The sequence below is a fragment of the Schistocerca nitens genome, chromosome 4 (genome assembly GCF_023898315.1).
Source record: "Schistocerca nitens isolate TAMUIC-IGC-003100 chromosome 4, iqSchNite1.1, whole genome shotgun sequence".
NCBI classification, from domain to species: Eukaryota; Metazoa; Arthropoda; class Insecta; order Orthoptera; family Acrididae; genus Schistocerca; species Schistocerca nitens.
The window spans coordinates 914908718-915019819 of NC_064617.1; the positions used below are offsets into that span (position 1 = coordinate 914908718).

Here is a 111102-nt window from a genome sequence, read left to right on the forward strand (position 1 = left end):
ACTATGTCATCTGGACATGGTGGTCACCACAACCGCATTGATTATCCTAGCACGTCCCCCGTCAGACCAAAATTCTCAACTTACACCACACACTACTGATGTAGTGCCATTGCTCCTTAGCTTTGTATGCATCTGCACTGAAGGGATCATTGGCCGTTCTAGCTTCTTTTCTCTTCTTGTGTGTACTGATCGTCCACATTTCACTTCTGTACAAGCAACACTCCTCACAAATAGGTTCAGAAAACACTCCCTCAAATTTATTAAGCTGTGATATAGCAACTTGCGCTTCCCGGTCTTCATAACAGTTTCTTCACCATCTGATTCACGAAAGTTCTTCTATTTATTGTGACCAGTTACGGTTCTCTTCGGAAACCATAACCGGCACTTAAGGTCTCTTTATCATGTGCAGTTAAACAAACATGACAAACAAGCCACGAGCTCTGACAATGGTTTTCAAAGCGAAGCAAACCGCTCATCGTAAATAATGAACTGTTTTGTTAACCAAATTGTGGAAAACTATTGAAACCGTAAATTTATTTTAGATGTTAAACTATTTTCCTTTTTCCAAAACCATTTCTAGCTATTGCCAGTCTAGATTTTCTATCTTCTGTCCCTTGCCCACCGACTGTTATTTGTTGTCTAAAATAGCAAAACTTATTTACTACTTTTACTGTCTCATTTATGAGCCTAATTTCCTCAGCGTCCCTGACTTAATTCGACTACATTCTCATTTTTGTCGACGTTCATTTTATAACCTCTTTACAAGACATTATCAATTCCGTTGAACTGATTTTCGGAGTCATTTGCCGTCTCTGATAGAATTACATCGTCATCGTCATCGCCAAACGTTAATATTTTTCTTCTAACTGAATTTCAAATTTCTCTTTGGTTACCTATTCATCTTCCTCAATGTACAGCTTGAATAACATGGAAGGTAGGATACAACCGTGTCTCACTTTCGTCTCAACTATTCCAACCCCCCCCCCCCCTCCCTTCGTAGCAGCAGATAACTTTTACTCTCGGCATTTTATCCCCCTTTTTTCAGAAATTCAAAAAATATGTTCCAGTCAGCATTATAAAACTCAGGAAAGAGAATCGATGAAGGGGAGATGAGAACGTAAAACATGCTTACAAAAATCAAACAACATACTGTCAGTAGTTTGTAGGTTACGAATAAAATTTAGCAAATTCTTCTACATGCATGTTGGTGAACAAAGCACATGAACTGAAATATCACGAGTGAGAATACTGAATAACAGCGATGAATACATGACTACTTTGGATATGTTTCATACGTACCACAATCATCTACAGATCGAAAACAGTACCATATCACAAACAAGAGAAGTCGCCAGCACTGTTTGAGGTAATCCCTGTAGGCACTACAAATACAAACCGAGCCGGGTTGGGCAGTGGTTAGCACACTGGACTCGCATTCGGGAGTCGACGGTTCAAATCCGCGTCCGGCCATCCTGATTTAGGTTTCCTTGGTTTCCCTAAATCGCTTCAGGCAAATGCTGGGATGGTTCCTTTGAAAGGGCACGGCCAATTTCCTTCCCCATTCTTCCCCAATCCGATGGGACCGGTGACCTCGCTATTTGGTCCCCTTCCACAAATCAATCTGTAAAATTTTGATTAAGAAGGTAGAGCACTATTTTGTTTTCTGAGAAAATTTAGAAGAGATGGTATGATTTTCACACCACCATATCTCAAAGAGTTAAACTACCTGGTGCTCTGTTAGCCTCGGATGACTCAATAGAATGACACTGTTTCGACAGAAAATTGCGTCAGCCGTGCGTTTACGCACAGACAGAAGTGGCAGTCACCTCTCATAGTTAGTCCGTCTACCATAAGGATACGACGTGCAAGTGAGTTGTGCATCCAGTGGCAATAACAAAGCTCGGGACGAGTGTTCTAAGCAGTTACGTATTGCGTGTGACGCTTAGCTTGGCAGAAGTTACTGACGCGTACAATTCAAGTTAATGTGTAAACGTCGAGCGGTATACTTTAACAGCTGCGTGAACTATTTATATTTCCTCAGGTGTTCAGTGAAAATCACTTGTTTTACGACGGAAAATGAGACGTCGTTACAAGTGTTACACACGCCTCTATGCAAAATCGCCGATTAGTTTTCGACGAAGTGGGTCTTTTCCTTCGTGCAAAACGTGAGTACTCAGTGCTACTTAAAAAGTGACCTCGTTCGTGTTGGAACCTTTTAGGGATAACAATATTATGTCCGTATTGTCACTTTCGTATGAATTCAATTTTGACGTATTCAGATTTTACTCTAGTAAATTTTACTTTCGATGTATTTGTAAGAATAAGATATATTTTCGTGGTTATTTGGAACAGACCAAGAATTACGAGTATCTTTATTTTGGCACAGTATTCTGCTACGACGAATGTTCTCAAAAAAGTAGTTACGTTAATGTGGCGAAAATTTTCTCTAGTGTTTTCCTTAGTTCTGGTCGATTTGTTCCACTTCTAGAATTGTATTGCGTAAAATTCCAGCTTAAACAACTTGTCTTTATTTCATTGTAGATCTCTTTGTACATGCATGTGGCGCTTCTGAATCCTCAACGTCTCCGCTTCCTCCTTTAGTATTAGAGGAAGTCTGAGTTCTTCGTTAATGCATCACTTCTTCAATAATATTGGTACCACTGAGAATTCTTCAAACTTTTCAAAGGTCTCTTCGTCGAACCATTTCTACGAATTACTCTTATTTCACTAGATACCTTCATTTTTCCGTATCTTCTTCGGTAGTAATGAACAATATCACATGATTATTTCATAAAGTCAAAACGTAAAAGATGGGTAAAGTTACGATCTACGACATCATACACATCTACATCACTACTCTGTAATTCGCATCCAAGTGCATGACAGAATGTTCACGGAACCATTTTCAGGCTATTTCTCGATCATTCCACTCTCTAACAGCACGTGGGAAAAATGAACAGCTCAGTCTTCCTGTGCGAAATCTGAATTCACTTATTTTATTATGACCGTCTCTAATGACCTCGTTGTCGACGGGGCATTAAACACAAATCTTCAATCCTACCTTTTTATTACGATAGTCATTTCTCCCTATATAGATGGGAGACGACAAAATATTTTCGGGCAGGAGAAAGTTGGTGACTGAAATTTTGTGTAAAGGTCTCGGTTCAAAAATGGCTCTGAGCACTATGGGACTCAACTTCTAAAGTCATCAGTCCCCTAGAACTTAGAACTACTTAAACCTAACTAACCTAAAGACATCACACACATCCATGCCCGTGGCAGGATTCGAACCTGCGACCGTAGCGGAGGTCTCGGTGCAACGGACGAACGGCTTTGTTTTAATGACTGCCATCCCAGCTCATCCGTCATATCCGTGACACTTACTCCCCTGTATCGTGATAATACAAAACAAGCTGCCCTTCTTTGAACTTTTTCGACGTCCTCTGTTAATTCTATCTGGTAAGGATCTCACACCGCACAGCAGTACTCTAACAAAGGACAGGCAGATGTAGTCTTGCCATTCTCTTTAGCGCATACTTTTGCTTCTTGTAAGTATTCTGCCAATAAAACACAGTCTTTGCTTCGTTTTCCCACAACATTTTCTATGTGATGGTACCAATTTAAGTTGTTCGTAACTGTAATCCCTTTAAATTTGTGTTATTTATCGTTTTACCGAAATTTAACGGGTTCTTTTCAGAACTCGTGTGGAGAACCTCACACTTTTTATCCCTCTTGGCCAATTATCACTTTTCACACCATACGTATATCTTGTCTGAATCATTATATAATTCACATTGATCTTCTGATGAATTTACTAGACGGTGAATGACAGCACCATACGGAAACGATGTAAGATGGCTGCTCAGATGGTCTCTTAAATCATTTATATAGATCAGGAACAGAAGAGGGGCTACAACGCTTCATTGGGGAACGCCAGATATCACTTATGTTTTATTCAGTGATTTTCCGTCACTTTCTGTTTGACAGGAAACCACGAATTCAGTCGCATAACTGAGACGATACCCCATAGGCATGCAAACTGATTAGAATATTCCTGTGAGGAACGATGTCAGAAGCGTTCTGGAAATCAAGAAATATGGAATCAACATGAGATGCCCTGTCGATACCGCTCATTACTTTGTGCGAATAAAATGCTAGTTGTGTTTCACAAGAATGATATTTTCTGAATCCGTATGACTGTGTGTCAACAGAACGTTCTCTTTGAAATATTTCATAATGTTCGAACACAGTATATATACCAAAATCTTACTGCAAATTAATGTAAGTGGTACGGGTCTGCAATTCAGTCTATTAGGTCCGTTTCCTTTTTTGAGTACTGATGTGACCTCTGCAGTTTTCCAGTCCTTAGGTATGCATCTTTCGCCGAGCGAGTGGTTGTATAGGATTGTTAAATATGGAACTCCTACATCATTAAGGAGACCCAAATTGGTTCGGGTCGGAGGATTTACCTTTACTAAGTGACTGGAATGGTTCAAATGGCTCTGAGCACTATGGGACTCAACTGCTGAGGTCATTAGTCCCCTAGAACTTAGAACTAGTTAAACCTAACTAACCTAAGGACATCACAAACATCCATGCCCGAGGCAGGATTCGAACCTGCGACCGTAGCGGTCTTGCGGTTCCAGACTGCAGCGCCTTTAACCGCACGGCCACTTCGGCCGGCTAAGTGACTGGAAGATTTCCTATTATTAAGTGCCTTAAATTGCTTCGCTACACCGGGGGTATAGCTCTACTTCAAAGTTAGTCATGCTGGCAGTTGTTCTTGACTTGCATTTTAAAACATTTACTACGTCTTCTTTGATGTGGAAATTTCGGAAAACCTTGCTTAGTAACTACGCTTTAGTAGCGCTGTAATCGCAACATTATTAAATATATGTTGCTCGCGAATTCCGAAAATTCTTCTACTTACTTTGCACCGAAGCAACGTTGCTACAAAATTCATAGATACTTGATGATGATTTGCACCAAGGCAAAGATTGCCAGCTTCCCTTCAACATAAACCAACGCACTGTTACGCGCCAAAAGAGACGAAAGGATCCGTGCTGTTTGATTATGCAAATGGACAATCAACTGCTGTTATCAGTCGCAACTTTCAAGTAACTAGAGGTGTGTGTCCTGGGCTTTTCAGTGTGAAGCGAAAACATAATTACATTCATGAGGAAGACTAACGCCAGATTCACATTTAGTGGTGGTAAGGAAGTGTAATTCAACTTCGTTCGGTCAACATTTTAATACTGTTCGAAGGTCTGGGACCGTTACAAAGGTAAATTAACGAAGAAAATTAAATTAATGAAAAAATTCAAAGAAGACCTTCGAGCTTCGTCACGTATTCCTTCAGTAAGCGTGATAGTAACCAGGGGTGCTCGACCAACAGCAGTGGGAGCCGCTACAAGAAAGACGTGGCGGATTGCACTTACGTAAAAGAGTCAAGGAACATACCACTTCCTCCAACTTAAATCCAGCGTAGTCACCCAGACAATTTAAAGTAACCAGGCTCATACAGGTGGTCAATAACCTTTCTTTCCGCATACTGTATTTGAAATGAATTGGCGGAAACGGTACTGGTGATACAGTACGTACCCTTCACCACACACAGCGCTGCGGCTTGACGAGAACGTGTGCAGATGTAGTTATGGAGGCTGTTGCCCCAACTAGTTGTTCTTAGCATCACAGTCTTTCACTAATCATCCTCCTATCGGAGGCCGCGCGGGGTAGCCGCGCAACCTGGGGCGTCTTATCACGGTTCGTGCGGATTCCCCCGTCGGAGGTTCGAGTCCTCCTTCGGGCATGGATGTGTGTGTTGTCCTTAGCGTAAGTTAGTTTAAGTTAGATTAAGTAGTGTGTAAGCTTAGAGACCGATGACCTCAGCAGTTTGACCCCATAAGACCTTACCACAAATTTTCAAATTTTCCTATTGTATGTGTTACGCTGTGGCTAGTTCCGACCTTTGAACTGACATGCCCAACCAGTTATAAGGAACTAATAGTTCCAAATTGGCTCCGAATCACGGTCCGATTTGTTATTTCTACATCTTCAAATCATTGTCAGAGTCGAAAGACGTGATACATTAGATAAAAAAATCCGACGTCTGGATGAGGATTTAGCCTAGAACGACTGGGCTTTTAGCATGCCACTTACTCTCTTACACATTTACATACTAAGCCACACTGGACTATACACTAATTTTAAGTATTCCACATTGGTTGTTATCTTTCCCTCAAACACTCCTCTTTTCTCCCTTGATTCTGACATTCGAACGCCTATTATTTTAATCTTTCTGTCTTTCAGCGTCTTTAGTTTTAATACTTTGATTCTGAAAGCATTTCTTTCTGCTGATATTTCTTTAATATCGTTTATTGCTGGGCTTCTTTGTAACTTCTAGAAGCCAGTTTGTCGTTAGTTTCTTTTCCCCGCAGCAATTTATTGCCACTTTTGTTAGCTTGCAGTCGACCTGTCTAACATTCATTTATATGAACTTACACCAAATAGTTCAAAAAATGCTACGTTTGGTACTGAAACTGTCACAAAATTTCAAAATTTTTAGCGTCATTACATGAGTTCCCAATTGACCATGAAACAGACAAGATTCTATCTGACGAAACAATGAGACGTGTCGCACGGGAGCTGGCAAGGGACTTTTCTTTTTTCTTTTCATAACTGACGCTTTTGGGGAAACCTGACTGTTAAGTGTGTTAAAAGGAACGGTCGAGTATGTGACTAATGGAAGTGTGTGCAGTGCAGTGTTGTTGTCTTGTTCATGTTCTTGCTGATAATGAGAAAGCCCGGGCATGATATCAGGTGGTTGCGCATAAACATACTTCTCTATAGTAACAACAAAGGGTCAGCCAAACGTAACGCCTCTACCTGACAAAGGGGTCGCCATCAACAGTGTCCCATGCCCTCACTCCTCTAGACGCTACGGAGAGGTTTGGAATTTATTCCAGAACACGGGTGCAAAGTCTAGTAGTCGGGAATTTTACGCCGCCGCCATGACCACCTCACCGCCCTTGCAGACCAAATACTGCCGATGAAAGCAATTTTAGGATGTTGTTGTTGTTGTGGTCTTCAGTCCTGAGACTGGTTTGATGCAGCTCTCCATGCTACTCTATCCTGTGCAAGCTTCTTCATCTCCCAGTACCTACTGCAACCTACATCCTTCTGAATCTGCTTAGTGTATTCATCTCTTGGTCTCCCTCTACGATTTTTACCCTCCACGCTGCCCTCCAATGCTAAATTTGTGATCCCTTGATGCCTCAAAACATGTCCTACCAACCGATCCCTTCTTCTAGTCAAGTTGTGCCACAAACTTCTCTTCTCCCCAATCCTATTCAATACCTCCTCATTAGTTACGTGATCTACCCACCTTATCTTCAGCATTCTTCTGTAGCACCACATTTCGAAAGCTTCTATTCTCTTCTTGTCCAAACTAGTTATCGTCCATGTCTCACTTCCATACATGGCTACACTCCATACAAACACTTTCAGAAACGACTTCCTGACACCTAAATCTATACTCGATGTTAATAAATTTATCTTCTTCAGAAACGATTTCCTTGCCATTGCCAGTCTACATTTTATATCCTCTCTACTTCGACCATCATCGGTTATTTTACTCCCTAAATAGCAAAACTCCTTTACTACTTTAAGTGACTCATTTCCTAATCTAATTCCCTCAGCATCACCCGACTTAATTCGACCACATTCCATTATCCTTGTTTTGCTTTTGTTGATGTTCATCTTATATCCTCCTTTCAAGACACTGTCCATTCCGTTCAACTGCTCTTCCAAGTCCTTTGCTGTCTCTGACAGAATTACAATGTCATCGGCGAACCTCAAAGTTTTTACTTCTTCTCCATGAATTTTAATACCTACTCCGAATTTTTCTTTTGTTTCCTTTACTGCTTGCTCAATATACAGATTGAATAACATCGGGGAGAGGCTACAACCCTGTCTCACTCCTTTCCCAAACACTGCTTCCCTTTCATACCCCTCGACTCTTATAACTGCCATCTGGTTTCTGTACAAATTGTAAATAGCCTTTCGCTCCCTGTATTTTACCCCTGCCACCTTCAGAATTTGAAAGAGAGTATTCCAGTCAACATTGTCAAAAGCTTTCTCTAAGTCTACAAATGCTAGGAACGTAGGTTTGCCTTTTCTTAATCTTTCTTCCAAGATAAGTCGTAAGGTCAGTATTGCCTCACGTGTTCCAACATTTCTACGGAATCCAAACTGATCTTCCCCTAGGTCGGCTTCTACCAGTTTTTCCATTCGTCTGTAAAGAATTCGCATTATTATTTTGCAGCTGTGACTTATTAAACTGATAGTTCGGTAATTTTCACATCTGTCAACACCTGCTTTCTTTGGGATTGGAATTATTATATTCTTCTTGAAGTCTGAGGGTATTTCACCTGTCTCATACATCGTGCTCACCAGATGGTAGAGTTTTGTCATGACTGGCTCTCCCGAGGCTATCAGTAGTTCTAATGGAATGTTGTCTACTCCCGGGGCCTTGTTTCGACTCAGGTCTTTCAGTGCTCTGTCAAACTCTTCACGCAGTATCTTATCTCCCATTTCGTCTTCATCTACATCCTCTTCCATTTCCATAATATTGTCCTCAAGTACATCGCCCTTATATAAACCCTCTATATACTCCTTCCACCTTTCTGCCTTCCCTTCTTTGCTTAGAACTGGGTTGCCATCTGAGCTCTTGATATTCATACAAGTGGTTCTCTTCTTTCCAAAGGTCTCTTTAATTTTCCTGTAGGCAGTATCTATCTTACCCCTAGTGAGACAAGCCTCTACATCCTTACATTTGTCCTCAAGCCATCCCTGCTTAGCCATTTTGCACTTCCTGTCGATTTCATTTTTGAGACGTTTGTATTCCTTTTTGCCTGCTTCATTTACTGCATTTTTATATTTTCTCCTTTCATCAATTAAATTCAATATTTCTTCTGTTACCCAAGGATTTCTATTAGCCCTCGTCTTTTTACCTACTTGATCGTCTGCTGCCTTCACCACTTCATCCCTCAGAGCTACCCATTCTTCTTCTACTGTATTTCTTTCCCCCATTCCTGTAAATTGTTCCCTTATGCTCTCCCTGAAACTCTCTACAACCTCTGGTTCTTTCAGTTTATCCAGGTCCCATCTCCTTAAATTCCCACCTTTTTGCAGTTTCTTCAGTTTCAATCCTCAGGTCATAACCAATAGATTGTGGTCAGAATCCACATCTGCCCCAGGAAATGTCTTACAATTTAAAACCTGGTTCCTAAATCTCTGTCTTACCATTATATAATCTATCTGAAACCTGTCAGTATCTCCAGGCTTCTTCCATGTATACAGCCTCCTTTCATGATTCTTGAACCAAGTGTTAGCTATGATTAAGCTATGCTCTGTGCAAAATTCTACAAGGCGGCTTCCTCTTTCATTCCTTCCCCCCAATCCATATTCACCTACTATGTTTCCTTCTCTCCCTTTTCCTACTGATGAATTCCAGTCACCCATGACTATTAAATTTTCGTCTCCCTTCACTACCTGAATAATTTCTTTTATCTCGTCATACATTTCTTCAATTTCTTCGTCATCTGCAGAGCTAGTTGGCATATAAACTTGTACTACTGTAGTAGGCATGGGCTTTGTGTCTATCTTGGCCACAATAATGCGTTCACTATGCTGTTTGTAGTAGCTAACCCGCACTCCTATTTTTTTATTCATTATTAAACCTACTCCTGCATTACCCCTATTTGATTTTGTATTTATAACCCTGTAATCACCTGACCAAAAGTCTTGTTCCTCCTGCCACCGAACTTCACTAATTCCCACTATATCTAACTTTAACCTATCCATTTCTCTTTTCAAATTTTCTAACCTACCTGCCCGATTAAGTGATCTGACATTCCACGCTCCGATCCGTAGAACGCCAGTTTTCTTTCTCCTGATAACGACGTCCTCTTGAGTAGTCCCCGCCCGGAGATCCGAATGGGGGACTATTTTACCTCCGGAATATTTTACCCAAGAGGACGCCATCATCATTTAATCATACAGTAGAGCTGCATGTCCTCGGGAAAAATTACGGCTGTAGTTTCCCCTTGCTTTCAGCCGTTCGCAGTACCAGCACAGCAAGGCCGTTTTGGTTAATGTTACTAGGCCAGATCAGTCAATCATCCAGACTGTTGCCCCTGCAACTACTGAAAAGGCTGCTGCCCCTCTTCAGGAACCACATGTTTGTCTGGCCTCTCAACAGATACCCCTCCGTTGTGGTTGCACCTACGGTACGGCCATCTGTATCGCTGAGGCACGCAAGCCTCCCCACCAGCGGCAAGGTCCATGGTTCATGGGGGGAGGAATTTTAGGATATTCAGCCCATTTATCATTCGTGTGATCACAGCCACATTATGTTTCGGGACAACATTATTCCATTTTCAGACGCTTAGAACTTTTAATGCCATTAGGCCTCGTCACAACGTAAAAACAAGCTGCACAGGTGCGTTGTCAACTCAGCCATAACACATGAAACATCAGAAACCAGTGCATCCACCGTTCGCGAGGTGCAGTCGCAACTGTGACGAGGCCTAATGACATAAAAAGTTTTAAGCACTTGAAAATAGGGTAACGTTGTCTCGAAACAGTTTGTGGCTATAATCACACAACTTACAACTGAGCTGCAAATCCTCAATATTTGGTGGATGACAGTTGTGTGATGACTTCACACCAGTTATACTGCCGCTGAAAATCAATTCCGTCTGGAACCGCGCTGCCGCTACGGTCTCAAGTTCGAATCCTGACTCGGGCACGGATGTGTGTGTTGTCCTTAGGTTAGTTAGGTTTAAGTAGTTCTAAGTTCTAGGGGACTAATGACCTCAGAAGTTGAGTCCCATAGTGCTCAGAGCCATTTGAACCATTTGAACTCTCACCATCTGTTTTAGTTGCTGGCGAATCTTTCGGGTTGTACGCTCGTGCTCCACGAACTATCGTTCCTAACATTTCGTCCAGAGCTGCGTTGGAGACATTTTTGGAAGACAAAGTTACACTGCTTCCGCAAGTCTAGCCAGGACGACGTATTCCGCCGGACGAAGGTGCAGGGGCTCGTGAGTAGAGGTGTTCATGACGAAATCGCTAACGCGCACGTGTGCTGTGATGTTCGACTCGGAGGTACCTGTATCCAACCTTGGTGCTGTTCAGCATGAGAATTTGGCAGGAAGGGTGTAATCACCAGACTTTGTGCCAATGTCCTGGGTTAAATTCCACACGTCGTTACAGTGACCCGTGACGCGGTTGACAGTGATCCGTCCGTCGGATGGGTACTTTAAGCTCGACGTTAAGCTCGTGCTGTTCGTGAGGGCTGGGAAATGCGCCGCCACCGTTTTCACCCGCTTCCTTCCCTTCACCCACACCAACACGGTAACTGCACAACGCTCTATAAGCACTCATCACAACCATCCGCACTAGAAAGATGTGTTGGAGGCAACATAATGGAGGAATGGAATGGCAGTGCTCAGGCCGTCAATTCTGGATTGCTGCATCGTTTCCTGAGTATGGGTTTGATTTGGACATGTGTGTGTATTCCTGCTTTAATTAATATTGTAGGAAGTATGTCCCGATGGGTTTCGAATCTTGAGCGTTCCAGTGACTGGGATCTGAAACTTTCTGTGGGTGAGACTCGCAGAACGGTATTGGAAATATTTTCTCCCTGTACAGATGAGACAGGTTACAACCGTGTCCGAAGATGACGCGAGTGAATACTCAAATAAAGCGGGAATGTTTGTTCTTGGAAAGATTTTTATTTACTTGTCCAGACACAGCTCTGGAAGTTCTGGCGTTAGGAACTTGCTTATTAATAATACTGATGCTGTAACTGTTGGTTGGTAATATTTACTGATAAAATGCAACCTAACGCTGGATTGCATATTTACGACTATCCTCTGTGGCCGTTTATTAGTACAAGTTTAAAAGAGAGAGAGATTATTAATTGATCACCGATCCGTCGGTTCTCGATTGTGGTCAGGAGACGTACGGATTGATTACGCGAATAATTGACTTTTGACCCGGATTGCCTTCACGCAATCATAATCTTCGATGAAAATACCTAGGGGACCTATTTGAATATAAAAATGGAAATGAAAGCCAATTAGTGGAATTAACAGATCGGAAGTTGAACACATTAGTAGTCTCCCAAGTACAATCCAGACACCGCGATAAAGAGCGAACCTGTAACGAAGCTCATATTCAATTTCAACATCGTTTTTGGTTAGTGAAAGAAAAGAATAAGAAGAAAATTACTGCATCGTAAAATATTAATATATTTTGAACAAATTGGCTTTAAACGTCTAAACATTGACAAATACACAATAAATGCATGACTTATATGTGATATTTATTTTGTGTCCAATAATCACTGCTTTCAGAATGAGATTTTCACTCTGCAGCGGAGTGTGCGCTGATATGAAACTTCCTGGCAGATTAAAACTGTGTGCCGGAACGAGACTTGAACTCGGGACCTCTGCCTTTCGCGGGCAAGTGCTCTACCAACTGAGCTACCCAAGCACGACTCACGCCCCGTCCTCACAGCTTTGCTTCTGCCAGTAGAGCACTTGCCCGCGAAAGCAAAGGTCCCGAGTTCGAGTCTCGGTCCGGCACACAGTTTTAATCTGCCAGGGAGTTTCAATCGCTGCTTTGTCAGTCCGTTCCTTCTTAAAATTAAATGTCCTTGCGTGTGCGTAAGTACATTGTATCCCCACCCGAGTTACCGAACTGTTTGTTTGTCGTTTCACATAGTTTTTACAGAAAATAAAAATACAACTTGTAGCAATGCTATGTAGTACGTCTTAACATGTCGGCGACCAAAAGTACAAAGGATAATGAAGTCTCTAGAATATTTCTTAACAATAGACAGATTGTTCTTTCTTCTGTTTCGCTGTTTCTTGCTATCAAGCGCTGCGGCAAAGATTTTAAATATCTGCGCCCAGCGGGTCGTAGTGTTTATTTAGAGTATTTAAACGCTGGACGCGCGTTTTGGTATAGGCGCACATAAAAAAAATATTTCCTCTCTTTACTCTCGCGCTGTGATGCTTAGCATCTTTACGAACTACAGCTCGTTGGCTGTCCTTTTCTTTAGTGTCCTTTATTTTTGGAAACATGGGGTTATCGGCCGAAGTGGCCGTGCGGTTAAAGGCGCTGCAGTCTGGAACCGCAAGACCGCTACGGTCGCAGGTTCGAATCCTGCCTCGGGCATGGATGTTTGTGATGTCCTTAGGTTAGTTAGGTTTAACTAGTTCTAAGTTCTAGGGGACTAATGACCTCAGCAGTTGAGTCCCATAGTGCTCAGAGCCATTTGAACCATGGGGTTATGTATCACGAATACTGAGACTGCGACTTCATTACCGTCTTCGTGACACTAAACGTTTCCACTGGAACGACTAAGCCGTCTCATCGAAGGCAATAATGGAGGAATGCAGAGGCAATGCTCAGGACGACCGTGAGGGATTCCTGCATCGTTTCCTGAGGGTGGGTAAGATTTGGACATGTATATGTATACCTACTTTGGTTAATGCTGTAGGAAGTATGTGCTGCTGGATTTCGAATCTTGAGCATTTTCATGACCAACTGTTCTACATCTACTTCTACATGGATACTCTGCAAAACCACATTTAAGTGCCTGCAGAGGGTTCATCGAACCACCTTCACAATTCTCTAATATTCCAATCTCGTACAGCGCACGGAAAGAACGAACACCTATATCTTTCCATACGAGCTCTGATTTCCCTTATTTTATCGTGGTGATCGTTTCTCCCTATGCAGGTCAGTGTCAGCAACATATTTTCGCATTCGGAGAGGAATAATGGTGATTGGAATTTCATTAGAAAGTTCCATCACAACCAAAAACGCCTTTCTTTTAATGATATCCGGCCCAAATTCTGTATCACTTCAGTGACACACTCTCCCATATTTCGCGATAATACAAAACGTGCTGCCATTCTTTGAACGTTTTCGAGGTACTCCGTCAATACAATCGGATAAGGATCCCACATTCGCAGCAGTATTCTAAAAGAGGACGGACAAGCGTAGTGTAAGCATTCTCCTTAGTAGGTCTGTTACATTTTGGCAATAAAACGCAGTCTCTGTCTCTGTGTCTTCCCCACAACATTGTAATTCCTAGGTATTTAGTTGAATTTACGGTCTTTAGATATGACTGATTTATCGTGTAACCGAAGTTTAACGGATTCCTTTTAGCACTTATGTGGATGACCTCACACTTTTCGTTATTTAGGGTCAACCGCCAATTTTCGCACCATTCAGATATCTTTTCTAAATCGTTTCGCAATTTGTTTTGATTTCTGATGACTTTATTAGTCGATAAACGACAGCGTCATCTGCAAAAAACAGAAGACTGCTGCGCAGATTGTCTCCCAAATCGTTTATGTAGATAAGGAACAGCAAAGGGCCTGTAACACTACCTTGGGGAACGCTTGAAATCACTTCTGTTTTACTCGATGACTTTCCGTCAATTACTACGAACAGTGACCTCTCTGACAGGCAATCACAAATCCAGTCACATAACTGAGACGATATTCCATAAGCACGCAATTTCACTACAAACCGCTTGTAAGGTACAGTGCCAAAAGCCTTCCGGAAATCCATAAATACTGAATCGATCTGAAATCCCTTGTCAATAGCACTCAACACTTCATGCGATTAAAGAGCTAGTTGTGTTTCACAGGAACGATGTTTTCTAAACCAACGTTGACAGTGTGTCAATAGATCGTTTTCTTCGAGGTAATTCATAATGTTCGAACACAATATATGTTCCAGAATCCTGCTGCATATCGACGTTAACGATATGGACCTGTAATTAAGTGGGTTACTCCAACCTTTCTTGAATATTGGTGTGACCTGTGCAACTTTCCAGTCTTTGGCTACGGATCTTTCTTCGAGCGAACGGTTGTATATGATTGTTAAATATGAAGCTAATGCATCAGCATTCTCTGAGGGGAACCTATGCGTATACAGTCTGTACTAGTAGACGCTTTTATTAAGTGATTTAAGTTGCTTCACTACTCCGAGGATATTTACTTCTACGTTACTCATGTTGGCAGCTGTTCTTGGTTCGAATTCTGTAATATTTTCTTCGTCTTCTTTTGTGAAGGCATTTCGGAAGGCTGTGTTTAGAAACTTTGCTTTGGCAGCACTGTCTCCGATGGTATCTCCATTGCTATCGCGCAAAGAAGGCATTGATTGTTTATTGGTGCTAGCATATTTCACATACGACCAGAATCTCTTTGGATTTTCTGCCAGGTTTCGAGACAAGGTTTCGTTGTGAAAACTATTATAATCATCTCGCATTGAAGACCGCGTTAAAATTCGAGCTTCTGTATAAGATCGCCAATCTTGGAGTTTTTGCGTCTGTTTAAATGTGGCATCTCTGTTTCGTTGTTTCTGCAATAGTATTCTGACCCGCTTTGTGTACCAAGGAGTATCAGCTCCGTCGTCTGTTAATTTATTTGGTATAAATTCCTCAATTGCTGCCGATACTATTTCTTTCAACTCAAGCCACATCTGGTCTACACATATTAATTTGGAGAGGAGCGGAGATTGTCTCTCAGGTTGGCGTCAAGTTAATTTTTATCTGCTTTTCTGAATAGGTATATTTTTAGTTTATCCCTGTATCCGTTTTGATGCTCGTTATTAACTCAGGATTATTTGTTGCTAAGAGGTCAAGTGTGTTTTCACAACCGGTTACTACTTGCGTAGGCTCATGAGCTAACTGCTCGAAATAATTTTCAGGGACTGCGTTTAGCACAATTTCGGATGATGTTTTATGCGTATCTCCGGAATTAAACATGTATTTTCGCCAAAATATCGAGGGTCAATTGAAGTCACTATCAACTATAATTGTATGAGTCGGGTATGTGTTTGAATCTTATAACCTTTTAGCAACTGTTTCATCTGAATTGGTAGGTCGGTAAAAGGATCCAATTATTATTTTATTCCGGTTTCCAACAATGGCTTCTGCCCATACTAACTCACAGGAACTATCTACTTCAATTTCGAGACAAGATCAACTACTTCTAACAGCAACAAACACGCCACCTGTTGTTTTATCGCCTGTTACTACACGTTATATTAGATCTGCATCTTCGCTGACTTCATCTAGCAACTCCTGAACAACTTGCATTCGTCGCTGTTTTTGTTCGAAATTCAACAATATTGCTCAAACATGTCACATATCAATAACACCAGAAAAAATTTTATGGCATGAACCAATAATATACCAACATTATCAGTGGCATCTCTGACTGTGATTCGATGATGGTTCATAACAGTTTCTTCCACTTCTTCCACGATTTCATACGTTGATGAAGTGCTGGTGCTTTCGTCATCTTCAACGTCTTCACTGCCTTCTTCGAAACGCTTTTACCACTCGTAGTCCCTTATTTTACTCACAGGAGATTCACCAACACCAGTAGTTAACATTTAGAAAACTTTGCTGCATTTTATTCCGTTCTTACACTAAAATTTAATACAAATTCTGTGATTCATTTTTATACAAAATAAATAACCGCCGATACTACCAAAACATGTGCATTTTTTGACACCTGACGTCTAAATAGCCGGTATAGCTAACCCTGTGTAGATACTTAACTAACTTTCTCACCAATATAACAAAGAAAAATCGCGCATATCGGACTAACAAACATGCGATATTGCAAATACTCCTATTACCTTTAGACGCACTCGTACGTCACCATTGCGCAAGAAACCTTACGGTGTGTGATGGAAGGCGCTTTTGGCCCCTCTATCTTTTCTTCCTTCTTGTATAGCGCTCAACAATCTGGCATGAGAGAATCTTGTAGTGTAGAGACATGAGGCTGGTCCTTCGCATAGCCTCACCCTTTCGTCAGTTATGAGAATACGAGGGTCATTCAGTAAATAACGCATCAAGTTTTTTAGAGGCGTAAATATCTCTAGCGAAACGTCTCTTTACATGCTCCAAATTTGACATTTCTGCTGCATATGTGCGAAATTTCGAACAATTCCGACAGATGGCTGTGCCTTGGTAAAGCATCAAGGAACTCGTTAGAAGGAACGTGCTGTAATTGAATTCTTTTTGCGGAAGAAGAAATCGTTGTGAACATTCACAAATTATAGTGCGCACTACATGGTAAGGATACAGTTAATTGAACTATTGTTGGGCGATGGATGAAGGTAGGTACAGCGCCAGGAAGTGTAGAAACTGAGCTACTTGATCGATTATTTTTGGACGTCCTGTGACAGTCACCGGTCACGAAATGGTGAATCGTACCATTATTCGTGCAGATGGGCGTATCACAAGTCGGAAATTGGCGCTAAGCTGTCGGTGAGCTTTGGAAGCGCGTTTCCAACGACAGAGACTCTTGGATATTCAAAAGTACCCTCAAGAAGGGCTCCACGAATGTTCACAACAGCCCACCAGATTCAAAGAAGTACTGGAGCAGTTTCAGGTCAGTGGAGGGGCCTTTCTGCCACGCGCTGTTACAAGTGACGAAACCTGGGCGCTTTGAGCCAGGAACAAAAAGGTAGCCACTAAAGCGGTACCGCCCACTATCACCAAAACAGGTGAAAATTAAGGCAGGTCTTTCTGCTGGTAAAGTCATGGTGACACTCTTTTGAGACAGTGATAGTGTTATTCTCATGGATGTGCTGCCATAACAGACACTCATTAGTTTAAAGACGTACGTGAAGACTCTGAACAAACTCAAGAGCCGTTTCTGACGTGTTCAGTCTGAAAAGAATCCAACAGATATCATGCTTCAAGACGACAATGCGTGTCCACGCATGTATCTCAGAACGTGGGACACGCTGCCAAAATATAAAGGACATCACTGCCTCATCCACCATTCAGTCCAGACCTGGCGCCCTCAGACTTCCATCGGTTTCGCCCACTTCAGGTTTCTCCCCGTTGTAATGCACCTCTTTCTCAGAGAGACAAATATTAATTATTATTAGTAGTAGTATATTAAGTTACAAATTATCATTTTAAACCTGTGTGGTCTCCCTGGTGTGCCTAGTCGACCACAAGTCCACGTCACGCTGTTCACTCTAACAACAGAGTACATACAGGGTTGAAGACATGGAGAAAGAAAGGTATCATCACAATTTGAATTTAGAGTAATATAACTTTCTTACCTTTATTGGTCGTTGTAGCACGTTCGTGGTCCAGTGATGAATCTCGCCATCCGCTGTTTGTTAAATCAATTTGAGGTCCAGGGTGTGTATTCTGCTGCGTAAGAACTGACACATATTTAAACTTCCAACTTTTATTTTATAAATGCTGATCGTGACGATGTACAATAATTTTCAATGCAACAGCTTTTCCAATACATCATTTCGTTCCCTCTATTCTTGACTTTCTCAAAGCATTACAAGACGTCTCAAAACCAACTGCCCATTGTCTCTACACCCGCCTACCACCGGCTCCTGTTCACAGAGCTTACAAACTGTGCAGTACTGCCAACCTTGGTTGTATATCAATATTTTACACATCGCACGTATACAAATATGAAAAACATAGTATGAAAAATGAAAAGTGTTTATAATATAGTTCTGTGGGAATATAACTCATATTAATAGTTTTGTAAAAAATAATAATATGTTTATGTTTACGTAGTTAAAGTTCACTTGCTCCTTCAAGTTGATTGGCGGCACCGCACACCTCGCCAGCCGGTGGTATCGGTAGTTTCAGTAGTCCGTTACATTACACCGTGGAACACGTGAAGATGATTAGAGTGTTATTAATGCAGTGAAAACGTGGCTATGAGCAAGGACAAGTGCTTTTACCACGAGAGGATAGATACTTTTACATGCCACTGGCATATGGCCATAGAACACGATGGAACTCATGTGGAGGAATGGTACATCTAAAAGAAATGTTGATTGATATTGTCCCCAAACGTCCTGAGAAGAAAACTGTGTGTCATTGTTTACTGAACGGCCCTCGTAACTGCAGACGGCAGAGCCACGAGCGTACGGGTCTCTTGCCGGATGCGACGTTAGGGCGGACCGTGCAGGAGGTCGCGTGTGCTGCGGGCAGCCTACCGCGGGCCGGCAGGGGCGCACGGGCCGCCACGCCCTGGCCCCGGGCAGGCGTCTGTGTGTGTGTGTGTGTGTGTGTGTGTGTGTGTGTGTGGGCGGACGCTGGCACGCACCGGTTGGCATTGCAAAGTGGCGCGTCACGCGCCAGCCACGCACCGGCCCAAAATAGTCCGCCCACCGACACGCCGGGTTCTAAGTGGCCAGCTCTTTGTTCCGGTTTTTGTTACCGTACCACCAAACAGAGCTTTGTCATTCGCTGGAACCATCACACTGCACAGAATCAGACACTACTAGTCTACTTATTGGGAAATTGTTGCTGATTTGATATCTCTCTAGCGTTTAGTTTCACGAATGTGAGAAAATATTCTTGTGAAACAAGGCTTGTTGTCTGACGAGTGTTATCGGCACTCAAACACAGAAGAACTCAAGGGCATTCCATGTTCCTATAGTTTTGTTCCTCAAAAAGGGTTTCTAATCGAATTGCTAGCCTATGGACAATCGCCAGAGTTATGGTACTGGTTTCGTAATTTTAGGTCAGATAGGAAACAGTATGTAGCAACTGGAGTGAACTCACATAGCAAAAAAATGGTTCTGAGCACTATGGGACTTAAGAGGGGTAGGACGTCAAACGGGACGACTTGGAGCAGGAGAGACACCACAGGAATTTTTAAGTTCCAATGTCTATACTTTTAAAAATAAATTCATAAAACTTTGTCAGAATGACCAGAAAGGATTCAGGATTTACACTTATAGTGGTGGAAGTTCAAAAACATAAATAATTTATTTTTTTTACATTTGTATTTCACCTTTTGTTCACTTACCATTCGCTGCAGTTGTTGCTATTGGTACACTTTTCTTCATAAGTAGAATTTTCTCAATCTATTAAAAACTGTGGTAAACATTGAGATAATTAACTATAAAATTTGAGTTTTTTCTAAACATAAAGTTTAAAATGTAACAGCACATTCATTTTTTCATAAATTTCTAGAGTTTCATACACCTGTAAGTATGGTTTGTATGCTGTGCAAAATTCACCGAAGAATCTCTCTTACTTATGAAGAAACGTGTACCTATAGCAACAAACGCAGCCGATAAAGTGTACAAATGATGAACTTTCACATGTAAAAATTTTTTTCTGTTTTCTGTTTTATTCTGTTATTTTTTTGAACTTCCAGTGCTATGATTGTGAATCCTGAATCCTTCCTGGTCATGCTGAATTTATTCGTAAAAGTATAGACGGTGGAAATTAAAATGCCCTGTGGTGTCTCTCTTGCTCCAAGACGGCCCGTTTGACGTCCTACCCCCTTTAACATCAGAGGTCATCAGTCCCCTAGAACTTAAAACTACTTAAACCTAACTAACCTAAGGACATCACATACATCCATGTCCGAGGCAGGGTTCGAACCTGCGACCGTAGCGGTCGCGTGATACCAGAATGAAGCGCCTAGAAACGGTCGGCCACAACGGCCGACCTCACATAGCAGCTGAGATATATCTGTCGATCCCCGGGAAGTATGAGGGGTTACTTGCTTTAACTTGTGACATAAAGTTACGCAGGGAACATGTAACCATTGTAATATCTACGATTTTTTCCTTTACGCGGACCCACAGCCTATAAGACTTACAGGAAGATACATGATGTGATCAAAAGCATCCGGACACGTGGCTGAAAATGACTTACAAGATTGTGGCGCCCTCCATCAGTAATGCTGGAATTCAATATGGTGTTGGCCCACCCTTAGCCTTGATGACAGCTTCCACTCTCGCCGGCATACGATCAATCAGGTGCTGGTAGGTTTCTCGGGGAATGGTAGCCCATTCTTTACGGAGTGCTGCACTGAGGAGAGATATCGATGTCGGTCGGTGAGGCCTGGCACGAAGTCGGCGTTCCAAAACATCCCATAGGTGTTCTATAGGATTCAGGTCAGGACTCTCTGCAGGCCAGTCCATTACAGGGATGTTATTGTCGTGTAACAACTCCGCCACAGGCCGTGCATTATGAACAGGTGTTCGATCGTGTTGAAAGATGCAGTCGCCATCCCTGAATTGCTCAATAGTGGAAAGGAAGAAGGTGCTTAGAACATCAATGTAGGCCTGTGCTGTGATAGTGCCACGCAAAACAGCAAGGGGTGCAAGTCCCCTCAATGAAAAACACGACTACCTCATAACACTATCGCCTCCGAATTTTATTGTTGGCAGATGACGTTCACCGGGCATTCGCCATACCCACACCCTGCCATCGGATCGCCACATTGTGTACCGTGATTCTTCACTCCACACAACGTTTTTCCACTGTTCAATCGTCCAGTGTTTACGCTTCTTACACAAAGCGAGGCGTCGTTTGGCATTTACCGGCGTGATGTGTGGCTTACGAGCAGCCGCTCGACCATGAAATCCAAGTTTTCTCACCTCCCACCTAACTGTCATAGCACTTTCAGTGGATCCTGGTGCAATGTGGAATTCCTGTGTGATGGTCTGGATAGATGTCTGCCTATTACGCGTTACGACACTCTTCGACTGTCGGTCTGTACGCTTTTGTGGTGTACGTGTCCCTTCACGTTTCCACTTCACTATCACATCGGAAATCGTGGACCTAGGGATGTTTAGGAGTGTGGAAATCTCGCGTACAGACGTATGAGACAAGTGACACCCAATCACCTGACCACATTCGAAGTCAGTCAGTTCCGCAGAGCGCCCCATTCTGCTCCCTCACGATGTCTAATGACTACTGAGGTCACTGATATGGAGTACCTGGCAATAAGTGGCAGCACACTGCACCTAATATGCAAAACGTATGTTTCTGGGGGTGTCCGGATACTTGTGATCACATAGTGTACATGTACAGTACAATTGCAGAAATAATAAACAACTTACGTTATGCTGTAGAGAGGCAACGTCAAACGATAAAAACAGTAGAAGTTAAGTAGATTTAAAGAAGCATCGCACCCAATGGCGTCATCAGAAAAATGAGCTTGTCGTATTAATAAAAATTGTACAGTCCGATACTTTAAAACTGTTGACATGATTTAGCTTAAAAGAGTTATCTGGTGTATTTCAAAATTATATTGCATATTTTTTTCAGATACAATGCTAAAAGTAAACAACGCAACAAAGTCAAGTGAGTTTTAAAAAATTTACGCCCAATGACGTCATGGGAAATTGGGCGTGTCGCAATATTATAAAAAAATCTGTTAACTTGGTTCGGCTTAAAATAGTTACATTCTGACTTGTCTCAGAATTACAACTGCATGCTTTTAAAAATAAAAGCTGAAAGCCATTATTTGGAATTAATAAAAGTATAAAATAGTTACAATGGATTAGGTGTCCAATTTGAGAGTAAAGGTATGACATATAAAGAGTAAAATGAGTACCACAGGGAACTATTGAGGGCTCTTGCATAGTTTGGACGCATCGACGATTGCTTACAGCTGCAGGAGGTAATGAATAGGGTGAGGGGGATGAGAGGCATAGGTAGGAAGAGAGGCGGCTGGAGTATATGTTAAGAGAGGGAGGAGAAGGAGGAGCTGGACAGATAGAGAGAGAGAGAGGGTGTAAGACGAGATGGACAGAAAGAGGGGAGGATGAGATGGACAGAAGGAGGAGGGAAGAGATGGACAGAAAGAGGGGGGAGAAGAGGAGATAAACTGAGAGGTGGGAGGAGGAGATGGACTGATAAGGAGGCAAGGTGATTATGAGCAGAGAGGGGAAAATAGGAGATGGATGAAGAGATGTGCACGTTAGACTGATAAGCGAAAACATTAGGACCACTGCCCACCATGACATTCGATGACGCCATGTGGCGTTGCGGGCACATGACGCGATAACAAAAGTATGTAAACGGGACAGGCACGGACCAGGGATCACCATAAAGCCGTCGGCACACGGACCGTGCTGTCGAACGTTAACGTTGAGCGTGCCGAGTTCAACGTGCTGCTGAACGCTTAGGAACGATGCGACTCGTGCATCCGGTACGTGGGCCCCAACGTGGTATACGCGATCGCAACGCACTCCAGCGGAAGTTGAGGGATGTTCCTAGTTCGTAAATCACACTGTTTACTCAAGGGGCGCGCGTAAAATTCCCACATTTGCTCTATTAAAACGCACATTTCCCCCACCGTCCACGAAAAGGAAAGTACTAAATCCAATCAACAAGGACACAGGCTTATAAAAGTTCCATTACAAACAGTGCATTACAAATTTGATATACTTCTCCGCATAAGATAAACATTATTTCATCATTTCCACATTTTAGTACAACCCCAAGGTCAGTCTTACTTGATCACTGTTGCTACCTAGTAGCAGAATCTTTGCAACACGTGAATTACGAAGCGTAAAAGAAAAAGGAGCAAAATATATTTATACAAGTAGCGTAAGCTATCCTGTAGATTAAGCCAATCGAACAAAGTCACCCCTCAAAAACAGGTGAACTTATATTTACATAACATCAAATATTATAGTATATATTTATATTAAACTAATAATAAAGTATCAGAACCTAATTAAATCGCGAATTTCAGGAAAAAAATCTGGAAGTGTCAAAACTCGAACCACCACCCCAACAAATAATTTCATATAGGACAGTGACGCTATACATTACGTTAAACCAACATCTCATCTTCTGCATCTAATCATATTGTGTTACTACTTCCTGAAAACCTTAATCGTAGATATGTTGCTGATTGAAATTTAATTATAACAAATTGTACCAAGAACAATGCGTTTTGCGTGGATCTTCAGTGTGTCGCTGCCTTCAAATGGCCTACTCTCATAATACGCAAGTTACAATAATTCTTTTGCAACGAATGTGATGTTTCTCATTATTTTATTGGAACGAATGACACACGTAACTACGGGTTTTGCAGTGATTCTCAATTTGCGGGTGCTCAGAAACGGCATATATACATATAGGCTTGAAATGAATGCCAATATGGCGCCTCACAACTCTGTACTGAAGGGAGACAGCGTGCGTGTGACGTAGATGGCGTCGTGCCATCTCTTTGATCAACACTCAACACACGCTCAGAATATCTGACATGCCAGATATTGCTCTGCACTTTCCGAAAGACTCCCGAGCGTGCTATTCCACGCTATGACGTCGGAAACTCGGCACGCTCAACGCTCAACGTTCGGATGCACGGTCCGTGTGCCGACGGCTAAACGAAGATACGGGTTGGAAATAGGGAAATCCAGTGAGATAAGCGACTTTGACAAAGGGCAGATTATTATTACGCAGAGTCTGTGAACGAGTACCTTGAAAACGGCGAATTTGGTATAATGTTCACGTGCTACTGTCGTAAGCTTCATACAGAAAGAGGTAGGACAGTGAAACTACCACTAGGAGCTAAATGGTTGGACGTCCACGACTCCTCACAGAATTTGCGGTGTGGAGGCTTTTCTGCTCTGTAAAGTAGGATAGATGGTGATCTGTGGCATCTCTGCCGAAAAAGCGCAATGCTGGTGCACGTACAAGTGTTTCTGAGCACACTGTTCATTGTTCATTGTTGAAAATGGAGCTCCACACCCTTGTTCACATGTTGACCCAACTACATCGTCAAGTACGATTGCAGTAGGCACGAGACCATCGGGATTCGACCGTCGATCAATGCAAACGTGTCGGCTCTTCAGGTGAGCCACATTTTTGCTACACTAGGTCGATGGTCGTCTCCACAAACGCCGTCATCGAGATGAACGGCGGCTCGAAACATGAAGCGCCCTTGGGTGCAGGCTGGCGGAGTAGCATTATGCTATGGAAGACATTCTCCTGCGCCTGCATGGAATCTATGGTAGTAATCGAAGACACCCTGACAGCTGCGAATCACCAGCGTTCCTTCATGATTAATGTCTTCCCCGACGGCTATGTCATCTTTCAGCAGTATAACTGTCCATCTCTCGGAGCCAGGAATATGCTACAGTGGTCTGAGGAGCAACTCACGATGATGTCTCGACGACCAAGTGCGCCTGATGTAAACCCTACGGAATCCATCTGGGATGCTATTGGGAGCCATCACCGCGTACGCAAATCAGCGGCCCGTTATTTACGCGAATTACATGACCTGTGGGTAGGTATCTAATGCCACATACCTCCAGAAAACTACCAACAAACCTTCGGATCCCTGAGACGCAGAATCAATGCTGTATTTCGTTCCAAAGACGGACAAACAAGCTATTAAGCAAGTGGTCGTGATGTTTTCGCTTATCAGTGTGTACGTGACATACACGTATGCAGGTGAAGCCGCAGGGAAAAGGCTAGTCTTAAAATACAGAAAGCTCAGAATATCTATGCATGCTGGGACCTTCTTCCAGGCCTCTGAAGCGAAGTGGACTAAATTTGGCACACAAACTTCTTGTCCTGAGACGACCAACATAGGGGAGTGGGGGAGGGGAGTCTATAATAGTTAAGGAGATACTGACGTGAATATTTTTAAACACAAGCCATATAGGCTGCCCTGCGCGACAGGCGCGTTGTGTGAGAATAGTATCACCCTGCACTATCCCACCATCGTCTGGGACGTCTCCAGAAACTTCTTTGGCCTGAAATCTATATGACTGGAGTACAGTTGTAATCGGTGATGAGCCCCACTTCGAACGGGGCCCGATGAACAGTGAAGATGTCTCTGGAGACGCCCCAAAAAGTGGTGGGAGACAAGCCTGCCTATTATCTGCCTACCGCCTGGCGACGAGGAGTGATGGTCTTTGGTGCCATTTCTTTCCGTGCCCCGTTTAGTTTCCCTTCATGTCGAACCATCTTGGGCTTATACTTCAGCGAGATAATGCTCCCCACGATTGCCGAGAGGTTCTGGTGCTTGTCTTCTTGCTTGCCAAACAGTAAATCGGTCACCAAGGTGGCATGATCTCTTCTCAGTTGAGAAATTTTGGAGCATTATGGGCAGGGCCCTCCAACCATCTCTGGATTTTGACGATCTGATGCGCCAGTCGGACATAATCTGACACGATAACCCTCAGGAGAGCATCCAACAACTCTATCAATCAATGCCAAGCCGAGTAACTGCTTGTATAAGGGCCAGTGGTGGACCAATGCGTTATTGACTTGCTCAATTTGTAAAGCTCCTTCTCTTGAATAACTCATTCAGTTTTACTGAAATTACAATGCCGGCCGGGGTGGCCGAGCGTTCCTAGGCGCTACGGTCTGGAATCGCGCGACCGCTACGGTCGCAGGTTCGAATACTGCCTCGGGCATGGATGTGTGTGATGTCCTTAGATTAATTAGGTTTAAGTAGTTCTAAGTTCTAGGGGACTGATGACCTCAGAAATTACGTCCCATAGTGCTTAGAGCAATTTTTTCACTGAAATTACAATCATTTGTTTCTGTCTACATATATATCACATCTACCGATTTCCATCGCATTCGGATTATTCCTTCGAAGTGGATTTTTTTTGTCATAGAATGTATATCCGGTATTAATAAATACATCGAGGTGTTGTTTTCGCCACGTTGTAGCGAATAGTATGGCGAATTTCCTGACGTTTTCAAGTAATTTTTATCGTTTGTAATCGCAGAATTACGACAGCGACTTCGTTTCTTTCTAATGGAACTATAAACTTCCCAAGCGTCATCATCGACAGCCAGATGGAGCGTTATCTTAATATGGCCTACAACCAGAGGCCGAATCTGTTCACATTTTTAATAAATGACTGTGTGATCAAGACCGTTTTTTAATAATATTCCTTTATTGAAAGATTGCTGTTCCCAATAATTTTATCTAAAATTATGATTTTCAACGGCATACCATGTATGGGACTTGATCACACACTGTCAAGATAACAGTGCCGCACACCACTGTCCCGCCGTCAGGAGAAGAGGTTCCACAAACACCTGGCCTGTTGTACCAAATGTAACGAAACACGTAAGTCAGGTTTGGTTCTTGTGTTTATCTGTGCGCTTGAAGAAAATCAGTCTGTGCTCTGCTGCTGTAGCAATCAGATGACTTGTTAGTAAAGATACTGAGACTTTCACAATGTATACGACAGTCGAAAATGTGACTATCATCTATGGCGAAACTACACTGAAGCGCCAAAGAAACTAGTACAGATGTGCGTATTCAAGTACAGAGATATGTAAACGGGCAGAATACGGTGCTGCGGTCGGCAACGCCTATAAGACAAGTGTCTGGCGCAGTTGTTAGATCGGTAACTGCTGCTACAATGGCAAGTTATCAAGATTTACGTGAGTCTGAAGGCCGGCAGGGGTTGGCCGAGCGGTTCTAGGCACTACAGTCTGGAACCGCGCGACCGCTACGGTCGCAGGTTCGAATCCTGTCTCGGGCATGGATGTGTGTGATGTCCTTAGGTTAGTTAGGTTTAAGTAGTTCTAAGTTCTAGGGGACTGATGACCTCTGAAGTTAAGTCCCATAGTGCTCAGAGCCTTTTTTTTTTTTTTTTTTTTTTTTAGTCTGAACGTGGTGTTACAGTCTGCGAACGAGCAATGGGACATAGCATCTCCGAGGTAGCGATCAAGAGGGAATTTTTCCGTACTATCATTTCATGAATGTACCGTGAATATCAGGAATCCGGTAAAACATCAAACCTCCAACATCGCTGCGGCCGGAAAAAGATACTGCAAGAACGGGACCAACGACCACTGAAGAGAATCGCTCAACGTGATAGTACAGCAACCCTCTCGCAAATTGCTGCGGAACCATGCAGCCTGCGAACCATTCAACGAAACATTATCGATATGGGCTTTCGGAGCCGAAGGCCCACTCGTGTATCCTTGATGACTGCGCGACGCCTCGCCTGGGCCCGTCAACATCGACATTGGACTGTTGATGACTGGAACATGAGGCCTGATCTGACAAGTCTCGTTTCAAATTGTATCGAGCGGATGGACGTGTACGAGTATGGAGACAATCTCTTGGAACCGTATACCCTGCATGTCAGCAGGAGACTATTCAAGCTGGTGCAGCGTCTGTAATGGTGTGAGGGGTGTGCAGTTGGAGTAACATGGGACACCTGGTACGTCTAGATACGACTGTGACAGGTGACATTACGTAAATATCATGTCCTTGGACAGTTCCAGCAGGACAGTGTGACACCCCACACGTCCAGAATTGTTACGGAGTGGATCCAGCAACACTGGCCACCAATCTCCCCAGACATGAACATTATTGAGCATATCTGGGATGCCTTGCAACGTGCTGTTCAGAAGAGATCTCCACACCCTCATACTCTTGCGGATTTGTGGACAGCCTTGCAGGATTCATGGTGTCAATTTCCTCCAGCACTACTTCAGACATTAGTCGAGTCCATGCCACGTTGTGTTGCGGCACTTCTGCGTTCTCGCGGAGGCCCTACACAATATTAGGCAGGTGTACCAGTTTCTTTGGCTCTTCAGTGTACAAGAGCAACGGTGTGGTTGTATGCCCAAGAATATCCGGATCGTGGTACTCATGATCTGTCTTTGCAAACAAAAGTTCTACTAACCTGAAGTGTCGAGGAAGAAGACGAGCACTGACGAAAGAAATGTCACTAAGAGGCCTCTCGGAAGTCAGGGAGGGATAGACCAAACGAGTGCTCTGCGAATAGTACATTCCATTGCATTTGGCTCTCTTCACATTTCGCTTCGCCTACAGATTCAAGCCAATGACTTCCAAAATTAGTTACAGTTCTCCGAATGTTCTCTATGATAAGTGCAAAGTTGTGCGGCAACCCTATGGAAAATTTTGTTTAACGAAGAAGCACCGTCTACAAATCAAGGGCAATTAAGTTTTCGCATTATGCACTAACCGTCAGTTAAACTGCCATGCTGACTCAAAGAAGTGGATAAAAACAACGCTCTTGGTACCGTTGGTCCCAGTTTTATTGACAGGTATCTAAATATACTCAAGTATCTTGAGGTCCTAAGAGATGCTGCTGCTCCAGATATTGGAGAACATCCCACTGCACATACGGCAATCAGTGTTGTACAAACATAAAGGATATCCCTCTCATTCCGCACATGTAGTACAGACCCTCTTAAGAGAACATTTGGAGAGTATTGGACGGTTGTTCGGGAAACTTAAGCTTACCAAACATAATACCTCTGAACTTTTATCTGCGGCGTAAATTAAAACAAAACGCCTATTAGGAAACACCGACGACTCCCAAAGGCATGTGTGCTGCTGTTAACTCCAGATGAAATTCAACGTTCAGTATAGTTTCTCCAGAATCTCTTTATAATGTGTAGCACTACTCAATTTCAACATTTTAAGCACTTGGTATGACAGCAGTGATAATAAACACCTGAGTTACTTGATTGCTTGCATTTGGTATAATAGGGAGGACTATGTTTGCCAGATTTGTCAGTCGCCCAACCGGGACGTCCCCGATTTCGTGGTCGTCAAACCGTCAGACAATAAAAAAACGCATCTCAAATTGTAACATAAATTACGTTTGTTAAGAACAAAAACTAAAGATACAAACAAAATTTACACATATGTACTAACGAACATACACGTCAACTACACTCCTTTGTAAGGTTTATATTTCTTTGGGAACAAAAACAATAAACTGAAAATAATCTCCTATATTTTACAAGCGAACTAAAATATCACATAAATAATCCGGAACGTTTGCCCTTTTCTATGTGCTTTGCCTTTGACTTGGCCATTTTTAATACAGCGTCATTATTTAATGAATAATAATGCATTTCGGAACAATCAAAATCATAATTTTCCAAGAATAGAAGAAAGTTTATTCCAATCGTCCGCCCACTGTACTCCATCACGGAAAATATTCTTTCTACGTTACCGCTGTGGTGTGGTATAGAAAAAAGATTCTTGCAGATTCAATATAAATCTTTATATTTCCCATGGAATCTGTTCCTAGTTTGGAAAATGTAACTATCAATTTTTCGAAAGCTATGTTCCTTTTCCAATCTGGAGGCCGTAATTCACACGTTAGAATGGTTTTTTACTGTGCTAATTTACTTAAATAAAATGTTTCATTTATAAAATGGTTCAAATGGCTCTGAGCACTATGGGACTCAACTGCTGTGGTCATAAGTCCCCTAGAACTTAGAACTACTTAAACCCAACTAACCTAAGGACATCACACACATCCATGCCCGAGGCAGGATTCGAACCTGCGACCGTAGCAGTCGCACGGTTCCGGACTGCGCGCCTAGAACCGCGAGACCACCGCGGCCGGCGTTGCATTTATAGTAACATTATTTGTTTCCAGTGTTTCATCGATTTTTCTACATCTTTTGATTCGGGTATTTTTTCCAAAGTCATCTCCGAAAACACCAAGTATTTCTAAATGGATTTTTCCACGGTTCCGAACACACAGTCATTAATTTATAAAATTTTAATACTTTTTCATGAAATAGGTCAGTTTGTTTCTTGGAAATTACTCCATTTTCTTGCTGTTTACTCAAACTGTATTCGCCTGAGAAGGTAAAAACTCAATTTTTAAATTTTCATTGCTGTGTTCTCCGTCGAGATAATAATATTTAAATCGTCTATAACAGACTTTTTCCTTCATTAAATTTTTAATACTTGGAAATGAAAAGTGCTGCATCGGCTATGAAGAAATCAAAGACAGACTTTGCTGACAGGATTTCTGAAAAAATCAAACAGAATTTTGGGTGCTTTTTTTCTGTCAAGAGTTTTAATGCATCAAATAACTTTATAGTAAGTTCAGTAGCTGGTAACAACGATATCCATCTCGTTTTAGAATATGGAAGCAGAGTTTTACTTTCTGTTTTAACAAATTCACGGAAATCTTATAGCCTTTCTGTCCTGACAGGGTATGTAGCAAAATAATTAAATAACTTTTCAATTATTTGATCAATGTCAAACGATAATTGGTGAGCTGCTATTTGTAATGTAGTATGTAATGTATGAGCAGGGCATCCAATTTCTTTTGTATCTGCTTCAGTTTCTAGTTTCAGGTTATTTTATACGTTGTTAGTTCCATGTCTCTCTCGTCCCCCAAAATTGACGTTAGCACTGTCGCCTCCAAATCCAATGCATTTCTTCACGTCAGTTTTTAAATCTTTTAAAACCTGTACACAAAAACTGACCACCATATCTAACGCCTCTTCTCTTAAGCTTCCTAATATCAATAATTTTATATTTATCCCTATGTTTGTAAAATACTGAATAAAAAATTGATTTTTTTCAGTTTCGTGGTTACTTGTGTCGGTGCTAATGCTATAAAACAGGCAACTTTGAAGTTCATTACGAATGACATCAACTGAATGAGGTGCAAGAACTTGCTTAATCAAACATATTGTTTTTGTTCTAGCTGAGGCATACAAAGAGGCAGTTTTTGGTTCATTAGATACTTTTGGTATTAACGTATTAAGACAGTCTTTAGAAGTAAAAGATTGATGTTTTTTGATCACATGGCATGCAAAACATACTTCTGCTACAGCAATTTTATTTTTTATAAACTATCGTGATTTACTAAGTAATTTGTGGGAGTTTTATTTGTACTTGAGGATGATACGTTGAATGTATGATTCTGCTTTCCAACGCGATCCTTTATATCTGAAATTTCTCCATGATCCGTACTTAAAAATGTCTTACAGAGTTTGCACAACGCTTCATATTCTGTTCTGCCTTCTTTAAGAAAGGGATATTTCTCGCTATATTTGCCAGAAAATTTGTACTTTATCTTTGACCATCTGGACAGGGGTAAAAAAATTATAAAATAAGATATCTAGAAACTTCGTCATTAATTTAAAAAAACTATACATTTTACGTACAGTAAGACAACTTTTTAAAGAGTTCACTTTAGAGGGGAGTGACGAGGAAGGGGCAGTTCAGGGACAAGCAGTTAACAGCATTTCGTGCATTATGATGATTACCTGACATTGTCAGCTGTATCGGAGGCGATCTTAGAATCTAAACGCGATTGTTGTTCTTATTACAGAAGTTCATTCGCCCAGATTGCATAAAAATACACAATTATTACTAGTTTCAGCGAAATTGAATCGTCATCTTCAGATCATTTGCACAGAAAAAAGTTTTACGTGGCCAATCCATTTCGTCGATTTAATTTCGCTAAAACTAGTGATCACTGTGTATCTTTATGCGATCCGGGCGAATAAACTTCTGTAATAAGAAGAACACCCGTGTTTATTTCATGCATTGCTGACAACATAAACTTTGTCCGATCGTCCGCTACGATAGAAATGTCACACGAAAATAAAAAGATTTCGAGACTGCGCACTGTAAGGACGTACACATTCCAATCTGATATTATTTTTAGTAATAAATATTAAAAAATAGCTATGACTCAAAAAGTAGAAGACCAATGACGTTTTAAACTACATTCCCTACTATTAGCTAGCAAGTGTTGGCAGCGACAAGGGAAGTCACGTTATTTATCGACTTCTACCGACACGAACTGAGTGGAAATAAGAAAGGATGACGTCATACTGTAATACGTCATACTGTAATTGCTAGCTTTAGTAAAGTTTACTTACATCGTTAGCAAGCTGTAGATAGAAGCTGTAGAAATGTACAATATGATATCTACTTTGTCGTCAAACACATTCTAACCAGCCGAATATAGTAACAATCAGAACCTCTGTGTGTACAGTTGTAGACTGAGAGTAGAGAGGGTGCTACCGGTTTGACAGTACAAACACGCTTAAGAATCAAAAAGGTGATAAACCTGACCATTTGACCATCCCGAAAGATGTAACCGGGACAATGGAACTTCAAAACCGGGACAATCCCGATTAATCTGGACGCCTGGCAACCCTAGGGCAGACTTTAGTGGCATCTCTTCTCCTGGTTTGCAGCGCCGTTATCTTGATACTGTTTCATCAAGACAAGTTCTTTGAGAAGCATCTTCCAAATTCCACAGACAAAGTATACAGATCCATAGCAAAAAACGAAGTCAGTCTCGTAATTCGGCGACTAAAAACGATAAAAATTGCTTGCGGACGTCAGGAAATTCGTCGTAGTGTCCACTACAACTAGGCAAAAACCGCACCTAGATATATTAATTTTATTAATTTTGGATATATCTGGGGTGTCGTACCTTAGCGAGCTCACCCTTCATAGAACGGCTACACAAAGGAAATGATCTCAAAGGCAACATTGTAGATATGGATGGGGAAGTGGACAGAGATGAGGTGCGATAAGTAATATGATACTGCGAGAAGAATCTGACAGAGCACCGATAGAAGTCGAAACAAGACCTGTGTAGCAGACGGCATTCCCGCAGAAATACTGATATCCTTGGGAGGGCCACCCGTGACAAAACAATTCCACCTGTTGTGCAAGATGTGTGAGACAGGCAGAATACCCACAGACTTCAAACAACACGTAATAAATCCAATTCTAAAGAAAGCAGTTGCTGTCAGGTGCGTGACAGGTGCGAATATTATCCAACTTCAGGTGTTGGACAAAAATATAGGAATATGTCGAAAATTGCATGCTTGAACATAAATGTAGGTTCTAACCAAGCCTGCGTGTTGCGTCGTTGTATCTGACCACGAATGGCACCTGTAGAATGTTTCCAAACGTTGCATGTGTAAGTTGCGGTCACAAAAGTGTTCTGTGTAGTTGTGAGTGCATTATGTAGGACCTAAGTGAATCCGAATGTGGGCATAAATGTTTGATGTTTCAAGAGGCGCCGTATCAAAGATTTATACAACATACAGGAAAGGCGGGAAAAGAACATCCGTTAACTCACAACACTGACGAATGTGTGTGTTCAGCGATCGTAACGGGCTGTCACTGAGGAGGATTGTCACGAAAAATAAGAGGACGACAGCTGCAAATGTCCCTTCAGAACTCAACGTCATATTCCCAAACCCTGTTAGCAGCCAAACAACACAAAGGGAGCGCTATGTGCAGGAATTGCTTGGCGAGCTGGAATTTTAAAACCACTCATCAGTGCTAGAAATTCCTGTAACAGGAAAACGTGGTGCCGAAGCCATAAAACCCGGGCTATGCAGCAATAGAAGAATATAGTTTGGTCGCATGAGTTTCACACTGTTTCCAATTTCTGGCCGTGTTTACGTCCCAAGAGTGAAGGATGGCGAGAGGCTGGTGATGGTTTGGGCATCCATATCGTGTTATTCCGTGGACCCCACGATTACTCTGCAAAATCGCATTACTGCCAAGGATTACGTGACCATTGTCGCTGATCATGTCAAAAAATGGTTCAAATGGTTCTGAGCACTATAGGACTTAACATCTATGGTCATCAGTTCCCTAGAACTTAGAACTACTTAAACCTAACTAACCTAAGGACATCACACAACACCCAGTCGTTACGAGGCAGAGAAAATCCCTGACCCCGCCGGGAATCGAACCCGGGAACCCGGGCGCGGAAAGCTGATCATGTCCATAGCATTGTACAGTGTTTGTTCCCCAATGGTGACTCAGTGCTCCAAGTTGACCAGCCTCTGTTCACACAGTCCCCCATCGGCCAGGTCTGATTTTGTGGGTACGAGGAGAAACTATCACATTTACCGTGGCTACCAATATTATAGAGTCTTTGTGGTCTGGCGACGTAGCCACCATCCATACCGTTGTGTACTGCCGGTTGCCGCATCTCCAGCCCACTAACGACATGTCGCCTGAGCCTTAGACGAAACAATCCGCAGCAGCACACAGATACGCCAGGTTGTTTACTGCCGAATATCCAGCAGCCACCAAGGTGTCGTGAGCTTCCAGTCTCGCCGTCAAACTGCACTGCCATGGTGGCACTATCTGGCCATTGGCTTCGGCGGACAGATCGACTTCCCAAGATGACGAGACTGCATGTCTATCTTTTTCAGGTTTGCTCCTACCAGTCTCATCCGAGCCCCATCTGTCATGGGAACATTGAAGCCACCTGCCATCAGCCAACGCTTCCTGGGTGCAGACTTCTACTTCATAAGCACTCATCCCAGGAACTGCCACTCCGACTCTGGGGCTTCTCCTCCCTACATCTTCTTCGAGACGGCTACACCATGTCTTCCGCCGGGAGTGGGGGGGGGGGTGAGGTGGGGGAGGGATGGATGGATAATGTATCCCCTGGCGACACAGCCACCAACCATACAGTGCTGCTCCATGGGTTGCCACAGCTCCGGCCTACTAGCGACGCTTCCTGTGGATATCAGATGGAAACAACACGAACATGCAAGGTTGTTCACAACTGAACCTCCAGCCGCCGAAAAATAACTGTATGGACCAGCCTTCCTGACAGGTGGGTAAGCACCGTCACAAACAGCGCAGCCATCGCGGCGCTCCCTTGCTTCCACGAATCACGGGGCCTCCGTTGGTATCCTTCCACCAGACGAGTATTCAGGTCCCAGCAGCCTACTCTGCAGTGACTTCGCCCTCCCAACTTTACACCAACCGCGCCTAATCGGACTTCTTCCGCCGAGCGGACTCTATGGGCTCTATGCTGGCCTAGTAGTCAATCAATCGGAGTTCTTCTGCCGAATACTCGCTATGCTCCATGCCCTACGCGGCCACGCCTAGTGGTCCATCAGTCGGATTTCACTGCAACTCAACGTCTTTCGGGATTTTGTCTCTGACTCATCTCCAGGCTCGGCACCACATGAGCCACTATCACCATAGACTTCGTCAACATACTGTAAGTTGCCTGTTTATGTGTTTGTACCTTGGCAGCGCTATACACTGCATTAATATCACTGACAGAGGTGTGCGCCCTCTGTAAGAGACTCTGCGGCTGGTCGGACTCGTAGTTAGAGGTGAATAGCCAGCAGTGATGGAGGTTTGAAGTTAATAGCCAGCAGTGATGGCAGTTTGAAGTGAATAGCCAGCAGTGATGGCAGCTGGAAGTGAGTAGTCAGCAGTGCTGGAGGTTTGCAATATTAGCGGGAGTGGACCGTCTGGACGTGTGTCCGTCCTGGAGATTTAATGTGGGTAATGGAATTATTGACGATTATATAATTTTTCGAACTGGTTGTCACATGATTAAGGTAAAATCTGCTAAATACATTCTTTGCTCTGCAACACTCCATCCCACTCTATCCTGTGCAAGCTTCTTCATCTCCCAGTACCTACTGCACCCTACATCCTTCTGAACCTGCTTAGTGTACACATCTCTTGGTCTCCCTCTACGATTTTTACCCTCCATGCTGCCCTCCAATACTAAATTTGTGATCCCCTGATGCCTCAGAACATGTCCTACCAACCGGTCCCTTCTTCTTGTCAAGTTGTGCCACAAACTCCTCTTCTCCCCAATTCTATTCAATACCTCCTCATTAGTTACGTGATCTACCCATCTAATCTTCAGCATTATTCTGTAGCACCACATTTCGAAAGCTTCTATTCTCTTCTTGTCTAAACTATTTATCGTCCACGTTTCGCTTCCATACATGCCTACACTCCACACAAATACTTTCAGAAACGTCTTCCTGACACTTCAGTGGTTAGAATCTTTTATTTAGCTGGCTCTAATAGTGCTTGCTGTATCGCTGTGGTTCGTGTCATGAAGATTTTCTATGAGGTAAGTGACTTATGAAATGTATGGGTTATTGTTAGGATTTCTTCTCATTCAGGACCATTCTTTTGTGTTGCGTAATAATCAGATTGCGTTGCGTTTGTATATTATGGGTCATAAATGAATAGGATAATTTTGAGTTGTATTTGTCAGGGAAAATTCTGTAGGTCAGAAATGAAATGATTAAAAAATGGCAAAGTGACACTTGCATTCAATTTCATTTAGCAGTTTCAGAATTAAATAACGTAGAAGTTTCACCTTCTCAGTTATTCCCCTCCAAGCAAAAATATATTAAGAAGTTTCAATATGGACTTTCCAGTGCAATGACAGTGATTATCTGCTAGGAAATTCCAGTGTAACGTAGTGATTATCTCGTACGACATTCCACTGATCCATTGATTTGTTACCAGGCTGAACCGAGAAGTACAGACTCACGTTCCAAGAAAGTTTCATTGTATTTAGTTTATTAGGTTCAATAAAGTTGCATTACTACTGGCTACCAGGGAAGGTTAATCGTAATGTGTGTTTCCCCTCAGTCACGAATGCTACAATACGGAATGTAGTGGAATTGAATTAGGTGACGCTGAAGGAATTAGATTATAAGATGAGACATTAAAAGTAAACGTAGAGTTTTGTTATTTCGTCAGTAAAACAACTGATGATAGCCAAAGTGGAGAGGATATAAAATGTACATTGATAATGGCAAGCAAATCGTTTCTGAATAAGAGAAATTTATTAACATCTAATATAAATTTAAGTGTTAAAGAGGCTTTTCTGAAGGTGTACCCTTGTACAGGATAGAAAAGTGAACAATGAGAAGTTCAGACAAGAAGAGAATTGAAGTTTTTGTAATGTGGTGCTAAAGCAGAATGTTGTAGATTAGATGGGTAGATTGGTAACTAATAAGGAATTAGTGAATAGAATTGGGAGAAAAGAAATTTGTGGCGTAACTCGACAAAAAGAAGCGTTCGGTTGATAGGACACGTTCTGAGATATGAAGGAATCGTCAGTTTACCAATGGAGCGAAGTGTGTAAGGTAAAAATTGTAGAGAGAGACCAAGAGACGAATGCAGTGTGCAGGCTCAAATGGACGTGTGTTGCAGTAGTTGTCCAGAGATGAAGAGGCTTGCACAGGAAGGAGTTGCGTGGAGAGTACTTTTCCCATTAATTTTAGACCTGTTATCTGGAAAGTCTAAACAAGTCGTACATATTTAGTACGAATGGTGGCATACAATGTTTTATGTCATATACATAATTACAAATTTGTTGACGGCAACCATTGTTTATATTGATGCAGAAACAGAACACAATATTGAAAAAACAACCAAAATAAAAACAATATAAATAAACGGAATTTAATTCTAGTTCTAAGCGAATAACTTCCAGTGTCATATTACTTCATCTCTTACTGGCAAGCTCGGGAGAGCTCAAGTTTAGCCGACTAATTACGAGGATAACTACTCCTAGACCTATTGTTGCTACACTATTCTACATTTCCCACAGTGGTATGTGCGTGCCTCGGCAACACTCGAGTCTAATCATAACCGTGCGGGTGTCCATCCTTTTTTTTTTTACATTTTTTATTTTATTTCTGTTCATTACGTTTATTCGTGCCTATCATTTTCTATAATTTCAATAGACATCATCTTTCAGATGTAGAAAGGCGCCTATCAACTTTCGTTTATGTCGCACAACTCCTTCTTGGGGCAGCGATTTTTTTCTGTCAGTGTATATTAAAATACATATATGCACTCCAATAGTTTTCGCTACCGTCGAAGCTGCAGTCGTAATGACTAAAACCGACGATCAAAGGCGAAAATGTTGACTTAAAGAAACTGTGTCATTCGAAAAATGTCACACGCAGATCGAATTTTTGCCACGAGGTGCTCTTCAGCCTCGACAAGTGTACCGCGCATGGCTTTTTGCATGACGCCACACCAAGAAATCAAGGAGTCATATCAGGTGAACGTGAGGTTCGCGAAGTAAGACCTCATATTCGTTCTGTCTTTCAGGAAACGTCTCCCCAGATGTTCACAAACAAAATGTGCACATTTAGTTGGCCATCATCATTTTTTTTTAACCAGATACATTCATGGAAGGTCACGCCATCTGTAGTGTATTAGTAGCGTTGCCTGTCCCCACTCCTCGTCGTTTACGTTTAGATATGTTGGTTGGAGTTTCTCACTCTACAATGTTAGTTATTACGCACATAATAGCCTAAATCAATATATGACCTCGTGCAGACAACTATTCGTAGTTTAGTTTAGTTATGTCATGTTCCTTAGATCATTTTCACGATTATTTTATCGATATGATGTGAAACAAGTCAGATTACAAGATAAATACATACACACACGTGAATAGTGTTAGTATTAATATTACTGAAATTTTTAGTTCTACTCATGCAAATTATCTTTTTTTTTTTTTTTTTTTTTTTTTTTTGCCAGTTCTGAAACAGAAACTCGTCCATAGAATAGAAGAAGTTGTACAAAAGAAATGATTTTAAGCTAGATTTTAAACTAGATCTGCTACCTGCCGCCGGCCGCGGTGGTCTAGCGGTTCTAGGCGCTCAGTCAGGAACCGCGCGACTGCTACGGTCGCAGGTTAGAATCCTGCCTCGGGCATGGATGTGTGTGATGTCCTTAGGTTAGTTAGGTTTAAGTAGTTCTAAGTTCTAGGGGACTTATGACCACAGCTGTTGAGTCCCATAGTGCGCAGAGCCATTTGAACCATTTTTTTTTTTTTTTTGCTACCTGCCACACACTTTTTGTTGTTGGGTAAATGATCAAAGATTTTTGTTGCTGAATGATCTCCTCCTTTTTGAGCTACTGACAGCTTCAATAACGGATAGGAAAGGTCATTTTTTCCTCTAGTGTTGTACGTATGAACATCACTGTTCTTCGCGAATTGAGATGGATTATTTATAACGAATTTCATTAGCGAATATATGTAACCTGACTGTGCAGTTAAAATGCCTACTCCTTGGATAGGTGCCTTCATGACGTCCTTGGTTGATCACCACTAATTATTCTCACTGTTCTCTTTTGTGTTATCAATACTTTATGTCTAAGTGGTGAGTTACCCCAGAAAACTATTCCATAATACATTATTGAGTGGAAATACGCAAAGTCCGTTAGGAGGCTGATCTGTTTATTACCAAGACTAGCGATTATACAAAGAGCGAAAGAAGCTGAACTTAATTGTTTGAGAAGCTCAGTAATATGCTTCTTCCAGTTCAAGTTGTCATCAATGTGAACACCCAAAAATTTAAAGAAATCTACCCTGTCAACTGAGCACTGTTCATATGCTACATCAATTGTCGGTATGACTCTATTCAGTGTACAGAACTGGATATAGTGAGTTTTCTCAGAATTAAGGGTGAGTCCATTTTCTGAGAACCACTTAATAATTCTCTGAAAGACATCTTTAACAATATCCTCAGCTGATTTTTCTGGAATGGGATTTATTATAACACTCGTGTCATCTGCAAAAAGTACTAGTTCTGCTTGCTGAACGTTAAGTGAGAGGTCATTCACATGAGTAAGGAACAACAGAGGACCCAAAATTGAACCCTGTGGGACTCTCTTGTGAACACCCCCTCATTCACTAGAATTTACCACCCCCCCCCCTCCGCCCCAAACATTATTTGTCGTATTCAGCACAACGTTTTGCTTTCTGTTCGTTAAGTATGATTCAAACCAGCTGTGTGTATAGCCTTCAATTCCATAAAACCTGAATTTTTCTAAGAGTGTGACATGATCCACACAGCCAAATGGCTTGGAAATATCACAAGAAACACCAATTGGCGATAATTTGTTATTTAGGGCTTGTACTATTTGATGGGTAAATGTGTAGATAGCATTTTCAGTCGAGTTTCTCGTCTCACTTTTCATTTCTTAAATTTCGATTCAGTCATTTCTGTACCAGGACTTCTTATCTCGGATTAGTAAGTTAGCACTTGTCCGTCATTCGTGGAAGTTTGTATCAGCATCAAGTAAACACTCTATACATAGGACGCAGAAAAAAACTGATAACGTCAAAGTAAGATAGCAGACATCGAATCGAGCAAAATTCGCCATCCCTACCATATGCTGTTCTTAACGCCAGCACTTTTCAGATGGTTTTCCACTCTCGTTTCCTCTTGGTCCTTGTACATACTGTTTATTACCTACTTTTTCCTGTAGCGTTATGCCTATGTTTATCAGAATCTCAAACATCTTTCAATATTTCAGGCTCGCGATAAGACAGTAATGAAACATGTAGAAATGTCAACCACTTCAACAGCCGAAGGAAAAAAAGTTGCTCTAATGACCTAGTCCCGAGCGCCACAGTTCAAAAAAAAAACAAGAAAAAGTAGGAAACAAGTTCAAAAATAGTCAGTACGGGGGTCCCGCTACGTTACGTGATACTCCTGTTGGGCCATATTAAGGAAACCTGTCCGCACAACCTCTGTTCGCGGCAACACCAGTCAATTAACGGAAGATAACGGCTTTCGCTACATTCGACGCAGGCAACGGCCAGAAAGTAAGAGATGTGCATAGGCTTCAGAACACCAAAAGTTGTCCAGTGAACAAAACAACAATATAAATCACCCAGTTCCACGGATTCTTATCTTCGCGACAGGTTACGAAGGATTAAATTCGCTAAACGCACGATATATAAGTAAAATTAAACTCACAATAAAGAAACATAAAATCTGAAGTCGCACAAAGTTTGGTATTGGTCTGCTCCTGTTCCTAATCTACATAAATCACATTCCTGTGTTTAAAACGTGTATTCAAAAACTATAACGTTTTATGATGATGTAAGGATATTAATGGACAACCCAGACCCAACCATAGCAGGCACATCCGGGAGAAGAGATGGAGGAAGTTAATACAGATTTATAAATAAAAGTAATCTGCAGGTATCAGAAATAGACTTAAATAACTACATGCAGTGTGTTCCAGTTTCGTCAGGACTGCTTGTGCGAAGTTGCAAGCTGTAATGCTATCTCGTGGCGAGCTGCGGCGTTACGATCCTTTTAAGTTTCATCTACAGCCATGTAGAAGGTCAAAATGCTAGCACCGCTGCACCAAGCGTCCTGGCTGCGAACCTAACAGCACGTGTTTCACACCCGTCGGAAAATGGCGGTAGAGTAGCGGGATAACATCAAGTTTTTTGAGTCCTCCATCTTTTGTGGGCGAGAATTCGTCGAATTCGACCTGAATACTGGCAGGCAAGTCCCTGGCTGCTCCACCACGACAATGCCCAGCCCACAAAGTGAAGATCATTCGTGAGTGTTTGGACTGCAAAGGGATCACATCCTGGATCACCAGCCGTATTCGCCGGATTTGGCCCCAGACGATTTCTGGTTGTTCCCTAAATTGCCGTTGGCAATGAAAGGACACCGTTACGACGCAGTTAAAGACATCCAAGGAAATTGTACTGCAGTACTGAATGCAATTCCAGAAAATGAATACAGTGACTGTTTGAAAACAGTTATAAAGCAAGTAAATAAATTATATAAAACTGCAACCAGTCATTTTTTTGAATAATTGTGTTTTATTCCATGAACAGGTTTTCGAACCTTTTCAGGTTCATCTTCAGAAGGTTTCTGGAAGTTACATCATTATTTCTAGCAGAATGCTGGGTGCTGGTTCTATGACAAAAAGATGTAACACGCTTTACTGTATCACCATGACTATTGCGTATCTGTCGATATGGATGTAAATTTAGTTTTTTACTTACTGTGACAGTATGGGCGGCTTTTTTCGTTAAGTGCCCATCTGCCTGCCTCCATTTTGATGTCCAGTTGTTGTATCAGCACACACCTTTTCACACAAACTGTATTAATTTACTCTCTGACAGCGAGACTTTGACAGCATCCCTCATGCGCTTTACGACTGTTCCTTTTAACAAAGATCTTGACAAAAAGATATAGCATAGGCCTACTTTGCACAGAGATGTAATTTGTTCTTTTTTACATGTATTAAAGTCGGTATAAGGGCAAATATTTTAATTAGACCGGCGATAACATGAGAGCACAAAATGGAATAAATAAATTACTACAAGAAGAAACTTCAGGTGATTTGATGTCTTATTTCTATTTGTATATTAACGTATAATACAGGCAGCTTACAGCAAATATTTTAATCATGAGTGGCATTAACATAAATGCCCAGGAATCAATAATACAGAGTTATTGTATTTTCAATGAGATACAGCTCTTTGTATGACTAGGACCTTTATACTTGAATTTTTAAAGTAATAAGAAACCTTCAAATGAATTGTTGACTTATTTCTGTTGTTACGTTGACGTGATCTGGGAAATAAAAAGAGTAGATTCTGTTTATTTTAGCTAAAGGTAAATCTATAAAAGTTGTAGTGTTTGTAATGGACTAAAGCTGTTTGTATGACTATAAACTTTATATTTAAAAACGAAAAACAAAAGTTCAAGTGAACTATTGATTTATTTTTTTTCTTACGTTAGAGTGATCTGGGATATTGGTAAAGGCAGCTTCTGTTTGTTCCAGCTAGAAGTAATATGTATAAAAGTACTGATTTATGTTAACAGTAGAGGGCTTTACCATTTAGAAATATAGTAAAGGTTTTTTCTGTAGTCGGATATTACATTGATACCAGTGTAGTTAGGGTGTAAGGAGGGGGTTGGGGGGATCGTAAGGGGGGGGGGCGATGGGGAGGCGGTGTAGGGTTGGTTGAGTGGTTACTTGTTTTGAACTAGTAGATCTTCAAAGTTTTGAAGGAAAAATGTGTTTCTCAGTTCAATTTGGTCATTGAGTAGGTAGTCAGGTGCTGTGTTTGCGCACATAATTATTTCAATTTCTTGAAGGACGTCAAGTATCGTGCCTTTGATGGCAAAATGGAGTATTTGGAGATTCTGTTCTATGTTGTTTGCAGAATGATTGTGTTGGGGAAGATGTGAGGCAAAGCTGGACTTCTTCAAGTTGTTAAGACGGAGTGCGTCTATATGTTCTTTAAATCTTGTTGTGAAGCTTCTACCAGTTTGTCCAATGTAGAAGCTTGGACATGAGTTGCAAATGAGCTTGTACACACCTGACTTTTGATACTGTTGCATAGTGGTTTTGTTGCTGTGTATGATTTTATTTTCTATTTTGTTGTTGGTGAAGAAGCTTATTTTTATGTTGTATGTCTTGCAGAGGTTGGCAATTTGGTGAGAAATCTTCCCTAGGAAAGGCAGGCTTATAAATGTGGTCTTCTTGTTTGTGAGTGGTTGTTCAGCAGTTGGTTGATTTAATTTTGCAGTATGGATTAGTTTATTACTGCAGGATTGTACCCATTGTTGGAGGCAATTGATTTAATAATTTCTGTTTCTTTTTGTCTTTAACTTGTGTCTGTTGGGATTTTAAGCATGAATTTAACAATTGTTGTGAAGAATGCTTTTTTATGTTGGTCTGGATGGCAAGAGGATTTGTGTATGGTAGCACAGGTGGTTGATGGCTTTCTGAAAATTTGAAATTTATGCTTTTGATTTTTATTTGAGATTGTTAAATCAAGATTAGTTAATGCCTTTTGGTGTTTCATATTCTACTGTGAATTGAATTTTGTTGTGTATTTTATTAAATTCTTTGGCTGGATTATCTATTTCTTCTATTGTTCCATTGAACAGAATGAGAGTGTCATCAACATAGCGTTTGTAGTAAAGCAGCTTATCTTTTAGTTGGATTTGGGATCTAAAAAAGTTGTTTCCAAAATTATGTCTGCTAGCAAGTCTGCAAGACTACTACCCATTTCCAGTCCATCTTCCTGAATGTAAAACTTGTTGTTCAACAAGAAGTAGTTGTGATAATATAAGCTCCATGATCTCTATGAGTTCGTAGATTTCAGCTTCACACATTGTTCCATGTTTGAGTAAGTTATTTCTTATTAAAATAATTGTTTCTTTGGCAGGTATGTTTGTATATAGATTGACTACGTCAAGAGATGCAAATATAGCTGTGGCTGGGATGGGGATATCTTGATGAGCTCATAACTGTTTTTGATGTAGAAGTTATTTTCAAATGCATATGCCTTGCGGATAATATCATTAAGTTTCTTGATGATTTTCTAGCTAGGACTATTCAGTGGTGTATTGTTTCAGGAAGAAATTATTTTGGATAACTACCGTGATTTTGTGAACATAATCTGTGACTCCTATTTTTCATAGTCACAGTCCTAAGGGAACTGTAACACTCTGTCTACAGTACATAAAACAGTATGAGGGTAATTCGTTTAGGTCAATGTGTATAACAGGAAAATAATATTCAGCATATACAGGCTGATCTCGAACTCCACTGACAAAATTTCGGAGGTTGTTCCGGGACATTTGTTGAGTATTTTAGTGTAAGCGACGCGTGGTGTCCCGTGGCACGTTACGCAGCAGTTGCATGCCTTTTAATTTCCTCACTCCAATTTATGTTTCTTTCTGCACAACAGCGGGAAAATCGACGGTATGCTCCGTATTGTGTGGAAACAAACTTGTTCCATTTGCTAGTGGTACTAGCTGTCGACAACGGCAATGCCCATTTTACTCTTAACCGTCAAACTTGCATTCAGTTCTGCTCAATTCCGTCTCCAGTTTGTTTTTCTGGCAGTCTTAGTTGTAGATGAAGTCACTGTAGACTCTGCCGTGATCATGGTGGTCGACATTTCGAACAACACCAGTAAAAGAAGAGTTCCGCATTTGTTTCATACTGTATTGTATACTGCCAGAACAGGTCGAACACATTGTGACAAAAGTATACATTTTTCGTCTGAAGATGTTACATTCTCCATGTTTTGTGTTGTACATTTCGGTGATTGCATATTACAGGCTCTCTAACTGACGTGAAGGTATTTTCACACAAACGCAGGTAGCTCGGGTAACAAACCAAATACGTCATAATTACAATATTACTCTATGACGATCCAACAAAGACCACGGATCCCTCATACCAAATTACTCTGAAAGTATGCTTGAACAACCTCTGAAATTTTGCAGGTGGGTGTTTGGGTTCACTTCGTAGATCAGGGCTGGTCAAGAAATCGTCACGCGAGAGGACTCTGACTCACATGCCTGAGCTCTCTCGCCTGGCTGCACTTATGCCGCCATCACCACACAAGACTCCGTGACAGAGAGAGAGGGCGGTGGAGGGAGGGGGGGGGGGGACTGTGAACGTGCTGCATTTAAATGGCAACGCACTCGCACTGAATGCGACTTGGTTTCTATTTCGTATTTCTCACCAACATAAATCACAAACAAAACAAAATTTCAGTATTATTTCATTATTTTTGGCGCGCTGAAGATATAATATATTTTTTATCTGGTACAAACTGCCGACTTACGGACAAACGCAGAAAATTTCAGTCATTTTCGCACTCAGGTTTCCATGTAATCTTGACTTAGATAGTTTCAAAATCGAAAAACGCCTTCTAAAAACGTATGTTGATCGAAATATCTTATTATGTTTGTAACCTCATTGTGGAGACATAGAAAGTCTTCCCAAGGAAAACAACGTATACCTCCAGTCTAGTTTTAACGTAAAAGAATTTATCTTTTAAATGCGAGTTACACTATACATCAATTAGTTCCATCTGCACAAGCGTTGGGGCGCTTTCAAACAGCTCGAAAACGGATGTAACATTGGCATCCTTGTAATTCTTTCAGGGCGACAACGAATTCTTGAAACCTCGCGTTTACGTTAACACCAGTGAGCTTAGGGAAATGGACGGTGTTTTTTGTCACAATTTGTCCCTTCCTCATTGCGATTTTGTGTTTAAACGCATCCTCATAAAATCAGAAATAAGTTATTTCTCAGCTTGGAATGTCTTACTGAGGGCAGTGTGCAGTCAAGACCACCTAAAAAGCGACGTCTGCATTCCAATAATGATGTTCTAATTTTCGTTCCTCCTCTTCTTTTTCCCTCGCAAATTCAGTAATAGCGGGTTTTAAATCAAAGATTCATTCCAGGAATGCCCCTTGACTTAACCAACTTACTTCGCGATGATATATAAGTCTCCATACTCTTCGGTCAATTGCATCGAAAACTGTTGCAACAGTGAAATAGTGTGTGCGACTTCAGAAAATTTACAAGTTGTGCCATCAATTTCATCACGTGCTGCAAATCATGTCTGCAAATTAGCTCCAAGTGCTTCTTCTTATACAAAACAATGAATCCCGTCTTTCAAACGCTGTAATTTTTCCTTTCATCGTTAACGGTAATTTTTTTTTTTTTTTTTTTTTTTTTTTTTTTTTTTTTTTTTTTTTTGCGTGGTGGCAAGTTCACAGTAGCCTTCGATTACGTAACAACTGTATATCGCGTAATAAATATTGAGAATTATGATCCTTCTGTTCTGCCACTCCCATTCATTTTTGAACGCCTGTGACGATAGATCGCTAGACTCCTTCTCTTTGTGCAAACATCCACTGCACCTGTGAACTTCTTTTACACCACAAACAAATAACGCTGACATCACGATCCTGACAAACTGAAGAAAGTCGTGCCGACCGAACAATGTCGCACCACAAGGCTAAATGAAATATACTGCTGTAGGGCCGGCCGCGGTTCTAGGCGCTCCAGGCTGGAACCGCGCGACCGCTACGGTCGCAGGTTCGAATCCTGCCTCGGGCATGGATGAGTGTGAAGTCCTTAGGTTTGTTAGGTTTAAGTAGTTCTAAGTCTAGGGGACTGATGACCTCAGATGTTAAGTCCCATAGTGCTCAGAGCCATTTTGTAGTGCTGTACGAAGTAGTTACGAGGAGTACCGAGCAAAACCGAGACAGAACATCGTGCCCGCCTGAAGTTTGGAACGCCATGGCCAACCCTGCTTTAGATAAAGTAATCAGAGAACTTTGTTTTACATGTTCTACACTCTGAAGAATCTGCCTTTGTGTTGACTCTTTGACCAGAGGCGACTGCTCATTTTACACTTTCACTCTCGTTGCCTTACGAAACAATCTCTTGGGGTAATACAGCTAAATTAAAGAAAGTATTAAGCAGGCAGTAAGAATACTTTGTAAAGCATATGACCACACATATTTCAGAAGCCTCTTCACCACCACATTCAGTACTTACAGGGTGTTTCAAAAATGACCGGTATATTTGAAACGGCAATAAAAACTAAACGAGCAGCGATAGAAATACGCCGTTTGTTGCAATATGCTTGGGACAACAGTACATTTTCAGGCAGACAAACTTTCGAAATTACAGTAGTTACAATTTTCAACAACAGATGGCGCTGCGGTCTGGGAAACTCTATAGTACGATATTTTCCACATATCCACCATGCGTAGCAATAATATGGCGTAGTCTCTGAATGAAATTACCCGAAACCTTTGACAACGTGTCTGGCGGAATGGCTTCACATGCAGATGAGATGTACTGCTTCAGCTGTACAATTGTTTCTGGATTCTGTCGGTACACCTTGTCTTTCAAGTGTCCCCAGAGAAAGAAGTCACAGGGGTTCATGTCTGGCGAATAGGGAGGCCAATCCACGCCGCCTCCTGTATGTTTCGGATAGCCCAAAGCAATCACACGATCATCGAAATATTCATTCAGGAAATTAAAGACGTCGGCCGTGCGATGTGGCCGGGCACCATCTTGCATAAACCACGAGGTGTTCGCAGCGTCGTCTAAGGCAGTTTGTACCGCCACAAATTCACGAAGAATGTCCAGATAGCGTGATGCAGTAATCGTTTCGGATCTGAAAAATGGGCCAATGATTCCTTTGGAAGACATGGCGGCCCAGACCAGTACTTTTTGAGGATGCAGAGACGATGGGACTGCAACATGGGGCTTTTCGGTTCCCCATATGCGCCAGTTCTGTTTATTGACGAAGCCGTCCAGGTAAAAATAAACTTCGTCAGTAAACCAAATGCTGCCCACATGCATATCGCCGTCATCAATCCTGTGCACTATATCGTTAGCGAATGTCTCTCGTGCAGCAATGGTAGCGGCGCTGAGGGGTTGCCGCGTTTGAATTTTGTATGGATAGAGGTGTAAACTCTGGCGCATGAGACGATACGTGGACGTTGGCGTCATTTGGACCGCAGCTGCAACACGGCGAACGGAAACCCGAGGCCGCTGTTGGATCACCTGCTGCACTAGCTGCGCGTTGCCCTCTGTGGTTGCCGTACGCGGTCGCCCTACCTTTCCAGCACGTTCATCCGTCACGTTCCCAGTCCGTTGAAATTTTTCAAACAGATCCTTTATTGTATCGCTTTTCGGTCCTTTGGTTACATTAAACCTCCGTTGAAAACTTCGTCTTGTTGCAACAACACTGTGTTCTAGGCGGTGGAATTCCAACACCAGAAAAATCCTCTGTTCTAAGGAATAAACCATGTTGTCTACAGCACACTTGCACATTGTGAACAGCACACGCTTACAGCAGAAAGACGACGTACAGAATGGCGCACCCACAGACTGCAGCGCCATCTGTTGTTGAAAATTGTAACTACTGTAATTTAAAAAGTTTGTCCGCCTGAAAATGTACTGTTGTCCCAAGCATATTGCAACAAACGGTGTATTTCTATCGCTGCTCGTTTAGTTTTTATTGCCGTTTCAAATATACCGGTCATTTCTGAAACACCCTGTATATCTTGCTAATAATAAAAATGGATCACTTGAACTGCGAATTTCACTACCACAGCACAAAACAGAAAAAAATTACATCTGGACTTTGAACCCTTGCCTGGAATTCAGGGTGTTGCTCTCTGTTATAGTGTGAAGACTTTCACATATCCAAGCTGACCGATGAAAGAAATCAAGAATCTTTACTAATGCAAAGCACAATTAAAAACATACCTTATTAGCAACTCCCACAAATTAGCCGATTACCTAGGTTCTAGATTACTGTTACCTACGAGACTAGTAACACTGTTCATTTTAAACAAGATTGTTCTCGTTATATGATAAACAGCACATAGTCTTATAGACCTTAATCTAACAATGGTAGATAAAATATAAATATTCAAAGCACTATGGAAGCAGCAGTTTTGTTCTGTTAATTTTACTATCTTAAATTTAGCAGTAGCACCGAAAAAAAGTTTCACAGCATTCTAACGATAGTTAACAGTCATTGGAGTTCTGACATTATCTTCACTTTGTTAATGTACGTATGCATTGACTCGTTCCACATTGCTGAAGCCGTCTGCTGATATAATTTATCAGAATACGGTGAACGAATGAATTGGGTGAATGTTTTTGTTTCATTACATACATCTGTATGGTACATACACTACTGGCTATTAAAATTGCTACACCACGAAGATGACGTGCTACAGACGCGAAATTTAACCGACCGGAAGAAGATGCTGTGATATGCAAATGACTAACTTTTCAGAGCACTCACACAAGGTTGGCGCCGGTGGCCACACCTACAACGTGCTGACATGAGGAAAGTTTCCAACCGATTTCTCATACAGAAACAGCAGTTGACCGGCATTGCCTGGTGAAACGTTGTTGTGATGCCTCGTGTAAGTAGGAGAAATGCGTACCATCACGTTTCCGACTTTGATAAAGGTCGGATTGTAGCCTATCGCGATTACGGTTTATCGTATCGCGACATTTTGCTCGCGTTGGTCGAGATCCAATGACTGTTAGCAGAATATGGAGTCGGTGGGTTCAGGAGGGTAATACGAAACGCCGTGCTGGATCCCAACGGCCTCGTATCACTAGCAGTAGAGATGACAGGCATCTTATCCGCATGGCTGTAACGGATCGTGCAGCCACGTCTCGATCCCTGAGTCAACAGATAGGGACGTATGCAAGACAACAACCATCTGCGCGAACAGTTCGACGACGTTTGCAGCAGCATGGACTATCAGCTCGGAGACCATGGCTGCGGTTACCCTTGACGCTGCATCACAGACAGGAGCGCCTGCGATGGTGTACTCAACGACGAACCTAGGTGCACGAATGGCAAAACGTCATTTTTTTCGGATGAATCTAGGTTCTGTTTACAGCATCATGATAGTCGCATCCGTGTTTGGCGACATCGCGGTGAACGCACATTGGTAGCGTGTATTCGTCATCGCCACAGTGGCGTATCACCCGGCGTGATGGTATGGGGTGCCACTGGTTACACGTCTCGGTCACCTCTTGTTCGCATTGACGGCACTTTGAACAGTGGACGTTACATTTCAGATGTGTTACGACCCGTGGCTCTACCGTTCATTCGATCCCTGCGAAACCCCACATTTCAGCAGGATAATGCACGACCGCATGTTGCAGATCCTGTACGGGACTTTCTGGATACAGAAAACGTTCGACTGCTGCCCTGGCCAGCACATTCTCCAGATCTCTCACCAATTGAAAACGTCTGGTCAATGGTGGACGAGCAACAGGCTCGTAACAATACGCCAGTCACTACTCTTGATGAACTGTGGTATCGCGTTGAAGCTGCATGGGCAACTGTACCTGTACACGCCATCCAAGCTCTGTTTGACTCAATGCCCAGGCGTATCAAGGCCGTTATTACGGCCATAGGTGGTTGTTCTGGGTGCTGATTTCTCAGGATCTATGCACCCAAATTGCGTGGAAATGTAATCACATGTCGGTTCTAGTATAATATATTTGTCCAATGAATACCCGTTTATCATCTGAATTTATTCTCGGTGTAGCAATTTTAATGGCCAGTAGTGTATATCATTTTCTGGGTAACAGAGTATTAATTGCACGTCAAGATAAGGGATACATACTGCCCCGAAACTAGAGCAAAAGTTTGCCCCTACGTTCGACTTCATCCCCACTATTACTTAACCTTTACACTGTAGATTTACATTCACATCTGCCAGACAATGTCGAGATGGTACAATACACAAACGACCTATGCTTTCACATTACTAGTTTTCACTTTATTACGGATGTCTCTCACTATAGAGAAGTTTCAGGATTGGTTGCATCGGAAGTTTTAGACATATCACCAGCAAAAACGATGACTTACGTTATGAACATATACATCAAGAAACAAGAACGATTTTATTGGCTCCATTTCATATACTAGTCAAACAAGTTGTCATGTAATTCGGCCTACGTATCGACCAGAAGCTCACTTAGGCCATGCATATGACATACATCCAACAAAAAGTGAAAATGGTATTAATATTACACGTTCAATTACAGGAGTGTGGTGGGGGTCAACCCGAAAGTGCACTCTATATAATACTCTAATATGGTTCTACATGGACTGCCTTCGCCTTTGCTATGGTTCTGCCCTACAAACGTTTGACAGACGCCAGTACAAAGTGAACAGATGCCCTGCAGTCAACGCCTCCTCTTGTCGGAGATAATGAACCTCCACACGAACTCAAATACGCACAGTGTGGGCGGGCAACAGCCTTCTTTCTCGAGGATAAATCTGTTGGCAAAAGGAAAGAAGGAAAATTATAATTTAAAGATCCGTACCTAAAGACTGGAAAATTGCTCAGGTCACACCAATACCCAAAAAGGGGAGTAGGAGTAATCCGCTGAATTACAGGCCTATATCACTAACGTCGATTTGCAGTAGGGTTTTGGAACATATACTGTATTCGAACATTATGAAGTACCTCGAAGAAAACGATTTATTGACACATAGTCAGCACGGTTTCAGAAAATATCGTTCTTGTGTAACACAACTAGCTCTTTATACTCATGCAGTAATAAGTGCTATCGACAGGGGATGCCGGCCTGTGTGGCCGTGCGGTTCTAGGCGCTTCAGTCTGGAACCGCGTGGCCGCTACGGTCGCAGGTTCGAATCCTGCCACGGGCATGGAGGTGTGTGATGTCCTTAGGTTAGTTAGGTTTAAGTAGTTCTAAGTTCTATGGGACTGATGACCACAGATGTTAAGTCCCATAGTGCACAGAGCCATTTGAACCATTTTTTTGACAGGGGATGTCAAACTGATTCCATATTTTTAGATTTCCAGAAGGCCTTCGACACCGTTCCTCACAAGCGTCTTCTAACTGAACTGTGTGTCTACGGAGTATCGCCTCAGTTGTGCGACTGGATTCGTGATTTCCTGTCAGAAAGGTCACAGTTCGTCGTAATAGACAGAAAGTCATCGAGTAAAACAGAAGTAATATCCGGAGTTCCCCAAGGAAGTGTTATAGGCACTCTACTGTTCCTGATCTATATTAACGACATAGGAGACAATCTGAGTAGCCGTCTTAGATTGTTTGCAGATGCTACTGTCATTTACCGTCTTGTAAAATCATCAGATCATTAAAACGACTTGCAAAATGATTTAGATAAGATATCTGTATGATGCGAAAAGTGGCAATTGACACTGAATAAGGGTGGTGGTGGTGGTTAGTATTTAACGTCCCGTCGACAACGAGGTCATTAGAGACGGAGCGCAAGCTCGGGTTGGGGAAGGATTGGGAAGGAAATCGGCCGTGCCCTTTCAAAGGAACCATCCCGGCATTTGCCTGAAACGATTTAGGGAAATCACGGAAAACCTAAATCAGGATGGCCGGAGACGGGATTGAACCGTCGTCCTCCCGAATGCGACTGAATAAGGGAAAGTGTGAAATTATTCACAAGAGTACTAAAAGAAATCAGCTAAATTTCTATTACGCGATAAGTCACACAAATCTGAAGGCTGTAAATTCAACTAAATACTTAGGGATTACAATTACGAATATTATGTCCATTATAGTTATCCAGACTGTTATGCCGTGGTCGGTTGATGAATTCTGTGGTGATTCCCAATGTTACGAACATCCTAAATTGGAACGATCACTTAGATAATATTGTGGGTAGAGCAAACCAAAGACTGCGATTCATTGGCAGAACACTTGGAAGGCGCAAAAGGTCAACTAAAGAGACTGATTACACCACGCTTGTCCGCCCTATTCTGGAGTATTGCTGTGCGGTGTGGAATCCGCATCAGGTGGGACTGACGGCTGACATCGAAAAAATACAAAGAAGGGCAGCTCTTTTTGTATTATCGCGAAATAGGGGAGATAGTGTCACAGACATGATGCGTGAATTGGAGTGGCAATCATTAAAACACATGCATTTTACGTTGCAATGGGATCTTCTCATGAAATTTCAATCATCAGTTTTCTCCTCCGATTGCGAAAACATTCTGTTGACACCCTCCTACATAGGGAGAAATGATCATCACGATAAAATAAGAGAAATCAGGGTTCGCACAGCAAAATTTTAGTGCTCGTTTTTCCCGCGTGCCGTTCGAGAGTGGAACGGTGGAGAGACAGCTTGAAGGTGGTTCATTGAACCCTCTGCCAGGCACTTAATTTTGAATAGCAGAGTAATCACGTAGATGTAGATGTAGAAAGTCCCGTCCACCGTGCGATCATTGGAGACGGAGCATAAGCTTGGATATCGAAAGGATTTGGAAAGAAAAAAGGCCGTGTCCTTTTGAAAGGAACCATTCCGGAATTTGCATGGAGCAGTTTACTGAAATCACGGAAAGCCTAAATCTGAATGCCCAGACGGGGATTTGAACTGTCATCCCCACGAATGTGAGACCAGTGTGCTGACCACCTCGCTCGGTGTGTTGGCCAACAAATGCTTCAATAGCAGGTACTGATTTATAAAGCAACTTCCATCACTACCATATATCTTTTATAATATTTCACCACTGTAATCGAATTGCAAAAGTCTCGCGCCACCATTGTTTCATGATAGAATACGGGCATACGACAACATATTTAGACATGTTAGGTTCCACGTATGGTGCATGTGTGAGATGCGCCATATGAGGAACTAACATGTGCCTGCGCCTGTAAAGGTCTTTTGAAGTGGGCAGGAACGTGCACACTGTCTCAACACAGATGGATAACATATTTCGTATGGTGTCGGAAGTGCATATTATGATGAGCAGATACGTCATAGCGGCCAATTCCAGCACCCTTTGGAAGCGTCGGTACTTGCGGAGCTCTCTGTAATACCACGTGGACTCAAATATGCTGACGACAGATATGGATACAATGATTATTCGGACAGCTCATACGGAATCAAGTCACCAATAATATCAAAGTTACTTGGTGCACCAGATTTTACGCCGTATAGCAGAACTATTCTTTACAGACGAATGGAAAAACTGGTAGAAGCGGACCTCGGGGAAGATCAGTTTGGATTCCGTAGAAATGTTGGAACACGGAGGCAATACTAACCTTACGACTTATCTTAGAAGAAAGATTAAGAAAAGGCAAACCTACGTTTCTAGCATTTGTAGACTTAGAGAAAGCTTTTGACAACGTTAACTGGAATACTCTCTTTCAAATTCTGAAGGTGGCAGGGGTAAAATACAGGGAGCGAAAGGCTATTTACAATTTGTACAGAAACCAGATGGCAGTTATAAGAGTCGAGGGGCATGAAAGGGAAGCAGTGGTTGGGAAAGGAGTGAGACAGGGTTGTAGTCTCTCCCCGATGTTATTCAATCTGTATATTGAGCAAGCAGTAAAGGAAACAAAAGAAAAATTCGGAGTAGGTATTAAAATTCATGGAGAAGAAATAAAAACTTTCAGGTTCGCCGATGACATTGTAATTCTGTCAGAGACAGCAAAGGACTTGGAAGAGCAGTTGAACGGAATGGACAGTGTCTTGAAAAGAGGATATAAGATGAACATTAACAAAAGCAAAACGAGGATAATGGAATGCAGACAAATTAAATCGGGTTATGCTGAGGGGATTAGATTAGGAAATGAAACACTTAAAGTAGTAAAGGAGTTTTGCTATTTAGGGAGCAAAATAACTGATGATGGTCGAAGTAGAGAGGATATAAAATGTAGACTGGCAATGGCAAGGAAATCGTTTCTGAAGAAGAGAAATTTGTTAACATCGAGTATAGATTTAAGTGTCAGGTTGGTTGGTTGGTTTGGGAAAGGAGACCAGACAGCGTGGTCATCGGTCTCATCGGATTAGGGAAGGACGGGGAAGGAAGTCGGCCGTGCCCTTTCAGAGGAACCATCCCGGCATTTGCCTGGAGTGATTTAGGGAAATCACTAAGTGTCAGGAAGTCGTTTCTGAAAGTATTTGTATGGAGTGTAGCCATGTGTGGAAGTGAAACATGGACGATAACCAGTTTGGACAAGAAGAGAATAGAAGCTTTCGAAATATGGTGCTACAGAAGAATGCTGAAGATAAGGTGGGTAGATCACGTAACTAATGAGGAGGTATTGAATAGGATTGGGGAGAAGAGAAGTTTGTGGCACAACTTGACTAGAAGAAGGGATCGGTTGGTAGGACATGTTTTGAGGCATCAAGGGATTACAAATTTAGCATTGGAGGGCAGCGTGGAGGGTAAAAATCGTAGAGGGAGACCAAGAGATCAATACACTAGGCAGATTCAGAAGGATGTAGGTTGCAGCAGGTACTGGGAGATGAAGAAGCTTGCACAGGATAGAGTAGCATGGAGAGCTGCATCAAACCAGTCTCAGGACTGAAGACCACAACAACAACATAGCAGAACTACAGCGAGTAACAAGAAAATCGCCAAGCTGTGGGTAAAGGAGCGCAATGGCATCACGGGCAATGAAATTGTCGACGCTCTCGCTACGTGTGCCATCCACCGTGGGACAAACACGTACGAATCTCATCGCTACACGGACCTCCTGCTAGACGTGCGGCGGCAGATCAGAACCTTGTGGAACAATACGTTGGACATTTTGTACCAACAAAAGGGGAAGGTCCTAGCGAGGTGGCGCTGTGGTTAGCACACGGGACTCGCATTCGTGAGGACGACGGTTCAAACCCACGTCCGGCCAACTTGATGTAGGTTTTCTATTATTTCCCTAAATCGCTTCAGCGAGTGCAAGGGTGGTTCCTTTGAAAGGGCACGGCCGATATCCTTCCCCCATCCTTCCCCCATCCTTCCCCCATCCTTCCCTCATCGACGGGACCGATGACCTCGCTGTTTTGTTCCCTTCTCCAAATCAACCAATCAGACTGGGAAGACATTATGCAGCTGTACTATCAACCATCTCTGCATGGCCGTGGTACTCCCTTGGTATGTACCACAGAAAGTTTCTGGTCACCATGTTCCGCCGCCGGCCGCATTGGCCGAGAGGTTCTAGGCGCTTCAGTCTGGGACGTGATGTGTGTGATGTCCTTAGGTTAGTTAGGTTTAAGTTGTTCTAAGTTCTAGGGGACTGACGATCTCAGATGTTAAGTCCCATAGTGCTCAGAGCCATTTGAACCATGTTCCGCCTCCGCTTTGACTACAAATGGTTCTCATTGCACCTGTATCAGCTGCAGTTGACTGACTCATCCCTACCCAATTATGTCGTGGAGGATGACATCGACCACATCACTTTCAGTTTCCCACTGTGATACTACGCGCAAAGAAGTCCCTGCAGTTTTTAACGCTTACTGACTAACAGCTTCCCACCAGAATCAAGATGCTGCTTACAAAGCATGATGTGTCACTTTCTGAACATATACTGGGTGAATCGCCTGAAACTTACACCGCAAATATTGCTGTTGATGTGCGGTTTTCACAAAATGGTTTGGTAGGCAGGAGCTCGTATTGTTAGCCAATAAATTGATTGTAATAGTACCCAGAAAGTATATTTTTGTATAAACAAACAATTTTTAAAATAGAACAATGCCTATTAACATTCATCATCATCAGTGTTCTGCCAAAAGGCAGATTTTCACATGGTAGTTCTCCAGGGTGTCCGGTTTTTTGCCATCTCTTCAGGTCTGCATAATTTCCTCTTCGCTTTATGTCGTCTATCGTCTTGTATCTCCTTCTTCCTCTCAGTCTTTTCCCACAAACCAATCCTTCCAAAACATCTTCTAGCAAGCATTCGCTTCTCAATGATTGTCCCAACCAGTTCTTTTTCCTTTCTCTTACAACCTTCAGCAGACATCTCCTCTCACCAACCCTTTCCAATACTCTTTCATTACTTACTCTTTCCATCCAGCTTATTCTCTCCATTCTCCTCCATGTCCACATCTCAAATGCTTCTAACCTTTTTTCATCCTCTCTTCTCAGCGTCCATGTTTCTGCCCCATATAGTGCCACACTCCAGACAAAATATTTACCAAGCCTTTAGACCTTTATCTAATTTGCCACATAAGAGTCTCGTCTTTCTGTTGACTGCCTCCTTCGCTATGGAAATTCAAGTTTTCACCTCCTGGTGACATCTCAAGTCTTCAGTTATTGTGCTTCCAATATATTTAAATGCATTAACAAACTAAAATTATGGCAAACAAGAATGTGAGAGTTGATTGTTGCAGAATTCTAGAGCGAGCCGTTTACGAGATATCGTTTCCACACCGACAATCGTTTGTGCCATTCAGCCTGCGTAGCTGCTAGCTACAATGTTATTATGTTTGCTTACAGTGTTCTTATGTGTTCCTTGAGCGCATTGCGACTTGCTATTCGGTTAGTGTGTGACAGTCCAAGCAGTCGGCACGTTCACAGGAGCTCAGTCCGTCAGTTCACCTGATGATGGCGACATGTATGATCGCCGAAATATTGTGCCCGTTGGACACTGTAGACCGGCAGTACAGCCGTGGATATTTTGATTATTAATTGTACTGATCATCATCCTCAACAAATCGTTTATATTTCCAGATATTACTGGTATTGCCTCTTTCTGTTTCTTCTTAATGGTTTCCGCGTATCCGCCGTCACTGGATTCGGTTTTGATTTTTATTCCGAATTATGTAGCATCTGCAAATGCCAGGAATTGCATTTTTGTCACTTCCTGTTTTTCAGTGGCAGCGTCTGCGATGCTAGCCGCCGATTCTTCAACAATTGGTTCCGCTTCAGCGTTTCCCTTTGTTCTATCTATTGTTCCCCATTAAGTACAATCAATTTATCAGTTTCATTTATGTTCATCATGTTGCCTGTTTTACTGATCAATGCAAATTTAGAAATTTTGTGGCTTATTTCCACCACTTACTAAGACGTATATGATCGATTTCATTCGGAGCAAAAGGGTTTAATTCGCTACGAATCTGCACAGTGAGAAACTCGTGCTAAGAACAAAACTAAATCGTGTCCTGCCACTAGCACTGCCATGTGTAACCTCCTCATCCTAAACGGCCTACGGGATTGCGATATAAACGACAGTGTTCGCCAAATGAAATTTTACAATGAGTAAGGCTATCGTTACCGAAGAGAAATAATACCAGTTACTAGGAAGCAAGTGTACAACATACCCTTCTGAAGGAAGAATCTATTCTAAGCCTAATCTAAATACTGTTAATTTTGAAACGGTGGAATATAGTGCAATCGCTCACGAACCACACAACGGGGGGAGGGGGGGGGGGCGAGGGGTGTCACATAATATTTAATGCAAAAGATACTGATTAGCAAAAAGAAAACGATAATTAAACGGTCGCCAGGCCACTAGGGCAATGAATATCCAGACACCTAAGAAAGGTAACGGCGAAGAAAATTAATCAAATAATCACTGGCGTGGCAACAGAAGTTTATCACGCTTGTAACGCCGGAAATGCATATCCTCCTATTTCCATCTGTTGTACTGTAAGTTTTTTCCTTAATTTGTTACCTGAATATATGACATTTCTGTGCCTTTATATATTGTAATTGTATATATATATATATATATATATATATATATATATATATATATATATATATTTATTTATGTCGGTGTATAATTGGTTTGTTTCGTAAATATTATTTGTATTTTTACGCTGGGTCTTGCCTAGGAAAAACTGCTATCGAACGATTACATCGATAGGTCGTGTGAAGAATCAAAGTGTGTAGGATCTTTGGTAGTGTTAACTCTGCCGCGTGGAGCGCGGGCAGGGCAGTTGGGGTCTGGCTGGAGTAGCGAGTGGAGCAGGTGTGTGGTGTGACGCTCCCGCGAGTTGCCGCGCTTTCGGGGTTTAGCAGCATGTAATTGCGCTCGACTTGCTATATTAGTTTCTGGCACGGTGTCGCGGACGGGAAGCATTAGCCGGCGCACATCAAGAGCCCGTTTCGTTTGGTGACCGTGTCGAGAAGAAGGCGCGCCAACATCCAGCTTCTGCAACAGCGACGGCCGACAATGAGTGACCGTCGCCACCTCCTCGATCGACGGCTTCAAACCTTCAATCAACTAACAAGGAAGACCAAAAGCACGTAAAGTTTCAGAACTGTATGGCAGACCTCAGCTTTTCACATTGTTCCATTTGCCTCGCAAAATTACAGCAACTTAGCATGAACCTTTGTTGCTCATTGTCCCAATTGCATTACCAAGCAGGGTCCCTTCCTTTTCCGAAATGAAACCGAGTGTCGTTGAAATTCAGACGCCAGCATTAAAGTACTATCATTGCATTTCATTACTTTAGTTTCAAAGTGCAGTTAAAGCATAGCTGGCTACAATAGTTAGATTACACAAGCACAAATTAAGAGTGCGAGTTTTGTTAGCATATTTTAGCTTACCTGTGACTGCAACTCAGCTTGGTACGTACTAAATTTTATTATTGTTAATTATTCAGAATCATTTAATTCAAGTTCAAAGTTAAATCTCTTGTTTCTAAATTGCGTAGAGTCAAGTTGCTTTTGAAATGATTGTTGAGGTAGTCCAAGACTAACCGTATTCTGCTGGATTTCGATGTGCTTCAGAAAGAAAGCTCACTATTAACTTCAGTCATTAAATTAACTTTCGATTTTCCGGTTTTATTAATTCTTTTGCTAAATTAAGTCAGAGTGTAGCGAAATTTATTACTTCTGACAAACTTTCAGTTTTCACACTACACGTGTCAACCTTCAGTTGCCACGCTTCTAGTGCTAATTATATGTGTAATAACCTTTCTTTTTCAGTTACTATAGTAATTGTCCTTAGGACTGGCGACCGTGATTTCCCCCAAATCTCAAATATCTAATTACCGCTAGTTAATTGTTGACGTAACAGCCGCACATTTACTTTCTTTATTAACTTTACCCCTTTTCAAAATTAATTTCCACCAGTTTCATTTGCATTTTTCCTTTCATTTAGATGCAACCCTTTCCTCCCTCTTTACCGACAGATTAACTTCGGTGACGATTGCTTTCCCAAATTTCCCATTAGGTACACGCGGTTTAATTTTTCACTGTCATTAAGGTCGATAAGTGAGGGGGAGGTTACACGTGGCGACCTGGTGACAGGACAATCTTCAAATTTGAGGTTGTTCTGGACACGAATTTTGCATTGTGCAAATCTCGTAACAAAGTACTGGTTACGAAATGGTCGATACGTCAGCGAGAATATTAGTCTGAGGAATCCTAATTAGATTTGAGATTTGTTATTTATATTGAAAATTATTAAAATGAGTGAAGGCAACAGTTACCAAAATTTGGTAGACTTGGGTACGGAACAATCGGTCGAACAGTGGGAAACACGCACCGCGGTACCCATTGTTCAGGGGCAGGCGGCTAGCATGAAAGACGCGACCGCCGAGACGCAACAAAGAGCAGAAATGGAATTCCAAACATTAGAAAATGTTTCGGAATCGGAAGTGAAAATCAAATCGGAATCCCTTGATGACGAATACGGGGGGACAATTAAAGAGGAAGCCGCTACGGAAGTAAAACCGGTAGTTTCCGGGAATTTAACTGATTTATTGAATGTTTTGATTAACGAAATCAAGGCTCAGTCTAGCAAGATAGAAACTCAATCGGCAGAAATTAAAGCTCAGTCTGAAAAAATTGACAGGAAGCTAGACAATCAGAACAAAGCTATTAATGTTGTTAACAACAATGTTGGAATTGTTAACACAAAAGTTGATAAAATCAAAGAAGATATTGTTGTGATTAATACCGAAATCGGTAATCTTAAACAGGAAATGATAGGCGTTCAGGCGGAAATTGCGAGCATAAATACGCGTTTTAATTCCTAAATTAGCAGAATCGAGAAAAGTGTAGGAGACGCAGTTGCTCCGAGCATCGAGAATAAGGTGACGGAACAAATTCAATTAGTGAGAAAAGACGATCAACAGAAGGTGGAAACTTTAAAGGTTTTAGTATCCGAAGTAGATACCAAAGTGAGGAAGCAGGCTAATACCTGCGAAGAGAAAAAGAGGGAAGTGGAAACGCTTGCGACAACCACTTGCCAAGTGATTACGAGAGTGTCGGAATTAGAAAAGAAACTTGAAGAAAAACAGAGCTATGTGCCAATCTGTGCACATAGTTCGGAATTGTTGACGAAAGAGGAGCGGTTCGACCCCTTGAAAAAAGGCGGTATACACGCGACGGATTTCATTAAAAACTGTGAAAGAGTTTTACCCAGATCATGGACTAATGAGAGAAAAATTAATGCGGTTATTGATCTGTTGGCTGGTGATGCCAAGCGTTGGGGCTTAAACCTCAACATTACGAACCTGACCTTTGACGAGTTTAAAAATTTGTTTCTGGCTAAATACTGGTCAGAGCAAAAACAGCAAAGTGTCTGGCGCGAATTTGTCGTATCGAGGCCTTTCGATGCGAATTCGCGCGGCTCGATGAAGGAGTTTTGTGAGGGCTGGATCCGCAAGTTGGAATATTTGCGTGATCGCCGCACGGAATCCGAAATAGTCTGGGAACTCTACAAGAAGCTTCCAGATGATACAAAACGCTACGTAGGAAGCAATTACAGGACAATCAATGATTTCCTGGAAAGAGTGGAGGACGAGGACAATTGGCGCAATAATCGCGACAGTGGTAGAGGCCGTGGTAACAACAACGGGTACCACAGCAACCACAACAACGATAACCATGGGAATAATGCATACCGCAATCTTGGCAGCAGTAACAATAGTGGTTCGGGCCGTAATGACAATCGATACAATGCAAATAATAACAGGAATGACGGAAACCAGTATCATACTAGCGTGATACGGGCTTCGCAGAATAGTAATAACGCCAGAGTGTGTAATCAGCCGCCTCAGCAGCATCCGGGGAGCGTATCTGCTGGGACGAGACAGGGAAACCATTAGCCGCGCCGGTGAGGGGCCGACCGGGCGTGGAGAAATTTTGGCGGCCCAATAACAGTAGAAAACCCAGGTGTCATCGTTATGAAAATTCCGTGTGGAATAATCAACGGCGGGAGAGTGTGCCAGTGTTAGGAGAAAGGAGTGCGCCCACAAGTAGTATATCAGCTGTATACACGGCAGTGGGAAGTACATTCACTGTCAGTGAGAACAATTTAAGTAGTGTTCCGGAAATCGATTATAAAGTGGCAGCTGTAATACCCACAGCGGAACTGGAGATTGAGTTTAAGAATGATTCGCAAGTGTTGAGAGAAGATCAGATGTCGGATAAAACGTCCGTCATCGAGCGAGGGGATGCAGAGAGGGATGAGGTCTGGTTAAGGCAGTTCGGTCGCTTATACGACGAACTAAGAGATTATAGGGGTCTGTATGGGAGAAGCGTTTATGGGGAGCGCGGGCAGGATTTGCCGCGTCTCGTCCCGCAGGTAGATAGTGTTTGTGAAGTGATAGAAAGTTCTGGCCCTAACCGGCAGACTTTACCAGAAATAGTTGATGTTAATGGGGAGCACGACCAAGATTCGTCGTGTTTCGTCCCGCAGGAGTTGGATGTTGAAGCAGTAACGGAAAGTTCTGGCCCTGACCGGCAGACTTTACCGAAAGTTATAGTGTTAGAAGTGACCGACCCATCCGACGCAAAACTCCAGTTTAAACATTGCGAAAGTATTGAGGAGAAAGATTACGAGAATTTTAGTGATAGCCGGACACGATTGGTAGAAAAGCACGTAGATTATAGCGTGTATGAGGTTACAGCTGACGTTATACGGTCGGACGGTAGCAATGTGGGTTGCGCAGATCCAGAGGGAGTAATTGCAGATACTACTGGGCACATTCCTCCAGGTAGATTGGCGGATGATATCAATCTGGCCAAAGTGGAATCAACGAAGGTGACAATTAGTGAAATGATAGCAGGGCAACACTCACTAGTTGACGAGTTAGAGGAAAAGGTTTCGGTATTGGAGGCGAAGCTACAGACTAAGCCTCAGGACAAACGTGTTGAAATTAAGACTGTATGTGAACAGAGGCTGAAAAAGCCGCCAGATAAACCGGATTTAGGATCAAAGCCGGATGGTTTTTTCTGGAATGACCTGGATATAGACGAGGATTTATTGTGGTAAAATAAAGAAACAGTCGAGGACAAGTGTAGACAGATAGTAGTGTCTGTTAATATGCACGACCTACAACTAAACGTGTTAATTGACACCAGTGCAGAATTGAGTGCTGTATCTGGGAAAATATTTGAGTTACTGAAAGACAGACCTGGTATCGTAGTTATGCCAGTAACAGGAGTGAAAATTATCGGTGCTACTGGGAAGGCCAGTAAACCGGTCACAAAACAGATTTTTGTCAACTTCGAGATATGTGGGGCACGATTTGAGCAAGAGTTTGTCGTCGTGCCAGACTTAACTACGGAAGTAATTATCGGGTTAGATTGGCTATTAAAGTACCGTGCAGTGATTAATTGCGAAAGCAAAACTTTGACATGTACGTCACAAGATAAAACAATAGTAGTTAGCTTTGACGAGGCAGGAGACGGTGTGCATAGGCAATACCAGCCTATACACATTGTTAACTGGCCGAATGATATTGATGTAGGTATGAATTTGAACTACTGTAATGTGAGGAATCTCGGCATTGACAATAGTGTAGAAACTGCATTGGAAAGTATTGTAGACGGTGTGTCAAACGTAACACACGAACAAAGACGAGGCCTGTATGAAGTGATAATGAGGAATAAGAGTGTGTTTTCAGACAAACCGGGACTTGTGGAAGGGTATAAATGCAAGTTGCATGTAATTCCGCACGAACCATTCTTCGTGAGACCGTATGCTATACCGCTGTCCAAAAAGGAAGCAGTGCAACGGGAGATAGATAAGATGATCGAATGGGGAGTGATTGAGAGAAGTACGAGTCCATACAATAACGGTTTGGTCATTGTAGCAAAACGGGATGGTAGTGTGCGTATTGTGATTGACGCACGCACGTTGAATAGGGTCGTTCAACGTGAAACAGACAGACCAGAGAGTATGGAGGAGATTTTGCAACGTTTTCATGACGTTAAGTTCATGACTAGCCTCGATCTGACGGCTAGTTACTGGCAAATAGAACTCGAAGAAGAATCTAGGCCATACACTGCCTTCTTGTTTGCGGGCAGGTGTTATCAGTATAGAGTACTGCCGTTTGGACTTAATATATCTGTGTCCGTATTCATCAGGGCCCTAGATAAAGTGCTAGGATCGGCTTTGAGTTCAAGGTTAACTGTATATGTTGACGACCTATTGTTGGCCAATGCCACTTGGCATGACCATTGTGACCTGTTAGATGAAGTTTTTAAAGCATTGCGCCGTGGCGGAATGACTCTAAAGCTAAAGAAATGCGAATTTGTAAAGCAGGAACTGAAATTTTTAGGGCATGTAATTACCACTGCTGGTATTACGAAGGACCCAGAGGAACTAGAGGCAATAAGGAATTGTCCTCCACCCAAGTCTAGGAAACAGTTAAAAAGTTTTCTAGGGCTCGCAGGATTTTACCGTAAATTCGTAAAAGGACAAGTGTTTAATGATGAAAATTTGAATAACCTCTTACGCAAAAATGTTCCGTTTGTGTGGACTGACGGGTGTCAGGCCGCTTTCGAGAAATTAAAAGACGAGTTGTTAAGATCTAACATACTATTTCATCCTGATTTATCGCTACCCTTCCATCTGGGAACGGATTCGTCGAATTACGGGGTGGGGGTAGAACTGTTCCAAGAAGTTGGTAAAGGAGAGGATAAGGAACACCGGACGATAGCGTTCGCGAGTCGAACTTTATCAAAAAGTGAGCGAAACTACACGATTTCTGAGAAAGAGTGTCTCGCTATCGTGTGGGGATTCAAGAAGTTCAAGGGTTACCTATGGGACCGTAAGGTGATTATTCATACGGACCATAAGGCGCTCACTTATCTGAAGGATTGTAAACTCCTTCACGAAAGACTGACTAGGTGGTCGCTGTATTTACAGCAATTTAACTATGACATCTGTTACGTAAAAGGGACCGACAATTGCGTTGCGGATGCGCTGTCGCGGTTGCCCGAGTCTAATCAAGATGTATTGAAAGAGGAGTCAGATGGAGTGGTCAAATTATACTATTTTAAAGAAGTTGAGGGACGCAAATTAATAGTGAACATCTGTAAGAATCTACGTCGTCATCAGAACGAGGATGGTTGTTTAAATATGGTGAAAACCCGATATGACGAAAGGAGTCCAGAAGGAGAGAAATTAAGGAAGTATTACAAGATATACGATCATATCTTGTACATACGTAAGGGTGAAGATAGTAATATTTGGCGGGTATGCTGGCCCACCAAATTCGTCACGGAAATAATAGACTACTACCATTTGGCGTATGGTCACTGTGGACCGAAGAAATGTACGGAAAAGCTGTATGAAGTAGTGCATTTTAACAACATGTTAAAACGCGTTACTGACAGAGTGAAAACTTGCGATTTATGTCAGAAGGTGAAGGTTACCAACTGTACGAGTCGTGGTCCTATGCAAAGTATAAGGCCTAACGACACCTTTGAATTACTGTGCGTGGACTTGTACGGACCTTTGCCCAAGTCATCAGGAAACTTTGCCTACATTTTAGTAGTACTAGAAGCTTTTTCCAAGTTCATCAAGCTATACCCGATTAGGAAAGCTACAGCCAAAGCGGTCTATAGCAAGCTTGTGAACGATTATTTTGTTCATATTGGTAAGCCCAAGGCGATTCTATCAGACAATGGGGCACAATTTACTTCTAAGTTGTGGAATGAAGGCATGGAAAGTAATGGGGTCGAGGTGATCCATATTTCAGCTTATTGTCCGGCTGGGAATCCCGCTGAGAGGTATATGCGCGAGCTAGGCCGACTTTGCCGTACCTATTGCCATCACAACCATAGGGCATGGGGCAAATATGTAGCAGTATTTGAGAGAATTATGAACACCTTGAGACATGAATCTACGGGATTTTCTCCAGAGGAAATCCTGTTGGATGACAGAAGTAAAAGTTTAGTGGAAGAGATAATCAAATTCCCTCCACGGATTGACATTAGTATTGGTGTGAAAAAAGATCGTTTGCGAGAAGTAATGAAGCTAAAAGCTGATGCTCGCATACGTCGTCATGACGCTAAAGCGCGTTTTGCTAAGTTTGCAATCGGAGACTTAGTACTTGTAAAAGCTCATGAGAAATCGAGCGAGATAGACAATGAAATCTCGAAATTTAAGTTTGTTTATAATGGACCATATGAAGTCATTGGTATACCTCACACAAATGCTTATTGCTTAGAGTATCCAAGCTCTGGAAAACGATTAGGTATACGGAATATTGTAGACTTGAAATTGTACCAACCTAGGATTGATTAATACCACAGAATGGGTAATTTGTACAGTATGTAATATAGAGTGTAAGATTTAAGGATGTGCCATGTTGCGATGCTGTTGCCTGACCTAGAGGTCATTAAAGAACTTGTAATTAACAAGTAATTAATTTTTGATTAGACGTTTTAACCAATTGAAAAATCCAAGCTGCTAGTTTAAGTTTTCAGCTGAGTCACAGTAGATTAAGGAATGTAAATATGCTTTTGTAACTAGCAGTCAGATTTCATGAATGTGTGTTTTATTAGTCATTGCCGATGTACTTAGACGCTGTTTCAAGTTTCAGGCTAGTACATGCGTGTGATGATGGACAGTGTTGAGTTATCCACTGTGATAGTGTTTATGGACTCCTTGCGATTACTCGGGAGTGAGTTTTACCGAAAGAATTCAGTGAAACGGACGTTCTGGAAATGCCGTTACAAGGGCGAGAGAGATCAAGCGTGCCGCGCAGGCGGGCGCAACAATACTGGCTGGGCGGAACCGCTGTCGGCTCTTGTGCCGCTGTCGGCTCTTGTGCCGCTGTCGGCATTCTTTGTACTTGCGAGTACCGAAGGCGGAGTTGTTTTTCTTCCCGGACAGCTGTTATGAAAGAATTCTGTTGTCAATATTTATGTTTTTGTCGATCTGCTGTATATTATTTTCTTGTTTAGCGTTAAGTGCACACTCATGACGAGAATATTAATTATGAAAAGTTTATATAAAATACGTATCCTATGTAATTAATTATTAATTTGCGTATTTTGATATACCTGTTTTCTATGACCATGTAATCTGATTAATTTTGTAAATAGTATTCCATTTCTTGATACTGCTAGGAATTTTGATTTTTAGAATAGCTAAACCATTTTCTATGTTTTCTATGAATTTTAATATGTTGTCAACCTGTTTTATTTTGTGCAAGATGACAGAGTGGGATAAGATTAGGACTGTCTCCACTCAATTATTATGGTCTAAAAATTGATTTATGCTTAATTAGACGAATGCTAAATTTTGTTGATGTTTTGAGCATATGCATTTCCGCTGTTTCTTTTTTGGGACATTTTATGAGTCTGTTTAGGTTACACGAACATCCTCAGACAATGTGGGGCACGTGTAACGCCGGAAATGCATATCCTCCTATTTCCATCTGTTGTACTGTAAGTTTTTTCCTTAATTTGTTACCTGTATATATGACATTTCTGTGCCTTTATATATTGTAATTGTTTTACTATTTGTGTATATATATATATATATATATATATATATATATATATATATATATATATATATATATATGCATTTATGTCGGTGTATAATTGGTTTGTTTCGTAAATATTATTTGTATTTTTACGCTGGGTCTTGCCTAGGAAAAACTGCTATCGAACGATTACATCGATAGGTCGTGTGAAGAATCAAAGTGTGTAGGATCTTTGGTAGTGTTAACTCTGCCGCGTGGAGCGCGGGCAGGGCAGTTGGGGTCTGGCTGGAGTAGCGAGTGGAGCAGGTGTGTGGTGTGACGCTCCCGCGAGTTGCCGCGCTTTCGGGGTTTAGCAGCATGTAATTGCGCTCGACTTGCTATGTTAGTTTCTGGCACGGTGTCGCGGACGGGAAGCATTAGCCGGCGCACATCAAGAGCCCGTTTCGTTTGGTGACCGTGTCGAGAAGAAGGCGCGCCAACATCCAGCTTCTGCAACAGCGACGGCCGACAATGAGTGACCGTCGCCACCTCCTCGATCGACGGCTTCAAACCTTCAATCAACTAACAAGGAAGACCAAAAGCACGTAAAGTTTCAGAACTGTATGGCAGACATCAGCTTTTCACATTGTTCCATTTGCCTCGCAAAATTACAGCAACTTAGCATGAACCTTTGTTGCTCATTGTCCCAATTGCATTACCAAGCAGGGTCCCTTCCTTTTCCGAAATGAAACCGAGTGTCGTTGAAATTCAGACGCCAGCATTAAAGTACTATCATTGCATTTCATTACTTTAGTTTCAAAGTGCAGTTAAAGCATAGCTGGCTACAATAGTTAGATTACACAAGCACAAATTAAGAGTGCGAGTTTTGTTAGCATATTTTAGCTTACCTGTGACTGCAACTCAGCTTGGTACGTACTAAATTTTATTATTGTTAATTATTCAGAATCATTTAATTCAAGTTCAAAGTTAAATCTCTTGTTTCTAAATTGCGTAGAGTCAAGTTGCTTTTGAAATGATTGTTGAGGTAGTCCAAGACTAACCGTATTCTGCTGGATTTCGATGTGCTTCAGAAAGAAAGCTCACTATTAACTTCAGTCATTAAATTAACTTTCGATTTTCCGGTTTTATTAATTCTTTTGCTAAATTAAGTCAGAGTGTAGCGAAATTTATTACTTCTGACAAACTTTCAGTTTTCACACTACACGTGTCAACCTTCAGTTGCCACGCTTCTAGTGCTAATTATATGTGTAATAACCTTTCTTTTTCAGTTACTATAGTAATTGTCCTTAGGACTGGCGACCGTGATTTCCCCCAAATCTCAAATATCTAATTACCGCTAGTTAATTGTTGACGTAACGGCCGCACATTTACTTTCTTTATTAACTTTACCCCTTTTCAAAATTAATTTCCACCAGTTTCATTTGCATTTTTCCTTTCATTTAGATGTAACCCTTTCCTCCCTCTTTACCGACAGATTAACTTCGGTGACGATTGCTTTCCCAAATTTCCCATTAGGTACACGCGGTTTAATTTTTCACTGTCATTAAGGTCGATAAGTGAGGGAGAGGTTACACGCTCTTCCACAACACAATGTTCACGAGAAAATAAATGAATCAGAAAGCACTGAGTTTGCAGTTATTTATTCTGAAATACTAAATTTTGAAAGTAAAGTTAAATGAAGTTGCTGGTAAAATGAATGACTGACTGTAACTGAAACTTTGTTACGTAAAAGATAACTTTCAGTAGCCTCAGCGTAACGGAATGTGAAATTTGGAAAAACGCAAGCAATTTAATTTTAATTACAGAAAGACTGATTTGAATTTACTTTAAACAAACCAGCAACTGATGGACTTTTAACACCAGAACAATAAAATACATATCAAGGAACCAGAAGTGACTCGCTAAGGTAAATACAGTATAAATTAAATTTCGCACTCTTGATTTGCGCTTTATCTTTAGTAATTAGTTTTGCCAGTGAAATTTTACGGTACTGTAGGTGAGTGAAGTTAAAACACAAAATCGCATGTTAGTTACGCCTCTGTTATGCAGTACAAGAATGAACAGTTACTGAGGCAGCAAAATTTAGACTGAAATTGGTCATTAGCAAACAAACAAGGCTGGCAGTACAAATGTTCAAATGTGTATGAATTCCTAAAGGACCAAGGTGCTAAGGTCATCGATCCCTAGACTGACACACTACTTAAACTAACTTATGCTAAGAACGACACACACACCCATGCCCGAGGGAGGACTCGAACTTCCGGCGGGAGGGAGCGCGCAGTCCTTGACATGGCGCCCTAAACCGCGCTGCCACTCCGTTCGGCAAGAATGGCAGTAAACAGTTAAACAATTCTCATATTTTTACGACACTTGTGATTGCATGGAATGGAAACGGGATCCTGCTTGGTAATATTGTCTGAGGACAATGACCACGAGGTGCCCTACAAGTTTTAACTATTGCGGGCTATTACTCAAGAAAAGTTAGTTACTCAAGTTTGTGAAAGAAATTATACTGGCTAATCCCTGCAATATTAGTTATACTTTGTCAGTTAAGAGTCTTATGATGTAGCTGTGCCGATGACGAAAAATGTAGGCGATGACAATGCTGAGGTGCTGCTATTGCTGCTGGTTGCGAATCACAAGTCGTTTCCAGAGCCACGGATAATGATGGGACTGGCATTGGTTAGAACTACAGCTTCCTCCGCCTGACTACTCAGACCGCATTCTCAATACCCGAAGGTTAACAAGGTCCCGCCTACACTGGCGCGATCATAACTGCACGCCACGTCTGCGGAAGCGCCCAACAAAAACACTTCCACAGTCTTTTGAGACTCAAGCTGCTCTCTCTGCTCTGTGTTCGAAGCGCAACTGATACTCTCCATATACGAAGATAAACAAAAACACAGCTACTGCACTTCGTCGTTGCTATCGATACGTTTAAACAGAATTCCCTTGACGATTATCCAGCAATTTACAATATTTACATTATAATTATAATCAGTTAGACATCAGTACAATATTACATATATTAGTATGAAATATTGTTCCTGTAATGAGGCTTACAGATTCAGAATTAGCACTATATTACAAGTTACCGAGTTATATTAAACGGAGAAAAATTTTGGATGTGCAGAAGATATTTTATCTGCATTTTCGTTGTTACACTGCGAACCGCCGCAATAAGGGGTTTAATAAAAAAAACTATCCGAAAAATTTAAGGTACCAGAATAACAAACAAAACAGATGCCCTAGATTTAGCATTAAAAAAAGGTCCGCCGCTAACAAAATAATTGAACACAAAGATGCTAAAACAAGTATTAATGTCTTTCTTCTTAGAGTCACGTAGCGATTTAAAAATTGCACACTGCACAAAGCTGGTGTAGATAAGTAAGCGCACCATCATATAAGTTACTTGACCATTAACTGGGGCTTAAGCCCCAGGGGTATGCACTGGATATACACCACAGTGGTTAGACCTAGGATTTCCTATGGGGCCATAGTGTGGTGGAAGAAGGTAGGACAGCGGTTTGCTACTAAAGAGCTTGCTAAGGTGCAGAGATTGGCCTGCTTAGCCATAACGGGTGGAATTAGCAGCACACCAGCCGCTGGAATGGAAGCCATGCTGGATATGCCTCCATCTTTGAGTTAAGATGGAGGCAGCAGCTGGGGCATACAGATTTAAAACTGGCCAAAACTGGGTCTCATTCGGATATCCTGAATCACACACTAACATAGTGAGTTAGATAAATATAGGTATGGCTGGGGAAATGCCCGCCAACTATATAATAACTCCGAACTGCTTCGACAAGCCTTACAACATAATAATTGGAAGTAGGGAGCAGTGGCAGAGAACAGTTCGACACCATACAGGGGACATCGTTTGGTTCACCGATGGGTCGAAAACAGATCAAGGCGTTGGGGCAGGGTTTTACGGGGTTCAGCCAAGACTGTAGAGCAGCATCTCTCTAGGGAAACTGGCCTCTGTATTCCAAGCCGAAATTACTGCAATCAGGGCATGTGTGGAGGAGAATAGGAGTAGGTGTTACAACGACCGTAGCATCTACATCTATTCAGACAGACAGGCAGCCCTGAAAGCATTGGCAGCTCCTGCAACAAGATCTAAGATTGTTGCAGATTGCCACAGGGCTCTGGTGGAGCTAGGGGGAAGCAGTAGGGTGTACCTAGTGTGGGTCTCTGGCCACTCAGGAATCTGTGGCAATGAACAAGCCGATAGATTGGCTAGGATGGAGAGCAACAACTCCATTATTGGACCGGAACCTGTCTTGACAATCACCAAGGCTATGATCAAATTAGAACTACTCAACTGGATTTGGAAACAGCACGTACGATATTGGACCAAGGTCCATAAACAAAAACATGGTAAGGTAATGACGCCCAAGGCATGTTTTATAAGAAGCTCCGTAATCCTGGGATTGAACAGAAAAGAGATCAAACTCATGACTGGACTGATGACTGGCCATGGGAAATTCAAAAAACACCTACACACAATGGGTATAATGGAAGGGGACCCTAAATGTAGGATCTGTGATGAGGGTGAAGAAGCTGCATCACACCTAATCTTTGAATGCATGGCATTGGAGAGTAAAAGATACAGAATTTTCGTGACAACTAGACCTGAAGAAATTGTGTCTAACAAAAAACTGGTAGAGGGACTCCTTGCACTACTTAAGGGCACTAGTTGGCTTTACTAGATATACAGGGAGCGATACCGCACAATAAACCTAGTTTCGGTGCGGGCAGTGGCGGGTTAGACATAAGCTGTTTTAGCTCTCCTGCTAAAATCAATCAATCAAATCAAATTACTTGACCATTGAACTGTAAACATACTGAAAAAAAAATCGCAACGCAAAAAGTAATGAACGTACAGTAATGAAATTTCGAGAACACACTTGTCTGGCTAACATATTTAAGTGATTAAAGTTGCAAGATCAGAGGATAATGTAAGGGCGAGTTATGCCATTGCAGATGTGAAATGCTGATACATTAATGTCTGGTGTAACCCCTGGATATTGAGTGCAAGCACTCAGACGTGAATTCATTGTGTTGTTCAGGTGCCCGATGTCAGTTCGTAGGATGGAGTTCCATGCCTGTTGCATTTGGTCGACCAATACAGGGACAGTTAACGCTGTCTGTGGATGACGTTGGGGTTGTCTTCCGATGATAAGCCACATGTGCTCGATTGGAGACAAGTCTGCAGGAACAGCGATATTTGGGCGAGCGTTATCCTACTGGAAAACGTTCCTTGGAATCCTGCTCATCACTGACACCACAACTGGTCTAATAACCAGACTGACGTACAAATTTGTAGTCCGTGTGTCTGGGATAACCGCGAGAGTGCTCCTGCTGTCATATGAACCATAACTCAAGGTATAGATTCAGTGTGTCGAGCACGCAGAAGTTGATTGCAGGCCATAAACTGGTCCCTCTCTAACCAACACACGGCTATCACTGACCCCGAGGCAGAACCAGCTTTTATCAGGAGACACAGCAGATCTCCACCCTGCCGTCCAATGAACTCTCACTTGACACCACTAAATCGCAAATGACAGTGGTTTCGGGTCAATGGAATGCACGCTACAGGTCGCTGCCATGGAGCTGTCCTTGAAGTAACCGATTTTTTACAATTCGTTGTGTCACTGTGGTGCGAACTACTGCTCGTACAGCTGCTGCAGATACAGTACATGCCCCACAGCCACACGCAGAACACGATGGTCTTCCCTCTAGGTAGTGGCGTGGCTGTCCAGAGCCCGGCATTTTTGCCACCGTGCATTCTCGTGCCCACTGCTGCAAGCAGTCATGTACAGTGGGTACAATCCTGCCAAGTCTTTCTGCAATAGCGCAGAAGGAACGTCCAGCTCTCGTAGCATATTACATGACCTCGTGCAAAATCAGTGAGTTGTTGATAATGGCGTCTGTGTCGCCTTAAATGCATTCTTGAGTGAAATCAACTGATCACGTCCAATCTCAAAAGTAATTAATGCTCATGACCGTTACAGAGGGTATTTAAAACAAACCTGATTTGCATCCTCATAGTGGCACCACTAGGGCTACTATTATGCGACTGTCACGAAATTATAATAGACAACACCTTTCTGATGTACAAACACGCCCACCAACTTTTGTTTATGTTCCAAAACTTCTTCTTGGTGTAGCGATATTTTTTTCCGTCAGTGTATATTCATTCAGTAATATTACAGGCACCGCATCTGGCGCCTGCCTGCTAGCAACCCGTCTGACATCCGCGCAATGCTTGCCACCCTGCACACAGGTGTCATCGTGGAAAAAGTTCGTTCGGCAACTATCACCGAACTGAGTAAGTAAACAAAATGTAAGTATAACACATGACGTACAAACGGGCGTGATACGGTAAGAGAACAACATCCAAGGGACAACCAGTTACAGAAAGCCACAGACGTGCATGGAGGGAATAGTTTCACAGCGATTATTTTCAAAAAGCTTTGTTGCCCACAGTAGCAGAAATGTAGTGAGAAGAACGCAGTGATTCATCACTGCGATATTTCAGTAGAGTAAGCGTTACCGTGTAATGCGACTGCCATCATCCGAAAGTGAGAATTCGAAAAATAGTTCAAATGACTCTGAGCACTATGGGACTTAACATCTAAGGCCATCAGTCCCCTAGAACTTAGAACTACTTAAACCTAACTAACCCAAGGACATCACACACATCCATGCCCGAGGCAGTATTCGAACCTGCGACCGTAGCGGTCGCGCGGCTCCAGACTGTAGCGCCTAGAACCGCTCAGTACGTTGTTTGATCCTCTAGGCAACCAGCCGAGCATTGTGTTTTTTCCGAGTGCCAGTGGTACCAAAGTGAGTGATTATTAATATCATGTGCATCAATTATAACAAATCCAACAACATTTAAACAAAAAAATACACATGTCAGGTATTTACACTACGTAAATATCAAACGGCCCAGACTGCACATGAATTTCGGTAGACTCATTCCAGTGGAGCGTCTCATTCGATGTTTCACGTACAGTCCAGTGGTCGTTAAACTTTTTTGCGCGGGATCCTATGCAGACATTGTGGGGCGACACGTCAGGCTGGCTATGCACCGGTCTTATTATTAATTGGGAACCTACATAGCCGAGCGGTCTAAGGCGCTGCAGTCATGGGCTGTGCAGCTGGTCCCGGCGGAGGTTCGAATCCTCCCTCGGGCATGGGTGTGTGTGTTTATCCTTAGGATAATTTAGGTTAAGTAGTGTGTAAGCTTAGGGACTGATGACCTTAGCAGTTAAGCCCCATAAGATTTCACACACATTTGAACATTTGGAAACCTACATAAATTAGTATGTTAAGTGCCTCCAATAGACTAGCTATACTAACGGTGCGATAAGGTGTCCACCAGCTGCCGCGTACTGATCGTTAAATGTCGGCACCATCCGGAATGCTTCGTGTTAGCGTTCTCCGCTTCAGATTACTGCCACTCTCATCGACCCCAAACTTGTGGCATAGGAATTGTTGACTAAGTGTTGTTGTGTTGTCTGTGTGAGCGGATAATTAATTGATTAATAACAGTAATTGGACTTGTATCTAAATTAATAACCAATAAAAATGTCGTGTGACTAGGGCCTCCCGTAGGGTAGGCCGTTCGCCTGGTGCAAGTCTTTCGATTTGACGCCATTTCGGCGACTTGCGCGTCGATGGGGATGAAATGAGCGGAGAAAATTTCCGACCCAGCCGGGAATCGAACCCGGGCCTTGAGGATTGACATTCTGTCGCGCTGACCATTTTTTTTAAATCTTATTTTGTTCGTTTTCGTTCGTTGTATCTGTTCTGGGCGGACGTCGAAAGACACCCGTTCCAGTCCGTTGTTCATCCATTAACTCAGTTTTTTTTTTTTTATTACAGAGGGCAGCTAGCCCTCTGACCGAACACGCTGAGCTACCGTGCTAGCAATCCACTCAGCTACCGGGGGCGGACCATAATGCAATGTGACAGACCGTCATAAAAGTTTACGAAATGTTTCGAATGTCATTTTTCTTCTAGTCCTTGCATTGCATTACAGTGGCCTTAATTTAATGTTCCTTGTTACACATAAGTACCGCATTTGAATACTGTCGTAGCTGTGATTGCAATATTGAATCCATGTTACTTCTGTGTCATTTATACCATATCAGCTGATCAGTATGAGTCATGTAAGCTCGCGAGCTGTTGATACTGGAAAACAAACAATAATTATTTCCCCCCCCCCCTTCCCACATCCCCTAAGCCCGCAGTGGAAGCGCTACTTGCCCCTCTGCCCCTGACGTAAGCAGTAGAGATGGGGGATCCGCTCTTGAACTAATTCATAGAGTTCAATCTTTCAAAGGAGTGAACAATCAGTGATTCAGAAAAAAAGAACGGTAGCTCCAAACGTTTCCCAGGCAGAGAGAGAGAGAGAGAGAGAGAGAGAGAGACGGAGCATATCAGCAGCGCCTCTGCTGGTCAGAGCACAGTGCACGCCACACAACACAGCCAGCGCCGGCCTCTGCCCTGCTTCTACCTTGGCTGCCTGCATTGTGCAGTGCCCCATTGGATTTTGTGTTTCACATATGCCGTGCCGTCTCTGTGCGTCGTCTGCCGTGTGAACTGTGCAGTGTCTGGCGCAGCTTAACTTCGCATCGCACTCTGTCGGCGATCGTTTCAGTCGCACGTCCTGCCCTCTGGGCAGTTGATGCCAGCAACAGGACAGAGAGCCACCTAGCGGATAACATAGGAACTACTTGCAAAAACCTGCTCGCAAGGGAGCGGACGATTTGTCTCGGAGCGGGTGAGCTCCCCCCACCCTCGGAACTCGCCCGCTCAACGCTCACCCCACCGTCTCGACTCTAGCCAGAGCGTCGAGCAAAGCGACTCTGGTGTCACTCTGGTCTCTGCGGTCTCAGCTCACGCAGTAATACAGCTCGCGGCTCGACCTGCTCGACTCAGCGCCTCTGCATCGGAGTTTGTCCCCACTGGATATTGTTCTTCATAGTAATACCGCTATGTATATTACATTATTATGTTATGTATACATCAATTGTTTTTATTTTATTTTTATTTGTTTAAACTGATTAGATTAGGTTCCTGATGACTACTCTTACTATAGGATTTTTATTATGGACACTCGAATTTACGCTTTAATTACGAGCGAACCGATAAACGTATCGCAAAATGTGATACACCAATATTTTCCTTGTTTTATTCTGCGTAAGGCTATATGCAGCACTTTCGTTTTACAGTCAAATTTATATTTTTTTTTCTTATTCTGGTACGGATTTTGCGATTTTAGGCGTCTTCGAAAGGAAAAATATATGGCTTGCGATGTATTTGTATGAGGTTAATGAAATTTTAATACATTATAGCCAAATATATTGTTAATGTAAATCTCAAGTTACAACATTTTCCGATCACCCAAAAAACCACGCTAGTGCAAAATAAATCAATAATCAAAAACTTTGTCATATCGTGGAAATTTCAATAAACAATACAAAATTCTTACTCATTATCTATGTTACTTCAAAATAGGATCAAATAAGATCAAAATACAGGTATAGTACTGGAATAAACCAAGTTTAAAGGGCAATGTGCCTTTCATTTATTTTCTTTTGTAAATGAGTGGTGAGTCATGAAAAACAGCTAATTCATTTCAGGGAGTGAACAGTTCTGATCCAATCTCTGAAAAGAACAGTTTTGCCCATCTCTAGTAAGCAGCCAGATTTACTTAGCTCATGACAGACTTCACTAACATCAATTAAAATCGAGCATATCTGAAAATATTTCTCTCTATATGTACTTTTATTTGTTACTGAGCAAGAAACCAACAGCCTCAAGAAGATTTTAACGTTAGTTGACGTTTATGGCTTCGGCTATTAGTGGTTAGATGTACCCTATTCTAAAATACAGCTGAGAAACGCGGACTGCGCAAATACGAGCCGCAGTTTAACGACCACGGACGTTGACTCTTGATGGCACCAGGGTAACGTCTGTTACGACTTTCATTTACAACATGACTCAGTGTCTGAATGTCACCACAGTCACATGTACTGCAGTGCAAAAGCCCCACTCGTGCATGTTGTATCTGCACACTTCTTACGTCCGGTATCTGCTAAGTTGTATCCCTACCTCCCTCAGATGATGAAAGCCTGGAACTTTAACAGCTGGGCTGTCAATAAATTGATGGTTCTGGGTTTCCTTGACTTGCCACTCCTGTTTCCATTCAGCGTCGTGGTTGAACCCAGTGGAGAGCGTTTGGACTCATCCCTCATAGGCTGGTCTTCTGGAGTTCAGGCGTTTCCTAGGCAGCGAGAGTAAATCTTCGTGAAGAGGAATTGATTCATTCTTAGAAAATTGCTGACAAAGGTTGTGGAGACCCACTTTTAGAGGAAGATGGACAGATGGTCGATAGTATTGGCAGCAAGCATGTAGGTGTAGATCTAAAGGTTCTCACAGTTGTTTTCCCTTGAACATCAGCTTTCTTCACATGAACGCTGCAGAGCCAAACTGGTGTGCAATATTCTGCTGCAGAGTATACCAACGCAACGAGTGCTCCAAGGAGAACTAATGTCTTTGCTACCCATGTACCACTGGCAACTTCCGCAACAGGTTCACCCTTGTATGTATCTTCTTGCACCCAAACCTCCAGATGTCAGACACTCAGATCGGTACCAAACAGTGTATGTTGATAGATTATCAACCAAAACAGAACATGCATAAGGGGTAACTAAAAGTAACGCCAGAACTATGGAGCACAGGAAAAGCGTATCTGTGAGTGACTGTTTTGCACATCTCGGGTGAGTGATTTGGTAGTGTGTGAGGTCGTCATGCCAAAGGTCCCGTGTTCAAGCCGCACCACTGTTTTACGTGTTTACGGTGAAAGTGTTATATGGGAGAACATTATCCTGACGAGTAAAACGACTTCTCAGAGTTTGAAGCCATGTTCTTTTTGCAGTCTGATTTCGCTTCATTAGTTAAAAGTAGCGAACCTATAGGGGATATTTGTACAGCTAGGTGTGGGGTTCTGTCAGACACGTGCGACAGAAAACAGACAACACTCGTGGTGAAGCAGCTAGTGCATTTGTAGTTACACAGAATAAACATAAACAGTCGAAACAGTACAATAAAGAAACAATTGCCTCACATGTGTGGAAGTGTTAATAGTCCTATACAAAACTTTCACGCATAATACAGTAAAAACAGAATTGCCATCTTAAGCATTCGAACTGAGGACCCTTGGTACGACGATATAACGATCTACCAACTTCCCCACGGAAGCTATACCTATTAAGGTACTTACCCATTGTTATGCTTTTCCTGTGATCCGTAGTTCCGGATTTACTTTTAATTAACATTTACGCCCGTTCTGCTGGACGACAGCACGTAGTATTAACTACATCGGAGTCTTGGTTGATACTCTATCGACATATAACATTTTGTACCGATCCGAGTGCCTACGACCTGGAGGTTTGGGTGTTAGCTGTGTTGGAAAGGAGTTTTTGATAACATCATCGTTCTGTCTAATGTGAAACCTAGAAACTATTTTGGTTTGTCGTCGTATTTGACTATACCAATATGATCAAATTGTGGGGCGATCTTTGCTGATGCTATATGATCAGAGACGTGCAAAAGACGTACTTCTGTTTCAGAAATACTAGGTATAAGTCGCAATGTCTGGAAATATTCATAAAGTTTAGTTAGGTTGTTTGCAGGTATTGTTCCCATTCAGGAAGATCTACATTGTCATATGAAACTGCAGGGTCGTCTGCATATTGGAATTTCCAGTAGGTCTGTTGTGTAGAGATTGAAAAACACCAGAGCAAGAAAAGAGCCTTGAGGCAACCTATCACTGAGTACACGACGTCTACACTTCTGATTTTGTGTCCTTTAAACCTCCGCTTGCTCAACATTTTTCTTAAGAACTTACCTATAGTTTTACATGATACTGCTTTCCTAAATTTCAATATTAGGCACTCGCACCACACAGTGCCATAAGATGCAGAGAGGTCAACAAAAACTACCCCAATCTTGTGCGACGAAAATGTGCAAAAGCGTAACAAAGTTGAAGAGTTTTATGGACTTTTTTCCACAGATGAAATATTTGAATATATGAGTGAACAAAAAAATATTTATACTACACAAACGACAATTATTTCCAAACGTTTGAATCAATGTGTACCAACAAGCGAGGATGAAATTAATGAATGTTGTGGATGGGACTGATGAAATTTTCATCCACACATTTATATTGGTTCCAGAATGTAATGTTTTTTCAAACATTCCCCCACAAGGTAGTAAGTAGAGATGGTTAAGAAATGCTGCTGAGAATGCTGCATTTCATATACATTACAAAAGTCGATGCTTTAGACCGTGTCTCAAAATTTCAGTTCATCATAGACAAACTGAGCAAATGTTTTAAAAAATAATATGATCCTGTCGAAATACTATGTAGCGAAGAATCTAATACGATTCCAAGGACGAATTACACACATCAAAAAAAAAGTTTTGCATCACCCCGGTTCCCAGAACTCCCGAAGACAGACGTTGGCTGTGGATATTGTGTCAGAGACACACTCCCTTTGACTGTTAAGAGATGTCACTAAACCCGCCCAAAGAAGTAAACAACCATGCATGAGCAGCGCCTATTAGGCGGAGGGGGTCTGATAGCGAGATCAGTTCTAGTCACTTATCCAGAAAGGAGGTACACGGCTCGTGTTGTCTGTAGTTCAACCATGCCTTGACGGTCAATACAGTGGTTCGATCGCGTCCGCATTGTTACTTTGTGCCAGGAAGGGCTCTCAACAAGGGAAGTGTCCAGGCGTCGCGGAGTGAATGGTTCAAATGGCTCTGAGCACTATGGGACTTAGCATCTGAGGTCATCAGTCCCCTAAACTTAGAACTACTAAAACCTAACTAACCTAAGGACATCACACACATCCATGCCCAAGGCAGGATTTGAATCTGCGACCATAGCAGCAGCGTGGTTCCGGACTGAAGCACCTAGAACCGCTAGGCCACAGCAGCCGGCCGCGGAGTGAACCAAAACGATGTTGTTCGGATGTGGCAGTGGACGACCGGTACCTACGTATTATGGCTCAGAGGAACCCTGACATAAATGCCACCATGTTGTATAAAGCTTTTCGCGCAGCCACAGTACATCGTGTTACGACTCAAACTGTGCGCAGTAGGCTGCATATTGGGCAAATTCACTCCCATCGTCCATAACGAGGTCCATCTTTGCAACCATGACACCATGCAGTGCAGTACATATCGGCACAACAACGAGCCGAATAGACCACTCAGGATTGGTACCGCGTTCTCTTCACCGATGACTGGCGCATATGCCTTCAACCAGACAATTGTCGGAAATGTGTATGGAGACAACCCGGTCACGCTGAACGTCTTAGACACACCGTCCAGCGAGTACAGCAAGGTGGAGGTTCCCTGCTTTTTTGGGGTGGCATTATGTGGGGCCGATGTACGTCGCTGGTAGTCATGGAAGGCACCGTAATGGCTGTACGATACGTGAATGCCATCCTCCGGCCGATAGTACAACCATATCGGCAGCATTTGGCGAGGCATTAGTCTTCATGGACGACAATTCGCGCCCCCATCCTGCACATCTTGTGAATGACTTCCTACAGGATAACGACATCGCTCGACTAGAGTGGCCAGCATGTTCTCCAGACATGAACCCTATCGAACATGACAGGTATGGATTAAAAAGGGTTGTTTATGGACGATGTGTCCCACCAACCACTCTGAGGGATCTATGACGAACGCCGTTGAAGAGTGGGACAATCTGAAGCAACAGTGCCTTGATGAACTTGTGGATAGTATGCCAGACGAATCAAGCATCAATGTAAGAGTAAGTGCTACTGGGTATTAGACGTACTGGTGTGTGCAGCAATCTGGACCACCAGCTCTGAAGGTCTCGCTGTATGGTGGTACAACGTGCAATGTGTGGTTATCATGAGCAATAAAAAGGGCTGAAATGATGTTTATATTGATCTCTACTCCCAATTTTCTGTACAGGTTCCATAACTCTCGGAACCGAGGTTATGTAAAACTTTTTTTGATGTGTATATTACGAGGTCAGATTCTGTCACGGCTTAATGGAAAGAAGTGTGTTTTAATTTCGTCATTGCATGCAGATGTGCGGACTGAAATTAATTCTGCGAACATAGAGGGCACCTGTAACACGCGCAACTGGCCCTCACGATCAAGGAGATCAGCAAGACGACAGCAATTATTGAATTACACGCTCAAGGACCTTGGACTAATGACGCAGCTGTTGACGATGCGTCAGCAGCATCAGCTAACGAGAACACCTTCCTAGAAAAATTGGCAAAAAGATACCACGAACTACAATAACTGCTCATTCATTTTAATTGTAAATTGTCATACTGGAATACTATTCAGCTTTATTTTCAGTAACATTCGAAGCAGCAGTTAAAACTTCGTTTCATTCATTTAATTATTTCTTTTCACAACTGTAATAACTTTGCAAACTTATTAATTTCCTACACAGTCATTATTTTTTCCAAACAATAGTTTGTAGCTGGTGTTTGTTTAGATTTGCGTGTTTTGTGGTTCTGCATTTAATTTTGTACGAAATTTTGTGGCCTCTCATTGAATTTTAGGCATTGTGCATTAACCGCCACCGCATTAGTAGGTAGAAATCCGCCACGGGTTGTTCAGCTTGTCTAGGAGAACATTTTATCACTGGTAATCTGAACAGGGCTAAAGGGTGATCATTCATGTTACAGTTTTTCGTGAATTATTTGCATGTGTGAATGCAAAATTCAGGGAAAATGAAGAAAATTAGAATACACCTGGTTCCAGGTAACTTAAAATTTCTGGACGCCGTACATTTAGGGGAGACAAATCAGCTAACTGGTCATTATCATCTCATACATAAAAATGAATATATATTTGTTTGTTTGTTCGTCTTCTATGCATCCCTGTAACATTCATCTGATTATAATGAGACTTTGATAAGTTAGTGGGCGCATGTCTGCAAAGGTCCCTGTGGAGGTAAGAACCACCTACCACCCACTGGAGTGGGGGTGTAGACAGGTGACATTGAAGCTTAACGCAGGAATGCCTGGCACAATTTCAATCAAATTTTATATGTACACGAGCCATTATTTGTACAATTATACATATAAAAACATTGTGGGTTTGGTACGACATGACATGTAAAAATACTTTTGAATGTACTATATTAGTATGGAATCTAGTTTTCACGTTTGCTTGACTTTGTGGAGTCAGTTGTGATGACATTTCACCTGTAGGGATCGCGCAGAGAGAGAGAGAGAGAGAGAGAGAGAGAGAGAGAGAGAGAGAGAGAGAGAGAGAGAGTAACCACCTATTGGTACTTATTTCCTACAATTAGTTAAGAGTAGGAAGCACAATCTATTCCTCATTTGCAGTCCCCATCCATGTCCTCCATGTTTGCCTATTTGAGATTCCCACAAGAAGTCGAACATTCTTGTGCATCGGCACTGAAGATGGTGAATTCATTGCCCATCAAAGCAAATCAATTATATGAATACAAACTATCTGTTCTTTCAGATGTGGTTCTCCATCCACATCCCTGCCCACATTAAATCCGCCAACCACCAACAGTACCTGCATTTCGACAACTGGCATCCCTTCCACACCTAAAGAGCCTCCCAGACAGCCTGGCCACATGGGGATAATGCATCTGCAGCGACAAGAACTCCCTTGTGACCAGTATGCCGGGTGGTCTCAGCAAGGCCTTCACAGACAGGCAGTATCCACCAGACCTAGTTCACAAACAAATCTCCTGTGCCATTTCCCCTTACACCCCCCAATCTTACCACCATCCCCAAGAACCAGCTACACAGGGGTGCCCTTTGTCACACAATACTGGAACAACTGAATGACAACCTCCATCAGGGCTTTGATTACCTATCACTGTGTCCTGAAATGAGGGACATACTAACCAAGATTCTTGCTGCCTCTTCTAGAGTGTGTTTGTCACCCACACAACATTCTAGTAAAACCCTATGTCACTTCCAATCCCAAACCCTTGCCACAGGGATCATATCCCTGTGGAAGACAAAAGATCCAAGACCTGCCCAATCCACCCACCAGCACTTCTTATTCCAGTCTTGGCAGAGGCTTATCCTACCTCATCAGAGGCTGGGACACCTGTGATACCAGCCATGTCATAACAGTTTTGCTGCAATCATTCCACAGCTTTTTACATCAGTATGACTACTAACCAGTTGTCCACAGGACAAACAACCATCTGAGACCAAGAGGAACGTACACCACCCTGTGTCACAACATTCAGCTGAACAAAACGTTTGATTTCAGCTGCTGGTTTATTAGCCAAGTCATCTGGATAATCCCCTCCATCTTCAGCTTTTCTGAACTGCACAGACAGAAATTATTCTTACAACACTTTCTCCTGGAATTATCCCGGCCCCAATGTATGGTAGCCTGCTGTTCCCACCCCCTCTGTCCTATCACCTCCTCCCTATTCTCGACTCCCATCCTTTTTATCTGTCATCCACTGCCAATGCACCCACCTCTCTTTCCCCTTCTCCTCTCCTTTCTTTTTTGCGTCCCATTCCCCTTCCACTCTCCCTGTCTGATTGCCGCATGGTGCTGCACCTGTTGGCAGTCTAGTCCCTGCACACTCCCCTAGTCAGTGCTCTTCTCTCCCCCCACCACCTCCAGATTTCTGCTTCCGTTCTATGTGACAGTTGCATTCTGGTCTGAGCTGCTCGAGTTGCTCTCGTGTGTGTGTGTGTGTGTGTGTGTGTGTGTGTGTGTGTGTGTGTGTGCGCATTTCCTTTTCTGACAAAGGCTTTGGTGGAAAGCTAATGTGCCTGCAGCTCAATATATCATGTTTACTCTGAGTAGCAACCTATATTTTCCTTCTATTGTTGATATTCCAACCCAAAATTTGCTCTGTTCATGTAGACACATCCAGGTCGCCTCTCTATAGTTTATAATGTAATCTTTTACTCCAATTTGCTTCCCAATCTATTTGTTCATTTTCCTGTATCTGCTAATAATTCCCAATCACAAGAACTCCATTGATGATGAGGAACCATCAGTTTTTGAATGGTTTATATATTAAAAATGCCCACATATCATTGCAGTAAGTACCGATAATACACATTGATTATGAACTTCCCTTTTCATCCAGAAGCTTAGTTTCAAAACTATTTAAATTTCCAAAAGCCAAATAGAAAAGCTCATTAATAATTCCATGACTTCATGGTTATGTCTTATTTTCTTATCAATATGTTGCCTATTCATTTTGTAGTCTTATTATAATTGAATTTCAGACTTATATTCAGACTTGCTCTATTAAGTTTTCCCATTCGTTGCTGAAGCTGTATAATATCATCAGCAAAAAGGTGGTGGTACAGATACAGTTTTTTTTAACATCAATTCCTTCATTTTACCAATTTCAGGATCTGAAAACTTTCCAAGACTGTTGAAGACTCCATGACACTAAGTCTCTTTGTCTGAATCCCCTTTCAATTCTGAATTTCTCACTGTTGTCATGAAGTTTAATGGAAGTTGTGGCACTGGTTTTTATTCTTCATTATACTACCATGGGCTGTATCAGTGTCTTCTTCCTCAAGTATAGTTTTCATCGAAACTCAGTAAAACGCATTTTTCTTTCAAATTCTATGAATTTCAGCCAAATTGATAATAAACTGATACTAATTGCTCTCAGCTATAAATTCATTAAAGGCTTCATGAAGTTATTTGGTGAAAATGTTGGTAAAACACAATGTTTGCTGTATGTTTTTCAAAAATTTGCAACCAGATTAAAAAGCAGAACGTGGGTTACTAGATTTACATGGGACAATCTAGTGTCATGTTTTACTAAACTATAAGTGACATCAAAATGATGTGACACTTGAAGTGAACATGAAGCAGAAGATGCTAGTTTCACACTTGGCTTACTTGGAAGCGACATCAAAATGTTAGGTGCCATAATCTGCGGTGACGTGATATGATGTGGTGAAGTGAGACAAAATGCAACGTTTGTTATAATATGTCTCTGTATTAGCAACTTAAAGTAAATGTTGGTAATAATGATATTTCTCTGACCATATAGGTCTGTTCTAAAGCCTGTGACAGGCAGTTGTTTTTTCCTGCCAATTCTTCTGGTCAGTTGAATTGTTTACTTTGACAGGTTATGTTGTGCTTTTTTTAAGATACTGGAAACATTAATCAACTAACACATATCCTAAAATTGAATAACGTTGAATTTCTTGTAAAAGGTAAGGACTGTATCTAAGATCATTAACTTGCTATTGTTATTATATAATTAAAACAGGTTTTCTAAAAAATAAAAATTTTTAAAAAAATTTTCTTGCTTGAGGTGAAGTGGTACATGTATCACTTCATCCCATTGAACCTAAATTCTATGCAATTCAATGTTTTCATTTTTTTGGCTATAAAAAGATGCCTAGGTTTTACAAGAGGCCCCTCGGGACAAAACCTTTGAATCAGTACAATGCTCTCCAAACACTCAACTCATCTTGGCCAGCCTCTAGATGTGGCCTTTTTTAAGCCTTTGAAAAGTAAGTGGAGGTCACTCCTCCAAATGTGGAGAAATCAGGGTAACCGAGGCTCTCTGACTAAGATACATTTTCCTCCTATGTTGAAAAAACTCATTGAAGAGCTGAGCGAAAGTTGTGGAGGCAACATTAGGAATGGTTTCAGAAAAACTGGCATTGTTCCATTAGATCACCAGGAAATATTGAATCTGCTGCCTAACAAACGTGTGGATGCAAATCCTGTTGGATTGAAGAAAACCTGGATGAATCTGTAAAAAGTCTGCTTCGGGAGCTATGCTATGGGAAAGAAAAACCGAGACCAAGAACCAGGCGGACGGAAAAGCTCCACGTTGAACCACGAAGAATGCTGGAAAAGATGAACCAGAATCAGAAGAAGAACTGGAGACGTCTCATGACACCAATGACAAAGATGAGGCCCAGAAGAAAGTGAGAAAGAAACTGTGAAGTAGTTGAGCCAACCACAGAAGTTGATTACATGATCCTCACTGTAGGAAACTTTTTGCTTGTAAAACTAAGACCAAATAACAAAAAAGGATAAGTTATATTGTTCACAAGTCTCAGGTGTGTCATAAACCAGCAGTGGTAGTAATAGGGTTATAGAAGTAAGTTTTTTAAAACAGTGTAGATGCCATAGAGAGACTTTTGTATGGCCAGAAATCAAGGAGTCAAGTATTGTATACCCTCATGAAGTTATCGCATGTATTCCAAAGCCAGCGACTCTTCGCTATGGTCGCCTTCAGTTCCCAAAAATGTTTTCTAATTTTTTTGTGAATAAATAGTTTTTCAAAAACATACTATGTGTTTCAGTTCACACCAGCACTGTTAGAACATGATACAGCAGCCATTTCATATACTGTATCATTTCACCCCCTTACCTGGGGTGAAGTGATAAAGGAGTTTCTTAAAAAAAAAATAATAGTTAAGGAAAATAAGAAACTTAAAAAGAATTATATGGACAGATACTTCCAACATGGATCTAATCAGCTACTGGTATAAAGAGATTTTTTCTTTTTTAAATTGTGTGTGTTAATATGTTTTCAATTTGCAAACTGTATCTCCTCACCCCACTTTACGGTACTCAATGTGACTACAAATCTTGATAGCAGTTGACATAGTGTAAGCCACAAGTGATGCAAGATTATCCTGTGTGTGAGTGGACCTTAAGAAATCACAACATATACGGAAAAAGAAGTCAATTATTTGTGACAAACAGGAATATAAATGCCATTGTGGCTTATTTCACTCATAGTAATTTAATCTGCAGTTTTAGGTTTCTGCCTAACAACAGCCTCACAAATCGCTACGTATTTTGAATAAACAGCCTAATACACAACTGGATTTTAAAATTGCTACACCAAGAAGAACTGCAGATGATAAATGGGTATTCATTGGACAAATATATTATACTAGAACTGACGTGTGATTACAATTCCACGCAATTTGGGTGCATAGATCCTGAGAAATCAGTACCCAGAACAACCACCTCTGGCCATAATAACGGCCTTGATACACCTGGGCATTGAGTCAAACAGAGCTTGGATGGCGTGTACAGGTACAGCTGCCCATGCAGCTTCAACACGATACCACAGTTCATCAAGAGTAGTGACAAGAGTATTGTGACAAACCAGTTGTTCGGCCACCATTGACCAGACATTTTCAATTGATGAGAGATCTGGAGCATGTGCTGGTCAGGGCAGCAGTCTAACATTTTCTGTATCCAGAAAGGTCTGTACAGGACCTGCAACATGCAGTCGTGCATTACCCTGCTGAAATGTAGGGTTTCACAGGGATCGAATGAAGGGTAGATCCACGAGTCTTAACACATCTAAAATGTAACGTCCACTGTTCAAAGTGCCGTCAATGCGAACAAGAAGTGACCGAGACATGTAACCAATGGCACCCCATACCATCACGCCGGGTGATACGCCAGTATGGCAATGACGAATACACGCTTCCAATGTGTGTTCACAACGATGTCGCCAAACACGGATGCAACCATCATGATGCTGTAAACAGAACCTGGATTCATCCGAAAAAATGACGTTTTGCCATTCGAGCACCCAGGTTCATAGTTGAGTACACCATCGCAGGCGCTCGTGTCTGTGATGCAGGTTCAAGGGTAACCGCAGCCATGGTCTCCGAGCTGATAGCCCATGCTGCTCCAAACGTCGTTGAACTGTTCATGCAGATGGTTGTTGTCTTGCAAAGTCCCCATCTGTTGACTCAGGGATCAAGACGTGGCTGCACAATCCGTTACAGCCATGCGGATAAGATGCCTGTCATCTCGACTGCTAGTGATACGAGGCCGTTGGGATCCAGCATGGCGTTCCGTATTACCCCCCTGGACCCACCAATTCCATATTCTGCTGACAGTCATTGGATCTCAATCAACGCGAGCAGCAATGTCGAGATACAATAAACCACAATTAAGATAGGCTACAATCCGACCTTCATCTAAGTCGGAAATGTGATGGTACGCATTTCTGCTCCTTACACGAGGCATCACAACGTTTCACCAGGCAACGCCAGTCAACTGCTGTTTGTGTATGAGAAATCGTTTGGAAACTTTCCTCATGTCAGCACGTTGTAGGTGTCGCCAACGGCACCAGCCTTGTGTGAATGCTCTGAAAAGCTAATCATTTGCATATCACAGCATCTTCTTCCTGTCGGATAAATTTCGCATCCGTAGTACGTCATCTTCGTGGTGTAGCAATTTTAATGGCCAGTAGTGTATTTGTGACAAGCAAGGATACAAATATCATTCCTGCAAGTTATGTGACCAGCAATTTTATTTATCTCCTAAAGGTTTTTACCACTGATGTGCCAATAACTCACATTTAATTGTAAGAAACCATTCCAAGAGTAACGAGTTTGTGAGGAATCTTCAATGATACACCGTTGCCTTAAAATGGTGCTAAATCTTTAATGTGCTATTTTCTTGAATTGGAATACTGTCAAAACATGGTAGCTATAAAATGAAAACAACTAAATGTGGTGAAATCCAATATAACATTTCCAAAGTTCATTTATCAATGGCTATGAAGTTTCATGGGGGGGCAATCTAAGGTCACACTGGGCTTATCCAGAAGTAACATCAAAATGACGTGGCACTCAGTGTGACAATGAAACCCAATAGCAATCAATAAATGAAGAACTATGGGGCCTCCTTATTGGATTTATCATATGTTATGTCTTCGTTTTATAACTAGCATGTTTTGACAATATGCCGTTTCAAGGCAACAGTGTTTCAAAGATTTATCACTAGCATATTAGCTGATTGGTTAATGTTCTTGACGTCCATTTAGTGTGTTGCTTGTCTGTATCTTTGGTCTGTGCGAAAGAAGAAAGCAATAGTGCGTATCCTGCAATTTTCCAATAAAAAAAATAGTTCAAATTGCTCTGAGCACTATGGGACTTAACATCTGAGGTCATTAGTCCCCTAGAACTGAGAACTATTTAAACCTAACTAACATAAGGACATCACACACATCCATGCCCGAGGCAGGATTCCAACCTGCGACCGGAGCAGTTACGCGGTTCCAGACTGAAGCACTTAGAACCGCTTGGCCACACCAGCTGGCTTTCCAATAAAGTGAATACATCCAAGCTAAAGAACAATGGGTGCAAATTAAAAAAAAAAAACTTTAAAATGTCATAAAATGAAGGATTTCCTGATATGCAAGTGCTTAAGAACAGCTGTAGTTTTGTCATGTGGGATGTCAAAATTAGAATATTATTTACTACACAAGATATGTGTGATGTGCATGGAAATGAATCACAAGAAAAATGTGACAGACAAAAAATTAATTTCATTCAAGGCTGTAAATCAGCAGCTGTGAAGCACATGTTAAGAATAGAAACAATCAACTGTCAATTGCACAAATTTTTATTAAATTAATTTCTTGACTAGTTTCAAAAAGTTAATTTAATAAAAAACTGTGCAGCTGACAACATTATTTCTATTCTTAAAAGATAAAAAGATGAAAAGTCAGCAAGGCAAAACGTTACACAACAAAACAATTGTCAATAAGGTAAAGTCCTATGTGTTTTGTTGTGAAACTTCCATGGGCATACATGATAAACTTAAAGTAACATACAAAATAGATACCTCTCAAAGAACTTGGCAGTTGCTTCAATAATTTCATAGTTTCAAATTTGACAAAACTAGAGAGGTACCTAGCAGTGTCAGATCTACAGAATATAGCATTTCAATTGAACCATCTTGTGTGAGAAGAGATTTTCCACTATCCTCATATGCAAGGTACTGTCTGTTTTGCCAGGTGAATTAAAACTTTTATCTCTAGCGTAGGATTCATCATCAAGTGGTGAGAAGACTGTGGAAAGTCAAGCTGCAGTGCTCATAACAGAAGAGAAACGACTGAAAAATAACTATCAAGAGGAGAGTGTTACCTTTGATGTTCATTTTAACAAAAACAAAAGAATCGATCTGATCTGTAACAACTGTGGTGGACATAGACATTTCCCAAGAGAAAACAAGAAGCCTACGAAGAAAGAACATTGTTCTAAATGGAAAAAAATATTATCACAGAGAAGAGTAGTGATAACACACACAAAACTTCCAGAACGAAGAATGAGACCTTTCAAGCCCTGTCCTCTCTGTAAAAGAACAACCACAGAAGAATAAGAATATTGTTTTAAGAAAAAAGACAACACAAAAATAGCATTTCTCCCATTAGAACATATCAAAAAAGATCCAGTCATTGAAGGAAACAAGAAAGAAGACATCACTCAAGAGCACAAGAAAGATGATGTCACTGAAGAGAACAAGAAAGAAGTCATCAGAGAAGAATGTAAGAATAAAAGTGTACTTATTGCATATGAATGCAATGAAGAAAAAAATTCAGAAGAATTTAATGAGAAGGAAGAAATGGTCATGGTTCCTTATAGTGCATGTGCAGGTCGTGTCTGTAATGAAGTAGACAAGTTAAAATATGTGAGAGGTTATGACAATGTTGTTGAAGTTGCCAAACAAGATGGCTCAATGAAGATAGTGGCAAGAGAAAACTCTGTGGGTGAAAACTGTATTATGAAGGACATTACCTATGTTTCTAAACTGTACAAAAATCTGATTTCCATGAATTTATTACTGAAAAAAACTGCACAGTTGTGTTAAACAATCTGTTCAAATTTGTAAAGAAAAATATTCATTCTAAAGTAACCTAAACCCATAAATTTATCGTAAGAAATCAACAAGAAATCAGGAGCAAGGTTATCCAGCCATAAGTTGAAGTTCAAGGACCAATAAAATGTGTAATGGTGTTCCTTATAGTTCAAGCTTAGCAGAGAAATTGTGTGAAGCTTGTGTGAAAGTTAAGCTAACAAGAAAGGCATTTTTCATCATGAGAGAAAGAGCAACAAGACCAATCCAAATAATATATATTGATATGTTGGGGGGGGGGGGGGGGAGGGGGGGCGAGAGGGAGAGAGAGAGGGAGAGGGAGAGAGAGAGAGATCTCCCACACTTAATGGATATACAGATACATGACAGTATTAGATGATTTCTCTCATTCATTAAGATATAGGTCAGAGGTTGAAAGATTCATATGGAAATGTGTGTTGGAAAGTGAAAATCAGTTCAATCTCAAAGTATTAAAAATAAGATGTGATGGTGGTGACAAGAACACCAGTCATGGGTTTAAGAATTGTTGTGTAGGAAAAGCAATTGTACTAGACACTTGTGGCTTAAGAGTATACATTCTGGGTGTTCACAAACTTTTGGATTCAGATAAATTAGAAAGTGTGGAATTAATAGTTTTCACTGTATAGCACTTGTGTTTATCAACAAGTTTATACTACAGCCACTGCCAATAATAATAATAATAATAATAATAATAATAATAATAATATGCATAACTTACCTGACAAAAGAAAGAATTTTTTGTGGAATTTTGTTGTTTTGTACATAATTAAGAATAGTTTAGGGCAATAATGAAATAATATGTAAGCTTTCACAACTCTCCATTTCACATTTTTGTGTAAGTGGGAGTTTTCACGCTTTTTCCAATTTTTTTAACAAATGCACAACATCTGAACAGATGTATTAGTTCACAAAGTTACCTCTGGGCTGAAAATCAGATATTCTTATGCTGCACCCACACAACAACTTGTGCTAAATGTACACTTCCTTGTTAAATGTTTACTTATAGTTACATTTACTCAATTTTGTCACTCTCTCAATGAACGGATATGTTCTCAGAGGCCCTAGTTCCTTTGCTGCTAACTTTTAATGATAATTTACTTTTCTGTTCCCAGAATGAGATTTTCACACTGCAGCACAGTGTACGCTAATATGAACCTTCCTGCCAGATTAAAACTATGTGCCAGACTGAGACTTGTACTCGGGGCCTTTGCCTTCTGCAGGCAAGTGCTCTTACCAACTGAACTACCTATGCACTTCCCATGCCCTGTCCTCACAACTTTACTTTTCTGTTGGCATTTAAAATACAATCAACATAGTCTATGTTTATACTGCACATGGATGCCAATCCCCGCACAGTAAACAACCAATTCCCGAAACAAAGTGCCATTTGTGGAAATGATTAAATTCAAGTAGTAATGTCTACCAACATGGTAACTTGAGTAGAACACAAATGAGGCACTGAGATCCATAAAGTCTAAAGCACACTGCCATCAATCACACATTTAAATGAGTATCAGAAAAATCAGTGATACAGTTTTTCGTAATTTTCATATATACAATGTGGGCCTACAGCAGAGGTAAATGTGACTCACCAGAAGATCAACATATTTCTGAAGCATGAATAAATGCTATAATTTCACAATGGATGGTGATGTGCTTTAGGCCCTTATGATTCTGAGTGCTTCTAGCGGATTACTGTATGATAAAATGCATGCTTAATATACCACAACTCATTCAGAAACCCACAAGATAGGTTTACTGTCAGTACAACTTTATCATACACTGATGTCCAATCTAATTTTACTACAGTTCATAATGAGTGAATTAACATATATGAGGAGTGTGCTATCATCTAGCAGGATTTATGCCGAGTGAACAGGGTTATAAAGTTTGCTGCAGTGCACTACCACCTGGTGGCACTCATGTGAACTTCTAGTTGAGTGACAAGGGCTAGCTGTGCACATCATGAACTGTGCACGTAGTTTATAAAATCTGTTTGCATTTGGGCTGTAAGGCAATTACATCACGCGATTTGCACATGCACAAAAGCTCCTTAAAATGTGCACAACTGAAGATGTGTTTGCGATGCTGATGCCAATTTTCACGGAGTCTAGAGGAGCTGAAGTGCAATATATTTAAGTGCTATATCTTTCAGATTGCAGCATCTATGTTAGGTTTAACAACATTCAAAGAAAAGTAACTCTGCAAGTTGTCAAAGATTAGGGTGTTTACATGCTCTTTTCCTCTTATACAGCAGCCATCACTGGTCCTAGAATATAGTATTCCAACTCAATGGGGAAGAAGAGCAACTAAATTTAACAATAACGAACAACGCGCGAGCTATGATCTTTGCAGCAACTGAAGAAAGAGCTATGGGGAAAAGACATGCTTAAACTTACAAGTTAATCAATAGAAGCCCAACTACCATCAACGTGTCACACCTGTTGAAAAGTATTTTGGGAGAAGATCAGAACTGTCAAGACTTCAAACTTTCGGAGTTTTTACAAAAAATCTACACTATTTGAAGAAATTTGAAGACAGAAATAAATCACACATTTTTGGCTGGTTATATTCCATATGTCTACAGATTGTCTGATGCACAAAGAAGAAGTATTGTATCAGTATGTCTTGTATGAGTGACAAAAGAAACTTCAAAGGAAACTCCCGTTGCTAGTGAAGAATCAAATGACATTGCCTATAAAGTAAATACAGGTTTCCTAAAAACAGAAGAACTTGTAGTCAGATCAGCGCATATCTAGAAACATAGCTGAAGAAATGTACATAGCTGTACATAGCATGTGGGTGATGGAATAATTACAGGACAAGTTTGGAGAAAATGGGAATCATGTTGAAGAAACTTGAGAAGAACTTTGAAACGTCTGTGGTATAAAATCCAGATATATACCAGCGGATACAAATAATTAGGACAGATGATGAATATTTCTGGAATAAGAACTGTATGAGAAGAAAATACTGTAAAAGTTCAGTATAACTGACTGCAAGGCTCCCCTAGCTCCAAAGGGGAAGGCAAGCGAAGAAAATCACGAGAATTAACACATCAAATTTCCTTATCATGAAGATCTTGGATTCACAGTCACTTATGGGAGCCACTTCACTGATGATCCAAAAAAAGGAACCTCTTTCTGTAAGTCCACAATGTTAGTGAACGCGCGCACGCCCGCCCGCCCGCCCGCCCGCCCGCACACGCACTGTAGCACAATTCTGGCCAAGCGACATGGGCAGTTGTTCTAATAGCCAATGCCATTGCTGTCAGGCATGGTGGGATGCAGGTGCCTGCAATAATATTCATGTAATAGATGGCTGTCATGGTGCCTTTGATGACTACTATAGGCCCTAGGTCCCACAGTAGCCCAGCTGAATACCCCCCCTCCACAGCACAACAATGCCCTGCTTAGTAAAGCATTACAATGTTCACACAAAACAGTGTGCTTCTCGTTAGTATACTAGTCCACATGAACAGCTGACTTCATAGATTCCTCCCATGTGTATCTTGTCAACAGCATCTTTCATGGAGGTGAATACACCTCTGGCTTTGTTTATGCTTTGAACAGAGCCATACTGAAGTGACCCTTTGTCATTGACAGAACTGCCAGAGCTATGCCCCCTCTTTGCCTGCACCCTTGGTGGGGTCCCGCCATGCCTTCAGTACAGTCCTGGCTTTGATAGACTGACCTAATAACCAATTGGTGGAGAATGTTTCCCACATGTTCACCAATTCCCTGCATGTGGGATAATGGAGGTGCTTTTACTCCAACTGCTCCTTGCCGTTGGCTTTTTGACACGTTGCCACAATTCTTCTTCTTCTTCTTCTTCTTCTTCTTCTTCTTTTTTCCTGAAGCATTTCTGCTTGTGCAGGTCATTCACCACCCTTCTTAGAACTGTTCTTTTCTAAAAGCTATTGTCTCTAAACATATAATGTACTTTACACAGTTAGAACTCTAGATTCCTGCATCATTTGTAACATATGGCTTCATGGTTAATACACACAGTGTACAATTGTTCTGCTTGGGAGGGATGTCAGTAAGCTTATTACACTCTTTCATATCAAGAAAGAGTAGTACATCCTTTACGCTCTGTTTTGAAGTACATGATAAACTGTAAGTCCTTTAACAACCTAAGTAAATCAGTTCAAAGTTCTTTTCAATTTCCACGGGAAGTTGGATGTGACAGTGCAGTTGGATACAGAGGTGGTGGAAGCAGTGCAGTTCCTCTTCAGGTTGCAGTCAAAACTTTTATAAGAAAATGAGATTCATCAGATGTAATGTAAGTTAGTGAACCTAACAGTAACTGTAAAATATTTTCTGGCTTGAAGCAGGAGCTTATGTAAGGCCTGTCTAGTGAGACAGAAAGATGAAAAAATAGTCCAAATACACAGCAATTCTATCACATTGTCAGCTGTGCTATAATCTCTTACAGTTAAAAAAGGTTACCTCCATGGCTGAGATTTTTGATTGACAATAGAGGGGAGGCTGCTGACCGGAAGTGAGCTAGTTTGATTCCTGGTGGTAGAGTGATATTCCAGTCGAAGATATGGCCAGCAATGAAAGAAGAAATGGTAGTGAATGGTTTCTGATCACCCGTCTGTGAGGTGAAGTCCTACATTAACTCTCTCAATCTTTTAGGAAAGTAGGGTGTTAATCACTATTGACAAATCTGTCCTTCAAATGGATACCTAGTTGGCCATTCTTTTGGTTTTACTTGCAAGAGGAGTTTCACCCTCATCCTTCCTTCAGAATAAAAAATGCTCTATACCTACTAATCAAAATCCTTTCCAGCTGCACATATTCTTTCGGAAGGATAGGCACCAATATGATCAATAAAGAAAACCTTTCCAATTAGCATCCTGAGCTACCCTTTGTGGTCTCCCAGCAAGAATTTACTTTAATTTATGATTTTTACAATTAGAGAAGATATGTTAATCTCTAATTATTATTCTCTCTTTACAGGAGAATGCTGTTACATTATGCAAATTATTTGGTAACCAATATATGAAGCTGGACTGATGAGAATCTTTGTATCAGAGAAGAGCTTGAAATGCCACTGGCTGAAAAAAAAAAATAAATAAGTCTTCACAGATGAAGAATGAATGAAAAACACTGTTGCTTCTAACATGCTGTAAGACTGTGGCATATCTTTGGTGCAGGGTCAAAGGGGCTCACGTCAAAACTATAAACTTTTTTTTTTAGGAGAGCTACAGCAAAGACCACAATCCTCTCTAAAATCCAAATAGGTATGTATTTAAACTAACAGCACATTATTACATAGTAAATATTCCCTATTTTATGGCCCAAATTTCCTTGGGCTCGTAAGTTTATTTTTCCCCTCTTTTCATCCCGTAAATGTAGATATGTGCTGCAGCCCATTCCATAATAATTTTATGACCTTAATGACTGTGACATGAAACAACTTTATTTGCAAATTATTACCACATTCAGACAACATTATATGAGGCACACTAAATATTAAACGAGGAAGTACATACTGTGTAAATATTTCTATAACAACACATTATGAATTTTATGAACAAGAACAATATTGTGGATTCAGTTATTCCAGAAATCAGCCTGATGTTATAAATAAATCAAACAGGATATGACAAGAATGCTACTCCTAGTCAATTTCAGTTAGATCTGGATCTTGTGTAATTGTATCACGATCTGTAGGAAGACTTTTATAAAAGTTATGAAACACTGGTGGTGTAAGAGGCAGTAGGTCAAGTAAATCCTCCTCCTTTTCACTGGATACAGACATGAGTGATTTGTATTTCCTTTCCACTTGGTCCACTGATGGCCTGCCCCTTCTTCTGAAACTCAACATCTTGAAAGGTTCATCACCCAAGGAATTCTTGTAGTTGACCATTCCTTCATTGTTAGTATACTGGAGCCATTGAACAGCATGCCATGAGTAATGTTCTCAATCTGTGTTTTTCTTTCTAGAAATCAAACTAGATTTGAGCAGTCCAGCAAAGTCATAAAACTGATCTTGGTTTAATTAAATAACATTTAATTGTAGTTTTTTGCCAGTGCTCCTTGGCAACTGGTACAAATCATGAGGATAGTAAATTGAAACCTTGCATTTTTTCCTCTGTTTCTCTATCATGGAATGGTTGATGTCACATTCCATGTGCTTCTGTCCAGCAACTAGGCATTTATGATTGATGACCTTGATGTGATGGAAGTCTCTCAAAGCCTTAATGAACATTGCTGCAATATGTGAGTTTTTATTTTGACCCCCACATGTGTAGCCAAATGCATGTATAAGCAAAAAGCAATTTCATTTCCTACCCCACCAGCTAAAGCTTCATGCCACATAGTTGGTGGATTGTCTTCTACAATTGTCATGTACTGTCAAATTAAATGTCCACAGCTGACATTTGTAGAAAGCTACAGAAGAACCAAGGCATGGTGTAGGAAGGCATTGCTGCAGATAAAAGCTGAAATGTTTTTTTTAGAATCATCTTGCTTACACATATCATTGTCTTTTGCTTTTGATAAATAAGCAAAGTCAGCTGCCTCTTGATATAGTTTTTGTTCGGCCGAGTAATTTTGTAGATCTGCTGCATTACCGGTTTCTTTTGCAACTTCTATTTTCATATGTAAGACGTCACATTTGTGGCATATATCTACTTCAGGTTTTTTGAAGGAGGGTTTCAAGGCATGAAATTCCCTTTCGTAGATAAATCTGGATACAGGTTTTGCTTTGTTCTCTGTGTATAACTGGTACATAATTTGCAAATTCAGATGAGAAGTGAGATATCTCTTGTCATTGCTCCTTCTGGTGTAACGATTGTCATACGAAGGGAAAGACAATAAATGAGCTCTTACTTCATTCAATTCTTCCTCACTCATCTTACGTTTCAGAGTATGTTTCCCATGCCCTTTACTGGGGGGGTACTCCAGTAGCGCTTCATCTTTTATTTTTAATGGCGTGTCTAACAAATTTCTCATGCTCATCCAGTGTGCTGAGGGAACAGTGTTTGCATACAGGTTTCCTTTGACCATTGATTTCAAAACATTATTCACGGGTAATATTCCTGTTTCTAGAACATGTTTCCTTTCTGGTCTCCTGGTTGCCACATGTTCAGTAGTAACATGCTTTGCTATAAATGCAACTCTTTTAACATTGATACCGAGACCCCAGTATCCCGAAAAAATTGTTTTGGGAATATCATTTTCCAGTATGAAAAAACATCTATTTTTGCACTATTTAAGAGGTTTCATCTTTCAAGCACGTACTCCCTTCCCACTAACATTAATGTACGACTGTCCAGTATGTAGAAGAACAGCTCGTTCTTTGCGCAGTGCTCTAACCCAACGATACTGAATAGCCATACCTTCACCATTGTCATTGCTTGTAGAAGGCTGCTCAATTCCATACCTTGAAAGAGATGTCTCCACCATAGGGTTCGCAGGAATATTTTGTGCAATGTATTCTTGCTGCTGATCTGAATCATCAAGAAGGACTTTTAGTTTTTTAGTAACATGACTTTTTCTTCTCATTATTATTTCATCATCTAGGCAGCTCTGACTTTCTGAACCTGGTACATATATCTTGTCTTGATGACAGTCACAATCATAATCCAAAATATCTGACAGTGAAGATGCTAGTTTGTTCATTGATGGTTTGTCAGGGGCTCCCTCCATTATACACCGTATTTCATTGTGTTCGGATAATGGTGAAGTAAATATTAAATTGTTATCACTGCTTTCATCTAAAAATAAACAATAATATATTTTGTAGAAATTAGCAGTGTTTTGTATTCAGTATCCTCAATTATTGTTTCTGTAGTTTTACAAGAAGTGCAATTTGACACAACTTTTATAAAGCGGTCTATATGACTACAGTTTATTTAGTCTTGTAAAATGGAAGCTACTATATCAGTTTAACAATCCACTTACTTGTGTTAATGCCAGTCTGTTTCTGCAGTGAATGAACCATTTCCCTCCCACGGGTAAACACTATCGAACACATTCAATAATCAGTGAATGTTAAATCTTCCCTCTTTCACAATGCAACAACAATGCACATATTTATAGCACAAACTTCCCAAATAATACAGTATTGCCAAAACGGGGAAAGATTACCAAATACCAAATATAAATTAATAATGTTTTAGATTAGATTAGATTTATTTTCATTCCAATTGATCCATAGTGAGGAGGTCCTCCAGGATGTAGAACATGTCAGAAAAGCAACAATACATGACAAATATTTACAACGCAAACAAATAATCTAATGTACCATTCCACAGGTCCCAAGTGGAATGACCATTTTTGAATGAATGCTATATGAAAGAATCATTTTACAAATACTAATGCACTGAATGTAAAATAAAAGAAGTCTTTTTATTTATTTATAAGATAATAAATGTGTAATACAACTACTATAATACTTATTTTGCACTGAAATGGTGCATAAGTTAGACTCTACTTACTTAAACACACACACACACACACACACACACACACACACACACACACACACACACACATATTTACAATGAACACATTACTGTACTAAATTGTGCAGAAGTTATCAGTTGGTTCAACTGAGAAATTCTTCAATTGAGTAGAAGGAGTTGGCCACCAATAAATCCTTTAGGCTTCTTTTAAACTTAATTTCATTGGTTGTTAAGCTTTTTATGGCTGCTGGCAAGTTATTGAAAATGTGTGTTCCTGAATAATGCACACCTTTTTGTACAAGACTAAGTGACTTTAGATCCTTGTGAAGATTATTCTTATTTCTAGTATTGATTCCATGAATTGAGCTGTTAGTTTGAAAAAGTGATATTTTTAATGACAAATTTCATTAAGGAATAAATATAGTTCCCTAAACAGGCTTCTGCAGGATGTTCTTGAGTTCACACCACATATAATTCTTACTGCACGTTTTTGTGCCCGGAAAACTTTAGCTTGGCTTGATGAATTACTCCAAAAAATAATTCCATATGGCATTAGGGAATGAAAGTAAGCATAGTATGCCAGCTTTTTCATTTTTATATCCCCTATGTCTGACAATTCACATTGCAAATAGAGATTTGTTAAGACGCTTCAGCAGTTCTGTGGTGTGCTCCTCCCAGTTGAATTTATTATCAAGCTGTAATCCCAAGAATTTAACACTGTCCACTTCTTCTATCTGCTTGTCATCATATGTTAGGCATATACTTGTGGGACACCCCTTACAATTTTTGAACTGCATGAAGTGTGTTTTTTCCAAGTTTAGTGACAAAGAATTGGCTAGGAACCAGTGATTAATGTCCACAAATATTTTATTAGCTGATCTACACTTGATTTGCTATTTATTGCAATGTTTGTATCATCGGCAAACAAAACAAACTTGGCTTCTGGTAATGTTACTGATGAAAGGTCACTGACATACACAAGAAAAAGTAAGGGGCCTAAAATGGTACCTTGTGTGTTACTAAGGGCATACGTCAACATAAAACTTATTCAGCTTATAATACACTGCTGATACTAAGGGCATAAGTCGACATAAGCCCTTAATTCAAAACAAACGTTAGCAAATATGACTTAAGGCACAGTGCCCATTTGATTTAGTAGGCCTTGTTTTGCACCCTGATGTAAGCCCTTTATACCACACTAAAGCTTGGGTTTTCCTTGTCATTGTCATTTAACAAACCATAATTGACCAAAAAGTGACTTACATCCTTACGACCCTGCACTAAAGATATATATCCTGTAAACGCCTGAATCGTTCAACTAAGCTGCAACTAAGTTACAAATATGCATGCAGAGCAACAAAGAAATTACACATAGCCAAATGTTATTAGTAAACAGTAATAGATTGGTGGCTCATCAACTGTTTTCAGTCAGTTAATATGTCATCATTAAGAGTTTCAGATGCAATAACTACATATCACTTTAAACAGCAATGTATCTGAAGCAGGAGAAATTTCTACCATGACAGGAAACAGCCAACTCTAATGTTCATGGGTCTGGTGAATAAATAAATAAAATACATACACCTAACCTCACCAGACGAACAGGAAGATTATGGCTTAACATCTTGTCAATAGCATTATCACTATAGATGGAGAACAAGCTCAGACTGTAAAAAGATGGGGACAGAAACATGTCACATCATTTTCATATGAACCAAAACATTTGTCTCATATAATTTAAATAAACCATGAGAAATCTAAATCTTTGTTGCTGGATGGTTGAATGAAGTTCCTCTCAAATAAAAGTTCAATGCCCTAACCATTATGTCACTTCACATCATACAAATAATGTCACCTTGATCCTGTGAAAGTTTAACAGGCTTGCAACTTTTGATATAAAATGCTACTTGTTGTGGCATGAAGTGGACTAGCTTGTGAAAGTACTGAAAAAGTATTCTTGACACTTGTTGTTTGGGTGGTTGTATCAAGTTGTTCTATAGGATTTTTTTGCCAACAAATATTCCATTACATGGTGGCTATGGGGTTTAGTAATACTTAGCCCATGACTCAAACCTGATCTTGGAATAATATTGTTTGATTAGTGGTGATTGGAAAGTAATTTAATAGGAAGCAAAACTGTGTCAATAATGGAAAGCTTATAAGTGGGGAGCTGTGTGAAGAGGAAACAACATTTAATGATGCAAATGCTGCAGCAATCAATTAGAAGATGTACAATGTAGTGGACAAAATTGAAAAAGCTAATGAAAGGTTGTGTAAAATGATAAAGCAGAAAGATGATTTAGTAAACAGAGACAGAGTGAACAGTACATGTGTAGTACAAAATAGTAATGGTAAGGTGTTTGAATTAAAAGAAAGTAGAAGGTATGTTAGTGCAAAGAGACCATGCAAAAATATATTTGATATATGGGATGAGGAATATATGGGACTGGTTAAATTAGAAACTACTGGTTTGTCTAAAGAGGATGTGAATCTTTAAAGTAAAGAACACCCAAATACAGGAATCATTATGTGAGGACAGTAATTTACTTGTACAAAAAAAAGTCAAGTAAAGAGACAGATAGTTCTGTCGTTGAGAAGATTCCACCTAATGTAGGCTTATATGCTGCTGAAAGTAACAAAATGTGGAAGAGAACCCATTTAATGTTACTAAAGAAGGAGTATGACAGCAAACGTAAGGAGTTAGCAGATGGACATATTGAAAACATCTGTAAGGTAAATGACGAAAGTTTCATGATGTTGATTCTGTCTCATAATGACAGAGTTCTATTTAACTTTACTGGTATTGGAAATCATTATTATTTTGTTAACTGTTTGAGGATACTGGAAATTATAATGTGGGGTAATATGTGTACAGCATACAAGGCAGTAGGTTTACATGCAAAGTTGCAAAGAAATGTGTTAAAAGGAAAATGGTTTGTGTGTCAATGCTTTATTTTGTTAAAATTTTGAGGGAAAGATGTATCACAAGTACATGCAAATATCATTTCTTTAATAGAAACAGATGATGCAAAAGGCGACGGCGATTTGAATGAACATTAGTATGTGAGCCCTAAGGGGTTCATGAATCCTTTTCAAGATATTTATCTGGCTATCACAAGGTACTGAACTATTTTCTGTTTTTTATTCTTCTGCATTTCATCTTCCCATGTTACCTTCTTCTGTCATTCTGTTCTCTCTCCATTCAGTAATAAGGGCACAAGTGCTAAACTTTATTCAGAATAATATCACTATAACATGGAAAATTTATTCACATGTATTACTGGAAAGTGAAAAGTAATCTCAAGTTTTCTGAAATGAAGTTGAAATTTACAGTTTCAAAATAGAAAGTACTTCTGATAGTAACAACATTTAATGTGTTTCATATTCATGTTCTTCCTACTTCAATAGAGAGTAATATGTTTGAATACTGACTGTATTTAAGGAATTATTATGCTTTATTAATGAATTATGGTCATATATGGGAAAAATTATGTTTTATTTAAAAGAATGTGGGTATGCCCTAGATTATTTTATGAAAATTAGAATGTTAAGATTGATGAATTGTCATAGTGTAAAACTATTGTCAGCAAATGGACAGTGATTATTATGGAAAATCTATTCATAAAATTAATATTGTTGTGAATAGAAAACTTCAAACTGGAACTTCATATACTTTAAAAACTTTATTTACTGTCTCCATTACTTTTTGAAATGGATTTTGATCAGAGGAGGCAAGCTGTTTATCGGTTTACAGGTACATAGGTAAATGAAAGTGGATGGAGACCACACCAGTAATAAAATTTTTACGGGCTGTGTGTCTCAAGCTATATATAAAACGCATATTTGCTAAGGCTTTTTGTTGTGCCTATCTGCAACTCATTATCTCCACAACATGGGTATTAAGTTTCAAATGCCTTTGATAAGAAGTTGAAAATTTTGTATGTGTACTAAACAGTTGTGGACTGAATATGAATGTTTTCAGTTCTGCACATCCATATTCATTTCACAACCGTTCATATTCATTATGCCGAACAGTACTTATTTACAGCAAGGGGTAAGATAACTTTTGAGATGTTCCGACTGCGAACCTGATGGATATAAGAAAAATATAAGAGTTAAAATGAATAGTTATGTAAATGAAAAAATGTGTTGGTATAATGAAAATTAATGGAAATGGTTGACAATAAACAATATCCACTGAAATCATGTTGTTGCTGACTATTAACAATTCCTGACTTCTCAAAAGTATTAATGTAGGAGTAGAATTGGTATGGGGAAGCATTTTTGCTGAATTTGTTCTGTGTGTCTTGTGCAAGCAAACATAAATTACATTTTTCTTTTTGATTTTTTCTCTGTTCCATTATGTACAACAACAACTGAAAAATTTAAGAAGTGACCAGTGAACCAAGGCAATCAGTGAGAGCTAAACAACAGATTCCTTGTTGCCATAGGTTGCAAATGAGGGCATGGCTGTTTTGAAGTGCACTGAAATATGGTTTTGTAGTGCAAGTGTCTTTTAGATGAAGTAATTGAAGATAACTGGACGAACATGCATATTACTGAAATCAACTTCCTTTACGCACTTTGGACTAGTTTTTGTGCATATGAAAAGCAAAATTAAAAAAAGAAATGTGAAGCTAGTAATTGAGAAGTCATGTTGTACGAGTATATAAGTGTTGCAGAAACGTGTATGTGAAGCTGCCAATGCAAATTTCTTTTTATATAGAGATAAATGTATTTTTTATGTAAAGGTAAATGTAATTTTTTCTTCTTTATTTTATTTGTATATGCTTCCTGTGTATCTAGTAAGCTGCCATTTTTGGAGTAGATTGTACAGTTTAGTAAGATTTCTGTTTTAAGTGACTTTGCCTGTGTGCAAATTTTGCCTGGAGATAATATCTGGCACTGTGTGAAGATGTCCTGTATTTTATCAGATCATCCTTTATTTTAGCTCAAGTGTTCCCTTGTCCTGACAAAATACATACCAGGGCATATACTGTCCTGTTTCTCATTAACTGTCCCTTATATTTTGAAAGGTGCATTTTCAAGAGAGATGTAGCATAACTGAAAGGAGAATAAACGTGGTCATACCCAAAGAATAAAGAAAATACCCCTGTTGATTAAACCAAACTAAACCAGGGATGATTTTTGAAATCCTTTTGTTGGTACTACTTAAAAGCTTTCACATGGCAAGCAGTTCATCACTTCCACTTTCTTTGTGCATTGCCTATTGCTTCAGCTCACCATATTTAAATATGTGGTTTTAATGGATTTAAAGAGTCACATCTAACCTTACTTGATGTTGCACATTGCAAACATTTCATATAAATGCCAAAAAGAAAGTACATATTTACTGACTAAAGCAAGTTTCCATTTCTGAAATTAGAATAGTAAAGCGATAACTTATTTTGCACATTGTGTAAAAGTACTTCTTGAGTCTACAATGGGAGTCAATATGATGTTCTGCAATACATTAACGTTAATAAACACAAGTTAGCAGTTTCAAGCATAACTTTGTCACAAAGTATGATGTCTTTTTGCACAAAACATGAGAATAGTGTCACTGCAAAAGAAGAAGAAAATCGTCTCACTGCTGAGGAAGCTTCAGTAGCTTTCCATGCAATGTAATGAAACATCGTGTGGCGAGGGCCTCCCGGCGGGTAGACCTGATCGCCTGGTTCAAGTCTTTTGAGGTGACATCACTCTTCAGCGACTTGCACATCGATGAGGATGAAATGGTGATGATGGAGACTACACAAACACTCAGTCCCTGAGTGGAGAAAATCTCCAACCCAAATGGGAATCAACCCCCCCCCCACGCAACATGACAAGTCAGCGTGCTGTCCACTCAGCTACGGTGGGGCGGACAATGAAACATAATCATTCCTTCAGGTCAATACTTGTATAGTCAAGGTGAAGTTTGGAACACACTATTCGAAAAGTGTAGCTGAAGAGGAACCCGTTAAATAAAGTATTTTTTTCAAGTGATCAAGAGTGTGACCCTGGTAAAAATAAAGAGGCATGTGAAACAGAAAGAGACAATTGCAAATCGAATATTAGATGACTTCCATTCATCCACAAGAGGGCAGCACCAGGTGATGGACAAGAGCTACTGGATGAGAAATATTGAGAGTGGACTGGGTTATCAAAAGAAGAAGAAGAAGAAGAAGAAGGAGTCAAGTCGAAGGAAGGAAGGAGGTTAGAGTTTAACATATTATGGACAGCGCAGCCATTACAGACTAAAGCAGAGTTGAGTGGAGTGGGGGTAAGGAGAATTGAAACTACATGGATGATGAATTAATGTGCTACTTTTTATGAACTGATAAATAGTAAGGTTTTGGTTTGTATAAATTGAGATGAGGAGTGTGACTTAATTCATTTTCACATCACAGAAATTGTTACTAATTTTGTGGATTTTTCAGTAATGACAAATTGTAGAAAGTTTAAATGTTATGTGAAGAAGCTATCTCAGTTTTTGGTGTTATAACAGAAAAAGTTTTGAATATATTGCAACTGCATCTACAGCAAAAAGTGTGTAATATTAATTTCAATTTTCTGAATATCCTGGTCCTAGCTTTTTCAACACGGGATATTCAATAATAGAATGCAGTATGACATTAATCAACAAGTACTGCAAGTAAAAGAACACTTATCTTATTAGTAACAATAAGAAAATTAAGTACTGAGTTTTGGTACATCCTGTGTTTCATTGTTGTGTTAAATGTGAGAATCTTTAATTTCTGTTATGATTGGTCATGTTAATGGTACCAAGAGTACGGGATCCCATTTTGAGATTTGTAGATTGTCAGTTGGCAAGAGAAATACTAACTTCTGAAGTGGCAGAAGTTGGTGTTTGAGTAGATACATCAAGTAGGTCTATAGAATTTTCTTTTACCATCAAATATCAAGTACCTCAAATTCTGGCCTACCATTTCATCACCTCTCATTACAAATTTTATATTTAACAATGGACTTTATGTATCACACTTGTTCCACACAATGGTAAAACTTTTTATGAAGGGCTTTGTGAAACAGGCACTCGGATCATTATTTTTAAAACCCATTGTATTTTCATGAAATGTTAATGACACATGTACAGGTAGATTTTATAGTAAGGATGGTCGCAGTGGTTTTTACATCTTCTTAATTTGATACATTGTAACATAATATTCACAATGGAGATGGAAGAATGTGGCTGCATGCCCTTTTTACAAGTCTTGGTGTAACATAAGAGTATCAGATCACAGTACTATCGGGCATGTGGTGCATCTAAAGTACACTGATAATTCATACTCGCATGTGATCAACTAGCATTACTGACAGACAACGACCATTCTCCAGACAATGGTACATGGAGCTCAAAGCCTTTCAAACACAGATAACCTGCAAACAGAATCGTAACATCTTCAAACTAAATTTGTGCTATCAGATAAAGAGGGTGCTACCAATACATATAAACCACAAGGAAGAAGTTAATGATAAGAGTTTCACGACAACAGCCTGTCAGTCACGAATCGGAAAGTTTCCACTAGAATAAGTAGAGTAATTAGGATACACTAAGTTCAAATAATGTTTTCTCCTTCCAGCCAAAACTTCAGAGGTTTTGAGCTCTAGCAAAGATAACATAGCAACCACACAGACCAAGAATTTATAGGATTCCTGATAAATGCAACAAGTCTTACACAGGACAAAAGAACATATACCCTTCACAAGTGTCTTGTAGATCACCAGTGACATACTAGTCTCCAATCCAACAAATCTGCTTAAGAACATTGCATTTCTGTGAGTCATTTGATGTGCCACAATGAAACCTACAACTCTGCAGACACCATGGGTTAAGGTATCTGTAGAAATTTGACTGCCACAAAACATCAAACAGGACAGGTTTCACTTGGATACCACAACACAGAATATATCATCTATGTAATCAGCATTTTTCCGCTAATTAATTAAAGAAGAATCATCAATCCAATATCAAAAATCTGTGTTATCACTACAGAGGGCATAGTTACATAAAAGCTTATTCCAGTCACAGATACACAGTTACTTGTGAATACAGCATGAATGCACCAGCGGCGGGTTAAATGGAGGAATTCACTATGCTTTCGCCTGTTTACACCAAAGAAGACAAGATTCAAAATGTCAAGGCACCATGGATAACTGGCAGCTTCATCAAAATTGTGTGGAACGGTGAAACCTACCTAGCTGCCCAACAGTTTGCTCCATCGATTCTGAGCCAATGTTACTGCAGTCTCAGCAAAATGACCCATTCCTCAGTAATAATAAATAATATCGACAGGTCTGACCTTAGCAACCAGAGACAATTGCCTTGTGTGTGTGTGTGTGTGTGTGTGTGTGTGTGTGTGTGTGAGCTGCATTAGCATGAATGTGTGTGTGTGTGTGTGTGTGTGTGTGTGTGTGTGTGTGTTGTCTACTTCAGAAGAAAGTCTTATGTCCGAAAGCTTAACATGTTTAGTGGTCTTTTCGTTGTGCAGGTCTGCGACTCAACATCTATGCTATACGGTGAGAAGCAATCTATCTGTTTCATATACTGTCATTCTTCCAGACTGGATTTTCCATTGTTTAATATTGAGAGAAGGCCCCTTCCCTCTACCACCACCCATAGAACCCAATTCTCTCAAAAAAATTCCTGACATCTACTGTTAGATTAGATCAGAGCAATTTTTCATTACAACGATCAATTGACACACACACACACACACACACACACACACACACACACACACACACCTGTACCCAACACCCAAAAATTCTGCAAGGCCTGTATCGCATATGTTACACCTATGGGTCTGTGGGTTCGTCCTAGCACATTCGAACAAGAGACTGATCTCATTTTTGTTGCTTTCTAGTCAGCTGTCTTACCGACTAAGCTATGGCATTCAACGTATGCTTATAGTAGTGGTATATTTTACTTTATCACAGCACAGATCTGCATGACACAGGCAATGTTCATAAAAGATTATAAATCATTTTAAACAATATTGAGACTCCCCATAAAACATATACTACACTCCACCATTGATAAGCACCCACCGACATTTTGGAAAGTCAGCGTCCTTGCTCTATTTATGAAGTAGGTTAGATTTTAACCCCCTTGGGTGGCAATGGATACCACAATGCCTCTGTGCTTGGAGACGAGTGCTCAATGCGGTGCTTACTATTAAAAAATGCAGCACTTGCTATTAAACAGACACCGAATGAGCTAGATCTATCCCAAAAGGAACATTCTGAATACTGTACGCACTGTCTTCAGTTGCTGGAATTACCAGAGAAGTTTTATGAGGTACTCACGTATAACAAAAACATGTAGTTTCAATGATACACCGCATTAAGGATCTCTCCAAAACATGTTGTTCAGAGTATGGTTTATCATGCCATGGTGGCGACTTTGCTGCATAAAGGTTCTGTTATATTATGAATGGATACAATTTGTGTGTGAGTATGCAAGTATTATTTAATTAAGTAAAAGTAGATTTGCAGTTTCACAGCAGCTCACTTTATTCTAAAAACTGAATATTAGTGCAATACTGGCAGTAGGTATATTGAGATAATCAGAGTCTAGTGCTGGAAACTTCACTGCTCTTTGAGCACTTGTCCAGTGGATTTGAGAAACAAAGTAATAAGATTTCTGATAGCCACATTATTTCAGATTCAGTGCAGCTTTTAATTTTAAAAAATCAACTATATTACAGTGCCTTTTAGCGCACTTGCACGAAGCATACTTCCAAAATTCAACGTAGAATAAATTAAAAATTTCATAGTATTTGGGGTCACGAGTTAATAAATTGGCTTTTAAATTAGTATTTAGGGCATGGAAAATAACATCTTATACATCACACAAAAGCTTTGAAACTGTGCTTTTCAGAATGCAGTATAGACCTAATCATTGGAAAGACGTAATCACCAGATGTCAAATATCAAAGTGTCACTTATAGTTTTACTTGAGCCAGATTGGCATCTTTAATGCGAGTATCTGATTTTTTAACACATCTCCAATCACCTCCAGGTAAGCACAAGAAATCTATTTTGCTGAATTTACTTCAAACTGTGCAGACGTATTTCACTTAACTGTCAATGACTACCATTCAGAAGAGGTGTGAAAGACGAACACAGTCTGGAATAAGGTACTCTGAACACCTAAAGCACTGTAAAGTGGAAACACATACATGCGCCACATTTGAAAACCACTTCATGGAACAAAATAAGCAGCCTACTGGCATAAAAACGCCAGTAAGCAGCAACAATAACTTGTAGACAGCTAATGTCCACCTACCACAACCCAAAAGATCCACTACAATACACTTCAGTCATAAGATGCACCATCCTCGTCACTTCACAAATTATTTTTCTAGGTTATAATCTACACCTAAAATTTCCTATAAAGATTTTGCCTACTTGTGGTTTCCAACAAACTGCGATTTCAGTCCATAGATTCTGAGCTATATTCCAATTATATTTTTCATCCTCAGGATGACACAAACTACTACTTTGACCAAACTTATCAGTTTCCCACAGTCATGTTTAATATTGTATTGGCCATTATGACTGAAAAAAGAAACTGACTTAAATTTCACTGATTGTTGTCCAAAATCTGTACGTTCTGGTGATGAGATCAGCTACATTGTGGCCGCGCAAGTAGTGGTGTTCTAATTTGACAAAATTGGACGATGCCAGTTGGCAGCGGAGTCCACAAATATCGGTGTTACTCTGACCACAGCCTTACGAATTGTAATTGCTGACAGTAGGTTACTTCTCTGCATATTTCATGTTAAACTCTTTGGCATTGGTAGTGGGAAAGCAATTACGACGTTATTTAAGACGATCGATAACCAGTTATGAAGTTATGAGAAAATTCCAAACTGTAATGTATGTCAATACAATGCAAGACGCCAAATTCAATATGTCTGTTTTATTAAATGAGCAGAAACATTTAAATTCCC

General features: G+C 41.0%; 1 long non-coding RNA gene across 1 annotated transcript; it reads left to right on the plus strand.

Annotated features, from left to right (window-relative positions):
• Positions 1-1848: 1848 nt before the first annotated feature.
• Positions 1849-106652, plus strand: LOC126253510 (uncharacterized). Its single transcript, XR_007545988.1, has 3 exons — positions 1849-2165; positions 96687-96970; positions 104532-106652. It is a non-coding gene; the product is annotated as an uncharacterized LOC126253510 (long non-coding RNA).
• Positions 106653-111102: the final 4450 nt, after the last annotated feature.